Source organism: Chlorocebus sabaeus, chromosome 10, assembly GCF_047675955.1.
Source record: "Chlorocebus sabaeus isolate Y175 chromosome 10, mChlSab1.0.hap1, whole genome shotgun sequence".
Classification (NCBI taxonomy): Eukaryota; Metazoa; Chordata; class Mammalia; order Primates; family Cercopithecidae; genus Chlorocebus; species Chlorocebus sabaeus.
The window spans coordinates 4,664,583-4,808,761 of NC_132913.1; the positions used below are offsets into that span (position 1 = coordinate 4,664,583).

The 144,179-nt window shown below is 45.1% G+C and overlaps 1 protein-coding gene and 1 non-coding gene across 2 annotated transcripts; one reads left to right on the forward strand and one right to left on the reverse strand.

Annotated features, from left to right (window-relative positions):
• The first annotated feature begins 34,331 nt into the window (after positions 1 to 34,331).
• On the forward strand, positions 34,332 to 34,438 carry LOC119620592 (U6 spliceosomal RNA). Its single transcript, XR_005237083.1, has one exon. It is a non-coding gene; the product is annotated as a U6 spliceosomal RNA (small nuclear RNA).
• Positions 34,439 to 40,600: 6,162 nt separating this feature from the next.
• Positions 40,601 to 85,724, reverse strand: GYPC (glycophorin C (Gerbich blood group)). Its single transcript, XM_073019593.1, has 5 exons — positions 85,565 to 85,724; positions 50,850 to 50,957; positions 47,016 to 47,123; positions 43,489 to 43,545; positions 40,601 to 41,328 (listed from the first exon to the last, which is right to left on the reverse strand). Exons 1-5 carry the CDS (start codon positions 85,611 to 85,613, stop codon positions 41,132 to 41,134), a joined length of 519 nt encoding a protein of 172 aa, XP_072875694.1. The 5' UTR covers positions 85,614 to 85,724; the 3' UTR covers positions 40,601 to 41,131.
• Positions 85,725 to 144,179: the final 58,455 nt, after the last annotated feature.

Consider the following 144,179-nt stretch of genomic DNA (forward strand, 5'->3'; position numbering starts at 1 on the left):
AACTGCCTCGAGGCTGCATCATCATGTTCCATGGAGTTAACCTGCCCAATCTCTCAGGGCCACTGAAAGGGGTTAAATGTGTATACTGTGGGCTGGCCGAGAGCCTAGCCTGTGGCAAGTGTGCAATAAACAGCTGTTGTTATTACGGTTGTAAATGCTTTCTCTAAGTGGCGACAGGATGTGAGAAGGGCTTCCAGTTGAAACCACAGGCTGGCAAGCAGTCAAACTGCTGGCATAAGGGCTATGCAGGAAAATTTAGGTACTTGAGGTTTGTTAAGGCTCCAGCATTCTCATTTCAGCTCAGTTATTCCTATTTTATCCCAAGTTAGATAAGAAGTTTCTATTTCTTTTGTCTCCAGGTCATAGCAGATTCATGGAAGGCGTATGCGGTCATGATGGTAGTGGTGGTTGTGGTCATTGTGACGAGGAGGCCTGCTCTCCACAGACGTGCAGACAACAGCAGGTATGTGTACCTAAGGGTTGGCAAAAAGGAAAAGAACAACAACAGAAAGAGACCCATGCCCCGTCTCTGGGTTTTCAATGCACTCAACTCACCCACAGTAGTCGGAGTGAGAAATGTTAAAAAGCTGCAGCAGCCCCCTGACCTCAGATTGTCCTTGAGCTTTCATTCCACCTGCCTTGGTGGTTCCCTGGTGCTTTTACCCATCAGGTTCATGTGGCATCCCCACCTGTATTGCTCTGCAGGTCTTGTGTGTGTGCCACGCTCTGAACTCACATTCCTTCTGTATGACACTTTGGGTTCAGACCCCACCTCCAGGCTGCCCTGATTCGCTAGGGGGGGCAAGGTCAAAAGAAAAGCTTCCGAGAGGCTGGGCGCGGTGGCTCATGCCTGTAATTCCAGCACTTTGGGAGGCGGAGGCGGGCAGATCACAAGGTCAGGAGTTTGAGACCAGCCTGGCCAAAATGGTGAAACCCCATCTCAACTAAAAATACAAAAATTAGTCAGGCGCGGTGGCATGCACCTGTAGTCCCAGCTGAGGCAGGAGAATCGTTTGAACCTGAGAGGTGGAGGTGGAGGTGGAGGTTGCAGTGAGCTGAGATCGTACCATTGCGCTCCAGCCTGGGTGACAGGGCAAGACTCTATTTCTAAAACAAAAAAAAAAAAAAGGAAGAAAGAAAGAAGGAAAGAAAGAGAGAAGGAAAGGCTACTGGGAAAGAAAGGAAACACTCAGTCTAAGTCCCTTTAGAGGAGCCAGAGTGCTTCCTCTGTCCCCAGAATGTCCAGGGGCAGCACAGCACAGTCATGGTAAACCAGAAAGACTATCCCCACCCATAGTTGTGTGTTCAGTTGAATTTAGGATCCTAGAAGACAGGGTGGTGTGGGAATATTTCCACCAGTAAAATTAAAAGAGAAAAGAAGTTTTGAATCAGAGATACACTTTGTATTATTTGGCTTCCACTTGGCCATATTTGACATTGAAAGAGAAAGTGTTTTGATCTACATTTGAACTATTAGGACCCGCAGGAGTCACATAACTGGTCCATATGGCTGGACCCCATAGCTGGCCCTCAGTCCAAAGACCACACTGCTGGCCAGAGAAGTCCTCGAAACTGGAACAGGTTATGGGTGTGATCGATCGATCTATCTATTTATCTATCTATCTATCTATCTATCTATCTATCTATCTATCTATCTATCTAATGTTTAGGGGTCCTGAAGCTGCAGGAGTCCCCAGACCCTGAAGGAGCAAGGGTCGAATATCTCAGGAGATGAAACAGAAGGTGATGCTTATGCCTACAAGGCTGGGGATAGGCTGCAGGGAGGCCTTTATGAGCAGCAACCCCAGGGCACAGGCTGAGAGGAGAAATCCTGTAAAATAAAGAAGCCCAGCAGTGGTGCCATTAGTTGTACTAAATATCTGGGACTCAGAGGTTAAGTGCATGATCGAAGTGCCAAGTTAATCTAGGCAATTGAGTTTTGTTCAGTGGCAGCACACGGGCTACGCAGCAGGAAACACAGCACTGTTTGAGGAGATGGGAGCAGAGCTGCAGAGGCAGGTGAGCCTTCCCGGGCAGCCAGCTTCCCTTCTTCCACAGTCCCAGGCCTCTGCTGCTTGCTCCCTCCTCAGGCACAAATGCTCTGCCTCTCTGCTGGGACTGGCGTGGACCTGTGTCCCTGCACCCTGCCATTTCTGCTGCTGAAATACAGCCTCAAGTCAGGTGCATTTGTCCAAGCAAGCATGCCACCTGGAAGTGTGATCCTAGACTTTACGTTTTTTGAGATGCCTGAGACATTTTTAAAAGTTGATATATTACAAGGATTTTCATCTGTTCATTTCCCAAATTAAGACATTAAAAAAGTCAACGATTGCTAATCAGAGGTTATCATTTCTCCAAGGAAAGTCCATTTGGACACTGAGAGAAGGAAAACAATTTCTCAGAAGAAAGGACAATCAATTATGTTGACTAAATAGATTATATTTCTGATTATTTTCTTTATTTCTTTCCTCTTTCTGCTTTCTTGAAGGATCAGTGTGAAGTTTACTGTGGACCAGGGCAGCTAAGGGGGTTTCAAACTGTCCTAGATTCAGATCTGCTAGCCTCGTACGACTGGCGTGTCTTTGGGCATAGAACTTAAGCACAGAAGCAACAGGGTGTGTTTGTATGTGTGTGTTTGTGTGTGGCGTGAAAGAGAGAGGGAGCGAGAGAGAGAGAGATTTTAAGGGATTGTCTCATGTGATTGCAGAGGCTTGGTAAATCTGAAATCTGTAGGTTAGGCCAGCAGGCCAGACACCCAAGGAAGAGTTGCAGTTTGAGTCCAAAAATATCTGCTGGCAGAATTCCTTCTTGCTTGGTCCATCTTTGTCAATTAAGTCCTTCAACTGATTAGATGTGGCCCACCTGCTTTGTGGATGGCAATCTGCTTTACTCAAAGCCCATGGATTTCCATGTTAATGTCTCCCAAAAATCACCTTTACAGCAACATCCAGAATCATATCTGGGCATCATGGCCACGCCAAGTTGACACATAAAATTAACCATCACAGTAAGCTTCAGTTTTCTTGATTTACAAATGAAATAATAATTCCTTCCTAACCATTGCCTGGTTTACATGACTTCACAAAATAGCACATAAAGGCTGCCCCAGAATGCCTGTCTGGCATCATTTTCTGTCCCTCTCTCAGGCTCCCCAGGCTCCCTGCAGACAGTTACCACTGGGCTCCAAGTCCCTGGGGGTGCAGCTGTATCCTCCTCCCAGAGGCCTGGCTGGGCAGGGTCTTAGCAAGCTCTTTGCCGTGACTCCCATCCACGAGGGTCCACCCATCTTCCCCACCAGACGGCCCGGAGGGGTGGACGGTTTCCTGCTCATCTCTTCAGCCAGTACCCGTCACCAGACTCTGGCACACAGTACGTGTGTGGGATGATTGAAGAGCTGGGTGAATCGCGGGGGTTTTAGGTGGGACTTAGGGACGCCATCAGCTGCTTTCCCGAGACTCAACTTTCCTTTTGTGGGACTCTGCCGCCTGCCCCCTCCTCCCTGCCCTCACAGGAGCAGGACTTTTGCCCCAGGTCCTGAGCAATTGCGCTCACCTCTCTGGCCTCCTTCCCCTGGGTGCCATGGCAGCTTTCTCTCTCTTACAAATGCCAGTGTCTGTACTGCTGGCCTCTGCAGCCGCCTCCCAAAGCAAGAGTCCCCTCCAGGCCCTGCAGAGCCATCTGTCTGCCCTGAGTGCTCCACCTCTGCAGGGCCTCTAGGAGGTGCTGGCTGCTTCATCTTCGAGAATCTTCCTCCTGCTTCCCAGACCTGCTGATGCCACCTCACACTCCCAGACCACCACTTCCTGTCAGCCAATCGCCTGGCTTCCTTCTTCACTGGGACCTCCCTTTTCTGACTGGCTTCTCCCTTAGGACCATAAACCTCACTATCCTTCCTAAGCGTTTCCAGCCACCCCCGCCCCACGTTTTCTCAGCAGTGGGCTCCCCCTGACCTCCCTGGGTAGAGGGTGAGCAGATTGCATCACTTCTCTCCATCGAACCCTAAACATCCCTGATGCTCCTCAGCCTCTCTTCCTCCACTGAGTTCTTGGAACAAGCAGCCCCTGTGTAGACGGCCCCACCCACCTGAACCCTGGCTGCCTTGCCGGAGTGTGCTGTGATGAAAAAGAGAATGTCTATAGATCACAATGAGTGAGATCGAGAGAGTTCTCTAGGACTTGGGGCAAATTACTACACCTCTTTGGACTTCAGAGTCCTTGTCTTTAATTTCTGTCATTCAGTGAAGTTGCTGTTGGACGTACTAGATCTACTGGACATTCACGGGTCTGGCACAGAGAGGGTGCACGAGGAGAGATGGATTTTACCACCTGTCATGCCACCCGAATCCTCAGTGACCCTCCTTGCCCTTGCACCCTATTCTGCTCCCACTGGTGTAGGAATGAACCATGGTGCCTGGTCTCCCACACATTTGCCTCCCCTCCCATCACCACACACACACACTGCTCTTCCTTCTTCTTTTCCTTTTTCTTGAGACGGTGTCTCGCTCTGTCACCCAAGCTGGAGTGCAGTGGCGTGATCTCGGCTCACTGCAACCACAGCCTCCCAGATTCAAGCAATTCTCCTGCCTCAGTCTCCCGAGTAGCTGGGATTATAGGCGCCCGCCACCACGCCTGGCTAATTTGTGTATTTTTTAGTAGAGATGGGGTTTTGCCATGTTGGCCAGGCTGGTATCGAACTCCAGACCTCAGGTGATACACTTGCCTCGGCCTCCCGAAGTGCTTGGATTACAGGTGTGAGCCACCATGCCCGGCCTGCCCTTCCTTCTTTTGCAGGCAGGGCTAGGGCTGAGCTGATCCAGAGGAGACAATGCTTGGTTTGGGGTGGCAGGGTGGGTGACAATGGTGGACATCCTTCCCTTGGGGCTGTGCAGGTGGAAAGCAGAGGACTCAGGGCTGGGGCTGTCAGGGTTTTCATGGCCTGAGAGCAGCCCAGCGTGGCTCTGGGGCCCAGGACATTGGACTGGGCCTGTGGGAACTGTCCCAGCTTCCTCTCGCCTCTGCCCCACTGCCTGCTGCTGCTGCATCCTTTTGGGTTCTTCTCCGAGAATGTTTTTGCCACCCCTGTTCTTGCTGGGTGCTGAGGTGGCCTTGCTCCCTTACCTGGGCAGAGGCCTTTCCTCTGGCGTGCTGTGGGGTCTTCTCCTGGTTCCCACCCTCAAGCAGCCCCTCACTGTGCTGGCCTGCCTTCACCCCGTGAACCTCCCATTCTGGCACCCGGACCTTTCCAAACCGGTTCTGTGAGCCCCTCCCTGCCGAGGCGGCCGCCTCTACCCGAGGATCCCTGTTGCATTGGTGACAGCTCCCCTGTGACCATCCCAGCTCAGACCAGCTCAGCGGCAGCTAGCCCATGACGGACAGGGGACTTCACCAAGGACCACCACATTCCACCCCCACTGAATCACTGAATGCCCCTTCTGCATGCTTTTATTGAACTCTTAAGACTATATTATGAAATAACAACTAATTAGCAGAGAGAAAGCTTTGGACAAAGTAAAAAGAGAGTGTTCTGTGAAATAAGAGATAAGCTGATCTTGGTTACGTATTCAGCATTGGAAAGAAGAAGGGGAGCAATTAAGACTTTACTGAGCACCAGTGGCTCACCATGAACACTTCCCTTCTCCTCCTCTTTTTCCTTTATTTGCTGAAAAAAACTGGGTTATTTGTTTTGTAGAATGTCCCACGGACTAGGTCTGGCCAATTGCATCTTTGTGGTATAATTTAACTTGTTATTCTATCCCCCACATTTCTTAAAAATTGGGAGTCAGATCCGGAGGCTGTTTGGACCAGTTTCAGGTTGGCAAGGACCCATCACAGGAGATGCTGTGATTGGTGCAAATCTGTTGTCTGGCTTCAGAAGCACGTGCTGAGGGGTCCTCCCTCTTTAGCGACCCCGAGGTGTGCCAGTCCAAACCCTCCATTCACAAGCCTCATCTGGGGAGATTTTCATGGGCAGCCAGGGTTGAGAACCCTGGTGAGGATCTACCCCATCATTTTTCAGGTGAGCTGGAAGGTGTGTGACTGTCCCCACCCACAGAGCAGCGCAGGAAGCCCCAGCCCCAGCGCCACAGTGCAGGATGATCGGGCTCTGCCCATCAGGCCTCTGTAGGCTGTTTTCCAGGGCTCTCTCTGGGTTTCTCACATTTCCTCCTTACCAGGGACAGCATCAGGGCATTTCCCTGTGACATTTACTGACCACTAGAGAGGAACCAGAGATCTCTCCTGACTGTCATCTAACTTCAGTGAATGTCTCATGTCCAAGGCATGACAAGGGCTTCTGAAAGTCAGCAGGCTTACGGGGGGACTGGAGAGGAGTGTGAACCCCTGTTGTAGGCACCTTGCATGGGAGGTTCAGTCTGTGGTGGGCCCTGGGTCCAGCTGACCCCATCAGAGGCTGCCTTAACCCTGGAGCCCAGAGGAGGCTGGTTCCTGGTGAATCATCCAAGTGTCTCTGTTGCTCAACGAGTTGCCCAGGGCACCTGCGCTGGAGCTGGATGGGACTATTCTTACCGATTGGCTTTGGAACTGCCTGGAATGCACCTCTGCCCACTGGCCCCCATGCAGGGTTCTGGCATACTCCATGACTGCTCCCCTGCACTACCTGTGCTGATCCCAGGTTGGGTCAGACTGTTCACTTTCCCACCGTCAGCACAGACCACGCTGTGCTACAATCAAGGGTGTACTGGTTACTACTGAGCAGAGCAATGGCATCTGCAGAAAAGCAGCCCTGATCTGCAGCGTGTGCTGATACTGGAGTGTGGACACGCTCACCATGGTGATTTCAGGAGCTGGCCCTCTGTTCTAGGGAGTCTGGCTCGAGTGAGCAGTGGACAGATTCTCTCCCGTGTTCCTGCCTTATCTTGAAGGCTTCTCTGCTGGGGTTGAGTGCAGCCTCTTCTGTGGCTGAGCCATGCAAAGGGATGACAGGAGGCCTAGGCTGCATCCCCCTCCCTGCTTCTATGGGCTTCTCGTATCCCCGGTTTTCATAGGACAGGTCCGGCACTTCTCCAGAGGGGAGTGGTGTCTCCAAACCTTCCCCAAGGATTCTGCCTGTTTTTCCTCCCTCACAGGGTCAATTTGGGCTCTGTCCCTTGAGACCCCCATCTCAGCCTTTGCAGGTGGCCCCTTCTGTACCTGGCGTGTTGGGAGCAGCATGTCACCGCAGGATGAAAGGAGAGCTCTTTGGGCCTCAGACCTCATCCTGTTCAGCTCTGGTTTGCTGGTCCAGCTGGCCAGGGACAGAGACGAGGACTTGTCTCAGAATCCTGGGTCTGTGTCTGTCTCTGACCTCTGGCTCAGCTGTGTCCTCTGCAGGGTTCCTAGGGCAACCTAGCTCTTGGGCCTTCACAATGGAGCCGCCTCTGCCCGCTGAGCTGTTTGGAGGCTCTGCTGCCTTCTTTCCCAGCCTGCTTTCAGAGATGCCTTAACTGAGCCTGGGGTACTGCCTGCTCTTTGCCCAGTTTCTTCAGCCCCTTCATGTGTGAGTTTTACAGGTGTTGGGGGGTATCACATACTCAATTTGTGAGAAGTTCACCATAGAAGCAGGAGGAGGGCAGCCTGCATATCATGAGTCCTTGCTTTGTGCCAGCCTTGCTCTAGCTACATCCTTCAGCTTCACAACCGCCTGATGAACCTGATGTCATCATCATGTGCATTTTATTTTCAGTATATTGAGGCATAGAGGTTACATGTATTACCTGAGGTCACACAGCTGCTGAGCAGTGGAGCTTGGAATTGAATCCTGGCAGACGAGTCCATAACATCAATGCTTGAAATCAGAATGTGTGATGCCTCCAGCTTTGGTCTTTTTTTTCTTAAAACTGATTTGGCTATTCATGGCTTTTCATTTCATACTAATTTTGGAATTGTTTTTTTTCTATTTCTGTAACCAATACCAATGGGATTTTGACAGGGATTGATTTAAATCTGTAGATCACTTTGGGTAGTTGGACATTTTAACAATATTAGGTCTTCTGATACATGAACATAAGCTATCTTTCCATTTTTTGTATCTTTTTTCATTTCTATTACCAATATTTTGTAGTTTTCAATATTCGAGTCTTTCTCTTCCTTAGGTTAATCCCTAGGTATCTTATTCATTTCGTGCTATTTTAAATAAACTTCTTGGACTCCTCTCTGTTGGAAGATTTTAGATTACTGGCTCAACCTTCATATCATTTATAGGTCTATTCAGATTTCCTGTTTTTTAATGATTTAGCTTTTGTAGATTGCAAGTTTCTAAAATTTTATCAACTTCTTCTAGGTTTTCCAATTTTTTGGCATATAATTGTTTATAGTAATATCTTTTGTGTTTCTGTGGTATCAGCTGCAATGTCTTCTCTTACATTTACCATTTTATTTGAGTCTCCTCTCTCTTTTCTCCTTTGTGTAGGTAATGGTTTGTTAACTTTGTTCTATTCTTTTCAAAAGAAAAACAACTCAATTTCACTGATTTTTTTCCAATTGTTTTTCTATTCTCTATTTTATTTATGAAGCTTGGTTATTTCCTCCCTTCTGCTAACTTTGTGGTTAGTTCTTTTCTAGTTCCTTGAGGTATAAAGTTAGGCTACTTATTTGGGATGTTTCTTCTTTTTCAATTTGGTATTTATCCCTATGAACTTTCCTCTTAGTACTGTTTTGCTGCATTCCGTAAATTTTGGTATGTTGTGTTTCCAGTTTTTGGTTTGTCTTACAGTATTTTCTAATTCCTTTTAAAAGTTTCTTTTTTAACCCAATGGTTATTCAAGAATACATCTTTAATTTCCACATACTTGTGAATTTTCCAGTTTTCTTTTTGCTATTAATTTATAGTTTTATTCTATTATGGTTAGGAAAAAAAAAACAACTTGCTATGATTTCAGTCTTCCTAAATTTGTTAGAACTTGTTTTGTGACCTAACGTGTTATCTATCCTGGAGAAAGATCCGTGTGCACTTGAGAAGAATGTTTGTTTTGTTGCTGTTGGATGGAATGTTCTGTATACATCTGTTAGGTTCATTCAGTTTGTAATGTTTCTCAAGTCCCCTGTTTCCTTATTTTCTGTATAAATGCTCTATTCATTATTGAAAGTGGGGTACTTAAGTCTCCTACTGTTGTTGCATTGCTGTCTGTTTCTCCCTTCAGTTCTATTAATGTTTGCTTTATATATTTAGGTGCTCTGATGTTAGGTGTATATGTATATTTATGATTATTATATATTCCAGGTAAAGTGACCATTTTATAATTATAAAATATTCTTGTTTCTTGTGAAAGTTTTGACTAAAGTCTATTTTGTCTGATATAAGTCTAACTACCCCCTCTCTTTTGGTTACCATGTACATGAAGTCTCTTTTTTTTATTTTTATTTTTTTAAGACAGAGTCTCACTCTGTTGCCCAGGCTGGAGTGCAGTGGCATGATCTTGGCTCACTGCAAGCTCCACCTCCTGGGTTCATGTCATTCTCATGCCTCAGCCTCCTGAGTAGCTGGGACTACAGGCACTCACCACCACACCCAGCTAATTTTTTGTATTTTTTTAGTAGAGACGGGGTTTCACCATGTTAGCCAGATTTGTCTCAATCTCCTGAACTCGTGATCTGCCCACCTCAGCCTCCCAAAGTGCTGGGATTACAGGTGTGAGCCACCATGCCTGGCATATCTTTTTCATCTATTTATATTGAATCTATGTGTGTCTTTAAATCTAAAGTGAGTTTTTGGTAGACAGCATATAATTAGGTCTTTTAAAAAAAAATGAGTGACTGTATGTCTTTGGATAATGATTTTCATCCATTTAAACTTAGATAATTATTGATAGAGAAAAAATTATTATTGACATTTTTTGGTTAGTTGTTTCTCTTAGTCTTGTAGTTCTTTTATCTGCCTTTTTCTTTCTCTTGCTGTCTTCTCTTGTGTTTTGATGATTTTTTTTTTTTGTATTGATATGCTTTAATTCCTTTCTTTTTTTCTTTTGGGTAATTTCCACAGCTATTTTTATTTGTATAATTACCTTGGGGCTTATATAAACTGTCTTCAACTATAACAGTCTATTTTAAGCTGATGACAAATTAAGTTCAATTACATATAGAAACTGTACACTTTAATTTCTTCTCTGATCACTTTGTTACCGCTGTCATGATTTAGATCTATTCATACTGTGAATCTTTAAACATGTTTTAGTTTACTTTATGTACTTTTGTCTTTCATACTAGAATTAAAAGTGAATTACCCACTTTTATACTACAGTAATACGGTATTTTACATTTCTGTGTATTTACCTGTACCAATGAGTTTTATACTTTCGAATGATATCATATTGCTCTTTAGTATCCTTTTATTTCAACTTGAAAAATTTCTTTAGCATTTTTTTGGATGGCAGGTCTACTGGTACAGAACTCCCTCAGCTTCTGTTTGTCTGTGAACATCTTTATCTCTCCTTCATTTCTGAAGGAGAATTTTGCTGGGTATAGCGTCCTTGGTTGGCAGTCTTTTTCTCTTAGCACTTTGAATAGATTGTCCTATTGTTTCCAGGCCTACAAAGTTCCTGCTGGATAATTCACTGATAGTCTCATCACAGTTTCTTTTTTATGTGACAAGTTGCTTTTCTCTCCCTGCTTTCAAAGCTTTCTGTTTTTGACTTTTGTCAATTTGAATACGTTAAGTCTTGCTGTAGATATATTTGGATTCACTTTTTGGTGTTCTTGGATCTGGATGTCCAACCCCTTCCTCAGATTTGGGATGTTTTTAGCCATTAGTTTTCTAAATGAACTTTCTGATCCTTTCTCTCTCTCTCTTTCTCTCTTTGCCTTCTGAAACTTCCATAATGCATGTATTGGTTCACCTGAAACTGTCTCACAATTCCCTTAAGCTTTCTTTACTCCCTTTCATTCTTTTTCTTCTACTCTGACTGAATTGTTCCTAGGAACTTGTCTTCAAGTGGCTGATTCTTTCTTCTGCTTGTTATAATCTGCTATTGAACTCTTCTAGTGGATTTTTCAATTCAGTTATTGTGTTCTTCCACTCCATAATTTCTATTTGGTACTTTAAAATATTTTCTGTCTCTTCGTTGAAATTCTCACTTTGTTTCTGCATTGTTCTCTTGACCTTGGTGAACATCTTTAAAAGAACCATTTTACATTCTCTGTGAGGTAAATCATATAATCCTGCTTTATTAGGGCCAGTTTTTTGAGATATTTCTTATTTCTTTGTTTGGAACACTTTGCCTCTTCTTCATTTTGTTGGACTCTGTATTCGTATTTGTGCCTGAGACAAAGCAGCGTCTCTCAGACTGGCCCTGTACAGAAGACTCCCAACCATCAGCTGCATCAGAGATTCTGAGGGCTTTTATCAACTCTTCCTCTCCCCCAAGGAGAAGCAGGCAGCTGTGTGTTTTTTTTTTTTGTTTTTTTTTTTGGTCCACTAGCTCTGTGTTTAACCAGAAGGAAGAGGGCTATGCTGTTTATCAGCCCAAGCTGCTATCTTCACTGTTTCTCAGGCTATGAGGCTGTGGTAGACCTATCCATGTCCCAAGACTGGCAGGGCAAACTTAATTCTCTGGCAGATCCTCCTGTGGAAGTTGGGACATTGAATAGTGGATTAAACTTTGCCCTTTACAGGAGAAGCTGGGAGCTCGTGGAGTCTTTTCTAATCATATGATCCTGTTCTGGGGGCAGAATCTGATGCAGGGTGTCCTGAACGTTTTTACAAACTTTTATAAGTCTGGTTTCACATTCTCTGGGGGTGCAGGAGCCTTTCAGTGAGTCTCAATAATCAATAATTTTAGTAATTCCTGATTTCAGAATGATTTCTGAATCGGTGTGTTTGTGGAGGAAAGGAGGATCTAGGGCTTCCTACTCTGCCACGTTGCTAATGTCACACTCTCTGATTGTTATATATTTTGGCAACTCAGACAACCTCCAATTTAAATCCTTCTGCACACACTGTTTCTGAATACTAGTCTATAACTAGCAACTGCAATGCTAGGGCTTAATAATATAATAAAAGCCCCAATTGCCCACGGTTGTCAGAAGCTGCAGCAGCTTAAGGTCAGATTGTTGATGGCATCATCTTCTCAGGATTTCATTTCAGGACATCTCATCCATGGGGTGAGAGAGAGGATGAAGCCATCAAAAGGGAAGTAGCAACAGAGGAAGAGGAAACAAACAGGAGAAATGAGAGGTTAAAGTGCTGGAGAGGAAGTGAGAAAGGTGGGAAAACAAAAGTTGGAGGAGGAGGAAGGGAGAAAAAGCGGAGAGGAGCAGGCAAGAGTGAGAGGTTTCTACCCTCCTCCTTCACTCCTGGCCATCTCCTGCTCCCCTCCTCTGCTTCTGTCCAGGCTGGTAGGCTTTGCCACAGGGAGCTCTTTCTCTTCCTTAGGGCCAGTGCTCCTCCCAGGTGACATAATTTTTTACACTTTTTTGCTCCGGTCCACTCACTGAGGCTACTGCCTCCATAGAACCTTGGTCCTCAAGTTAGAGAGAGATTCTAAATGTCTATGGACCAATCACAAGGACTACACAGCCCTTTGCTTCACCATTGCCCAGGCCCATCAGCCACACTCAGCTCTCCACAGAAGAGAACATGGAACCTCCTTCCTGGGACAGCCTATTCTCTCTGCACAGCTTTGGGTCCTGGCAGCCAGAGTCTTGGCAGGAAAAAGCTGGAACATCCACACTCAGAAGGCCTGGGGTGTGGATGGTTTCTGCTGAGGTCAGGCTACAAGCATTTGCATGACAAGCATGGGAAAGGAGCATGGACAGATTTTATTTTGCGACAGTCTTTCTCTTGGGATGCACATGACCGCTTGAGGATTGGGGGTGCTGGTTGGCTCCTACCTATTGCTCTGATTAACTCCTTTGAGCCCCGAGCTTCTGTGACCGACAGGAGGAGAACGAGCAGGGAGTGTGCTCGAGTCATCCTCTCAGGGAGGGAGCAGAGGAGAAACCCATTCCACTGGCTTCCTCAAGCAGGGAAATAGGGAACAACGACCAGGAAGACGGCTTTGGAAACCAACACTGAAGCAACAACAACAATTCAAGATGCTTTGGACTGAGAGCAAAGAAGACCTAAAGTAAAACAGCTGTAAGAACAAGGACATGTGTGATATGCCACAGCAAAAGCATAGGTGTGGGTGGTCTCAGAGTTGAAGTGGTGGCTCCAGAGGTCCTCAGGGACCCCACTGAGTTTTCATCGTTCCCCTCTGCCACTGCTGTCTGCTGCGATGCTGCTCTCAGTGGTTGCAGGAAGACTGCGGCCTTTCCATGCAACAGAAAAACAGAGTTCTCCTACTCAGCCATTCCTTATCAGTAGGGAAAAAAATCTTTTCCTTGGAGTCCATGGCAGAATTCCTATTAGTGCTATTGGCCAGGGCTGGCCCTGTGCCCGAACTCTGCAGGCAGTGCGGGCTGGCGAGGGCTGCTCTTCTGGGCCTCAGGGTAGAGGGTGGGCTGTGCTCCAGACACATGGGTGGGAGGGGCATCTGGATAGGCCCATGGCATCTGCTGCATCCCACACATCATAGAAATCCCTGAGGGGTCGTTTCTGTTGTCTCTCTGTTGGGATTCACAATGAAATGATGATGATGACTGTGGAGTGCTATTTTTATAGGAGCATGGACGCAGAGGCATCTGCATCCTGCTTCACAGCCAGGCTCGGGGAATCCCCAGGGAACCATTGGACCACTGAGTGTCTGGTCCACTGAGGAAGAGAAGGCGAGCTGATCCTACGGGAGGAAGAAAGGAGACCCTGGGGGAATCAGGGGCTCGATTAGCCACAGGGGGACATTCTGGAGTGAACAGTGCTTAGCCACAAGCAAGAACTAATGGATCGGGAAGAACTGTTTTGTTGCTCTGCCAGGCGGTGTGGCGAGTTCTTTGCACTCATTTTGCCTAGGCCTAATCTTGCCAGTGATTATTACCCCAAGGTTGCCAATGAGGGAAAAATGTTTCCTGTTTCCAGCTGTTGGCCAACAGCCCCCCATCTCCCGTGTGACTCTTCAAATGTGCACCAGATGCTTGAATTCCTGGAGGAATGTGCTCTCACTCCAGGTTTTGCCCGGTCCAGGAGCTTAGCATGGAACCACTTAGTCATATCACTTGTGTTTTTTTTTGTTCATTACTAGTACTTTCTAAAAGCACTGGGGGCAGTCTTCAGCAGGGGGTCCAACTCTCTTGGCAGCTAAACTGCTCCTTGTGGAAAGTTAGAGCTGCAGAACATACCAGACTCAGAGCCACTCTGCCCAGCACTGCTGAGGATCCTCAGAGACTCTGCCTGTGTTCTGCCAATCTGACCTGGGGCACCTCATCCCCTCTTGCTGAAGCTGCGTCTAGTTTGCTGATCAGGTTTTCTGTGCCCTGACCACTTTTGACAACTGTCCTGCTCTACCCCTACCTCTTCTCCCTGCGCATGGAAACGGGACCCTCCTTTGTTTGCCCAAAGCATAACGAACGCTAAGATCTGGCATTTAACAAGACTTCCTTAAGAAGCTTGGGCATGACCTGGGAGATTACAGTGGAGAAGAGGACAGCTCCACCCTGAGTCTCATGCACACACGTAGAATATCTAAGGAATGATGTACAGGTACCCTGTTACGTAGTGGGGATTAGGTTGCTGGAGAGAAAGATGAAAGGGAGATTTGCTTTCTGGTCTAAACGTGTTGAATGTTGCCCTTGAAATTTAAATCATGTTGCATATATTCCCCTTTCCAATTCAATCAATCAACAATAAACACACATGAGATTAGTCACTGCTGTTTCTATCATCTAGAAGTCCTTCACAGGGTCTTTCCTTTCTGTCCCATTTGCTGTTCCATTTTGCAGGGCTTAGCTTATCCTGCCCCCTCTCCACACACAGAGTCTCCCATGGTCCTGAACTCCCTCCCTGAGCTTGTATGACCCCAAAACACTGTTGGACCAAAGAGAAAGCCAAGGCAACCCATCCTAATGGCCAGGCCTGATCCTCCACTCCTGGGCAGATGGTCTCTCGTATCACTTTGGACTATACCTCTCCTTATCTCAACCTCTACCTTTTTAGAAGAGGATTTAGGGTTGACCTGCATAACCAAAGGTTGACTGAAGAGTTGGCCTCTGCTTGGAGAGGCTCAGTAGCCAAAGGCCAACTGAAGAAATTAGACTCCAGTTTTCCATAGTTCACAGGGAGTCTCGCAGCTGGGGGGATTTTGGAGATAGTATGCAACCAGCTCATTTACTCATAAAGACATTGAGGGTCAGAGGGGAGAAGGAACTGCAGCTTGAATTTCTCTATCCAGAGAGTGCTGCTGGCCCCAGCATGACTGGAACCGGCATGACTGGAGCCCTGATACTCTCTGACCTATGATTCAGCCTCCAGACTTCTCTGGGCTGTGTGACTAAGCCTGGAGGGGCTCCCCTCAGCTCAAGTCACTGCAGAATGTTCACAGGGCAGGTGGCAGATGACAAAACAAAAGGCCAATACTGATAGAGATACGACGGCTGGAAGGTGCTGCAGCCTATTGGACATTGCCCATGAGAGGGATGGCCGGAGTCTCTCCCTGCAGGGGGGTTGTGGATGGAGTCTGGAGGGGGCCAGCTTTGAGCATGCCGAAGGAAAAGCCTTGTAGGTGGGAGGCCGCCATCAGTTCTCAGATGGAGGCTGCAGCTCTGCAAGACACTAGGCCCAGCCAGGCAGTTCGGAATGCGTTCTGGCGCTGCTTGCCGATACTGAAGTACTGCGCAGTCTGTTATGGGTTGGGTGAGACTCTGAAAATGAAGGTGATGACACCAGGTCATCCCAGGACATTCTCTGTCTGTCGGCTTCCTTTTTGGCTTTTTCATGTTCCCTCAGAGTGCTGCTTCCTAATCACGTGTCTTCGGGTTCACCCTGGCACTTATTTCCCCTAAATGGACATGCTGAGGCTGACCTCTGTGGATCCTGATTCGGGGGTCTGAGGTGGGGACTGGCTGTGACGGTGTTGGAATTCTCTCCAGGTGAGTCAGATGCATCTGGTTGCTGATCAACTTTTCTGTGCTCTGACCGCTTTTGACAACTGTCCTGCCTCTTCTCCCTGCGCGTGGAAACAGGACCCTCCTTTGTTTGCCCAAAACACAACGATCCTCAAACCTTGTTTCCTCTGCACAAGATTCAGCAGCTGGGAGTCCAGGCTGATGAGTCTGAGTGTTGGGTCAGGGTTTGGATGAGGCATCTCCCTCCTTCATCCTCACACCTCTAGCCAGCTCTCCCCCTTGCCTCAAGGCCCACGGTAGCCTGTTCCATTCACCTTGAACACACTCTCTCCGTGTCTGCCACCTCCCCTTTGCTTAGGACATTTTTTCAGCTTGGAGTGCCTCGCGCTTTTCCGCCTGCAGGAGGCCTTCCCTGCTAATCTCATCCCAATCCCCTGACTTCCTACTTCACTCAAGGACTGTACTCCTGGAAGCATATTTGCTACATCCTGCTTCACAGCTTAAAGCCAGGTGCTCCTGCCTCTTATAGGTCCTGTGTCCTGAAACGCTCAGCCAAGTGTTCTATTGACTGAGCAAATGGCATAAAAAAAAAAAATGAATGCCCGTTTGAATGAGTGTCAGCTGAAGGAACAAATGTGTAAATGAATGAACAAATAAAGAATTGCAGACCTCATTGCATGCCTGCACCCCTCCAAAAATAGCACAATCCCGGTCACTGGCTCTCATCTTCCTTCCTGAAACCTCTTCCCTCTTTAGAAAGTGGCTAAGATTGGGGGTGAGCTTCATTTGATTGGACTTGATCTGCTCAGCTCTTATTGACTGAGTTTCATCCAGCCGCAAACTGGCCCATTTGGGTCCATGGCTCAGCAGAGGGACCCTGGACTTTTTCTGCCCTCAGAGCACTCAGGGTGACATGCACAGGCCCAAGATTCCACAGCTAGATTATCAACAGCCTCTGCCTGCTTTTTCCAGCTGGCTGTTGCCAGGGCCACTGAGCTATTAATACTCTGCCATCAGCTGCCTTGGAACAATGCGTGGTAAGCAGATTGATCCCTCAGCTAATTTTCTGTGAGCTGGCAGTGGGGGGATGCCTGGGAGGAGTGGGGGTGAAGCAGCCCTGTGGGACTGGCGCCTGGATCTATCTACAGGGGATTTGTCCAGCACCTCACTCTCAGAGTCACAGGTTTTCCACACCTAAGTCCTGTGTGTCCCTCGACCAACACATCTGCATCATTTCCAGTGTCCTAAGGGATGTGATGATTGCCAAGGGCCTTGGGATTGGGTTACCTCTGGGTTATCCCAGTTGGATAGTGAGTTAGGTGAAGAACCTGCGAGGAAGACCCTGAAGCTCTGTCAGCTCAGTGATCAGGGGCTGGATGCAAATGGTCCCATTGTGATGCCGACCATCTCGGTCACCCCATCTCTATCTGTCCTCACTGCCACCTCTGCTGCCTCCAAACAAACGGTGTAAGAAAAAAATGAATGTCCATACGAATGAGTGAGTGTCAGCTGAAAAGAAATGAGTAAATGAATGAACAAATAAACATAACCATCATCACCACTGTTGTTACCCCATCCCAACCTCAAAACTACAACCGTTATCATTAATACCCCATCCCAACTCCAAGATTGGCAGATCAGCCCATCACAACTCCAACCCCACCATCAACAGAAGCACCAGCCCAAATACCGAGACTCGCCACCGCATCACCCTCCACAGCACCCACCCCAACCCCACGTGTCCTGTAACACCCCTCACCATTCCCTTTTCCCTGGTCACCTCTGATGGCTGTAACACACTCTGTCACTCACTGTGTCTGAAGAGCCAGGCTGCCCATTTCCTGCACTGCACACGTCCGTGGGCTCCCTTTTTCTTTTTAAATTGCCCTTGGGGTGTATTTAAAGCCCCTCTCATTTGTGTGGTCAGGTTGGGGGTGGTTGAAGAGATGATAGGTTGATGACAACCCTGGAAGGGCTCGCTGGCCCCAGACAGTGGGGTACCTTGAGGGCTATAGGCACCAGTGTGAATTTGATCTTGAGGTTACCTTTTTGAGTTAGGAGAGGTTTCCGAGCAGAAAGTTACATGAAAAATCCAAAGAATCACAGGATCAGGGGTCATTCAGACAGAGAATGCTTATTAGATACCTGTGAAGGAGTAACATAGCGAAGCGAAGGAGCAGGCTGGGGAGAGGAGAGCAGGTGCAATGACCAGAGTAGACTTCTGAGGAGCTGGCATCTGGATAAGAAGGAGCCAGGAATTTGAAGATCAGGGAGAAGTGTTCTGGAGAGAGGAGTCGGCAAACACAAAGGCCCTGAAGTGGAAAGTGCTTGACTGATTTGAGGAACAGAGAACAAGTGTGCTGGAGCCCCTGACCCCTGGGAGCCAGGGTCTCCTTATTTACTACAAGATGAAATAACACACCCCATGCATGGTTATTATGAGGATTCAATGAGATAATGTGCACTAAGGCCAGGTCAGCATATGCAACACATATCTTGTACACACTAAGCGCTAAATGAAGAGCTATTATTACACTTCTTTGCCTTTAAAAGCCTCCTCCACCTACTCCTGACAGCCAGTGGAATGTATGTGGGCTGGACAGGTGGGACATGGTGACTTTTTTTTTTTTTTTTTTTGAGACAAAGTCTCATTCTGTCGCCAGGTTGGAGTGCAGTGGCGCAATCTCAGCTCACTGGAACCTCTGCCCCCGGGTTCAAGCAATTCTCCTGCCTCAGCCTCCTGAGTTGCTGGGACTACAGGTGCATGCCACCACTCCCAGCTAATTTTTGTATTTTTTTGTAGAGATGGAGTTTCACCGTGTTGGCCAGGCTGGTCTTGATCTCTTGATCTTGTGATCCACCTGCCTCGGCCTCCCAACGTGCTGGGATTGCAGGCATGAGCCACTGCGCCCAGCTGACATGGTGACTTTTATGAAATGGTTGACTGGGAGTGGAGAGGCACAGGATAGCAGATGAAAAGTGAGTTAGTAAATTGAATTTTTTATTAGAAATTGTGAGTGTTCCTGATGAGGCAGGCAGGCCAACACTGCTAGATAAATAAGATACATGAATTTTTATTTACATCCTACCAAGTCCTACTGATGAAAACATACCTTTTGAGCATTAACTCCTTCCTGGAAGATTATGTTTCTACTTCTTGGATATTTTTTTGTTTCCCTGTAAGCATGAGGAGTTTGATATTCTTGGCCACAGACCTTCAAGGGACACAAAGCAAGATCAATGCATTTCATAACCCAGTCTCATGAGTTAATTTTCCATATGTAGATGCTATAGTTTGAATATTTGTGTCTCCTCCAAAATTCATGCTGAAACTTAATCCCCAATGCAGCAGTATTAAGAAGTGAGGCAGGCCAGGCACAGTGGCTCACGCCTGTAATCCCAGCACTTTGGGAGGCCAAGGCAGGCAGATCACGAGGTCAAGAGATCGAGACCATCCTGACCAACATGGTGAAACCCCATCTCTACTAAAAATACAAAAGTTAGCTGGGTGTGGTGGCACCTGCCTGTAGTCCCACCTACTCAGGAGGCTGAGGCAGGAGAATTGCTTGAACTCGGGAGGCAGAGGTTGCAGTGCGCTGAGATCGTGCCACTGGACTCCAGCCTGGTGACAGAATGAGAATCCATCTCAAAAAACAAAAACAAAAGCAAAAACAAAACCAAACAAAAAAGAAAGAAGCGAGGCCTCCAGAAAGTGATTAGACCATGAGGCCCCTGCCTGATGGATGGAATTAATTACTGATCAAAGGGCTAGGGGAGCTAGGTAGGTCTCCTTTTGCCCTTCCACCTTTTCTGCCATGTGAGGACACAGTGTTCCTCTCCTCTGAAGGTCACAGCCACGCAGTGCCATCATGGAAGCGACGCTGGGCCCTCAGCAGACACCACACCTGCTGGGGTCTTGTTGTTGCACTTCCCAGCCTCCACCAATGTGAGAAAGAAACGTCCGTTCTTTATAAATTACCCATTCTCAGGTACTTGTTATAACAACAGAAACAAAACCAAGACAGTAGAATATAAATCCCAGAGTGCACCTTCTGTATGTGAATAGCACAAGCTGCCCTTTGGGTCCTAACCGCTGGCCTTGAGTTTGGATTACTGCTGCCCACACTGATTACTATTCTGGAGCAGCCCTTGCGGCTGAGTGCCACACACTCAGAAGGGCCACCCAGCCTCACCCTGAGTGGACCTGGCACGATGTACGAGCTGACAGTCATTTGTTTTAGAATGACGTCTTCAACTGTGTTATTTTGGCACAGATTTTGTTTTCTCATTAATCATGCAGGAACCCTCTTTTCTCCTACAAAGTAACACACTCTCTCCCAAACTTCTCAAAGTGCACGGCCTTCCTAGTCCAGCTCTTTATCTCCCATAAAAGAACAGTGCAGAGACAGTGAGGAACGGCAGCCAACGTGTGACTTCAGGTAGGCTAAGGGATGGGGTTTAGAGAAGACAGGAATCAACAGGAGAATGTGCCCAGCCTGAAGCAGGCACCGTCACGTGCTTCCAGCATATTGTTGCAGCAGAGGAAAATGCCTACTATTTCCGGCTTCTCTAATTTTTCAAGAGAATCCAGAAATGCAGATATTTATGGGATGTCTTCCAATTTTTAAGTGTGGGCAAGTAATCCAATGTTTTTGAAAACCCTGTGCAGGGAGCACTGTGAGATTGAAAGCCTACAGAACTGTGGGTGGGAGGTGGAGCTCTGTTTTAGAGGCTCAGTGCAGGAGGCTGCCAATTTCCTTCCCCTAGTTTCTTCAAGTGTTATTCATGAGGACAGAGCCTGTGATACCTGCATATGTGACCAAGTTATACTGGTCCTCTCTAGGATTTCATTTTAAAAACTGTATTTTTTTTCCACTGTGTCTATGGAGGGCAACACGCTTGCCCAGAGCTTTCAACGGAGTTGCCTGACACCACCTTGCGTCCCACCACAGCACAGGAGGACTGAGACATACGTTCTCTGGACTCAATTAAAAAATCCCACTGAAGGGCCCTGAGTCAGTCCGCCCAACTTGAGCCAAATGCCCTCTTTGGAAGGAATCAACTATAAATGGGGTGGGTGTGAAGTGCTGTGATTGTCTGAGCTTGGATCAGGTACTTCCCCTTGGGCCAATCAACTGTGGCCGGAGGGTGTGTCTGCATGAACCTGGAGGGTACTATGTAAATTGCAGAGCAGCAGAGGGAGGGGGGTGTGCCCTTGAAGAAGGGAAATGAAATATTCCCTACAGAGAGAAATGGAGCGACTCTCTATGTTATGGACTAGATGTGTCCCCACCCCCCACCCTGCCGACTCATGAATTCATGCCTTGAAGCCGTAACCCCCAATGCAATGGTATTAGGAGGAGCTGGGGGCCTTTGGGAGGTGATTAGGTTTAGATGAGGTCACGAGGGTGGGGCTCTCATGATAAAATTGATGCTCTTATAGGAAGACACCAGAGAGCTCTCTCTCTCTTAATCTCTCTCTTCCTCCACCGTGTGAGGGCACTGCAAGAAGGCAGCTGTTCTGCCAGCCAGGAAGAGAGCTTTCATCAGAGGCTAGGATCTGGGACATTCAGGCTCCGGAGCTGTGAGAATAAATGTCTGTTGTGGAAGCCATCCAGTTTGTGGTATTTTATTGTGGCAACCTGAGCTGACAAAGATACTGCCATAGGCACACTAGACACTTGTTAGGAAAATCTTCCCTGTCATTTCCCTGAACGTGAACTCATTGCCGAAGACATCCTTGCTAATACCGGCCCATGACATTGACCAGTTCTGTCACCGTGGGCTCGTTTTTCGTTTGTCTTGTTTACTCCCTAAGTCTCAGAGCTTTGATTTCTCTAGTGGGGGTAATTATAATGATCTCGTAGTGCTGTGTGAGGATTAAATGAGATAATACTTTCTGAGTGCCTAGTATGGTGCTTAGCACATTAAATAATAGCTGTTGTTCCTGTTACTCTTACTACTGTTAGGACTTTCATTGGACTTTTTTTTTCTTTTATCCCCCATGTCTCAGAGCTGATGCTGGAGAGTTGGCGTTTGGTTTTCACACATGGCAACAATGATCATAGGAATCTACTTCGTTTGTTGCTTTGCCTCATTTGCTAACTTAGTGCTGCTTTGGCATAAACGTGGTATGAGTCACTGTGCTGATGGTCCCGTGGCACTTTGGGAAGGTGGACAACAGGGGTCAGAGGCTTCAGATATCGAGGGCTTCATGGGACCATGATTGACAGTGAAGTGGTGTTTTGATCGATGAGTCTCAGAGGAAGTCTGGTCCACCTGCACTGCTAGAGCAAAGCTCAGGCGCTGACTCAATCCTGGTTGCTGGGGCCAGTGTGGATGGCAAGTGGGAGGAGATGATGTTTCTTGGGTAAGCATCAGGACCCTCCTCTGAATCCCGGACCCTAGGTCTTGTGCTCTAGCCTGTTGGTGTCCCAAGGCTCTCACAGACAAGGCAAAGCTGACAGAGGTGGTGAGTTCAGAAGCCATGTTTTCGGAGTGTCCAGGAAGGAATTGGGAGCAGGCTGAGGTCGCCCTGGGGAGGGGGTTGCCATTTGGCTTGAACCTGGAAGAATCAGTAAGGTAGAGGAAGCAGATGAGTGGTGAGCAGCCTGAGGCAGAGGCGTGAAGTGAGGAAAAGGCTGGAACAAAATGTGGGTCAGAAGTGCAGAGACAGGGAGTCTACAAGAGAGACCCAGGCACCAGGTCACCCTGGCTCTTGAATCCTGTGGTTGTGTCAGTTTCATATGAAGCTGTTGTCTCTCAGTCCCAGCTCCACCCTTTTACAACTCATTTTGCAATGCTGAACTTGAGACTGCAAACCAGGTTTCTGCCTCGCCAGCTTCTCTTTGTTAGGCTCCTCCAACTGGGGGCTGCAGGGCCCCCATGAGCCTCTGTGAGGCAAGCGTGGGGATCGCTCTTCCCTGTTTCCTGTGACCCTTCTGTCTCCTCCCTGTTTCTGGGAGAATCACCCAGCCCTGGTTCTTCCTCATAGTAGCAACAGTTCCTTTCCACTGCAGCCTCTGAACTGTTCCCCTGAGATGCACCAGCACCGCCCAAACGGTGCCCCTTCCTGAGGCCTGGGCCCCAGATCTTCCTGGGCCTAGAGACACCAGCACCAATAGCAGAGATGAGAAAGTTCAGAGAAGGACCAAGACCTTAGGAAACATATGTTCTTTATTTCCTCAAAAGTCAGGGTTTTCTCATAGAAGTACAATCTAGTTCCGTCACAAGTTAGGTTGAATGGATGTGCCGCTCTATGTTTTGGCTCCTGACCCATTTCCAATTGTCTTTTCTCCTCTTCTGCACCAATGCCTCATTGCCTAATTATTTGAGGTGTATGATAATTCCTAGTCTTTGACAGGGTAAGTCCTCCTGTCTAAGTCTGCATCTTCAGGACTGTCTTGGCTGTTCTTACTCTTTGTTCCTCTTTGTCAGTATCAGAAGCAGCAGATCAGACTACACAACCACAACTACAACACGACAAAAACAAAAAATCCAACACTTTTGTGTTCAAAACACAGAAGTGCTTTGCGTGCTTTGGAATGCATTGAAGACATAGACAACGGATATTCTTTAATGTTTTTAAATCAGGTTTATAATTGTGTCCATATAGGTCAGGGATATCCTTTGTTAAATTTATTCTTGTGGACTTTATAAGCTTCAAATAATTTTAAATGATACTTTTAAAAATAATATTTTAAAATGTTGTTAGTGTGTAGAAATGCAATTTTAAAAAGTGACCTCTACTAGTAATCTACAGAGTAATGCTAAATTCTCTTATTAATTCAATAATTCACCTGTAGATTCTCTGGGTTTTCTACACGGACAGTCATAGTATCTGCAAGTACTGACTGTTTTGGCTGTTCTGGCCTGATCTTCATAACATTATTTTCCTTGCCTTTCTTTGGGAGCTGAGACCCACAGTATGATGTTTAATGGAAACAGTGATAATGGGCCCTTTACCTCCTCCTAACCTTAAGGAAATGCTTTTAACATGCCACTCTTCTATGTGATGTTTGCATTATTGGGTTGAGAAACTTTCTATTTCTAGCTTGCTAGGAATTTTTATAATGAAAGTAAAGTTGTATCAAATGCTTTTTCTTTAACTAGGAGACACTGATCTTTCCCTTTGAACTGTGAATGTATGACTTTCATTCACTGATCTAAAAAATGTTAAATCCACCTTACACTGCCAGAATAAACCCAATGGTGATATATAAGCTTTCTTATACATTGCTGGATTTGGTTTGCTAATATATTTTAAGATTTTCTTACATCTAGGTTCATGAGAGACAGTTTGCCTGTAATTTTATTTTCTTATATGGTTGTGGTTGGATTTTGGTATCCATGGTATGCCAGCTTCATAAAATGATCCCATTGCCTATTTTCTGGAGGATTCTCAGTAAATTTGGAATTGCTCATCTCATGGGTATTTGATATAGCTCTCTGTGGAACTCAGACCTGGTGCTCTCTCTGTGGGGAGAGATCTCTCTAGCTACTGCTCCTCTAAGTGGTTGTAGAACCATTCACAATTTTTGTTTTTTAGTTTTCCTCAGCGTTGATAACTTATATTTTTAGTGATTTTGCATATATTATCTAAGTTTTCAAGTTTATTGGTATAATGTTACTGTCTTTGTATTGCCTTCTTAATAGCTGCAGAATTTGAAGTTATGTTTTCTCTTTTACTCCTAAATTATTTATTCATGCATTCTCTCATGTTTTTCTTGATGACTTTTGCCTGAAGTTTTAAAATTGACCATTTCAAAGAACCAATTTTTAGCCTTTTTTTGGCTATTGTGTATGCTTATTTTTCATTAATTTTTGCTTTCATCTTTAGTGTGCTGTCCTTTCCATTTTCTTTTGGTTTGTTCTATTGTTTTTCTTAAGATGTTTAGTTCATTAAATTGTAGCCTTTCTTGTTCCTACTGTTAACATTTAAGAATATACGTTTCCATCTATACAAGGGAACTTCAAAAAGTTCATGGAAAATTTAATTAAAAGATAAAAATTAAAAATACAAACTTTATTTCCCAACATAAGTGCAAGTTCAAGACACTTTTGTAAGCAATGAAGCTGGCCAGTTAGTCCATCCCTAAAGAACTGAGGGTCCTTGGAATTTAACCATGTCAATGCAGTCTTTTTTACATTATTAGCTGAAGAAGAATGGGTGCTCTTTACAGACTTTTTAAGATTAGAAAGCAAAAAGAAGTCAGAAGGAGCCAAATCAGGATGGACAGTAGATGCCTCATGATATCCCATAAAAACTCTCATGCAATTGCCCTTGTTTGATGAGAGGAACGAGCAGGGTCATTGTAATGGTGGAGAAGGACCCTCTGGGGAAGCTTCCCCGGACATTTTTTTGCTAGAGCAGAAACTGCTACCTTTCTCAACATACTCTCATAATAAGTAGATGTTATTGTTTTTTGGTTCTCCAGAAAGTCAACAAGCAAAATGCCTTGAGCATCTCGAAAAGCTATTCCCATGACCTCTGCTCTTGACCCTTCCGCTTTTGCTTTGACTGTACCGCTTCCACCTCTTGGTAGCCATTGCTTTCAGGTAAAGCCACATTTTATCTCCTGTTGTGGTTCTTTGAAGGAATGGTTCAGGATCTTGATCCCACTTGTTTAAAATTTCCATTGGGAGATCTGGTCCTGTCTGCAGCAGATCTGGGCACAATGGCTTGGCCATCCATCAAGTGGAAAGTTTGTTCAACTTTAATTTTTTAGTCAGAGTTTTGTAAGCTGAATGATTTAAGATGTCTATGGTGTTGTCTCTTGTTTCTGCTGTTAATTATCAGTCCTCTTCGATTAGGGCATGAGCAATATTTTTTTTTTTCTCATAAGTTGATGCAAATTGTTGGCCACTACAGGCTTCATCTTCAACATCTTCTTGTCCTTTCTTTAAAGAAGTTATCCATATGCAAACTGCTGATTTTGGGGGCATTGTTTCCGCAAACTTTCCATAAGACATCAATAATTTCATCCTTCTTTCACCTAAGCTTCACCACAAATTTGCGTTTGTTTTTGCTTCAATTTTAGCAGAATTCATGTTGCTTTGATAAGGGCCTTTTTCATAGTGATGTCTTATCCTTCTTAGTGTCTCAAACTAGATCCTAACAGACATGTTACAACAAGTTAGTATGAGTTTGTTTTGGTGCAAAAAATTTTAGAAATCCACGCTTAGTTTTTTTATAATACACATTTTCTGTGAACGTTTTGAAGACCCTTTGAAGTCAAATTAGCATTTCATTTCATTTTTATATGCAGTCTTTTAAATATTTTCTAATTTCCATTATTTGTTCTTTGACTCATGTTATTCTGAAGTATGTTGTTGAATTTGCGTGTGTATATATATATATATTTCTATACATGTAATGTGTGTGTGTGTGTATATATATATATAAAAATTATCTTTATGTTATTGATTTTTAACTTAATTTCGTCATGGCCAGAGAATAGGGTTTATGAGACACCAAGATACCAATCCTTTGACAGTAGTTGAGACTTTTTTTTTTTTGGTCTTAGTATGTTAACAATTTTTGTAAATATTTGTTTTTTGTTTGTTTGTTTGTTTGAGATGGAGTCTCACTCTGTCGCCCAGGCTGGAGTGCAGTGGTGCAATCTCGGGTCACTGCACCCTCTGCCTCCTGGGTTCAAGCGATTCTCGTGCCTCAGCCTCCTGAGTAGCTGGGACTACAGGCACGCACCACAATGCCTGGCTAATTTTCTTATTTTTTTAGTAGAGAAGGGGTTCCACTACATTGCCCAGACTGGCCTTGAACTCCTGACCTCGTGATCTGCCCGCTTTGGCCTCCCAAAATGCTAGGATTACAGGCGTGAGTCACTGTGCCCAGCTCAATTTTCGTAAATATTCTATGTAGACTTGAAGAGAATGTGTATTTCTTTACTGTTGTATGCTCTGGATATTAATTATTATCTATCTATCTGTCTATTTCTATCTTCTATCATCTCTACCTACCTTCCTATCCACCTACTTACCTACCTTCCTTCTTGATCTCCATTATATCAAGACTGGTGTATTTTTCAAATCTTGTGTGTCTCCTTCCTTCTCTCCCTCCCTTCCTTTTTCCCCTCCCTCTTTGCAAGACAGCTGTGTCAATATTTCTTGAAATAATGGTGGATTTGTCTATTTCTCTGTGAAGTTCCTGCCAACTTCTGCTTTATATATTTCAAAACTGTATTTCTAGGTGCATACAAGTTTATAACTATTATATTAGCTTTGGGGAGTTGGTATTTGCATTTTTTTTTTTACTTTTATCTTTTCTGCATTGATATTTTAGACCTATTTCTTGTAAATAGCATGTTTTACTTTTCTATTATGACAATCTTCTTTTTTAAGTGGAAAATGTAATAGATTTGCATTAATTGTATTTCTAATATAATGGTTTCTAATAACTCACTTTGTACTTTCTGTCCAATCTTTTCTATATTTGTTTCTCTTGCTTTCTTTTGAATTGATTAGATATTTTTTTCTTATTCCATTTTTTGGGGGCTCTGGTTTAGAATTTATACATTTTTTTCTGTCATTTATTTAACAGGTTTCTTTAACTTATCAAAGTCAAAATTTAATAAATTATAATTTCCCCAAACAATATAGGACCCAAAAGCATGTTAATTTTAACTCCTTTCTAAATACAGTATTGATGCACAGTCTTTAAGTTTTACCATATTTCTAACCTTATTGGACATAATAATTATTATTATTTTTGTAAAATCAGTATTTGTTTAGATTTACTTATATATTTTCATCATGTTCTTGACAAATATGAATTCTAGGTTGACAATTTTTTCTGCTTTCTCCTTGAACATATTATTTCAGTTTTCATGGTTTCCTTTGTTGCTGTTGAGAAGACATTTGCCAAAATACTGTTGATACATTAAAATTTAGCCTATATTTTCTCTCACATTACTGCTAATATATTCTTATTCTCATCAGTATTTATCACTTTCACTGTGATATGTCAGGTGTGGATTCTTTGTATTTATCCTATTTGGGTCTTTGGGATTTCTGTATTCTGAAGATTGGTGTCTTTAGTTAATCCTGGAAAATTCTCAGTCACCTATTCCCTCCCACCATTTCTTTCTTCCCCTTCTGGAAGTCTGGCTAGATGTAATCCAGCTTTCCTTACTCAGCCCTCCATGTATCTTTGACACACATCTGAAGTAAGGACTTAATTTTGCTTATCATACTTGGTGCTCAGGAAGCCCATTTGCTATCAGAGTCTGGTTTTCTAACTCTGGGTCTCCCTTGCCAGGCAAATACTTTTACTTCCTGAGTCAGCAAGCTGGTGCCTTTCTGCATCTTTGTTTCTTTTCTGAGTCCACAGAAACGTCCTCCTTGCATCTGAGGCTACTTTCCCTCTTTTGTGCTTTGTCTTTTATAACCATATATTTAGAACAGAAGTGATGCATCTAAAGGGGAAGTTTACACGCGCTATCTTGACAGAAAACATTACTTCTAAAAGTATGTAAAAGAGACCGAGACCATCCTGGCCAACATGGTGAAACCCCATCTCTACTAAAAATACAAAAATTATCTGGACATGGTGGCGGGCGCCTGTAGTCTCAGCTACTTGGGAGGCTGAGGCAGGAGAATTGCTTGAACCCAGGAGGCGGAGGTTGCAGTGAGCCGAGATTGTGCCATTGCACTCCAGCCTAGCGACAGAGTGAGATTCCATCTCAAAAGAAAAAAAAAAGTGATAATAATGATATTAAGCCTAAATTAAATGAGCTTTCCTTTGCTGCATGATCTTTGAGCCTAGTTTTGCTTTGTCACGTAATCTGAGAAAGGGGTATGGGTTCATGTGCTGTAAATGTTTACATGTTTGTAGGCTTTCACGTCTTAGTAGGTGAATGTTAAGGAATTGTAAGGTGAGATACCCAGGGAATGTATTTGCATGCTCTTCACTTCTTTTCTAGAGATAATGGGTTCGTCTAAATTAGGAACTTTGAAAAGCAGCAGGAATTTCCATCATTTTGGCCTGTGGTGAGGGAAGCGTCCCTCTAGTCCATCTGATGACACTAAAAGTGATGTTTCTGGATTCCAAATTTGATGATGCCACTCCCTGCTGAGAATCTCCTGGGGATCCCCCTGATTACAGAGCAAAGTAGAAACTTTGTAGCTGGACCTGGAGGGCTGTCAGTGAGCATCTTCCTGTTTCCTTCTCTGGGCTTGCCTCCTGCCACCTTCCCCGCTCCACCTATACGCTCCAGCGACTCACAGCGCTTTGGACATGTCACAGCCATTTCTGCCTAATCATTTACCTCTTCCTGAAATCCCCCATTTGCTAGCTCAGATAAGCGATAAATCTGATAACTCAATCATACGTCCTTACCCATGCAGTACTAACAGAGTTCTTCCTCTGAGGTTTTCTTGACCAACTCCTCTCTCTCCATCCTGCCATCTTCTGGGTCATACACTGAAGCATCTTGCAGTTTTCTCTCTCCCTGTAGTTAGCAAGCTTTATGGCCATTTTGGGGTTAGTTTCTATTATTGTTGCTGCCTCTGGGACCTCCCTGAGGACAGGTATTGTTCTCTGTAGACCTAGTGTGCATACAGGACCAGGCACATAGCAGGTCCTCCGTGCGTGCTTGGTGACTTGGAATGAAGGTGTGTTCTGCCACTATGGTGTGTGGGTGGTGGTGTGCCGGCTCAGGGCCCTGCAAGTGCTGCTCTGCCTTGTCCTAGGAGCAAAGCTTCCCGCTTGAATCCAGGGCAACACCATCCCCCAGGGCTTCCCTCTATCCTGAGAATTGAGTGTTTGTATCCAGATAAGACATTTCTGGAAGGATGTACCATTACCCCCTCCATTATCCATTATCCCATCCCAGGCAGACATCTCCGGTAAAGCAGGGAAATCCCAAAGGAACAGCTACCTTGTGGGGTATCTCTGAGAACATGTTTGCCCTGCTCCTGAGGGTTTGCTTGGGGAAGCACCTACTTCCATGGGAATAGATGCCACCTCTGCAAATGGGGATGCCGGCTTGGTGTCCCTACTCACCTTGAGGCAAGCAGGAGGGTGTCTGGGCCCTCTTAGAGCAATTCTCCTGCAGGTCCCTTGGTTAAACAAACCCCACATTCCCAGATCTCAGTGTGGATCTTCCGTCTCAGAGCTAGCATTTTCTAATACATCGTGTAGTTATTACATGTACTGGCTGAAGCCTGGGTTCAGCTCTGGGGTTTGCCACTTTGTTCTATGCAATTTGGATGAGCTTTCTAAGGTTTATTTTCTCTATTTCCTCATCTGTGACATGGGGAGAAAATAATAATACCTACCTCAAAGGATTGTTCTGAGCATTAAATGAGTTAACAGATTATACCTGGTACATAGTAAATGCTTAGTACACTTAGAAATGTTAGTCAGAACTGATGTCTAATGCACTGTGTAGCCTCAGAAAAGCCCTTGCCCCGTCTCTTAGCTGGGCCACGTAACCTCTTCTGTGCCTTCTATCAGCTGAGGGCCCTGGTTCTCTCCCATTTCACCAGTCAGTCCCACCCTAATTGGCTTCCAGACACCCACGGCATGTCAGCAGTGCAGCTGGGCACAGGTCTGGAATCCCTCTCTGAAGGAAGGGCCTTGACTGTAGTTTGGGTGATAATCATGATGATTCACTTTTTCTCTTTTGTTTCTAAAGACCACCCCCTTGGGCGTGGGCTGGAAAATACTCTGTAATTTACAAGAGTGCCAATTCTTGGTGAGGCTCATCGAATTTTTAAAATTCTTTTTATTATATATTTTTGGTAGGGGATGTGGAAAAGTACTTGGTAGGAGAAAAGCATCTGAAACAATGACCCATAAAGGCACCCACAAAGGTGTCTGATCCTGGAAGGCAAAGAGAAGAGGCACAGCCTGAAGCTGCCTCCTGTCTCGGCCTCTGAAGCGGGTGGGGTCTTGGAAAACTTCCTTGATTTTGATGGAACATCTTTTAGTGGTCTTAGCACCGTAAGTAATTACCCTTAATATGCAGGTGAAATTTTCCAATCTTTTCTGTGCTTTTTTGGCATGCTTGAGTTTATAGTGGGTATTATTGTGTATTTTACTGTTTTTTCACTTAACATTATATCACAAGCATTTCCTCAACGTATTAAAAATTCTTTGTAACATCATTTTCTTGCTGTAGAATATTTAATTGCAAGTCTGCATCATAATTCTCTTAACATTCCCCTAATGATGCAAATTTAAATAGTTCTGTATTTTTTCTATGCGAATAGAGCTATTATAAGCCTTTTTTAAACGGAAATTTTGATCTGTATTTCAGCATATTGTTTTCAGGATAGACTTTTAGAAGTAGAATTTTTGGATGAAAGAATACGAACATTTACGAGATTCTTGGCTCACTACCAAATGTATTGTCAGAGAGGTCATGCCCACGTTTCCATTCACCAGCCAGTGCGAGCCTAGTGACTTTGGGTAAGATTCTTCTAAATGATCTCTGCCCTAATTAATATGTTAAAATGCAATACACACATGTACACCCATATTTACTACACATATATATGCACGTACATGTGTACATATATATAAGTGTATACATATACATCTACCTATCTTTAGCTATATCTAAATCTATTCTATCTGTCTATAGCTACATCTCTGTAAAGTTGACCCTTGAACAATGTGAGGGTTGGGAGTGCCACCCCCATCCCTACACAGTCAGAAATACATGAATAAGTCTTTTGACTTCCCCAAAACTTAACTACTGATAGACTACTCTTGAGTAGAAGCCTTACCTATAACCTTAATCAATTGTTATATGTATCATAGTATATTCTCATAATAAAGTAAGCTAGAGAAAAGAAAACATTACTAAGAAAATCATAAGGACTGGATGAGGTCCTTACTGCTTGCGCTTGTAATCCCAGCTACTTGGGAGGCTGAGGTGGGAGGGTGGCTTGAGCCCAGGAGTCCAGGGCTGCAGTGAGGTATGATTCTACAGCCTGGGCAACAGAGAGAGACTATGTCTCAAGAAAATTATAAAGAAAAAAAGAAAATCATAAGGAAGAGAAAATATATTTGATATATTTATCATTCATTAAGTGCAAGTAAATCGTCAGAAAGATCTTCATCTTCACGTTGAGTAGGCTGAGGAGGAGGAGGGGTTGGTCTTGCTTTCTCAGGGGTCTCAGGGGTGGCAGAGTGCAAGAAAATCTGCATACAAGTGCACCTGTGCAGTTCAAATCTGTGTTGTTCAAGGGTCAGTGCTGTATATATACACGTATATACAAATATACATGTATATATTTGTATTTTTTGATCGGTAATGCAGCTGTACATTTTTTTCCTGTTAGAATCATTTTTCAATGGCAGGTGATTAATAGTGGGTGGAATAAACAAGCTACACAACTTCCTTCTACCTCCCTGGGGGGTAGCTGCAGTTAGCTGCCAAGAATTCCAATTCAGCTTTGCTATTTACAATCTCCAGCCTTGTTTTAAAAATCAAACATGTCTGTGAGGGGAAAATCTCTCTCCATATAAACAAACAAACAAAAAATTTCTGATAGTACATTTCAACAGGGTATTGAAAAGAATGAAAAATACTCATGGTAAAGAGCTTTCTTTACTTTTAGGCACCTCTGCATCTCACTACATTGGCTAATTGTAAGTTTAAGGAAGAAGAAAGGAACAAGGTTAATCCACCCCCCGGCCTTTTTTCTGCTTTGGTTTTTGTTTTTTTTTTTTGAGACAGAGTCTCACTGTGTCACTCAGGGTGGAGTGCAATGGCCCAATCTTGGCTCACTGTAACCTCTGCCTCCTGGGTTCAAGCAATTCTCCTGCCTCAGCCTCCTGAGTAGCTGGGATTACAGACACGTGCCACCACACCTGGCTAATTTTTGTATTTTTAGTAGAGACAGAGTTTCACTATGTTGGCCAGGTTAGCCTCCAACTCCTGGTCTCAAGTGATCCCCCCACCTCGGCCTCCCAAAGTGCTGGGATTACAGGTGTGAGCCACTGTGCCCGGCCTATCACCCCTTTTTTACTAGTGAGGAACAAAGCTCCAAGAGGAGAGCCACCTGACTCTGCTCCATGTCATCTCCCAGAAGCTTCCTTGTCTTATTCACCTAGTGAATATCAACTGCAAGACACCAACAGATTCATTCAATTGTCAGTGCACATGTGGTGTCCAGCAATTGCACAGGTACCCAGTATTGAATGGATGCCTAGTATTGCTCTAGTATCTAGTATTGCACAAATATCCCGTATTGCACAGGTGCCAGTATTGATCAGATGCTGGTATTGCACAACTTTACCCAGTATTACACAGGTACATGTTGCCCAGGTGCAAACATGCTAATGCTGGACAGCTGTCCGTATTGCACGGGTACCAGTATTGCTCAGGTGCCCAGTATAGAATAGGTGCTCAGTATTGCATAGGGGCCAGTATTGCACAGGTATTCTGCATGGCACACGTGTTGATATTGCTCAGATGTTAGTGGTACGCAGCTGTCCAGTACTGCTTAGACGCTAGTATTGCACAGGTGCCAGTATTGCCCAGGTGGCTAGTATTCCACAGCTAGTCGGCATTGCACAGGTGCCAAGTATGGAACGGATGTTAGCATCGCACAGGTATCCGGTACTTACAACTTACGTGACGCCTGCTCCCTCTGGCATCTCCATGACCTCATTTCTTAGGAAAATGAGAAAGTGGGACACAAGTCCCATAGTGGATTTTGTGACATTGTCTGAAACCCTCCTGGGTATTTTGCCTGACTTCTAGCACAGCCTTTTTTTTGGTCTCATGTTCTCGCATGGGCGCAGGATGGCATTCCGAACCGAGAAGGGTGTCAGAGCTGAGCTGGGGAAGAGTAGTGAGCTTGGAATCCTCTATGTTTTCTTCCCTCATGTGTCCCTCCCACCACACACTCCACACACATGCCTCGGCACCCCTTTCTGCTCTCCTGTCTCCAGATGAAGAGGGGAGGTGGTGGGCCTTCTCACTATTCTCCCTGCTTCCTCTCCGCCTGGAGGGACGTACTTGGCAGAGAGCTTTCTAATACTCATCCCGAAGAAGAAAACTTGCAGGGTAGAATTTCTGACTCAGGTCAAAAGCCTGGGTGGAATAGCCTCCCCCTGGCCTCCCAGAGGCATAGAGGCCAGGCCTCGTGGGGTAGCCCTTCTAAATCCTTTGCTTTCCTTTTCTCTCTGGGATCCTAGTTAGGTATCTTTTGCTATGGAGGAATTGCAGATGTGTCTCTGTGATACTTAAAAACTTGGTTTATTCCGTAGAGATTTTAGTTACAAAGGCAGATGGACGGTCTTCATCCACAAACCGAACAGGTCTAGTTCGATCTTTTACTCTAGGGGCTATTGTGTTCTGTACACAAGGTGTTTCATAACCAATTCAGGGTCATATCGATTCACAATTGCATTAAAAGAGGATTTTGGTGCTCACTTAGGCAGCACATATACTAACATTGGAATGCTACAGAGAAGATTAGCACGGCCCCTGTGCACAGATAACATGCACATTCATGAAGCGTTCCATATTTTTATAAAAAAGAAAAAAAAAGAGGATTTTGTCTCCATCCTGAGAGATCTCTCATAAGGTGCTTTTCCCTATTCAGGCCTCAGTAATTTCTAGGCTGTCTTTGTCCCCAGAGTACAACTTCTAATTCCTCTCAACATTGGATGCAACGTGATTTGCAAATCTGACTATATCTCCTCTCACTTTCCTCCTGTAAACGGCTCTTACCACCTTCAATTACGGCACAGTGGCCAGCCCTCTCATTACCTCGTTCTTTACGGTCTCTGGGTCTGGAGTCATCCTCGGTTACTTCCATACGTGCCTGAAGCTACAGGAAGAACTGCATACTTGCAGGTTCCAATATCTCCTCGATTTCTCTGCATTTGTCGTCTCCTCACCTAGATAGCTCCTTCAAAACCCATCTCAGAATTCTCCCTCCAACAATCCTCCCCTGACTTCTCCTCAGTCCATTTGGTCCTCCATGATGGACCCCTTGCAGCTTGAACTATTTTAACACATCTCTTATTGCAGCCAGTGTCCTCCAGGGAGCCAGCAAGGCCTTGCTCAGCTCCAAGTCTCTGGCATTGCACCTCCTGTAGTGTCAATGCAGAGAACATCCGTGTCCTGAATGAAAGAATTAGTGGGTGTTATCTCTGCCTGGGAGCTGAGGTCTGGATGTCTACCATCCTTTCACCGTAACACCTCCATTTGTTACCTTAAGAAGACAATGTCCATGTATGGCAGCTATGAACAAGATGGTCCTTCCCAGGCCAGGCGCGGTGGCTCACGCCTGTAATCCCAGCACTTTGGGAGGCCGAGATGGGCAAATCACCTGAGGTCAGGAGTTCGAGGCCAGCCTGGCCAACATGGTGAAACCCCTTCTCTACTAAAAATACAAAAAAAATTAGCTGGGCGTGGTGGTGGGTGCCTGTAATCCCAGCTACTTGGGAAGCTGAGGCAGGAGAATTGCTTGAATCTGGGAGGCGGAGGTTGCCGTGAACCGAGGTTGCATCATTGCACTCCAGCCTGGGCAATGAGAGCAAAACTTCATCTCAAAAAAAAAAAAAAAAAAAAAAAAAAAAAAAAAAAAAAAAAAATGGTCCTTCCCTAGAGAAAGGAGTGACCTGACTCTGACTTAGGGCGTCTCAGTAAGCCCACAGGATGCTTTATCTTGAGAGAGCTGTATATAGAACTTGTTTCTAAGTACTTTTTGAGAGCGAAAAAATGATAATAATTTCAGCTACTTAAAAAATAAAAGGTGGCTAATGTAATGTATTTGGTTCTAAAACGACTAGGAGATCTGCATAGCTTAACATCAGCTTTGGAGGTCTATAATGTTGGCAAGAGACCTCTTGATTACAGGATGATCTTAGAATAGAGGCTGGCGAACTCCACCCAACCTTCTTGCCAGGGCTCTGGATTTATGGATCCACCCATGAACCAAGACATTTTCACAGCTGTATGCCTCTATGTGTTCCTGTCATAGCAAACCAATAAAAAAGACAAGCCTGCAGTGGGATCTCTCATACACTGGCCAGAGGATGGAGAAGAAAAGTTTTCTAATTTTTTTTTTGAGACGGAGTCTCGCTCTGTCACCCAGGCTGGAGTGCAGTGGCACAATCTCGACTCACTATGAGCCCTGTTATTTAGTTCATTGCATTGTTCATTCAACACATATTTATTGAGTACTCACAGGTACCAGGCATGATGTTAGGCAGTGCCTACCTTGTTGGGAGACAATTCTCCAAGGGTCTCTTGCATTTTTTACATCTGTTGAGTGAGGCAGGAACTGCACTGCGTTCTTGACTACATTTTCCAGGCTGTTTGTGTATTAAACAGACTTGGAAGACCAAGTAGTAGCTCCATCCAGTGCAAAAGGCAGGCATTTTACTGCCCATTATGAGATTCTGATTTTCTTGGTTCAAGATTTCTCTTCTGGAACTCAACCCACCATATGGATAAACATCCTCTGAGATCACCCACATCTCCCACATGTAACTTGGAGATGAGGAGATGTCATTCAAATATGCTGATGTCATACTGCTTGCTGGGCTGTACGTGCCTTTGTCTCTGACCCAGGAATCTCATCTATGTCAGCATCTGTGAAACTGGTATAGGCCAAATTGCTCACTTAAAAGCAGGGCAAAACCTCAGACCCTTCACAGTTCTTGGCAAGCTTATATCCTCATTTAAATTACTATTCAAAACATGAAAACGCAAATATTTTGGCCATCATGTCACTGGTAAGAATCCTGGAGCACGGAAAATTAAGTAACTCTTCCTAGGTCATACAGAGCTAGTTAGTGTCTGAGATGAGATTTTTGTCCAAGTCTGTCCAATTCCAGAGCCACTCTCTTTTCATAACATCGTGCTGACATGCTAAATTGCAAACATTAAATGCCTATAGTTCCACTTGTGGCACGGGGCCAGTTAAAATCCTGTTGGCCCCTAAATCATTCCCGTTGCTACGATGATAAAAATATTTAGGTAAGGAATGGAAACAATTGAGCAGCCTCTCTCCAGGGAGGACAAAAAGATAAAATCATGAAGGGGAGTTCCTTCCATTAAAAAAGAAGAGAAAATTCTCTTTAATATTTACATAACAGTTGGCTCAAAGCCTTGACCTCCTGCTGCTGCTTCTGGGGAATGGATGAGATCCATCTCTCTCCAGGCAGGATGGGCCGAGTCATGTGAAACTCAGACTAAACAATGGGGCAGCTGGAGCAGCGGGTGAGCCCCAGGGTGGGGAGGCCTCCAGCTCCACGGGCAGGGTCTGAGCCTTGCTAGACCTTTCGAAGCCCCTTTGTGAATTTCCATGGTGCATTTTTATCTTTTGTCTTGTTTAATTTGATCATTATCTTATCCGTATGATAGAGACTGACCTGTTCCTTCAGTGACTCTTTATTACCTATGCAACAGAGTCCAAATTTCTTAGCTTGGGACCAAAGCCGCTCTATGGTCAAGCCCTTATATACTGTGTAACTGGCCCAAGCCTCCCTTCCTCTCTAAAGCCTTTCCTAAGTCCATCTCACTCGCAAGACAGAACTGATCTCTCTCTCCTTAGTGTTTTAAATTGATTTGTATCACTACTCTCTCAGCATCCATAATACTTTAGAGCTTATATACATTTACATGTTTATCTTCTCCCCTAAGCCATGGACCCCTGAAGGCAGAGGCTGCTATATTCAGCTATGTAATTCCAACACTTACATGGTACCTAATAAATGTTCGTGGATTACAGCTATATACTCAGACACACACACATATATATTACCTATCTGTCTCTGGATCCGAAATTTAATCACTAAATACTCTTAGTTTGGGAATGAGCACTTTGAAGAAGCACAAATCATCTAAGAAAGGTTGGTAGGGAAGCTTTGGCTTGATGTAATCTAGATGATCACTTTCCTTTTCATAAGAGTGGCCCGGGTGCAAGTGTCCTGGGTGCTGGAAGTGTGGATGAGGTGTGACCGGGCTGGCAGCACTTGCTATCTCTATAAGCTAATCGTCCCACCAAAAGCAGGCTCCACTGCATCATCTCTCCCCAGCACGAGGAGGGACCTCTCAACCAGGCCAGCTCTGACTGGGGATGGGGGATGCTGGCAGAAGTGCCTGGGCCATCACTGTTCAGGGCCACTGGGTGGCAGAGACCTGGCTGAGGATTCTCTGATCCCAGCACTGGTGAGTCATGCCAGCATCCATGAGTCTTGATGCCACCTGCTCTGCTCCCTGGGGAGCTCCTGCTGACTCATCTCAACCTGCTGAAGGGAGGCCAGACAGGCCTGAGTTAAATGGCTCCTCTGCCATTAGCAGCTGTGAGACCTCCAGCAAAGCTCGTTGACCTTTCTGAGCCTCAATTTCTACAGATCTAAAGGGAGGATAAGGATATCCACTTGCCAGGATTATTTCGAGGATTAAAGGAGGCTTACATGCAAAGAAGCTGGGATTTTCTACAGACAGAGCTCTGTGCCTTTCCCTCTTCTTCCAGCCCTTCTCTGCCCCATCCCCTCTCTTCCTTTCCTCTCCTCTTTCTTCCTTCTTAACAGTTTTTTCTGACTCTTCGGTGTGTGCAAATTTGTGCGTTATTTACCGCAACCAACATTGGTTGCAGGCATGCTGCAGAATGAGTTAGTGCATCGCTGGAGGAAGGATCAAAGATTTAAAAACCTGGTCCCTAATCTAAGAGAGCATTATTAATTGCCCACCAGTGTCTACCAGCGTGCACTCTCTCTGTGTGTGTGTGCATTATCTCTTGAAGTTGTCCTGCTCTCTGGTGTGGCCGTCTGGCGTCTGCAGTTAGCCTGTGACAGCTCCCTCCTTGTGGCATCCGAGCTAGGCCACCTGGGACAGCCCAGCTCTGCAACTTCCGTGTCATCACTACCGTTGCTGAGCCTCATCCTGGCTGGGTCTGCGGACCCAGTGGACTGGGAGCAGACTGTGTTTCAATTGTTTTCCAGGACACTGTGCAGGCAAAAGAGTGAGGATAAAAGGAGGTGAGGTAGGGGAGGTGAGTGGCCAGGGAGTCAAGCTTAGTGTAGACAGCTCCTGGGCCCAGTGAGGGAGAAAGGAATGAATTACCGTCATCCTTCCCCCACATAGGCACCCGCTGTCTAGGAGGCCTGGACAGCCCCGGGTTCATCCTCTTCTGGAAACTTTTCACCCCAACGCATGTCTATGTGTAGGTTCTGGTGCCTCCTCTGTGCTCACCGGACAGTGATCTGTGCTCCCAAACCTGGAAGATATGGGTGCTCAAACACCTGAAATGGCATTGCCACAGGAAGGGATGTTAGAAACCGTTTACCTGAGTGTTTCCAAAATGTGCTCCGAGGACCACTTGGTCCATGAGCTCCTAGCAGGTATCCTGTGGGCAAATGGAGTCTTTGGCTCAACACGCCTGGGAAAGGTTGTGTGCACTGCTCCCCTCCCACCAGAGCCAGCATCCACACTGGGCCAGTGAAGATGCTGAGGAACCTGCACTGCTTTCACTTTGCATGATACATCGTCTTCTAAAAACTGACTTACGCATACTTGTTGGGACTGTTTATTGCCATCTTTGCCACGCTGCTGTTCTGAAGATCAGTGTTGGCCATGCAGGTATAGTTAAGCCCTTTATTTCATAGATGAAGGCCTGCGAGCTTGGGTCACCAGGGAAAGTTCTCACTTTTGGACCAGGCTTCTGCCGTCACTGCTTCTGTGAGCTCCCAGCTCATCTCCCCGACCACGGCCCCAGGACTGCCAGCTCCTCTGGCAGGTGGACCTTCCACTGAGCTCGCATTCCCCATAATCCTCCCAGGGAGATCTCTGAGACCTTTCTGCCAACCCCCAGGTGGAGATGGTGCAGCCTCAAGAAGCCGCAGCCCCAGGGAGTACCTAGGTGACCCCAGCACCTGGCGTGCAGTCTTTAACCTCACAGCTGCTGGTCCTTGGAGTGACAGCTGAGCTGTTGGGAATCTTGGAAAAACTCGCCTGGAAGGGAATGGTTAACCAGTTCATCTCTTTCTGTTACTCTGTTATTTTGAATGATGGCTACTCCTCAGGAAGTGTGCAGAAGTAGTGCAATGTGGAATGTTTGTTTACTGCTGCACGCAGTTGTTGACACTGGAAGATAGGGAGGTCTGAGCACTTGACCCTCAACGCTTGGAGTCAAGCACAACAGAGGTGCCATTATCAGCAACATTTCCACATAAGGGAGGAGAACACGGAGGCCAGGGGGGTCAACCAAGTTGTTCAAGGTCCTGGGACCAGGAAAGGGGAGCTGGGACCCAAAGCCAGGGAGTAGAGCTCTGCACCACGGGGTATCATGGTCACTGTGACTGGAAGGATGAGATTCACTCATATTTTTGGATCAGGTCCATTTGTTCTCATACTGCACCTTGGAAAATCAACACTTCAGCCGGTGCCCTGGCTGCTGGGACAGGCTATTTCTAGAGGGACATTTCACCCTTCCTTTTGTTTCGTGCAGCTGGTGCTCCTGTAGGGAAAGGAAAGCTGCTCACTGTCCTTCCTCCCTTGGCAGGCTTGGGAGCCGCCTGTACTGGCTGTGCTCTCTGAGAACTGGCCCCGACCGGAGCCAGAAATGAACTGTCCAGGCCCCGTCAGAGAACATAACATCGCACAGGTGAAAAGCAAGCCCTGGGTGGCGTTTATCTTTCCCCAGACAACTACAGTAATACTGTTGGACTCCGAATGCTCGGTTACATTTCAAATTTATTTCCAATCGTTTTGAGCTGGATCAATGGGAGACAAAGGTACCTTTTAGCTCCGGCACCTGCTGTTTCCCCCAAATGTCAAGGACTGACATTTGATGCCATTATCCCCAGTCAGCACACAGATGACTTATTTCCTTGCTTCCCCAGCCCCCGGGTACCCCGGCACCCCCTCTCCCTCAACAAGGACTTTCCTGCCAGTGAGCTGATACTGTCCTGCACTACCCAGGGGGCCCCGTGTGCCCAGATTTTCTCCCACCTCCGCGAAGCAAAGGGTGACCTCTGGGATGGCCACCGCCTCCCTGGGTCCCTGGGAGAGGCCCCTTGCAGCGCGAGTCCTCCTCCGTTCCTCCCTGGACAGACACCTAGTGTTTTCAGGTGCCTATCTCGGGAAGGAGCAAGTGCTGTCTCTCTTTCTGCCTGGTGGTATCAGTAGGGGTGCTGCTGGGCGATGGGGTATGTTTTTCCCGATGGAGCTGGAGGAGGCATTCAGGGAAGTGAAGTCTGTTGTCCCTCAAATAAAGTACTCCTTTCTGCTATTGTCACCAGCATCTTGGAGGGCAGGGTCGCCCTGCAGGGCTGCATCTGCACTCTCAGCAAACTCCGTACCCTTGGCCTCATTGGTGTGGTACGTGCCCTTGTGCCGGTACATGTAGTGCAGCAAGACGAAGAGGAGGCAGACTAGGACGATGGCCACAATAGCAATCACGCCTGCAGGTGGGAAGAGGTGCAAGGGTCAGTCTGAGGCAGAGGCCCTGGGACCTGGGATGGGGGTCAAGACCCACAGGGTTTGTGTGAGGACAGATATGCTGCCACAACCAAAACAGGTGCTCCTTGATTTATGATGGGGGCCAGGTTCCTGTAAGCCCATAATAAGTTAAAAGTATTGTAAACGAAAATTGCATTTAATACTCCAAACCTACTGAGCATCAAAGCCTGGCCTAACCTACCTTAAGCAGGCTCAGAACACTTACATTAATCTAAAGTTGTGCAAAATCATCTGACCCATATTTTATAATGTAGTGCATCATACTATATATTGCCAGCCTGGGAAATGGTCAAAGTCCAAAATTCAAAGTATGGTTCCTACTGAATGTGTTTGCGTTCACGCTATTGCAAACTCAAGAACTCATAAGTTGAACGATTGTACATCAGAGACAACTGTACCAACGCCAGACAGGCCAGTTCATTCCTTCCCCATGCTTCACCAGCCTGTTGTGTGCTGGCCCTGTAACCTGTGCCTTCCTAAAATGATCCTCCTCTCCCCTTCTCTCCTCTCCTTCCTTCCCTCCCTCCCTCCTCTTTTTCTTCCCCACAGTTCTGCTACTAAGCATTCTGCAGACAGTCTAGAATCATATCCCAGGACTGAAGCTTGTTTGGATATTTTCCATTATAAAACCAGGAAAGTCCCAGAAAACAGGGCAGAGCTGGTTGCTCTGTGTACACTATACAGGGGGAAAAAAGATGAGGCTATTAACTGTGCTTGGGACAGGTTGTGTGGTTTGTGTTTTTCAATGGCCTGATGGCTGCTCCTCACCCTACCCTGCTCCCATTCCCTCCTGGGGAGTGAGGACTGCAGCGAATCTGCAGGAGGAGCAGGACTTGGCCACACAAAGGACTGAAGTGGGAGAGGGTAACGCAGAGGATGGCAAGGTGCTGGCTATATGGGGGTGGGGGAGCAGTCACCCCTCACTTCTGCTGGGACTCCAGAGGGATGGGGAAGTACAGTGTGAGGCGACTGAGGAGGGGTCAGATCACTCAGGGCCTTGAGAGTGATTGGCAGCAGTCTCATGGGGCAGGGCTGTTTTGAGTTTGGGCATTTACTTTTAAATTGCAGAACAGGTCTCTGACTTTTCTTAGAATGCAGGTTTATGTGGAGGCCTTGGGGAGGGACTGCTGAAGAACATGGAAAGTCTGCAACTGCTCTGAAGTCCCACCTTTATAGAACAATTTCCTAAACTTCCTACTGCCTTCTGGGGTACAATTCTGTCTGCATAATGTTAATAATACCATCTAATTAGCCAGGTGTGGTGGCGGGCACCTGTAGTCCCAGCTACTCAGGAGGCTGAGGCAGGAGAATGGCATGAATCCAGGAGGCGGAGCTTGCAGTGAGCCGAGATAGCGCCACTGCACTCCAGCCTGGGGGACAGAGCGAGACTTCATCTCAAGAAAAAAAAAAAAAAAAAAAAAAGCTCAGTGGTGCAATGAGTTGGAGAATGCCAGGGTACACAGAGTCCAACGGGTGTCTTTGACTGCTTGCTGCTGCTGCTGCTTTTTCTTTCTTTTTAAATTGTACATGTTTCCTGAGTTATTAATAAGCTGCTGAGAAGTGTGGATCTGAAAGAAGGTCACAGAGCACACAGCACCTCCCAAACTTGGTTGTTCTTGAAACATTGTTTGCAGTCACAGCCATGACCCGTGGGGATCCACTTGCTCATGGTTCAAAGCAAGGCAAAGGCAGGCTCAAGTTTCCTTGAGGATGGAGGGTTGGGGTACATGGACCCAGGGCAGAAAATAATGTGGGATGAGGGAGATGGTGGAGAAGTGTAAGTAGCCTGGTCCGTCTACCCTCATCCCACCTCCACCTTCAACCTCCCTCACCAAAGCTGCTGCCTCTCCAGCCCCTGAGTTCCTGTGAGTCAACAGCCCTGAGGAAGACTGATAAATATATATACAGATATGTACCATGTACGTACGTATGTATATTTACCCAGGACTAGACTCCTCCATTTCACATACAAAACCACCTCTGAAGGAGAGAAAAAATGGCCACAGCCACCCCTGCTCAAGTCCTTAGGTCAGTTCTCCCTGGATGTTTTCACCAAGGCCCCCCACCCTGGCTGCTTGAAGGGCTCTGTGACGGCAGCTCACCTGCAATGATGGCAATATCCGTTGTGGTGAGGGCGTGGGTCACCCCTGGATAAGGCCCTGTGAACAGAGGACAAGAATCTGAGGTCAGACAGGAAGATTCTCCATGACTAGCAGCATCTTGTCCCAAGCTGCATGTGCAGGTGTGAGCAGCTCTGTGAATGGGCCCAAGTGGACAGGAGCAGTGTGGTGCACCCACCGAATCCTAGCAGGGGTGCACAGCCCAGGAGCCAGGTTCTGGTTGGTCACTGACTGGGATGGACCTGTTTGAACCTGAACCACCAGGGCACTCCAGGCCCATTCGAGTTCTCTGCCGTATGCCTGCACTGAGGGTGGTGCCTGCACCTGGTAGATGCTCAACAGTTATCTGTGGTGTGTATGAAGGCAGGGACTCTTGTTGTGTTTACGACAGAATGTTTGTGGAGTATCTGATGCTTACACCAGGGGTCTCAGTCCACTTTGTGTTGCTATAGCTGAATACTTGGGTAATTTATAAAGAAGAGAGGTTTATTTGGCTCACAGTTCTAGTGGCTGGGAAGTCCAAATTGGGCAGCTGCATCTGGTAAGGGCCTCATACTGCTCCCCCTCGTGGCAAAAAGCAGAAGGGGAGCAGACATTTGCAAAGAGACCACAAGGTGATACAGAAAGCAAGAGAGTTTAGAAAGCTGAATTTGGTTTTATAACAACCTGCTCTCAGGTAACTAGTCCAATCTCATGACAGAAAGAACTCCCTCCCTTCCTCAATGGGGTATTAATCTATGCATGAGGGATCTGTCCCTATGACTCAAATATCTCCCACCAGGTCCCACCTCTCATCACTGCCACATTGGGAATCAAATTTCAACATGAGGCTTTTGCAGGGTCAAACAACATCCAAACCATAGCACCAGGTGTTGCTTTAGGTGTCTTCTATCTACTGTATCATGCAGTCTTCACAGCCATCCTATGAGGTGCCTGGTGTTGTTGGTCCATGTCACAGGAAGAACACCAAGGCTCAGAGATGTGATGTGCCCATGATCACACAGCTCATCCAGTGTCAGGTCAGGACTTAGCCAGTGCTCTTGCCTCTGGAGTACACGTTCTCTCTTGGGGAAGCCCTTCCCAGAGCTCCTGTCTGAGGAGTCGTTCCTGAAGCCCCCTCAAAGGTCTTTCTATTGACTCTCCTGTGGGAAGGACCACTGTATGACACTATCCAAGTTACTGTGTGCATTTTTTCACGGCTTAATGGCCTGGCCAAAGAGGGCTGAGATGTGTAGGACATTGGAGACCTGCATGTTTCCTAGAGCTGCTGCACAGAATGCCGTATGTCTTCCGGGAGATGACTGTGAAGAAGGATTTATTGGATCACAGAAATATCAGTGTTAATATAGGAAATCCCATGTTCCCATTACAATGGCTCTGCATAATAAAACAGAGAAGGATGCTTCATAATAGTCATTTCCACTCAGAAAATCACTTTAATTATAGTGCTGTGAGGTCATTCTCCCCAGTGCAGCTGCCAGATGCCTCTTTCTTATAAGAAACCAGCTGCTGGTGTCAGGAGTCATAGTGGGTGAGGGGAGAACAGACTCCTTGCTAGGGGTCCACAGTAGGAAGCAGGTAGGCCTAGGTAGGTGTGAAAGTGGGGAGGAAGGTAAAACAAGGCATCGAGTCAGCAAAGGGACCCAGTGAACACACCAGGAGTCAGGGCCTGGGGAACCAGGAACCAGGTAGGGTGGAGGGTCCAGCATTCACAGTGCTTCTCAGTAGCAAGACCTGAAGCAGGACCAAAGCAACTTCAAGTGGGTGCTGGACTCTATTATGCAGTGTAAACAAGTGCAGCCTCCAATTTAGTATCTAGCACCTAGTAGGTACTCAATAAATGTTCACTGAATGCATAAGTAAATGCATGCATATATAAATAAATGGATTTAGTGGTGTGCTTCTAGACATTTCTAATCACCAAATACCTCAAAGTTCAGAAAGAAAGAGTAACACCTTGCTTAAGTAGACATGGATGGTTACAGAAGCTCAAATACCCAGAACGGCCCTCAGAAATTTTCCAGCATGTCTTTTGACAGTTTGTCCAACAGAATCAGGGTTAGAAGAGACTGTTATTTTCTCTTCCTTTAAAACAATTAATAATTGCTTACTAGGTGCCAGATGCTGGTCTCAACATGTAATGCATTTTAACTCAGTCCTTGCAACAGTTGCCAGAACCTTGCTTGGAGCTCCTCCTTTCTAAAACCAGGAAAGCTCCAGAAAACAGGGCAGAGCTGGTTGCTCTATGTACACTATACAAGGGGAAAAGATGAGGCTATTAACTGTGCTTGGGACAGGTTGTGTGGTTTGTGTTTTTCAATGGCCTGATGGCTGCTCCTCACCCTACCCTGCTCCCATTCCCTCCTGGGGAGTGAGGACTGCAGCGAATCTGCAGGAGGAGCAGGACTTGGCCACACAAAGGACTGAAGTGGGAGAGGGTAACGCAGAAGATGACAAGGTGCTGGTTATGTGTGGGTGGGGGAGCAGTCACCCCTCACTTCTGCTGGGACTCCAGAGGGATGGGGAAGTACAGTGTGAGGCGACTGAGGAGGGGTCAGATCACTCAGGGCCTTGAGAGTGATGGGACAGCAGTCTCATGGGGCAGGGCTGTTTTGAGTTTGGGCATTTACTTTGAAGCTGCAGAACAAGCCTCTGTCTCTTCTTAGAATGCAGGTTTATGTGGAGGCCTTGGGGAGGGACTGCTGAAGAATATGGAAAGTCTGAAACTGCTCCCAAGTCCCACCTTTATAGAACAATTTCCTAAACTTCCTACTGCCTTCAGGGGAACACTTATGTCTGCATAATGTTAATAATACCACCTAAGAAGAAAAATGCTCAGCAGTGCAATTAGTTGGAGAATGCCAGGGTACACAGAGTCCAACAGGTGTCTTTGGTTACTTGCTGCCTCTGCTTTTTCTTTCTTTTTAAATTGTAGATGTTTCCTAGTTATTAATAAGCTGCTGAGAAGTGTGGATCTCAAAGAAGGTCACAGAGCACACAGCACCTCCCAAACTTGGTTGTTCTCGTGACACAGTTTGCAGTCACAGCCATGACCCGTGGGGATCCACTTGCTCATGGTTCAAAGAAAGGCAAAGGCAGGCTCAAGTTTTCTTGAGGATGGAGAGTTTGGGGGCATGGACCCAGGGCAGAAAATAACGTGGGATGAGGGAGATGGTGGAGAAGTGTAAGTAGCCTGGTCCGTCTACCCTCATCCCACCTCCACCCTCAACCTCCCTCACCAAAACTGCTGTCTCTTCAGCCCCTGAGTTCCTGTGAGTCAATAGCCCTGAGGAAGGCTGATAAATATATACACAGATATGTATGGTGTACATATGTATATATATTCACCCAGGGCTAGACTCCTCCATTACACATTCAAAACTACCTCCTAAGGAGAGGAAAAATGGCCACAGCCTCCCCTGCCCAAGTCCTTAGGTCAGTTCTCCCTGGATGTTTTCACCAAGATGCCCCACCCTGGCTGCTTGAAGGGCTCTGTGACGACAGCTCACCTGCAGTGATAGAAGTGTACATTGTGGTGGGGCTGTGCGATGAGAGCTCACCATCAATGGTGGTAATGTCCATTGTGGTGGAGGCGGAGGTCACCCCTGGATCAGGCCCTGTGAACAGAGGACAAGAATCTGAGGTCAGACAGGAGGACTCTCCATGCCTAGCAGCACCTTGGCCCAAGCTGCATCCTTTGTTCAGGTGTGAGCAGCTCTGTGAATGGGCCCAAGTGGACAGGAGCAGTGTGGTGCAACCAATGACTCTTAACAGGGGTGCACAGCCCAGGAGCCAGGTTCTGGTTGGTCACTGACTGGGATGGACCTGTTTGAACCTGAACCACCAGGTCACTCCAGGCCCATTCGAGTTCTCTGCCGTATGCCTGCACTGAGGGTGGTGCCTGCACCTGGTAGATGCTCAACAGTTATCTGTGGTGTGTATGAAGGCAGGGACTCTTGTTGTGTTTATGACAGAATGTTTGTGGAGTATCTGATGCTTACACCAGGGGTCTCAGTCCACTTTGTGTTGCTATAGCTGAATACTTGAGTAATTTATAAAGAAGAGAGGTTTATTTGGCTCACAGTTCTAGTGACTGGGAAGTCCAAATTGGGCAGCTGCATCTGGTAAGGGCCTCATACTGCTCCCCCTCGTGGCAAAAAGCAGAAGGGGAGCAGACATTTGTAAAGAGACCACAAGGTGATATAAAAAGCAAGAGAGTTTACAAAGGTAAATTTGGTTTTATAATAACCTGCTCTCAGGTAACCTATCCAGTCTCGTGACAGAAGGAACTCCCTCCCTCCCTCAAAGGGCTATTAGTCTATGCATGAGGGATTGGCCTCGATGACCCAAATATCTCCCACCAGGTCCCACCTCCCATCACTGCCACATTGGGAATCAAATTTCAACATGAGCTTTTGCAGGGTCAAACCACATCCAAACCATAGCATCAGGTGTTGCTTTAGCTGTCTTCTATCTACTGTATCATGCAGTCTTCACAGTCATCCTATGAGGTGCCTGGTGTTGTTGGCCCATGTCACAGGAAGAACACCAAGGCTCAGAGATGTGATGTGCCCATGATCACACAGCTCATTTAGTGTCAGGTCAGGACTTAGCCAGTGCTCTTGCCTCTGGAGTACACGTTCTCTCTTGGAGAAGCCCTTCCCGGGGCTCCTGTCTGAGGAGTCATTCCTGAAGCCCTCCCTTAGGTCTTTCCATTGACTGTCCTGTGGGAAGGACCACTGTATGACACTATCCCAGTTACTGTGTGCGTTTTTTCACGGCTTAATGGCCTGGCCAAAGAGGGCTGGGATGTGTAGGACATTGGAGACCTGCATGTTTCCTAGAGCTGCTGCACAGAATGCCGTATGTCTTCCGGGAGATGACTGTGAAGAAGGATTTATTGGATCACAGGAATATCAATGTTAACATAGGAAATCCCATGTTCCCATTACAATGGCTCTGCATAATAAAACAGAGAAGGATGTTTCATAATAGTCATTTCCACTCGGAAAATCACTTTAATTATAGTGTTTTGAGGTCATTCTCCCCAGTGCAGCTGCCTGATGCCTCTTCCTTTCCTTTCCTTTCCTTTCCTTTCCTTTCCTTTCCTTTCCTTTCCTTTCCTTTCCTTTCCTTTCCTTTCCTTCTCTCTCTCTCTCTTTCTTTCCCTCCCTCCCTCCCTCCCTTCCCTCCTTCCTTCCTTCCTTCCTTCCTTCCTTCCTTCCTTCCTTCCTTCCTTCCTTCCTTCCTTCCTGTCGTCTTTTCTTTCTTTCCTTCTTTTTTTTCACTCTCTTATAAGAAAGCAGCTGCTGGTGTCAGGAGTCATAGTGGGTGAGGAGAAAACAGACTTCCCAGCTAGGGGTCCACAGCAGGAAGCAGGTGAGCCACGCTAGGGGTGTCCGGGACCAACAAGGAGCTTAGAGGTGGGGAAGAAGATAATATAAGCCATCAAGTCAGCATAGGGACCCAGTGAACAAACCAGGAGTCAGGGCCTGGGGAGCCAGGAACCAGGTAGGGTGGAGGGTCCAGCATTCACAGTGCTTCTCAGTAGCAAGACCTAAAGCAGGACCATAGCAACTTCAAGTGGGTGCTGGACTATGTTATACAGTGTGAACAAGTGCAGCCTCCATTTGGTATCTAGCACCTAGTAGGTACTCAATAAATGTTCACTGAATGCATGAGTAAATGCATGCATATATAAATGAATGGATTTAGTGGTGGGGTTCTAGACTTTTCCAATCACCAAGCACCTCAAAGTTCAGAAAGAAAGAATAACAGTTTGTTTAAGTAGACATGGATGGTTACAGAAGCTCAAATACCCAGAACGGCCCTCAGAAATTTTCCGGGTGAAGACAGCATTTCTTATGTCAGTTTGTCCAACAGAATCAGGGTTAGAAGAGACTGTTATTTCCTCTTCCTTTAAAACAACTAATAATTGCTTACTAGGTGCCAGGTGCTGGTCTCAACATTTAATGCATTTTGACTCAGTCCTTGCAACAGTTCCCAGAACCTTGCTTGGAGCTCCTCCTTTCTAAAACCAGGAAAGCTCCAGAAAACAGGGCAGAGCTGGTTGCTCTATGTACACTATACAGGGGGAAAAAAGATGAGGCTATTAACTGTGCTTGGGACAGGTTGTGTGGTTTGTGTTTTTCAATGGCCTGATGGCTGCTCCTCACCCTACCCTGCTCCCATTCCCTCCTGGGGAGTGAGGACTGCAGCAAATCTGCAGGAGGAGCAGGACTTGGCCACACAAAGGACTGAAGTGGGAGAGGGTAACGCAGAAGATGACAAGGTGCTGGTTATGTGTGGGTGGGGGAGCAGTCACCCCTCACTTCTGCTGGGACTCCAGAGGGATGGGGAAGTACAGTGTGAGGCGACTGAGGAGGGGTCAGATCACTCAGGGCCTTGAGAGTGATGGGACAGCAGTCTCATGGGGCAGGGCTGTTTTGAGTTTGGGCATTTACTTTGAAGCTGCAGAACAAGCCTCTGTCTCTTCTTAGAATGCAGGTTTATGTGGAGGCCTTGGGGAGGGACTGCTGAAGAATATGGAAAGTCTGAAACTGCTCCCAAGTCCCACCTTTATAGAACAATTTCCTAAACTTCCTACTGCCTTCAGGGGAACACTTACGTCTGCATAATGTTAATAATACCATCTAAGAAGAAAAATGCTCAGCAGTGCAATTAGTTGGAGAATGCCAGGGTACACAGAGTCCAACAGGTGTCTTTGGTTACTTGCTGCCTCTGCTTTTTCTTTCTTTTTAAATTGTAGATGTTTCCTAGTTATTAATAAGCTGCTGAGAAGTGTGGATCTCAAAGAAGGTCACAGAGCACACAGCACCTCCCAAACTTGGTTGTTCTCGTGACACAGTTTGCAGTCACAGCCATGACCCGTGGGGATCCACTTGTTCAGGGTTCAAAGAAAGGCAAAGGCAGGCTCAAGTTTCCTTGAGGATGGAGAGTTTGGGGGCATGGACCCAGGGCAGAAAATAACGTGGGATGAGGGAGATGGTGGAGAAGTCTAAGTAGCCCTGTCAGTCTACCCTCATCCCACTTCCACCCTCAACCTCCCTCACCAAAGCTGCTGCCTCTCCAGCCCCTGAGTTCCTGTGAGTCAACAGCCCTGAGGAAGGCCAATAAATATATACACAGATATGTATGATGTACATATGTATATATATTTACCCAGGGCTAGACTCCTCCATTTCATGTTCAAAAGCACCTCTGAAGGAGAGAAAAAATGACCACAACCCCCTCTGCCCAAGTCCTTAGGTCAGTTCTCCCTGGATGTTTTCACCAAGGCCCCCCACCCTGGCTGCTTGAAGGGCTCTGTGACGACAGCTCACCTGCAGTGATAGAAGTGTACATTGTGGTGGGGCTGTGCGATGAGAGCTCACCGTCAGTGGTGGTAATGTCCATTGTGGTGGAGGTGGGGGACATCCCTGGATCAGGCCCTGTGAACAGAGGACAAGAATCTGAGGTCAGAGAGGAAGACTCTTCATGCCTAGCAGCACCTTGGCCCAAGCTGCATCCTTTGCTCAGGTGAGAGCAGCTCTGTCAATAGGCCCAAGTGGACAGAAGCAGTGTAGTGCACCCACCGAATCCTAGCAGGGGTGCACAGCCCAGGAGCCAGGTTCTGGTTGGTCACTGACTGGGATGGACCTGTTTGAACCTGAACCACCAGGGCACTCCAGGCCCATTCGAGTTCTCTGCCGTATGCCTGCACTGAGGGTGGTGCCTGCACCTGGTAGATGCTCAACAGTTATCTGTGGTGTGTATGAAGGCAGGGACTCTTGTTGTGTTTACGACAGAATGTTTGTGGAGTATCTGATGCTTACACCAGGGGTCTCAGTCCACTTTGTGTTGCTATAACTGAATACTTGGGTAATTTATAAAGAAGAGAGGTTTATTTGGCTCACAGTTCTAGTGGCTGGGAAGTCCAAATTGGGTAGCTGCCTCTGGTAAGGGCCTCATACTGCTCCCCCTCGTGGCAAAAAGCAGAAGGGGAGCAGACATTTGCAAAGAGATCACAGGTGATACAGAAAGCAAGAGAGTTTAGAAAGCTGAATTTGGTTTTATAACAACCTGCTCTCAGGTAACTAGTCCAATCTCATGACAGAAAGAACTCCCTCCCTTCCTCAATGGGGTATTAATCTATGCATGAGGGATCTGTCCCTATGACTCAAATATCTCCCACCAGGTCCCACCTCCCATCACTGCCACATTGGGAATCAAATTTCAACATGAGCTTTTGCAGGGTCAAACCACATCCAAACCATAGCACCAGGTGTTGCTTTAGCTGTCTTCTATCTACTGTATCATGCAGTCTTCACAGTCATCCTATGAGGTGCCTGGTGTTGTTGGTCCATGTCGCAGGAAGAACACCAAGGCTCAGAGATGTGATGTGCCCATGATCACACAGCTCATCCAATGTCAGGTCAGGACTTAGCCAGTGCTCTTGCCTCTGGAGTACACGTTCTCTCTTGGAGAAGCCCTTCCCGGGGCTCCTGTCTGAGGAGTCATTCCAGAAGCCCTCCCTTAGGTCTTTCCATTGACTGTCCTGTGGGAAGGACCAGTCTATGACACTATCCAAGTTACTGAATGCATTTTTTCACAGCTTAATGGCCTGGCCAAAGAGGGCTGGGATGTGTAGGACATTGGAGACCTGCATGTTTCCTAGAGCTGCTGCACAGAATGCCTTCTCTCCTCTGGGAGATGATTGTGAAGAAGGATTTATTGGATCACAGAAATATCAGTGTTAATATAGGAAATCCCATGTTCCCATTACAATGGCTCTGCATAATAAAACAGAGAAGGATGCTTCATAATAGTCATTTCCACTCAGAAAATCACTTTAATTATAGTGCTGTGAGGTCCTTCTCCCCAGTGCAGCTGCCAGATGCCTCTTTCTTATAAGAAACCAGCTGCTGGTGTCAGGAGTCATAGTGGGTGAGGGGAGAACAGACTCCTTGCTAGGGGTCCACAGTAGGAAGCAGGTGGGCCAAGCTGGGGTGTCCGGGGCCAGCAAGGAGCTTAGAGGTGGGGAAGAAGATAATACAAGGCATCAAGTCAGCAAAGGGACCCAGTGAACTCGCCAGGAGTCACGGCCTGGGGAGCCAGGAACCAGGTAGGGTGGAGGGTCCAGCATTCACAGTGCTTCTCTGTAGCAAGACCTGAAGCAGGACCACAGCAAGTTCAGGTGGGTGCTGGACTTTATTATACAGTGTGAACAAGTGCAGCCTCCAATTTAGTATGTAGTAGGTAGTAGGTATCAGTAAATATTTACTGAATGCATGAGTAAATGTACGCATATATAAATGAATGGATTCAGTGGTGGGGTTCTAGACTTTTCCAATCACCAAGCACCTCAAAGTTCAGAAAGAAAGAATAACACCTTGCTTAAGTAGACATGGATGGTTACAGAAGCTCAAATACCCAGAACTGCCCTCAGAAATTTTCTGGTGAAGACAACATTTCTTATGCCAGTTTGTCCAACAGAATCAGGGTTAGAAGAGACTGTTATTTCCTCTTCCTTTAAAACAAGTAATACTTTCATACTAAGTGCCAGGTTCTGCTCTCGACATTTAATGTATTTTAACTCAGTCCTTCCAACAGTTCCATTGCATAGGAGTTATTATTAGTCCCATTTTACAGATTTGGCAGCTGAGTCCCAGAAAAGTGTTATTCTCCCCGGCTTGTACAGCTTGTACAGCTACCTTGAGAGTCAGAAGTCAGTGATTTGAAGTCCTGGCAGCTTTGAGTCAGTGTGATTTGTATTGTAGCGCACTGCCAAGTGGAGAGCCTTGGTAAGCTGCTTTCCATTTGGCTTGAACGACTTGGGGTGCATTTCTTGGCTGCTTGTTAGGGACCTTGTACCCACATCTGTATACTGGGAGACTATACACACTTTCAGCAGGCCAGCCAGGCTGGGGGATGGGTGGGGTCTGAGACCTCTGGGACATTGCACTTGGGCCTCCCAATGTGGGCTCCCTCCATGCTCATGCCCACTGAGGAGCATGGTGGGCAGGAAAGTCCCTCAGCTGGAACTACTCCCTCCATGCCCCATGTCCTCCAAGTGTGTGCAGCTTGATTTACACATGTCTCCCAATGTGACAGACTCCAGGGAAGTGGCACTTTAGCCTGACCAGAGCTGCCCTATAGTAGTAGATCATTGTCAGCATAGAGAGGATGTCTGGGAAGGTGCAGATGCTGTGAGACAGTGGTTCTCAAAGCATAGTCTCTGAACACACAGCATCCTCTGGGAGCCTGTTAGAAATAGAAATTCTCAGGCCCCAGCCCAGACCTACTGAAGAAAAGCACTAGGACTGGATCCCAGTAATTACTATAGTAGATTCTGACGCATGCTCTAGGCTGGGAAGTGCTGGTGTAAGGAGGGCTTCCGGAAGCAGTGACATCAGGCTTGGTCCTTTAAGGACAAATAGGACTTTGCTGCACAAAGCATATAAGCATTCCAGGCAGAGAGCTCAGCATCTAAGGCAGCTCTCCCCACTTCTCAGCTTTCTCCCCAGTGTCTGCTTGCCATCCACGGCTCCAAGGCTCCGGAAGCTTCTGGAGATGGCGGGGTGAGAGTCCCCCTCGGCGCACTCCCTTGCCCTGTGCTCATTCAGCTAGCATCAGTGATATCAGGTCTTTGGAGAAGGCTGGCTGAGTGAGCTCAGGTCCTGCCCAGAAAGTAGGTGGTTGTCTGCATGCAGCTTAAGGGGCCTGGAATGAAAGCCTGCCCCTTGCTGGAGCTGAGGGATGTTTCTGAGGTTGGGATTAGGTTCATGCTGAGCTCAGCAACCAGGATGAGGGTGATCTGCGGGCAGCCTTGGGGGTGCGTTTATGGCAGAGTAAGGTGTTAATTACGGCCAAGCTTGGGTCTGGTATCAGAAATAGACAATTACCCAGCACAGCGATTGGACAGACATGAGAGGACCCATTTTTTGGAAAGACCCAAGCATCCTACTTTTTTTCTTCCGAGCCCTCCTCCAGGTTGCAAGGTCCCCTGCTGCCCCCTGCAACACCCCCGCCAGACAGGAAGCTCCACACGTTCGGGCTTGTGTTGCTCACAACTCTATACTCAGCTTTGTACTGGGTGCCTGGCACTGAATGACAACTGCTGAACGTTTGAAAGCCTCTGGGGAACCACAAACCAACTAAACTGCAGCCTTCACTATGCTCATCTTTGTGGAGCTGGGAATGGCTTTTCATCCAGAGAATTTGCCATTGGCTGCAGTCATCCCTACAACTCTCTGTGTCCTCAGGATGTCAGCTGTCTATTCTCTGGCGGAAGGTAGCCACCCCTGGAGGCAGCGGGGCACACATGCACAACCCTGAAGTGCGGGCAGTGCTCTGTGCTTCAGTTGGCAGCTTGAGTGCAGCTATTGGGGTGAAGGACCTCAGCTGCAATGGATTCTCAGGGGGCAGTGGTGTTTTTTTGATGTGGATGGAGAGCAGGGGTCAGGTGCTAGCCCTGAGGATGGAAGTCACGCTCCTCTGTTGCCACCAAGAGCCTCTCTTCTCTTGCATTTTCAGATGACACTGTGCTAAAAAGTTATTGTTTTTCCCGCATGGGCTGGTCTTTACATTTCCGTACCCAACTCCCATGGCTCCCCTCTGCCATAGGCGTTATTGAAGGAGTTCCCCACTTCCTGTCTTCCACTGTCCATCTGGTCCAGCAAAGAAAGAATAATTCAGGCACAGGGTGAGGGCTTGAAGGAGGGGAGTGAGAGTGAGGATGGCTTCAGACTAGAACCCCCAAGTGTTCTGGGAGGAGGAAGATGATCTCAGCCTCAACATCATGACAGGAAATGTAGGTTTTTCATGGGGGACTTGGAGACTTCCTGCAATGACAAACTTTGTTGGTGACAGTGATGCAGCAGCAATGGCAGCGTCGACTGCTTGACAGTTGGCCAGGTGCTGTGCCAGTTACCCAGAGTGTTCAATTGAGAGGAACTTACGGGCCTGGTTAGAAAAGTCAATTTACCAGGCCGGGTGCGGTGACTCACGCCTGTAATCCCAACTTTGGGAGGCTGAGGTGGGTGGAACACCTTAGGTCAGGAGTTCAAGGCCAGCCTGACCAACATGGTGAAATCCCGTCTCTACTAAAAATACAAAAATTAGTTGGGCATGGTGGCGGGTGCCTGCAATCCCAGCTACTCTGGAGTCTAAGGCAGGAGAATCACTTGAACCTGGGAGGTCGAGGTTGTAGGGAACTGAGATCGCAACATTGCACTCCAGCCTGGGCAACAGAGTGAGAATCCCTCTCAAAAAAAAAAAAAGAAAAGTCAATTTACCAAGCACTCTGAAGCAGCAAGGCTTTGTGCAAGTTTGATTTGGGGTTCAAGAGCCGGACAGCTATGGGGGAAGGAACAGTAACCTTTGGGGGCGTGGAAAGTGCTTCACAGCTAGCACTGTGGTTTTTCTTCCTGCTCTGGATTCCTCAGCGTCCTTACACAAGTGAAGTAGAAATCAGATGACAGTTGAAGTACATGAACTAACTTTTCTGTTTGGTAGGAAAGGTCAAATGCATTTACTTGCCCTTGATGGCTGGCTATTACTGCTTCCGGAAAAGATGCAGTGTACAGGCTCTAGGGTCTCAGAGTAAAGTGCCCCCAAGAAACAAATAAATAGCTTATTACCTACCCATCCATTTCTCCTAGAAGCCAGTCGGTGTTGGCTGAGCAGTTAGCATTTATTCAGCCCTAGCATTGCAGGGAAGAGGAGAACATGGTGTGTGTCTCCAGGAAGCATATGACTTGGCTGGGGAGGTGCAAAAGTCAGATTGCCCACAGTCTCTGTGTGATGAAGCATCAAAATGAGCATTGACGAGGTGGTCTGGAGACTTGTGGAGACACAACCGTGAGACTGAGCCCCAGGACTCTAGATTCTGTGGCAGTGGGGGTACTCATAATTGTGCTGGTTCATTCTTTCCTTCAGCAAACCTTTTGTAGCACCTACACTCCAGCCATATGCTCTATCGTTAAGGCCAAGCCCCTGCCGTCAGGAGCAAGCTGTGTAACCGACAAGGACAAATGCATGTGGGTAAGTTAGGAAAAGGTTGCTCTCTGTTGGAGCCCACAGATCTTCAGTGTCCTCAGGAAAGGCTTCCTGGAAGAGGTGGCCCCAAGTCTGTCCTGAGATAGCGGGTGGGCAATGCCAGTGTGGTAGTGGGCATGGTGGTGGGAGAGATACATGAAGGGAAGGCTGTGATGATAGAGTGGTCAGTAAGTTTCTGGGTTGGGTGGAGAGCCTTCCTGGATGCCTGATCACCATGGGCTCCAGGGACTTGCTGGATGTATGCTATGAGGTCTTCAATCTGCCTTCACTCTCAGGCATGGCCACCCTTCCCGTCTGTGCAGAAAGCACATGTGCATTCATCTGGTCTTGCAGATGGAATACACAGGTGAGGTTGATGTGAACTTGACCTGCCTGTTCAGAACGTGTCTGAAAGTCTCAAGGTCAATATGATTGCCCTGAAAGTCCATATGGGTGACCTTACAAACAGTCCCCCAACAATCCCCAGGGCTGCCAAGGTGCTGTGCAATTTAGCTGTACTGCTTTGACACCCTATATAAGACTATCCGCAGTGCTTTCCTCCTCCTAAACCTTGTCCAGTCTTATCTGTGGCTATGGTACCAAAACACCACATGGATGACAGGACTGGACCCATGCAGGCTGCACTGCACCATCTGGATGGAAGTGTGGAGGCCTGCAAGGGTGGGTGTGGAGGAGACGTGGCCTCTCTGCCCCGGAGAAGACAGTCATTCCCATGTCAGTAAACTGGGATGAAGCAGAGGCTCAACACTCAGAAAGCAGAGTCAGCAAAGGACATCTGCTCCTTACCTACATCTTGGAGTCTTGCTGCGGAACTTTTCATACCTAGTCATTTGCTTTTGGGATGTGCTCCCAGGAGGAGAACTGGAAAGAAAGTGAGGCTGCCGTGACTTAGAACTTGAACTCTCTGGTTCCAGGGTTTTCTCTGTATAGACTCCCTGTTATTCCCCCTGAGCCTTAAAAAAAATTTAAACACAACCTTACTTCAACACCATAACCAATCTGCCTCAGTTGAGCTACAATATCTAAGTAAAAGGAAAGAGTTTTTTTCTTCATTGTGAGGAGACAATATGAAAAAGCGGAACCATCGACTCCTAAGTCCAGGATGCTGACAACAGCAGAAATCAGCAAGGCACCCTGAAAGAGGAAGAATCTGGGGATAAAAGCCTGGCTGAGCAAGGTGGAGTTACCCTTGTCCACCACTGGGGAGAGGAACTTGTCACCTGTGGATGGTGCAGCATTTGTAATTCATCAGGAAAGCAGCAAATATCCTTTTTTTTGGAGACAGAATCTCGCTTTGTCACCGAGGCTGGAGTGCAATGGCGCAACCTCTGCCCACCAGGTTCAAGTGATTCTCCCTGCCTCAGCCTCCTGAGTAGCTGGGATTACAGGTACCTGCCACCACGTCTGTCTAATTTTTGTATTTTCAGTAGAGATGGGTTTTTCGCTATGTTGGCCAGACTGGTCTCCAACTCCTGACTTCACGTGAGCCACCCGCCTTGGCCTCCCAAAGTGCTGGGATTACAGGCATGAGCCACCTCACCTGGTCACAAATATCTTTCTTTACTCATGGCATAGATTGAAGGAAAGCAGAACCACAATTTCCCCAGCCTGACCCCCAGCAGACACACCCTGCTGGAAGATTTCTAGGGAAATCAAATTTGAAAGAGGCAGGAAGTGTGGGGAGGAGGCGATTCTAGTGGCTCTTATGTCTGGGAAGTTCCTGGGGCTCGGTCAGCATCTGGCTGCTGAAGATGGGTAGGAACTGGAGAGGGTGTCTGGGGTCAGCAGGCAACTGAAGAAGCTCAGGCTTAAGACAATGCCCAGATTGCTGAGAGGAGCCGAGATAACGTGTTCTTCCTGGAAGCAGAAAGCTGCCCTGAACAGTTGGCGGCTTCAGCACACTAGCAGGGCAGTCCCCGCCGTGTAACCTCTGACTTGCCCCTGCATCTGCATCACGCTGAGGGATCTTCACAGCGGAAAGAGAACAGAGTCCTTAAGAGGGAACTGAAGCTGAGGGGAGAAGCGGGACATGCCGTCTGAGAGTGAGTCAGCATTCAGGCTCGCAAGAACCCCACCCTGACAGAGATGGGGACTGGGCACAGTGGAGGACTCTGAGAATCTTTTCCTTCTGCCTGTCCCCTGCCTGCTCCTATGCCTGGTGCTGGGTTTGGGGATTTGGGGCCCTTGTGCCAGGGTCTGGTCCATGCACATGCCTTTCTGCTCTATAGCTCCTGAGATTGCAGTCTTTTTGGCCTTGTTGTTGGAAAATTAAGCACGTGTTCCCAGCTGATCCACTTACTAGACCACTGCTGATTGATTTAAGGATAGCTGAGCTCCAGTGAGGCAGCAGGGAAATGCGTCTCCAAAAGCAGGTGTTTGGGGCACCAAAATGGCAAAGGAAATGGCTGTGTGCAGATGTCCTGAGGAGCCAGGAAGGCCCGTGTATCCCAATCAGTATCTGCTTGACTTGCCAGCTCCAAGCTCCACCAGAGGTGGCTGGAGTGCAGAACACCCTGGAACACCTATTTCCAGCCTCAGCTCCATCCAGACACCTCCCCGAGGAGAGTGAGGGTGTGTAATCCTGCACACCGTGCTCCTGGGCCCACCCATCTGCCAGACTCAGGGCCAGGCATCTGGCCACCCCGCTGTGAAGTCAGCACACTTGCCAGGCATGGTGCAGACAGGTGAGGGATGAGGGAGTGGCACCTCAGTGGCGACACTCATGGCCAGACTATTTTGAGGAATGCTATGTAGCTTTTCTTTCTCTTTCTTTTCCTTTCCCTTTCCCTTTTCCTTTTCCTTTCCTTTTTTTTTTTTTTTTTTTTTTTGGCGAAGTTTTTGCTCTGTTGCCCAGGTTGGAGTGCAATGGCGCAATCTCATCTCACTGCAAACCACGGTTTCTTCACGTGTAAAACCCGGTGGCACAACCATGTAGCCTCATTATAAGCTAGTTTGTGGTACACAGTGCCTGACATAGGTCAAGCTATTTGAACGTTAATTATTCTGATCGTCCATATGTCAAAATGGGATTCCTAGAAACAAGTACCTTCAATACTCTGGTACACTATTTGGCATATGTATCACCCTGAGAATCAAGCAATCCACTTCTAGGAATTGATCCTAGAGAAACAATCTGGAAGAGGAACAAAAGTCTAGGCTCAGGAAAGTAGATTGCAATGCAGTCTAAAATGAAAAATTAGAACAATCTAAATGTTCCGTATTTGGGCATTGGTTATGTAAATTACGATACCCGCATATAACCCAGTATTATGCAATGAGGGAAGGGGTGCACGTGAACTTAGTGACCGGAGGAAATGCTTAGGGTATGATGTTAAGTGAAGAAAACAAGACCCTCTAAATAGAAACGATGAGAAATATTCCACAAAAGTCTTAAGACAAAGGAATGAAAGGAAATACACATCAAATGTTAAGTACTGGCTTTTAAGTAGTAGATGGGTTAGGAGTGGTTTTGTTTTCTTCTAATATATGGCTGTCTGTGTTTTCCAAGTCATCTACAAAAAACATGTGTTACTTTTACAGTGAAGAAATGGGGATGGATCTTCAGAACTGGCTATTGTCTTGCAGAATCTTCAAAGTCGCCGACTAGAAGGTCTGTCAAGGTCCTTTCCCGCTGCCCTGACCTGCCTGCCTTGCTTCAGGTTCCTGCTGGGTGCCTGCACCTGCTTTGCAGTGTCTCCCGCGAGCTGGCATCAGGCTGTGGTTGGATAGTAGGACCGTGGCCACCTTCTCTGAATGGCCCTCTGAGTCTTGTGTCCACACATCCTTTGCCTAACCTGGTCAGGAGATGCTCCAAGTAGCCGTTTTCATTTCCAAGAAAGACATGCATGTTGTGGAAAAGAGAGAGTGCATTCAGTGACCACAGCTCCTCACACCCTTTCCCTGGGCTGCAATTGCAGGTTGAGAAATGTGGGCTGTGGCTTCAGTCCATGGTTCACCCCCAGTCCCTTGCTTCTGCAGGTGGAAATGAAGGGAAGATCTGACCTCTCAGGGAGCAGGTCAGAGGCTGGGCATTTGGAGTCACAGCGCTGCTGGCCACAGACTTTGCTTCTTGAGCTGCCTGAGTTTGTTATTGGTGTGCTACTCAGCTGTCCTTTCAGGGATCACCAGTGCAAACAGTTTCCTAGAGGCACTGGAAATGTTCCTCTCACTTCCTACACTCATTGAGAGTCCCCTGCCAGGATTATCTGAGGGGAGGCTCTGGGTTTTCCCTTGGATTTTGGCCTCATGGAGGGAAACCCTACACTGAAGTGTGGAGACTCAGTTTCTCCTCTTGGCTTCATCTTTCTCCATCTCCTCTGACAATTCCTGTGGCCATCTTCAACCTCTTCATCCTTATCCACATCGTTGGCTTTCTTTTCCAAGATATAATGAATCTTTCTTTCATCAACAAATTGGCTCTACCGTTTTGTTTCCATATTTGTAAAGAAATATGAGGTTTGGCTCCTGCACGCAATGATCACTCTGGACCCCCCACTGGAGTTTTAGATGTACAGTGAGTGATTAATACTGTGGTTTTGGAACCTGAGTTGCATGGGGTGGAAGTGAGGGAACACCTTAAAGAGGTAAAAATCATTCTTAGCTTACCCGACTGTACAAAAATAGGCCACAGGTTGCATTTAGCCCACGGGCTGTAGTTTGCTGAACAACCTGTTCATGTCACCATTAAGATGCTTTCTCTGTCTCTGCACTAATTTTTTTTTCAGATGGATTTTCACTCTTGTTGCCCAGGCTGGAGTGCAGTGGCACGATCTTGGCTCACTGCAACCTCTGCCTCCCGGATTCAAGCAATTCTCCTGCCTCAGCCTCCCGAGTAGTTGAGATCACAGGCATGCGCCACCACACCTGGCTAATTTTGTATTTTTAGGGATGGAGTTTCTCCATGTTGGTCAGGCTGGTCTCAAACTCCCGACCTCAGGTGATCCACCCACCTCGGCCTCCCAAAGTGCTGGGATTACAGGTGTCAGCCACCAGGCCCGGCCGACTCTGCACTAAGTTTTGAGCTCCTGGAAGACACTGACTGTGTTTTTTTTGCTCTAGCATCTGAATGAATGAGTGATGTTGGTTAAAATATCCTCTGACATGTCCTGGCTGATCCTTCTCTCATTTTTTTTTTCTTTCTCTACACACCTGCTTCTCAGATGCTGGATAAAAAACCTCCCTAAGATTCTCTAAGTCACTCAATAGTCACTCCATAGATATACACTATGCTTCCAATGACATTAATGACTGTCATTTGTTAAGTTCCTGGTGTGCAGACCTTTGTACAGTCCTGGAGACATAGAGGTGAAGCTGGCATCCTCTGTGTGTGAGCCTGTGTGGGCCCGTGTGTGCTCACACATGTGATCTGGGTTCAGACCAGTTGGCCCCTGTGCAGCTTGGAGTCACATTTGGGTGGCCTTCGAGGTCCCTGCTCCCCAGACAGATGCTGCGTGCTAATCTTTACCACTTCTCTGGAGGACTTAATTCATTTAAAAAATCATATAATTGCATTTTCAGCATAATTAGGTACTTAATTACATGACTAAATGTCCTCAATCGGGCTGCATGTGTAAATAATGATGATTTAGTTAGGTACACTTTGTTATTGGGTTTCCAGAAGGCTCATCAGTTGGTGAACAGGATGTGGAAAGTGTTTTTCTCCTTCCTCCACCGGGTTTGACAGGCAGGAGCAGCAGAGCCCGTGTGGGGAGTGGGCAGGACCACAGGGGCGGCAGGAGGCAGGAGGGAACTTTCTGCTGCCTGGAAGCTCAGTTCAAACATTCAGGAGGATTGGCTCCAAGGAGGAGGTTCGTGGCTACATCCCAAGGCAGATGGCCGCGTTTGCCCAGGAGATGTGCTCAGGAAGGGGAGGCCAAAGTGGCCCAGAGACAACAGGACCCACGGTTTATGGGCCCAACGGGTGGAGATGCGGTGGCGAAGAATGCTGGAAGGAAGGAAAAGTGCAGGAGCAGGATGCAGGGGGCCGCTTCTCTTCATTCCCTGGAAGCCGCCTTCTCCTGCCTAGCCAGGGAGGGCTCCGTGAGAACTCAAGGCTTCAGGAAAGGCCACTGCTTTCTCCCTACTCTGGCCAGCCAGGGGCACACTGGCTCAGTGGGATGGGGAGGGAGCCTGCAGCAGAGGGTACTGACGTGACCAGGCCTGCAGGAGAGGATGCCTGTGAAAGTCGTGGGGAGTGTATACACTGTACATCTTAGCCATTGCCGTTGGTGATGCCGTGATTTGTGTTTTATGTCAGACTCGTATTTGAAAGCCTGTTGGAAAGACGGGGGGCATTTTCTTTCTTTCTTTCTTTCCTTCCTTCCTTCCTTCCTTCCTTCCTTCCTTCCTTCCTTCCTTCCTTCCTTCCTTCCTTCCTTCTTTCTTTCCTTCTTTCCTTCCTTCTTTCTTTGCTTCTTTCTTTCCTTCCTTCCTTCCTTCTTTCTTTGCTTCCTTCCTTCCTTCCTTCCTTCCTTCCTTCCTTCCTTCTTCCTTCCTTCCTTCCTTCTTTCCTTCCTTCCTTCCTTCCTCTTCTCTTTCTTTCTTTCTTTCTTTTTTTTTCTTTCTTTCTTTTCTTTCTTTCTTTCTCTTTCTCTTTCTCTCTCTCTCTCTTTCTTTCTTTCTTTCTTTCTCTCTCTTTCTCTCTTTCTTTCTTTCTTTCTTTCTTTCTTTCTTTCTTTCTTTCTTTCTTTCTTTCTTTCTTTCTCTCTCTCTCTCTCTCTCTCTCTCTCTCTCTCTCTCTCTCTCTCTTTCTCTCTCTCTCTCTCTGTCTCTTTCTCTCTTTCTCTCTTTCTCTCTTTCTTTCTTTCTTTGTCTCGATTGGTGGCCCAGGCTGGAGTGCAGTGGCACCATCTCAGCTCACTGCAAGCTCCGCCTCCTGGGTTCAAGCGATTCTCCTGCCTCAGCCTCCTGAGTAGCTGGGACTACAGGTGCCCGCCACCACGCCCGGCTAATTTTTTTGTGTTTTTAATAGAGACGGGGTTTCACTGCGTTAGCCAGGATGGTCTCCATCTCCTGACCTCGTGATCCACCCACCTTGACCTCCCAAAGTACTGGGATTACAGGCGTGAACCGCTGCACCCGGCCGACGGGGGGCATTTTCATCTGAATATTGGGCAGCTATGTTTGGGGCGGTGGTGAAGACAAACGCACACCAACAAATGACTCTTTCCAAAATGCATCTTAAAAGTGCTTTAAGGGTGCATCCTGATAGGTGGCATAGGGAACATGGGTTTTGGTGCCAGAGATTTGGCAGTTAAGTCCTGGTGCTCCGTGTCCCGACTCCAAGCCCCCTCCCAGACCCTCGCGTGCTCATCCCTAGTGAAAGATTACAGCAGGTAACACACACAAATCACTGAGTGTGGCTATCGAGGCGTTGCACGGCACATGGGAGTTACTCTGATTGTCCTCGTATATTTAAGGATGAATATACACAAGAACACACACATACACACTCACATACAGACTCACACAATCACAAAGACTCACACTCATATACATACACGTACACACTCAGACACACACACGCTCACACACACTCACACTCTCCCACACTCATACACATACACACTCCTCTCTCATTCTCTCACACACTCACAAATTCTAATACACTTTAACATACACACTCTTACTCTATCACACACATTCTCTCACACACACTCACACTCTGACACACTCACACACTCTCACATGCACTCACACACTCATACACATACACTCTTACACACACTCTCCCACATAGGCACACACAGGCACACACACGCACGCACACACACACACACACACACAGCCTCGGGGGACAGAAGCCTAGACTTGCTCTGTGGGAAGATACGGTGTGGGAGCCTGGCTTCAGGTGCCAGATCCTGTGACTGGGGCAGGCAGGGAGCACTTTCTCTCCTGGAGCAGCTGGGTACCCTGAGCGTTTCCAGCTGTGCTGTGAACCCTCCTTTGTCCTCCAATCCTGTCTTCTGGGTATCAGGGCAGGAAAGGAGCTTCAGGAAGTTACCAGTTCAATTTCATTTTGCTTCTGAAACAGAGCCAGGAAGCCACCTGCCCTGGCTCAAGCACCCATCCTGTCTTTTCTCTGTGCTTAGGGAGAAAAAGCCATCTCCCTTCACTGTCCCTGCCCCACCACCCCTCAGCCCCATCTTCCCACTGTGTTTCTAGCAGATGAAAATCCTCTAAAATACATCTCAATCCATCACCCTGGCAAGCTCTTGCTCCATCTTCCCAGCCACCTGTCCAGGTCTTGTGATTTATGTTTGTTCAACATTAATCTTTTAAAAGCAAAGAAGCCATAAACACATACATAACTCTGCCCCCTGTCAGAAGAAATCCCATGACACAAATCAACTGCCATCTAAATTAGATGTTTCTTTCATAGAAAGTGATAAACGCGCTGGAGACTAATCAAAGAAAAGTCAACTAACTTAGACTTTGTTTCACTTCAGGGTTTTGTAGGTGATGTGGTTGAAGTTGGGCAATCAGTTAATGTCTAGTGACCAACAGGAATGCGTGAATTGGCCCAGTTCTGATGTTTTGATGCTTCCAATGTAAACAGGAGACTTTGTTCATCATTTCTCATCAGGGTTCTTAGCACTTCAAAAGCAAGTTTGAAAGCTAACATTTAATCTTAGGAGAAGAAGGGTAAGTGCCAACACAATCTATTCTTCTGTCAGGCTGGTGTGCTAATTTCCTTGATAAAGGCAAGAAGCCTTTGCTTAAGCAAACCAAGTAACAGAGTGAAAGTAGTTACCCAAAAAGACATGAGGCAGGTACAGGGGTGGATCTGTTTCTTCAATCAGGATTAGAGGCTCCTAGAGAAGCCAGGTTGTCTAATCAGGATTAGAGGCTCCTAGAGAAGCCAGGTTGTATGGAGGGCTCATGGCACAACTGCAAGAAGCCAGGTTGTATAGATTTCAAAATTGTATCATTTTCAAGTATAGATGATTTCATAATGAAACAAATGCATTAATTTTTTTTAACACTTTCAATGTAACTATTTCAGAGTTGTTTTGGGAAGTATAAAAGCTGTGGTTTTAGGAGGAAATAAATGAAAGAATATAAATGGCTAAACCCAGTACATATCATTAGCTTATTTTTCTCTTTTTCTTTTCCTCGTCTTATTACTTCTTCCACCATCACTACTATGGTGAATATCACTAATACAACCTTATTACTCACCTGCTTGGGTGAGGAATGGGCAATGAAGGATCCTAAAGACCAGGCTAAGAAGTCTGGGTTTTCTCGGGTAGTGACGAACAGCCACGACAGGTGAAGAGGTCATAGAGGAGGGAATTCTCTAGAGTTTTGAAGCAGGGCAGGGATGGAAAGGAGAGCCCATTGTTTAGAATGGCACTTAGAAGCTACTGAGAAAGAATCAGGATGACACAATGAGAGGCTCACAGGAGTGGGTGATGGACAGAGGCAAGGGTCTAGATGTGAGGCAGGAGCTGTAGGAGAGGCTGGTGGTCTGAGAATTTGGGGTTTAGGCAGGAGTGTGAGTAGAAGCGAATGAAGGGAACATCAGTGTGATGGGAGATGTAGGAGAGTTATGAATAATCATTTATTATTCTATGTTTCTACATGCCTGGTTATTGAATCACTTCCACAATTACAGTAAAGAATTAAAAATTAAGATGGGTCTCAGATTCCACAGTTACATACAAAATAGATTTCTGTTCATTGTGGGAGGAATCCATGAGATGGATGCAAAGGATGGGAAGGGAACCAGGGAAAGCCCCTTGGAGGATGCTTCTGATGAGAAAGGGTCCGTCCACGCTGGGCTTTGTGGCGGGGCCTGGCAGGGCTGCAGCAGGTGGGCGCGCTCAGCAGGCACCACTTGCCCTGGGTGCTCAGCTCTGGCTGCACCTTGGAATCATCTGGGACCCTTTCAGAAACACCCATGTTCAGGTCCTTTTCTATTACAGCTGCCAGACATAATACAAGAAGCCAGTGAAATTTGACTTTCAGATAAACAATGAAAATTATCTGAATATAAGTATGTCCCAAGTGTTGCATGACAGCTCCACTGCGGGTCTGGCCTTTGTTTGAACTCACCAAATGTGTTGAGGGGTTAACAGTAACAGAAGCTGAGGAGAAAAGCTAACTTCTGAAGATAAAATGTGCTGTCTCGAACAGGGTGTGTGTGTGTGGCGGGGGTGGGATTTGGAGGGATGAACCCCTCTAGCCAGAGCTCCCAGGAAGGAGCAAGGTGCTTGGGCTTTAGGCACCAGCAGACCTGGCTTCCAACCCGACCACACCACATTATACCTTAAAGGAACAAAACACTTAAAAAAAGCTTCCATCTTCTCTGAGGCTCAGTGCTGTCACATGGGAGCCGTAGCGTCTGCCTCACAGGGAATTCTGAGCATACACAAAATCCTGTCACGCCTGTGGGAGGCACCAGCTCCCACCCACCACGTTCAGGGCCCAAGGGCCTCTCTAGTGCCCCTTTCTTCACCCGTGGCCTTGCCAAGCCTGTATCCCCTCTGGTTTCCAAACAGGTCCTGTTGCCTATGGCCACCAGAAGCCTGCCTTGCTTTGGTATCTCAGAAAGTAAAGAAGTTTTCTGGGTCTCGCTGCTCCTATTTCTGAGAGGTTGGGGCCTGGGGACGGGTCTGAGGGAGCAGCTGGTGAGCGGCTGGCTCAGGCCCACTTTATCAGCAGCAGGCCACCCAGCGCAGGCCCACCGGGTCCCCCTGCAGCTGTCTGATAAGAGGCTCAGTTCTGCTGCTTCTCCCGCTCGGAGGCTTATCAGAGGCAGGCTTGGGTGGAGGAGCCATTTCCATCAGCTTGAATAAGAGGAGGGAAAAATGGCCCTTGGAAGAAATGTTACAATACAGTGCCCAGGCACACTCAGATGCAGCCACCGAGCTGCCTGCCCGTGAGACCGGGCTCTGTGTCCTGATGTTGCAGACAGGAGGCAGGTGTCTCACTTTCTATTCAGAGACGGGCTTTCTTAGGACAAGGTGCCACAGGCATCCCTGCTCTGGAACCACTTGGGAGCCCTCAGGCCCCACAGCAGAGACTCGAGGTTAAATCCAAGAGGCCAACCCTCCTAGATTGAAGAGGTGTCATTTAAGTCTCCTAACAGTGTGCCTGTGCCCACGTGTGTGTGTGTGTGTGAGTGTGTGTGTATGTGTATGTGTACATGTGTGCATCTCGTGGAGAGGATCTGGAGGTGCTTAAGCATGAAACCATTTGTCCACTTAAAATTATGGTACCTAAAGCACCTGGTTGAACTGAGAGAAGGAGCTGGCACAGTCTGCCTGCCCATGAGTCTGTGGCGGGACAGAGGTTGTGGAAAACACCTGAATTCTAGTTGCGGCTCTGCCATTTGCTATTGCTGTGGCTTTAGGACTGTTATTTCACACCTTTCCGATCTCGTTTATTTAGGAACACTCACGATACCAAGTTGTTTTAGGACCCCAGACCTTGTCTTTTAAACAAGGGCGTAATGACACTCTCCTCCGGAAATCACACTGGCAGCTCACCTGGCACAGGAAGGGCTCAGCGAACGTGATCACCTTTTCCACCCCCACCCGCCACGGTCCCAGGCTGTGGTGAGGACACAGGGGTAAGAAATGTGGATGTGTTTTGGTGTGCATGAGCGATTCCAAGTAGAGACAGCAGATGCCCAGGGGCCAACTTCCAAGACGTTAGGTGAAGATGAGAAGCGCGGGAATCAGGAGTCAGTCACTTCCAGAGCAACTGGATTCTTGTCCTGGCATCGTATTACTTGAGGACAGGAGGCACACAGAAAGAGCGCTTGTGCTTGGGTTGGAGGGGCTTCGCTCACTAGACCTCCCTGGACCGTTCATTACATTAAGCAGATGAAAAGCACCTCCCAATACCCTTCTAGGTCTTAGGATCCTGACCTCGAGCGTGACTTGCCTTCTGGGTGAGTTACATTAGTCTGCACCTCTGACATGGGTGAGGCTAAGACTGAGGTGGTAGAATACTGGGTTCTAGCCTGAGCTGTGTGAGCCAAGCTGCTCTCTCTGCCTCTCTGTTTTCAGAGAGGAGAAGGAGTCCATGTATCTGGGCTGTGCTTTCATTGTGCCAGGGAAGAGTGGGTGGGTCTGAATGTGGCTCCTGGCCTTCCTCCCCCAGGTTAGGTGGCAGCTTGGACCTAGAAGCAGTGGGTCGAGACCTCCTGTATCCACATCCTTTCACAGTTCTGTTCTCTGTCCACTGCTGGGTCAGCCCTTCCACCCCAAGGGAAGAAGGTCACTGCTCTGTGCTCTCTCCCGGGCTGATGCCTCTAGGGCTTGCACTGACCCAGAGCTGTGGGTGAGGGGCCCATGCACATTCTGCCTGCTCCCTAAGGGTCCTGTGTGCTCTGTGGACTGCAGGTGCTGAGGGGACAGGGGACCCACACTCACACTCACTCCCTGCAGGGCCAGGCACCCAAAAGATGCAACTGACAATTTCAGACAGGCTCTGAAAACTGGCCTCTGTGTGTGTGTGTATGTGTGTAAGCGTGTGTATGTGTGTAAGTGCGTATGTGTGTTGCGTGTAAGCATGTATGTGTAAGCATGTATGTGCGTATGTGTGTGTAAGTATGTGTTTGTATGTGTAAGCATGTGTAAGTGTGTATGTGTGTAAGTGTGTGTATGTGTACGCATGTATGTGTGTAAGCATGTGTATGTGTGTAAGTACATATGTGTTGCACATGAGCATATGTAAGCATGTATGCACATGTGTGTGTGTATGTGTGCACATGTGTGTAAGCATGTGTTTGTGTGTGTAAGCATGCATGTGCGTGTGTGTATGTAAGTTGCGTGTATGCGTAAGCGTGTATGTGTGTAAGCATGTACTTGAGTGTGTGTATGTGTGTAAGTGTGCGTGTATGTGTGTATGTGTAAGCGTGTATGTGTGTGAGCGTGTGTGCATATGTGTGTACGTGGACGCATGTGCAAATTGGGCACTCTGTGAACCACCCATTTCAGGGACTGCAGGAGGGCTCACTATCCTCTTCCTCCTTCCCAGCTCCCACCTCATGCACAGGTTGCCCAGGCCTTCCTCTCAGGCCCCTGTTAGAGCTAAGGTGAGATGCAGAAGGGCACCTCTTCAGAGTCACGAGACTTCTGGAGGGGGCTCGAAGGCTCCAAGACTTAGCGGGGATGGCGGACTTCTGGATGCTGTAACAGGTGCCAGGAGGTGGTCCCCTCATCTCTCTGTCACCTCACCTGTCTACCTGCCTCTCTCAGTTACCTTTTCCCTCCTTCCTCCCCCAGCCACCTGGCCCTGGATGTGTCTCGGTCAGACCAGGCCTGCAGCTGCCTCAGGACCCTTGCACTTGTTGTGCTCTCTGCCTGTCATGCTTCCCTCAGATGACCCCATGTCTGGATCATACACTTTTTTCAGGACTTTCTCAAACATCGCCACCCTTAGTGAAGCCTTCCATGGCCACCCTATAAGATGGCACCCCTCACCCCTCACCTTCCATCTCCCTTCCCGGCTTCACTGTCCACTCAGCGATGTACTGAACATTCTACCCATGCATCCACCCCACCAGAGCGTGAGCTCCTCCTGGGATTCTGCCGGTTTGTTCACTGTCTTATTCCCAGAGCTTTGGCCGGGGCCCGACACACGGCTGGTGCTCAGTGACCATTGGTGGCATGTGAGCTCCCAGGCCACAGGTGTGCTGGGGCAGTTGGCAGAAGTGTGGACTCCAGGGGACCACAGCTGAGCTCAGGAGCCACCAGGTTATAACTGGACGAATGTGGACACACATCGACCTTGGAGGCTCCATCTCCAAATCTGAATGATGGACTCCTGGTAGGGAGAGGTTTCAATGAGGAAGCGTGCAAGTGCACAGCTGACACCTGGCCCACGCGTGGAGAGGCTGCTCCCCTGTGCCTGTGCTTGCGATAATGTGCTGTTGTCTGAACTTGGGTGTTAGCTGGTTGTCCCTAGCTGTGGGGCTCAGGGAAGCCTGCCTCGCACGCTTGCACCTGCTCTGGCTGTCCCTCCTGCACCTGCCCAGTGAGGTGGGGATTTTCTACAGGGCAGATGCAAAGCCCCAAGTGCTTGTATTTCCAGAGGAGGTAGGAGGAGGGCAGGAGAGAGGGGAAGACTACAAGAGCGCCTCCTGCCTGCTGGCGGCCTGGGCAGTGGCAGGTCAGGGAACGGGAACTGGTGCTCTTCTCGTGGGCCCAGGTGAGTGGGCCCCAGCCTGAGTGGGCCTCGCTGGCTGCTGCCTGCTCCCTGACCTCGGGGTGGATTTTTCTTCCATGGTTTCCCATCCATTCATGGGGTTGAGGTGCAACAGGGTCAGGTGGGCCCCGGCCTAGAAGTTGTGCCACCAGAGAGTCTCTTGGTTAAAGTCAGGAGTCTATAAAAGGCTGGACAGTAAATAGTTTAGGCTTGGGGACTACCGGTCTCTATGGCAAAGATTCAATGCTGCTGTTGTAGCAGGGAAGCAGTGCATGACACTCCGTAAATGGTAGGTGCTGTTGTACCCCAAGAAAGCTTCATGTGTGCAGACAGGGGGCAGCTGGATTTGGCGGTGGGTCTCCGTTTGCAGCCCTCCTGTGTAAGTTTCCCTGTCTCTGAGTCTCTCGGGTTCCTCGCTGGTTAACATCTACTGAGTGTGTGCCCTGTGCTAGGCCTGGGCCGTCATCCACAGCCTCTCATGCAAGGTGCCTGTGGGGACTAAGCCACCAAGAGGCTGAGCTGTGCCTGTGGTTCAGACTGGTCCTCTCGAGGCCTGTGACCCATGTGATATCTTGCTGCTTGTCAGAGCGCAGGCACATCCCTGCTGCCTCAGCCCCTTCTAGGGATTACAGAAGTGCCTGTGAGGACACAGGCATTGCTGGGGAAGCAGAGACCAAAGGGGACGAAACCAGTACCCCAAGGCCACCCTCACTGGCTCATGGCAGGGCCGAGACAGCAATGGGGAGGTGAGGTGGGTGGCTCTAATGGGCTCCTTGTGCCCCTCTGTGGGTGCACTGGTTGGCGAGGCGCTGCACAGTGAGACTTCTCCAGGCAATCCTGAGCCCCGGGGTGGAATGGGGGTGTCCCAGAAGGGCCCCATGCAAGTGAGTCCTGGCTAAACTGAGGGCTTGGTCCAGGGAGGCTGGAGCAGCTCTGGGCAGTGGCATGCTGCAGCACAAGACTCCCTGAGTGGGAACTGTGGTCTCAGAAGGAAGCATCAAGAACTGGACAGAGAGAACCTGTTTCTCCTTGGGGAGGGCCTCACATGAAGGGAATTCAAAGGAGAACCGTCTTTGAGAACGACTGGGGCTCCCGGGGCAGGAGGCAGGGCAGTGGGAGGCCAGTCTTTCATCCTTTCATCCACCAGACAGTTCAGCCTCTGTTCCCACAGCCCTGGGTCGAGGAAGACGAGATGTGGCCAGAAACTCAGATAATTGTGCCTCTGAGATGTTGCAACCTCAGAGAAGGCTTTTACCAAAGCACCACTCTGGAAACAGAGGGGAAAAGGACCATGAAGAGAGTTAGGCAGAGGACAAAAGCCTCCAGGAAATAATAATAATAAGGGCTCAGAAGTGCCCATGAGCAGGAAACACTAGCTCATCGGAACTTGGAAGGAATACCGTGGATTTCATCCGCCTGTGACCGCCACGTCCTGAAAGAGGCATTTTGACTTCCTCTAGCATTGTTGGTTTTCTCAGTGAGTGACAAGCTTCATTTCACTCAAATAAATTGTTTAAAAATAGCCTGTCCCAAAAGGGTTTTTCAACTGCTCCAGGATTCTGAAATAAGAAATGACCCAGGGCGAATTACCAAAGCCTGATATAAATAAATGTACTCGACAGCCTGCTTGAACCAACTTTCTCTCACTCCTCCTGGGAAGGGATACTCTGTTCTTCCTTGAAACTCCCCAGTTTCTGCACATATGAGGGGTGGTGCTGTGCAGGGGTTAAGAGATAGCCTAGGGGTTGGAACCTCTGGGCTGGAATCACAACCCTGACACTCACAGACATGTCCTGTACCCTGAGGATGGGGCACAGCCCGGAGCACCCACTCGCAGCACAGGACCATGACCAGGGACAAAGGTCTCCAGGCAACACTGCGCACATAGCGAGCTCTGGACGTTAGCACTGTTCTTCCTGCTGTGTAGCCCTGCAACTTGTCTTTACCAACTCATTCTCCAGAGTGAGAGCATCCTTGGCAGTCAGCATTGATCACTGACAACTTGTCTCTTCAAGCACAAGATTTTAATTCAACAAGCTGAGACTATGTCTAGCTAGGTCAAAATTTACTATCATCTCCTATTAGCTAGAAAAGCACCCATTTACGTGGGGGGAAGTATACTCCTTGAAGTTATTCTCTAAATAGCTAGGTAGTTATGTAGCCATTTCAGCAACTAATCACAGTAAGTCGTAGGCAATTGGATCTGAAACCTGAATTCGTGTGATAAGAAATTTCTTACCGGGAAGACTGGATACTTTTTATTCCTGTCGTGATGTGAACCTTGCTGCCCCAAGAAGCCCAGCAATGCTTCGAGGGCAGCCATCTCATCTCACACCTTTGTCCCCTCTCAATTCTGAGGACTGATGGCAGGGGAAACCCACCGTAACCCTAGGAGTTTCCCACGATGGTGGAACCAGGGATGTATAAAGGGATTAGTAATTACTTGTGGATGAATTGCTCTCGCAATCAAATTTTGTATCCGGTTCTTTTTTAACATTTCATATTTTCTTTCTGGAGTTTGAGCGTAGAGCTTCTGAAGTTTGATACGCATTTTTCTCATGGAATTAATTGGCAAAGTGATTAAACAGCTGTGTGTGCGTTGTAGTGGGCTGCAGGCAAATATTTAACCACAATGAGAGCATTTTACAACTGCATGGGGTAGGGATGTCTGCTATGGAGGGATCACCTGAGATCCAGGCCTCAAAGTGTCCTCCTTGAGAGCAAATAGTGGCTGAGCATCAGTGAACTGCTCTGGCTCTGGAAAGCACCAGGCAGGAGACTTCCAACTTGTCTCGGCAGTGAGCCATCACAAGGGGCCCTCGGGGTGTGGTCACCAGGCCTTACTCGTTACTCAGCTGGGTCAGATGGACTTTTATCTCTTATGTATTTCTAGACTTCATGTAAGAATTAATTTTATAAAATTACCACTGCTGCAAAAAAAAAAAAGTAAAAAACAAAAATATTGCAATAGAGATTTGTAGTTGTGGCACTCTTCTGTGTATGTGTGACTTTTAGGGTGGGGATCCCAGGCGAGGAGCCCCTTCTTTTGAAAGTTCTTTGAGGTGAATCTCACAGCAGCCTGGCACTGCTCTGCTACCTGTGCCTGAGCCAGGTGTAGCAAGCAGTCTGCTGGGCCTTGTGTCTCTAACCAGCATTTTGACTTGCTCTGTTTTCTGACGCTGCTGGATCTCCCCTTCCTAACTAGGCTGAAGCCCCTTTGAAGATATAGTCTTTGTCCCTTTATGTCTCCTGTGCAGCACCTTGCACACAGGAGGGACTCCCTGGATTAAAATCAAATGCCTCAGATTGAACTGGGATGACCTGAATGGTAGGGCTCATGACTGGATTCACTATAAGTGGATGAAGAGCTCAAGGCTCGGGGCTCAGGTCACCTGCTTCAACCTGCAGACTTGGAACTTAGAGGACTCCACAGGCCAGGTGCAGTGGCTCAAGCCTGTAATCCCAGCATCTTGGGAGGACAAGGTGGGCAGATCACCTGAGGTGGGGAGTTTGAGACCAGCCTGACTAACGTGGAGAAACCCCGTCTCTACTAAAAATATAAAATGAACTAGGCGTGGTAGCACCTGCCTGTAATCCCAGCTACTCAGGAGGCTGAGGCAGGAGAATCCCTTGAACCTAGGAGGCGGAGGTTGTGGTGAGCCAAGATCATGCCATTGCACTCCAGCCTGGGCAACAAGAGCGAGACTCTGTCTCAAAAAAAAAAAAAAAAAAAAAAAAAAAAAAAAGGAAAGGACTCCAGATCATGTGATAGGCAATGCATGTAGGAGTCATATCTGGAAACTAACCCAAATATTTAACTACTGGGGTATGATTGGGGAAGGCTGTTTCTGTTTTCTTTACTGATAGACTCAGGAGGGATTCATTGCAGGAGGGTATGGGAGACTTAGTGCTGAACCGAAACCAAAAATAAGCAAAACAGCCTTGCTGAATTCTCTAAATCCATGTATCTCTAAATCCTCTGTCTGCTAGGTGGGGTCCGATGGCTACAATGACCTTGAGTGACAAGCAGACAGAAGAGGCTATGAGGGGTTAGTCTACATGGCAGATGCTCTGCACTGAGCAAAGAAATGGGAACAGAGTCCTAAAAATAGTGGAGTAGAAAAAGTTTGCAAAGCATGGAGCACCTCACACCCAAGGCCAAAAGATGCTGTAGGCAGCAGTTCTTACATTTGTTTCTAGTTATCTTTGGGAGGTCAGCAGGATCCATGGACCAAATCCCTGTCGGCCCTGTCCCAAACCAGATCCCCAAGGGTCTGCCTCAGGTCTGGGGCTGATACCTGCCTGCTGCTAAGAAATGCGAGGAGGTGGTGTGTAGGAAGAAATGTGTGTGTGCTTGTGTGTGTGCGTGCGTGCGTGCGCGCGCGTGTGTGTGTGTAGGGAGGGAGGGGACGGGGGCAGGAGAATGGAAGGCCAACATCACAGTTTCTTACTTCCAATGATTCTTCAGCCTCAGACCCTCCCACTTAAGAATGATGAATGAGTTTCTGTGGCCTGAACAGTACACTCACAAAAGAGTCAGGGACCAGGGACTGGTCCAGTCTGGCTCCCTCTATTGCAGCCTGGTTGTGTAAATTCTGCCAAATCACTGAGCTTTCCTGGGATCTGCTTTATTTACCTGCGAAAGACGGAGACTAATATCTCTCCAATGAAGAGAGGAAACAGATTTGAACGTGCCTAGCAAAGTGTAACAGAAATTGCAGTCATGCAGTGACAATGGCTCTCCGGCTGGCTTGTTGTATTTTAACACAGAACAAAGTTGCCAGCCCAGGGGTGGTTCCGCGGTGGAGGCATTCCAGGAATTGGCCAAGAGTTGGTGGGGACATTATTCCCTCCCAGTGCCCCTGTAGTGACCTCGGGAGGCAGCTGCCCACGGCTTCCCCGGGGGAAGAGTGGGTTGGCCTGGGCTGGCAGGACACTCACAACCCAGCTCTTGTGTACCACTCTGAGCACTGCATTCACAGCTGCTGGGCCACAGGTGGATGCCTGCAGAGGACGGCAGAGGGAACACAAGTGGTTCTGGGTGTAGGGGGAGCAGAGAAAGGCCTTTTCTTCAGAGACCAGGAGAGTGACCTCAGGGCTGTAAGGAGCTGAGCAGAAGGGTAAGGGGTCATGGGCAGCCCCCTCCCAGCAGGGCAGGCTGCAGAGTCCTAGAGCTGGAGGAGGACACACCTGGCTTCCAGGAGAGAGCATGTCAATGATGCACAGGGAAGCACGGGGGAAATCACCTCTTTGAACCTCACTTTGTATCTTCCTGAACTGGAATTAATAATATCTGCATCTGAGCCATGCCTTCAGCATTAAAGGAGGCACTGTGTGTGTCACATGTCCTCAGTAGGTGTGGAGCAGGGGAGGGTGGGTGCTTGCCAGGGTGTACACAGCCCTAGGTGCGGGTGCTGAGTCTGCTGTAGTGCTTTGCCCTGCGTTGGCATCCCTTGGGCCCCCATCTGAGGTGATCAATGCACTCAGAGGCTCTCCAGGGCTCCCCTCTGGACCCCTCACAGGGTGGCCTCTTTACACTGATGTCCTCCAGTCTTATCTGTGTCCTAATCTCCCTCTGAGCTGCAACTGGGTGATCACCTATCTGTCCCATGAATCAGTGGTTCCCCCTTACCTATAGGGGATGCTTTCCAAGACCCCCCGTGGATGCCTGAAACCAGATATACCACCAATCCTTACACACATGATAGTTTTCCTATGTGCGAATAAGTACAATAAAGTTTATTTTATAAATTGGACACAGTAAGATATTAACAACAATAATGAATAACGAAGTAAAACAATTGTAACAATCTACTGTATAAAAGTTATAGGAACTAGTCTCTTTCTCTCTGTCTGTTTCGAAGTATCTTACTGTACTGTACCTCAGGTAACTGAAAGCTCAGATCAGGGCAAGAGACGGAATCTCAAAGTCACCCTCTTCCCCAGAGAGATTCTTCCTACATCCTTCCTCTTGATCTTGTTCCTACAATTCTACAGTGAACATGAATTGCTTCTGCAAAATGAAATAGGCCAAAGACAACTTATTTTTAAACTTGTAAGTGAGGAGTAGCCTAATCTTCTGACTTAAAAGGACACAAGAGTAACAGAAAGATAGAGAGAGAGAGAGAGAGAGAGAGAGAGAGAGAGAGAGAGAAAGACAGCAGGTAGTGCATGCCTGAGCCTCCCTAGCATCTGCTCCAGCTGTGTTCGTGAAGTCCCACAAGGAGAGGTAGAGGCTGACCCTGCAGCTGTCCAGCCCAGGGAGCCCTGCGGTGACAGACAGGACTGTTAGGGAACCAGGACTGCCAGCGCAGAGGATCAGAGCCCTGGGAGCCGGGGGCAGATTCAGGCAGGGCGAGCAGAGGCAGTGGGCTCCGGCCCCTCAGCCTCCAATGGGCTGAGCTCAGGTCACAGGTGACTTCCACGGGCCAAGGTGCTTTACTTTATGGGTCCCTTCTCCTCCCAAATATGAGAAATCATATTTCACGGCTGCATTGGTATAAAGGCAAACGTACTATTTGATCTTAAAGGTTCATTTCCTTCCTTCTGATTTGAAAGAAGCTCTAACACTGTTGTGGGTCTCTGGAAGCCTTGTGGGCTCTGAGCACTGCGTCCGGGGGTCAGGCCCTGGCTGAGCCTTCCAGAGACCCTGCGTGTAGAGGGGGAAGAGAAGGGGGTGCGAGGGGCTAGCACGTTCTCTGGAAGTCACATCTACTTGCGAGTTTCGGTATCATCACATGCAAAATGGAGATTAAAATACCTCCCCGGGGCTGCCAGAGGGCTAAGTGAGATGGCATCTGTGGAGTGGAGCCTCATGTCTACTCTGCGAGACAGGGCTACAGTCACCAGAGGAGGAAGATGGCTCAGGATCGTGTAGAGAATCAGTGAAAAAGAAAAAAAAAAAAAAGACTATGAAAATTTTTTAAAAAGGGAATACTCAGGATTTTCAGCCATAACTGAAATTAATTTCACTAAAATGAGAAGTTTTGCAGAAGTTGAAGGAAGGGGATACAGATGACAAGTCCATCCAGGGCATGATCAAGCAAGGCCTGGCTCCCCTCCCAGGAGTTTGGGACCTGGAAAGGCTGGAAAAGGCTGAGAAGGAGCTTTCTCCAGAGAGAGACGGAGAGAGAGAGAGAGAGAGAGAGAGAGAGAGAGACAGATAGAGAGAGAGAGACAGAGACAGATAGAGAGAAAGAGAGACAGAGAGAGAGAGAGAAATAGAGAGAGACAGACAGAGAAGCCAGAACCTTAGAGAGACCCAGCTCCAAGCCCATTCAAAGGGCAGCATGAAGGAAAAAGGAGAAATGACTGCCAAAAGAAGACATTGAAAGGTAGAGCGCATGAGGGCCAGGGGAGCTGCGGGAAGGAGGCCCCCTTCACCCTGGGCGGAGGGGGCACTGGCAGGCAGGGGAGAGGTTGGGGGCTGAGCTGAGAGGAGCTTAGAGTGCACCAGGGTCAGGGCCTCGCCCAGGGCAGGGAGAGGGTGCAGTAAATGCTGGGGTCCAGGGCCCTCTCTGCAGAACCTGCTTGACTACATGGATGGACCTTCACATCCCTCCATCCATCTGCTGACTCATTCACTCATTCCTTCACTCATAGGGTGCTTTCAAAGAGCCTGCTCTTCTCCATGGAGAACCAGACGGTCCAGGTATGAGTGGCTGAGGGACTGCTGCCCAGATGAGGTGGGGGTGAAGATGACCTCTCTCCAGGGTGATGTGAGGAAGTGGAGCTCCGGAAGGTAAGAGGCTTGCTCCCCGTCACACAGCTGGTGTGTGTGTGGCCAAGAGCAGGGCCTGCTTGTGTTTTCTGGGCTGTCTCCACTGCAGTGCTGACTTTTGGATAAAAACACGAAGGAGGACAGGTGCAGTGGTTCACGCCTGTAATCCCAGCACTTTGGGAGGCCAAGGCGGGCAGATCAGGAGGTCAGGAGATCGAGACAATCCTGGCCAACAAGGTGAAACCCCATCTCTACTAAAAATACAAAAATTAGATGGGCGTGGTGGCAGGCGCCTGCAATCCCCACTACTCGGGAGGCTGAGACAGGAGAATTGCTTGAACCAGGGAGTCAGAGGTTGCAATGAGCCAAGATCGCGCCACTGCACTGCAGCCTGGTGACAGGACAAGATTCCATTTCAAAAGAAAAACAAAAACAATAAAAACTACGAAGGAGCAGCATCAGGAGTGAGGGCCTTGCCCTGGTCTCTGTGGGACCACGCAGATGAAGATGGCCCCCTGTCATTGGGTATGATTTTCAGTGGCAAAAGGGCAAACAGAGAGGAGTCTGGGAAGCAAGGAGGGAGCAGGGCAGCGGGGAGGAAGCTGGCGTTTAAGCACACATGCAAGCACTCGGTGAGCGGAAGCAATGAAGCACAATTATAAGCACATACCAGGCACTACACTAGGATGTTTATCTATGAGAATACACTGAATCCTCCGAACAAAGCCCTGAGGTAGAGACTATTATTAGCGCCGTTGACAGGTTCAGGACTAGCTGTAGAATTTGCAGAGCCCAGTGCAAAATAAAAACATGAGGCCCCTTGTTTGAAAGAGAAGAATTTGAAGATGGCAGTGGCAGAGCGTTAAACCAAGGAAGTGCAGGACCCTGCTGGGCGGGTCCCATCCCCGTGAAGCCATCCCTGTCTCAGACGATGGACCAGCAACTTGTCCCAGGTCACAGCCAGCTCATAGTGGATCCAGACCCAAAACCTCGTCCTCAGATTTCAAGGCTAACCCTTTATCACTAGCAAATTGACACAAAGTCTATTTGAACTAAAGGTTTTAAAAAAAAATTACAGAAGGGGAACCTGAACTTGAAACTCTGAGCATTGCTGAGGCCTGTGTGTAGGTTTTAGCAAGAGCATTGGAGAGTTTCTCGAGTGAAAGTGGATTTCACATCCAGTGGGCCCCTGTTGCCCGGTGAATACAGGAGAAGGGCTCGGCTGGACCCCACACCAGAGGCATCATTGTTTTATCAGGTTTTGATCTGGCAACCCCATAATTTCCCCCCATTTAAGACTCTGCTGAGAATACATGTGCCCATCAGCTGCTGACAAAATGTGAAGATTCTCCATTCCAGAGTTCAAGGAGAAAGAGTGGCAGTGCTGGGCTGGGTCAGCCGGAGGCCCTGTGCTTGAGGCCCTCGTAAAAATGTCCGCTGCATGTGAGAGCAGCGGGTGTGAGGTGCCCTGGCAGTGGCTCTCCGCGAGGATGTGTCAGTCAAGACCATCATGTGCAAAGTGCAGATAAACGGCGCCATCAGGGTGCGCCAGGGATGCAGGGAGATAACCAAGGCCACCCTGTCCAGGGCTGGCTCTACTTGCCCCAAAACGGCGCTTCCTCCTCTGAGCCCTGGAAAGGGTCAGTGTTGTGCCTACCGGGCCCCAAGCAGTGTGTGACCACAGTGTTTTGGCAATAAGAGAAGGGGCATCTGGTAGGCTGGGCGCAGTGGCTCATGCCTATAATCCCAGCACTTTGGGAAGCCGAGGCAGGCGGATCACCTGAGGTCAGGAGTTCGAGACCAGCCTGGCCAACATGAAGAAACCCTGTCTATACTAAAAATACAAAATTAGCCAGGCATGGTGGCGCATGCCTGTAATCCCAGCTACTCGGGAGGCGGAGGCAGGAGAATCGCATGAAACCAGGAGATGGAGGTTGCAGTGAGATTGTGCCATTGCACTCCAGCCTGGGCAACAAGAGCGAAGCTCGATCTCAAAAAAAAAAAAAAAAAGAAAAGAAAAGAAAAGAGAAAGTACATCTGGTTTTCACATGCGTAAGTGGAAGCAAGAGAGACCAGAATGCAATTCCATAGAGAGTTCTGAAGGAGGGGTGGTGACACCAGCAGAACGGGAGAGGGAGCAGGGACTACACAGCCAGGCAGGTCAGCAGCAAACCTTGCTCTGCCCCCATCTGCAGCTGGGGGACGCCAGGCGAGGCAGGCACCCCTCACCAAGCCCAGTGCTCACTTGTGAAGGGGTGAGAACTGCACAGGCTCTCCAGGGGCTGGAGAAGTCATGCCAGGACCCGCCTGACCCTCGCCTTGCCCAAGAAGGAACCCAGTGTCGGTGGGCCAGGCTCTGCCTGCACGTGGGAAACCGGCTCATGCCAGTTTCTGCCATCGGTTGAGATTTTGTATAGGAACATTGTTCTGGAAGAATGTAGAAAAATGAAAATGTATAGTAACTAAGGACAGGAGCCGGCATTCTCTCAGAAGTTCAGATTATGTAAGGATTTGAAGAAAACCCCAGGCCAAGATGAGAGGGGAGGCGGGTAGGGGGAGGGAGTGGATATGAAAATGAACCCCAGCTGCGTGAGAAGGTGGGAAGGACTAGGTGGGATTCCTGGGGCCCAGCAACTGTGCCTTTAGAATTTATTTGGGGTTGACTCCTGTCCATTTCAACTTAGTATTTACTGGCCTCCAAGTCCATGCCACGTTCTACACCAGGAACTCCTGAGTGAAGGCTTTTAAAGGCTCTTTTGGTATTGGAATGGTGGCAGTCCTGGGAGCGGGGACCTTGGGTCATCCCTGCAATCATCCACCCGCCTCAAAGTGGCTCAGCAAACACCTCTCTGTGACAGGCCCTGAGTGGGGGACAGGCAGGGTCACAGAGCCCCTGGGGAGGTCAGAATTGTGAGAAGAGGGCAGACTGCAGACTCAGGAATCTGTCAGGGCGTCAAACTGTGCCCACGGCCATAATGGGTGGTTTTCTAGGCTTGGGAAACTGGGTCCTAGCAGACCAGCAGGTGAGTGTGCACCGGGCCTGCAGTGTGTTGAGGGGTCTAACCTGAGCAGTTGGAAGGGGTGCGACTGGAAAGGCAGCAGGCCTGGGACGGTGCGTGAGGGAGGGCTCGAGGGCCACCCTGAGCCAGCTGCTAAGGCAGGCAAGGACAGCAGCAGCCCAGCGCAGGCCAGGCCTGACCACAGAAAGCAGAGCATGGGCACAACGGTGGATTGGGGTGGGACACAGGCCCGGCTGAGGAGCTGGGGGTGGCAGGCAGGTCCTGAGTGTCTGTGCATGCAGTTCCTCGGTGTGCAGATCCACAGCAGCATGCCCTGCCTGGCGCATACAAGCTGCGGGCCCACCTACCCTGCAACTCTCCCCTTGGGTTGGCCTCAGTTGCCTGTGGGGTCTGGCGACTGTGTTTCACCCGAAAATCTCTACAAAAAATACAAAAATTAGCCGGGTGTGGTGGTGCATGCCTGTAGTCCCAGCTACTTGGGGGTTGAGGCTGATAATCTCTTCAACGCAGGTGGTGGAGGGTGCAATGATCCGAGATCGCACCACTGCAGTCCAGCCTGAATGACAGAGCACGAGCCTCTGTCTCAAAAAAAAAAAAAAAAAAAAAAAAAAAGGAAAGGAAAAGAAAGAAAAATGCCTATCATAGCAGGTATGCAGGGGAGACCCAAGCAAGGCCCTTACCAGGGCTTGGCATCTAAGTTTGTTGTTATTTTTATCAAAAGCTAAAAACAACAGCTGTCTGGAGGGTGACTCCTGAAATTACCAGCATCCTCAGGCCAGGTTTGCGCCAATAAATTCCGTTTTCCGCTAACAAAAGCCACCGCCCAAGCCTCTGCCACTGGGCGCAGGTCCAGGCCCTTCTGCTGTTGCTCATCAGGTGACTCTGGGGAAGTGGCTGTTATTCCCACTCGCAGATGGGAAAACTGAGGTGCTGAGGTATTTCCTGTCTCTCCCAAAGCTGGTGAACATTGGAGGGCAGTCAAACCCAGGGCTGACTCCACAACACGGATGTTGCTCGGGCCTCTGCTCTGCCTCTTACTCATCATGCGATGAGGACATGTCCTTTCACTTCTGGGGCACGTTTCCTCACGGGGGTGGGGTGCTGACAGGAAATGGACAAAGGCATCAACCGACACTTCCCAGAAAAGTAATGCAGCCTCTTATGGAAGTAAGAAAACATGCTCCGTCTCACTTAATTACAGAGGCTCATTCCAAAGTGACAGCATTTTTTTTTTTTTAACCCCTCAGTTTGGCTAAGATAAAAAAGTGCAGTGTGAGTGAGGATGCAGGGAAATAGTGAAATAGTGACTTTCACAGGCTATTTGTGACCATGAGAAACCAGTGTGAACTTTAGGAGGGTAGTTCTTAAGATCGACTAACATTTTAAATGGATACATACTTTGTCCCAGAAATCAAATGCTGAGGTGGGAGAATTTATCCCAACAGTTTACAGACACAAGCACGTAAAATCCTCCTTATGCATTGTCTCAGGAGTACTGTATGTGGTTTAAAAAATTAAATAAAGTCTGCATACAGCCTAAATGCCCATCAGCAGAGGAACTGATTAAAGAAAACAACAAGGTATAACCTTTCAGAGATATTCTGACGGAAAAAAGCAAGAGGACATAAAATATATAAAATGTTTTTATTATGTCAAATAAGAAATATTTGTATCAGCAAATTTACTTCTAGAAGGATTATCCTCAATAAATAAAGTAATTGCCATTGAGGTAGAGAGAAGGTGTCTTCCTCCTATTTTTAACCCTTCATTCACTGTTAACTTTACTGTTTGGTTTTGTATTTAGAGCGCGCTGTTGGCCCACTGTGTGTGCTCAGTTACTGGAAGATGTTTTGGCTGCGGCCTCAGGCACTTGAGGCATAGATGTATATACAGGTCTGCCACCCGAAGAGGCAAACTGACTTGGCTTGGCCCAGCCTCTCACCCCTGTGGAGGGGACCTCTTCCTACTCATTGCAGACGGGTTCACTTGTTCCCACCACAAGCGCAGAATGCCTTGTACTTCCCACCCCTTTGCTCCCCAGGGAGCTCTGCAAGTCCCCAGAAATACTTGCCCAACCACTGGCACCCTTGGAAAGGTCCAGCTGCTGACCACCAGCACCCTGCGACTCCCAGTGGCCGTGGTATCTGGAGGAACTGAGCAATGGCTGAGGTGGAATTTCATTTGGCACTTAATGCAGTCCTCTGCTTCTGCCAGAGGCGGTGTATTCTATATAAAGCTGCCAAACTTGGCCGTCTTCTCACTGAGCCTTGACCTCTTCCATCCAAGGGCAAGGCCACGGATCGCTGTGCATGACTCCCGCACTGTAAATGTGGCATTGGGACCTAGCCCAGCTGAGCTGAGCAAAGCAGGCCTGCTTGGCGGAAGTGGGTCCTCTCCACTCTAACCTCTGGCTCTGATGAGCAGCCGCTACATAAACTGAGACAGGATATAGACACATCCTGCCTGAGTTAGCAGCAAGAAATAGCCGCCCCCCTTCCCCCCCTCCCCCCCCACCCCCCTGCTGTTCTCGCATAGCAGGGATCCTGCCATAAATCAGTCGAAGTCTAAAGCGGAATGGCTTGCAAGCAAGGGCTGTGCCGCTGTTTGTCTCCCAAGGCAAGTGTTGAAGGTCTGAAACCTGAGTTCTGGAGAACTGCTTGGGCGGCTGGGCTGGGCTGGGCACGGGGGCGGGGGGTCAGGCAAGCCCATCTTCTTCAGACATCGGAATGCCTGTCAGCTTCACCTCCTCAGTGCCTGAATTGGAGTAATGACAGCGGCTTCTGTCCCTTTAACCCAGGACCCGCCATGTACACACACACAAACACGTGCTCAAGTTACACACACACGTAAACTCCGGGAACCACAGTCTCATGTACAATGATATAAACATGCCCAGCACGGATCCAGCACTTATGATGTGTCATTCTCTGTGCTGGGACATTGACACAGACTTCTTACTGCTGGATGAGGAATCTCCTGTTATTATTCCTACTTTGCAGATGAGGAAACTGGAGCTAAGAGAGGCTGCCTTGTTTAGAGGCAGTGCAGTGATCCCAGTGCAGACGGAGGGGCCTCACTCTCAAGTACCATTGATGCCCGCGCACTCCCAGGCCGACCCAAGCACAACCACGGGCACACGGAGTGCCGTGTACACACGTAGACCGAAGCTACACTCCTCCATGCCAAGCTCCAGGCTCGGGCAGGGTGAGGATTGAGGCCTCACAACCCCCTGGATTTCAAAGACTTATAAAAGAGTTGGTGTCTCCAATACCCATATCATCATCGTATCAATAAGGTAACATTATCACACGATAGGCTCAGGCTCTCTCCTCTCTGACAGACTCTAAGAATAAGACTGCGGCAGGGTGGGGGATAAGAGGGATATGCATTCGGTTTTTTTGGTAAAATAAAATGGGAGTTATTATTGCAAAAGTAACAGCAGAGGAAGAGGGCAGAGAGAGGCCCAGCAATGTTTCCAACCATCTACAAAGACTTTCATCGCATCTGATTTCCTGTCAGCAAGAAAACGTGATGGTTTAAAAGAGAAAGAAAACAAGCAGCGAGGAATTACAAATCCCCAAAGGATCCAGGCCGCAGGATTCCCCCGCATCTGTGTGCCTTTGCGGTGCCCAGCGGAGCGAGCAAGTCCCTGGGCAAGGCTGGAGTTGCCTGGAGTTCACCAGAGCCTGCCCGGTCGGCCCCTGGCTGGGGAGCAGCACAGACGCAACTTGTGATGTGGACTCTTCCCTAACTGTTCTTTAGGGGGACAGTGCTGGCCCCACACATTTCCCATGCCCCGCACAAAGAAACAGAAAGCGGGCGACACGCCCTGGGCGGGCGGGCTGGTGGCCTCTCCAGCTCGGGGCGCGTGGAGGCTGCGCGTCGCGGTCCGGGACGCGGGACGGGGACTCCGCGCAGCCCAGGCTCGGGGGAACCGCGGCTGGAGTCGGGGATCTGAGCCCAGCGGGCGCCTCCTCCGCCTGGAGGCCGGGCACGGACCGGGACACCCGGGAGTCCGTGACCGCGGCTCGGCCCCTGGCTGCTGCGGGCCGCGGCCTCCAGTGGGTCCCCAGGACCCCTCCCCACGGCGGGTACTCACCGAGGCCGAGTGGCCGCGCCGTGCCGTTGGGGCTGCTCGTCATGGGCATCAGCCCGGGCAGAGACCGCGGGGAAGGGCCGGACCGGGCCGGGCCGGGGGAGGGTCGCGCTCCCGGGCTCCTGACCCTCAGCGGCGAGAGGAAGCGGCACCTGGGTCACACTCCTCCCGCGCGGGCCGAGGGGAGGGGCTCTGGCCCGGAGATAGGCAGACTTCATTTTTTTCCTGCAGACTTGGCTGGTGGGGTTTCCACCCTTTTTTTTTTTTTTTTTTTGAACACACACCCGCCCACTTCTGAACTCTTCTTTGCTCCAACTTTCCTGCGCAAGAACCACGCGTTTCTAACCGTTTCTCTTTCCATCTGCCACTACCAGATACAGAGGTTGTGGTTGAGAATTCCCCCTGGAGTGCAGGGAAAACTCGCCAATGTGACTTGCTGGCCTGGCCCAGCACTGTCGGGAACGGTGACCAAATAGGGCAGACCTGTGTTGAAATCTTGGCTGGCTGCGCGGCCGCTGGATAGCTGGGCGGCCTCTCTGAGCCAGCCACGGGGCATTTGTCCCTGGAGAGAGTCCCTGTCTTGTTGGCCTTTGGGGGCCCTGTACCCATGGATGGGGTGTTGAGCAAAGATCGTTCCAAAACAGGAAGAATTGCTGGACAAGGGTTGTGATTTGTTCCCATTGCTTTTGTCTGAAGCTGCCAGACACAGTGCAGTTTGTGAATTCGCTCTACTTTTGCCATGAAAACCTCCACGTGGATTTCGTTACATACCTTGGTTGGTTAAATGCAGTCAACTGGCACCACCTACAAAAAAGTGTATCATAGCATTATCTGCCCCTTCTGCCCAGAGACAAGGGCAGGGAATTTGAGGCCCTTGTTTTAAATTCCCACCCAAGGGAACACCCTGTGCTTCTCCTGTGTGATATCTGAACCGTCCTGTGCTGCTTTTCTTTTTTTTTTTTTTTTTAAATTGCACTTTATGTTCTAGGGTACATGTGCACAACGTGCAGGTTTGTTACATATGTACACATGTGCCATGTTGGTGTGCTGCGCCTATTAACTCGTCATTTACATTAGGTATGTCTCCTAATGCTATTCCTCCCCCTCCCCCCACCCCACCACAGGCCCCGGTGTGTGATATTCCCCTTCCTGTGTTCAAGTGATCTCATTGTTCATTTCCCACCTGTGTGTGAGAACATGTGGTTTTCTGTTCTTGCGATAGTTTGCTGAGAATGATGGTTTCCAGCTGCGTCCATGTCCCTACAAAGGACATGAACTCATCCTTTTTTATGGCTGCATAGTATTCCATGGTGTGTATGTGCCACATTTTCTTAATCCAGTCTGTCACTGATGGATATTTGGGTTGGTTCCAAGTCTTTGCTATTGTGAATAGTGCCGCAATAAACATATGTACTTTATAGTTCCCCAAGCACTTTTGTGACGCCCTCGTCTCCCCTACCTTCTGCCATTAAGGCCTGTCCTGCACAATCCAGAGAGCCAGGCCAGTTGTCTGTACAATGTATGGGCGGTGCCTTTGGGGCTGTCATCTGCATTGAATACAATGAGAGGCTGCGGCCTGGAGCTGTGCAGCACGGAGTCTTTCTCACCTCTCCCTGGGCTGCACAGACTCCAGGCCGTCTTGACGCAGTGGGAAAGCACTTATGATTCACTTTAGTTACATCATGAAGAACCCCCGATGCTGACAGATCTTTAGTCCAACTGCCATGTGCAGCACAGCCATGTTGAACTGAAATAAACTCCTCACCGAATGCCCTGAGTCTTGATTCCCTCATCTATAAAATGGAGGCAAGAACACCTGCATTCCAGCGTTTTACAGAGGCAGTGATTGTAGAATCACAGTGGGAACAGAAAAGGCATTTAATAAACAGAAATGAGCAACGATCAATTCATTTATTTTTATTTTTTATTTTCTGAGACGGAGTTTTTGCTCTTGTTGCCCAGGCTGGAGTGCAATGGCACGATCTCGGCTCACCACAACCTCCGCCTCCTGGGCTCAAGCAATTCTCCTGCCTCAACCTCCCAAGTAGCTGGGATTACAAGCCTGTGCCTCCACGCCTGGCTAATTTTGTATTTTTAGTAGAGACGGGGTTTCTCCATGTTGGTCAGACTGGTCTCGAACTCCCGACCTCAGGTGATCTGCCCGCTTTGGCCTTCCAAAGTGCTGGGATTATAGGCGTGAGCCACCGCGCCCATGATTAACAGTTTAACTTTTTCTTTTTTTTTTGGTAATACATACATTTATGTCTCGCTGGAACAGTAGTCCACCTCCCCTGTCCTGAGAGAAAATAACTTTAATTATCTGAAATGCCGCTGGAAAGTTGGAAAGAAGCAGAAAGTGCTGCCAGGTAACAAAGAACAAGCCATTAGGTCATTGCAGCACACTTAGAGACTTTCACAGACTCATTTAGAACCTACTGGCTTAGACATAATCATAAGCGATTTCCTTAATTTCTGAGGGTAGGACGGGTTGAAGGTATCAAAATGTTCCAGAGAATTTCTTACAGAAAAAAAGCCAAAAAATTAATAAACTGACTAAACAGCGAAAATTGAAAGCCCCACAAACTGCAGAGGTCAGATACAGGAACGAAGTAGCATTTGTTACAGAACTAGAACAATCTCAGCTCCAGCCATCACTGGAGGATGTGACAGTTCCTTGTGCTATTAAAGAGCCAGGGCTTTGGAACTCAATCTGGGTTCGTTACTCTCCTGCCTACTAGCTGTGTAACCTTCAGCATTTTACTTTCTTTCTCTGAGCCTCGATTTTCTCATCCTGGAAATTGGAGCAATCTGCAAAGTTAGGCTGTTGTGAGTACTATATTCGATACTAATGGGGTAATTACAATGGAAGTACCCTGGAGTTACTTAAAGATACTGGCCCCCTTCCTCCTCTAACACATACTTTGTTTATAGTAAGGGCCCCAGGTCATTTGAAAAAGAAAGTAAATAGTGTTTCATAGTGTGTAGCAAATTATCTAGCAGGGAAACATTTTGATATATTTTGGAAAATGTAACTATGAAAGTGTCTAATGTTAAATAAATGACTGTTATTTTAAGAAGGGAAAATAATCATATAAAAATTTACATTATATGACAACAGTCTGACATTAAGTCAAGAAATGCATCATTAGTGTGTCTTCATGTGTTGGATATTTATTCATGAAGTTCAAAAAACTCAGCTGTATCTTGTAACAAAAAACCAGTTCTTATCTTGTCTAGTTCCCCTAAATACTCTTAAACAGAGTATTGCCAAGAGTCCATTGTAAAGATGAGAACCCAGAGGTTCAGAGCAGTGACAAGAACTTGCTCTGCAGTGCAGGCGGGATTGACGGTTCTAGCTGTGTCTTCATTGACTGTACTGTGGCTGATACAAGCTGCAGAGCCCTCCAAGGTGTGAGATGGTGTGATCCAGTCCTGGGAGGTGAATTTTCTCTTCGTCTTCAGGGAAGAAACTGCTCATGGGAAACTGCCCTCCAAATCCTCAGTGCTAGTTCCTTATTGGGAGTAGGGTTGGAGGTCCTCTGCTGCTGTTGCTGTCTCCTGGGTGAACCCTTACAGACGGTGGCGGGTAGATGTTACTTGAGCCCTTTAATGAAAGGTTTTGCCCCTCATCACAGTAACACATGCTTTTAGTGCAAAAAGAAAACAAAATAAATAGAGAAAAAGCCAAAAAGACACCTACACCCTAAGAATTGCTGGCAATCGCTAGCACATTAAAGCTATTTACCTTTAGTCTTTTTTATGCATTTATGAATATTTGCTTTATATTCTTGAGATTTTACTGAATATGTGATTTCAAGTGCTGAGCTTTTACTACCAAACATTATGTCACGAGCATTTTCTCATATAAAAGTAGAAAAGCTCTTTAACTCATTTTAATTACTAGGTTGTTTCCTTTTCTTTGCTAGTTGAATAGTGCTGTGATAAACCATATGAACTTAAATATCTGGATTTCATAAGTTTTTTAGTGTATATTCTGACAAGCAGAATTACTCAATCAAAGGTTAGAAGTGTATTTAAAGCTTTTGATACATTCATAAGTTGTGGCTGTAACCTTTACTTTCTTTCCAATCAAGAGTACCAGTGTTTATCTCAGAGTCTCTTGCCAGAGTTAAACAGCAACTTTAAAATCATAGTTAATTCTGTAGATAAGCAACGTATGTAGTTATTTGTGTTAGCATTTTCTTTGATTACCAGAGAGGCCGAATATGCAGTCACATCCTTATTTATAAATCGCAGGTTCTTCTAGGTGACTCTTTTATTCACACTGTTTCCTCATTTGGAGATGTGATGGTTAATACTGAAAGTCAACTTGATTGGATTGAAGGATACAAAATATTAATCCTGGGTATGTCTGTGAGGGTGTTGCCAAAAGAGATTAACATTTGGGTCAGTGGGCTGGGGAAGGTAATCCACCTTAATCTGGTGGGCGCCACCTAATCAGCCTCCATCTAATTAGCAGGCAGAAAAACGTGAAAACGAGGGATGGATCTGGCCTCCCAGCCTACATCTTTCTCCCAAACGTCAGACTTTCTGCCCTCGAACGTCAGACTCCAAGTTCTTCAGTTTGGGGACTTGGACTGGCTCTCCTTGCTCCTCAGCTTGCAGATAGCCTATTGTGGGACCTTGTGATCATGTAAGGTAATGCTTAATAAGCTCCACTGTATATATATATATACACACACACACACACACACACATATATATAAGTCATATATATACATATATACAAGTATATATATACACATACATACACACATATATATGTCATATATATATACATATATACAAGTATATATATACACATACATACACACACACACACACACACACACACATATATATATAGAGAGAGAGAGATCCTATTAGTTCTATCCCTCTAAGAGAACCTTGACTAATACAAATTTTGGTATCAGGAGTGGTTCTAGAGGAACAGAATATTAAGGATAGAGTTCTTTCATTGGTTTGGGGGTTTCTGGAGTTGGCTGCTTAAGATGATTAGACCCCAAAATGCTAAGGACTCTATTTTTAATAGCATGGAGAACACTGAGAGTCCTTGGCACGAACTGTTTAGAGAGTTATGCAAAATAAATGCATTTGACACTCCTGACTTACTGCTCGTAAGAGGCAAGGAGTTTAGTGACTCTATACATAATACCTTTCATCATATATGGAGAAACAAGGAACATAATGAAGCTGGTTGGTTGCTCCTAAGTTCAGGGACAAAGTGATGAAAGAAAATGATGAACTCAGGGATTCTGTCACCTGGTTTCAGAAGCAGATACTGAGCCTCAAAGCTGCTAATATTGCCCTGAGTGAGGGTCTTAACTTCTGTAGAGAAAGAACTGAAATTGTGGAAACACAGACACAAGCTCTTATCACACTAGTGGCTGACTTGCAACGAAAGATACATGCACAGCCTCACCAGGTGTCTACTGTTAGAGTGAGGGCATTGATTGGAAAAGAATGGTACCCTGCAGCTTGGAATGGGGACATGTGGGAGGACCCTGATGAAGCTGGGGGCACTGAATTAGTAATCTCTCATGAACCTTTTTTTGCCAGAAGGAACAGCTTCCCCATCCCCAGTAGTGGTAACATCCCCTCTCCCACCCATGCTGCTATCAGTATTTCCACCTTTGTCTGAAGAGAGAAATCCTGTGCCATCTGAGGCAACAGTGATTGTCTCCCCTGAGACAGTTGCCAGGCAAAATAATGTTGATTCTCCTCAGAAGCCACCCCCAACATCTCTGTTTGCTTCTAGGCCTGTAACTAGACTAAAGTCTTGGTGGGCCCCTGGAGGTGAAGTTCTGAGTGTGACCCATGCGGAGGTGCACTACATTCGAAAAGAACTGCTTGAGTTCTTTAATTTATGTAAACTGCAATCTGGAGAACAGGCATGAGAATGGAAATTAAGGGTATGGGATAATGGTGGAAGGAATATAAGAGTCGAATCAGGCTGAATTTATTGATTTGGGCCCACTAAGTAGGGACTTTGCATTTAATATTGAAGCTTGGGGAGTTAAAAAAAAAGTTCTAATAGTTTATTGACTTGGTTAGCTGAAATATGGATTAAAAGATGGCCCATTGTGAGTGAGCTGGAAATGCCTGAGTTCCCTTGGTTTAATGTAGAGGAAGGGATCCAAAGGCTTAGGGAGATTGCGGTGGCAAAGTGGATTAGTCACTTTAGACCTGCTCATCCCAGCTGGGAGGGTTTAGAAGATATACTCTTGACCAATTCCTTGAGAAATAGATTTTTGAGGGCAGCACCTGCATCTTTGAAGAGCCCTGTGTTGCTCTTCTCTGTATGTCAGATCTAACTGTGGGAACCACAGTCACTCAGCTACAAAACTTAAATACAATGGGAATAATTGGATCCCGAGGTGGCAGGGGCCAAGTGGCAACACTCCACTGTCAAAGGCAAGATGGCCATAGCTACCGTAATGGACAGCAGAGACAAAGCGACAATAAGAATAGTCTGAATTGTGTAGAGCTCTGGCATTGGCTAAATAATCATGGTGTTCCTAGAAGTGCAATTGATAGGAAGCCTACTGCATTCCTACTTAAATTATACAAACGGAAAATTTCTAGGTCAAATGGACAAAATACTAATTTGAATTATGAAACAAGAGAATCATGGTCCCTCAATCAGTTTCCAGACTTAAGCCAGTTTACAGACCCAGAACCCCTTGAATGAAGGGGAGGCCGGGTCCCCTTGATGAAGGACCCCACTACGTTACTGACAATTTATGCAATGAATCTTTCTCCCATCCTTTCCCAAGGAGACCTCTAGCCTTTTACCAGGGTGACTGTGCACTGGGGAAAGGGAAATGATCAGACATTTCAGGGACTACTAGACACTGGTTCTGAGCTGATGTTGATTCCAGGGGACCCAAACTGTCATTGTGGTTCTCCAGTTAAAGTAGGAGCTTATGGAGGTCAGGTAATTAATGGGGTTTTAGCTCAGATTTGACTTACAGTTGCATAATTGGTATAGACATATTTAACAGCTGGCAGAACCCCCACATTGGCTCCCTGACTGGTAGGGTGAGGGCTATTATTGTGGGAAAGGCCAAACGGAAGCCATTAGAGCTGCCACTACCTAGAAAAATAGCAAATCAAAAAAGAATACCACATGCCCGCAGGGATTGCGGAGATTAGTGCCACCATCAAGGACTTAAAAGACGCAGAGGTGGTGATTCCCACAGCATCCTCATTCAACTCTCCCATTTGGCCTGTGCAGGAGACAGATGGATCTTGGAGAATGACAGTGGATTATTGTAAGCTTAACCAAGTGATGACTCCAGTTGCAGCTGCTGTACCAGATGTGGTTTCATTGCTTGAGTAAGTTAACACGTCTCCTGGTACCTGGTATGCAGCCATTGACTTGGCAAATGCCTTTTTCTCCATTCCTGTCCATAAGGCCCACCTAAGGCAATTTGCCTTCAGCTGGTAAGGCCAGCAATATACCTTTACTATCCTACATCGGGGTATATCAACTCTCCGGCTTTGTGTCATAATATTATTCAGAGATACCTTGATCACTTTTTGCTTCTGCAAGATATGACACTGATCCATTACATTTATGACATTATGCTGATTGGATCCAGTGAGCAAGAAGTAGCGAACACACAGGACTTACTGGTAAGACATTTGTGTGCCCAAGGATGGGAAATAAATTTGACTAAAATTCAGGGAACTTCTACCTCGGTAAAATTTCTTGGAGTCCAGTGGTGTGGGGCCTGTCAAGATATTCCTTCTTAGATAAAGGATAAGTTGCTGCATTTGGCCCCTCCTACAACCAAGAAAGAGGTACAACATCTAGTGGGCCTCTTTGGATTTTGGAGGCAACACATTCCTCATTTGGGTGTGTTACTCTGGCCCATTTATTAAGTGACCTGAAAGGCTGCGAGTTTTGAGTGGTGTCCAGAACAGGAGAAGGCTCTGCAACAGGTCCAGGCTGCTGTGCAAGCTGCTCTGCCACTTGTGCTATATGACCCAGCAGATCCAATGGTGCTTGAGGTGTTAGCCTTTGGGAAGCTCCATAGGTAAATCACGGTGGAAGCCTCTAGGATTTTGGATCAAGGCCCTGCCATCTCCTGCAGATAGCTACTCTCCTTTTGAGAAACAGCACTTGGCCTGTTACTGGGCTTTGGAGGAAACTGAGCATTTGACCATGGGTTATTGAGTCACCATGTGACCTGAACTGCCTGCCATGAACTGAGTGATTTCTGACCCATCTAGCCATAAAGTGGGTCATGCACAGCAGCATTCCATCATCAAATGGAAGTGATAAATATGTGATCAGGTTCGAGCAGGTCCTGAAGGCACAAGTGAGTTACATGAGGAAGTGGCTCAAATGTCCATGGTCTCCTCTACTGCCACCCTGCCTTCTCTCCCCCAGCCTGCACTGATGGCCTCATAAGGAGTTCCCTAGGATCAGGTGACAGAGGAAGAGAAAACTAAGGCCTGGTTCACAGATGGTTCTGCACGATACGTAGGCACCACCCAAAAGTGGAGAGCTATAGCACTACAGCCCCTTTCTAGGACATCCCTGAAGGACAGCAATGAAGGGAAATCTTCCCAGTGGCAGAACTTCAAGCAGTACACCTGGTTGTGCACTTTGCATGAAATGAGAAATGGATGGGCTGTAGCCAACAGTTTGACTGGATGGTCAGGAATTTGGAAGAAACATGACTGGAAAATTGGTGACAAAGAACTTTGGAGAAGAGATAAGGGAATGGACCTCTCTGAGTGGTCAAAAGCTGTGAAGGTATTTGTATCCCATGTGAGTGCTCACCAATGGGTGACCTTAGCAGAGGAGAAGTTTAATAATCAAGTGGATAGGATGACTCGTTTTGTGGACTCCATTCAGCCTCTTTCCCCAGCCATTCCTGTCATTGCCCAATGGGCCCTTTAACAAACTGGCCATGGTGGCAGGGATGGAAGTTATGCATTGGTTCGCAACATGGACTTCCACTCACCAAGGCTGACATGACTACAGCCACTGCTGAGTGCCCAATTTGCCACTAGCAGAGATGAACATTGAGCCCTCCATATGGCACCATTCCTTGGGGTGACTAGCCAGTTACCTGATAGCAGGTTGATTATATTGCACCTCTTCCCATCATGGAAAGGATAGAGATTTGTCCTCACTGGAATAGATACTTACTGTGGATATGGGTTAGCCTATCCTGAATGCAATGCTTCTGCCAAGACTACCACCTGTGGACTCACAGAATGCCATATCCACCATCATGGTATTCCACACAGCATTGGCTCTGACCAAGGCACTCATTTTACAGCTAAAGAAGTGTAGCAGTGGGCTCATTCTCATGGAATTCACTGGTCTTACCATGTTCCCCACCATCCTGAAGCAGCTGGATTGATAGAATGGTAGAATGGCCTTCTGAAGTCACAATTACAATACCAACTAGGTGACAATACTTGACAGAGCTGGGGCAAAGTTCTCCAGAAGGCCATGTATGCTCTGCATTGGCGTCCAATATATGGTACTATTTCTCCCATAACCAAGATTCACAGGTCCAGGAATCAAGGGGTGGAAGTGGAAATGGCACCACTTACCATCACCCCTCAAAATTTTTGCTTCCTGTTCCCATGACATTACGTTCTGCTGCTAGAGGTCTTAGTTCCAGAGGGAGGAACAGTGCCACCAGGAGACACAAGAATGATTCCATTAAACTGGAAGTTAAGATCGCACCTGGACACTTTGGGATCCTCCTACCTTTAAGTCAACAGGCTAAGAAGGGAGTTACCGTGTTGGCTGGGGTGATTGACCTGGACTACCAAGATGAAATCAGTCTACTCCTCCACAACGGAGGTATGGGAGAGTGTGCATGGAATACAGGAGATCTATTAGGGTGTCTTAGTATTACCATGCCCTGTGATTAAGATCAATGGGAAACTACAACAGCTCAATTCAGGCAGGACTACGGATGTCCCAGACCCCTCAGGAAAGGTTTGGGTCACTCCACTAGCAAAAACACCATGACCTGCTGAGGTGCTTGCTGAAGGCAAAGGGAATACAGAATAGGTAGTAGAAGAAGGTAGTCATCAATACCAGCTACGACCACATGACCAGCTGCAGAAACAGGACCGTAATTGTCAGGAATATTGCCTCATTCTTTTGCTAAAAACATGTTTGTGTTTGTATACACTTGTACTAAGAAAATGCATTCATTTTATTTCCTTTTATCATGTGACATAAGATTTATTGATTCATATCAACATTTAAGTATTGTTAATTTTATGTAAGAGTATTTGGGTTGGGGATTGGTGCATTTTCGGTTGTATGAAGGATAGTTGTATTATGTTAGATGTAAATATGACCTTGTTATTGCCTTTATTTGGAGGTTATGTATGATAGATGTGTATGCATTCAAGTGGACTAGGGGTGAACTTATGATGGCTAATACTGAGTGTCAACTTGATTGGATTGATGCATAAAATGTATTAATCCTGGGTGTGTCTGTGTGGGTGTTCCAAAAGAGATTAACATTTGAGTCAGTGGGCTGGGGAAAGCAGATCCACCCTTAATCTGGTGGACACAATCTAATCATCTCCCAGTGAATGTAAAGCAGGCAGAAAAATGTAAAAAGGAGAGATGGGCCTAGCCTCCTAGCCTACATCTTTCACCCATGCTGGATGCCTCCTGCCCTCGAACATCAGACTCCAAGTTCTTCAGTTTTGGGACTGGCTCTCCTTGCTCCTCAGCTTGCAGACAGCCTAATGTGGGACCTTGCCATCATATAAGTTAATACTTAATAAACTTTGCGCGCTCTCTCTCTCTCTCTCTCTATATATATATATATATATATATATGTATATTCATTCTACTAGTTCTGTCCCTCCAACAGAACCCTGACTAATACAGAAGGAGTGGCAAATATTTTTCTTTTTGATTTATGTGATCTTTTTATAGGCAAAAGAAAACATCACCTTTTCATGTGTATTGCACATATCTTCTCTTTTGGCCTTCTTCTGGTTCTTTTCAATTAACACAGAAACATAGTTTGATTTACATGATTGGCAAGTTTGTAGCTTTTAAGAAAACCCAAGTCCAGCTATGCACATTTTATGATGGATGTGGACAAGAAGGAGAAATTTATTTTGTTCATGCTGCCCTAGGCTCCTTCTAAAGAGGTGGACAGTAGGAGGCGGGGACCGTCGAGGGTGGGGACAAAGAGACAGCCTTGTATCTGATCTAGACACAGAGAGGTTAGTGGCCACTGTCACGCGTGTCCGTGTGAAGAGATGACCAAACAGGCTTTATGTGAGCAACAAGGCTGTTTATTTCACCTGGGTGCAGGCGAGCTGAGTCTGAAAAGAGAGTCAGCAAAGCGCGGTGGGTTTGTTATTAGTTCTTATAGGTTTTGGGATAGGCGGTGGAGTTAGGAGCAATGTTTTGCGGGCAGGGGGTGGATCTCACAAAGTACATTCTCAAGGGTGGGGAGAATTACAAAGAACCTTCTTAAGGGTGGGGGCGATTACAAAGTACATTGATCAGTTAGGCTGGGGCAGAAACAAATCACAATGGTGGAATGTCATCCGTTAAGGCTATTTTCACTTCTTTTGTGGATCTTCAATTGCTTCAGGCCATCTGGATGTATACGTGCAGGTCACAGGGGATATGATGGCTTAGCTTGGGCTCAGAGGCCTGACAGTCACAAGCTCCCAGCCTTGACTGGTCATCTATCCTCCTCTTTCTCAGCAGAATGTTCTTTCTGAGAATTCATTAATGGAGCGGTTTGAAGACTCAGAGGAGTGTCTCCACACAAGGGAGGAGACCTTATCATGCCTGCTCAGACTGAGCTGATAGATCCTCTTTCTTTTAGAAGTTGCTAAAGGTTGGCTCTCACCATGCAAGGCAGATAGATGGGAAACCACTGTAGGGGCCAAGAGAAAACTCCCTTGCGCTCTGAAGGTTCACTGAAAAGTTAACTCGCAAAGGGCAGATTAGCTGGAGAAAAGGTCTACGAGTTTATTTTAACATGCATAGCATAGGAGCATTGTAGAATAATTACCCAATTCACCAATGAGGTACTTCTATATCCTTCTTCTTAGGAGAAGGAGAAATGGGGAAGTGTATTGGTCCATTCTCACATTGCTATAAAGAACTACCTGAGACTGGATCGTTTCTAAAGAAAAGAGCCTTCATTGACTCACAGTTCTGCAGCCTGTACAGGAAGCATGACTGGGGCTTACAGTCATGGCAGAAGGGGAAGCAGGAATGTCTTGCATGACTGGAGAAGGAGGAAGAGAGAGAAAGGGGAGGTGCTACACACTTTTAAACAACCAGAACTTGTGAGAACTCTATCACAAGAACAGAAAGGGGGAAGTCCACCTCCATGATTCAGTCACTTCCTACCAGGGCACTCATCCGACATTGGGGATTACAATTCGACATGTGATTTGGGTGGAGACACAAATCCAACCTCTGTGATTCAGTCACTTCCCACCAGGGCACTCATCCGACATTGAGGATTACAGTTCGACATGTGATTTGGGTGGAGACACAAATCCAAACCGTATTAGGAAGTTTGGGTAATTTTAGGAGAGTAGTAAGTGATTTTTAGGGAAATTCAGTGGGCTTGAAGAACATACAATGGCCTGTCACAAACTGTTGTGCCTGCAGAACAGATCATGGTTTGTGACAAAAGTCTGCCCAGGAGCAATGATAGACAAGTCTTTCTTCTTTTCTTGATAGACAGTCTTTCTTCCTGCCATGTGAGTTCAGTTAATGAAAGCTCAGGGAAGGGACCAGGGATCATTGCTTTCTTCTTAGGAAGCTCCAGACTTTAGACAGATTAAGGAACTTCAGAGAACAACTTCATCCTGGGCTTTGGGAGAGAGAGAGGATTAAGAGACAGGGGTGTTGGTGGGGAGGTGGGAAAGGGGAAGGCCAGACAGACCTTGAGGCTTCTTCAGTTCAGCATGTCAAAGGGTCATATTTTGAGGTATCGATTTCTGAGCCCCAACAGCACCCAAGCATTGTGTCCTCCAGGCTGTGGGAGCTGTAGTCTACTCCCCTGACTTACAGCAGCACCTCATTCAAGGGTAGATCTTTCAGCATCCAGAATGGCCCCCTTCTGGAAGCTTCCTAATGGGCATCTCTAAGAGAACAGGAACAGCATAAAAACCCAATGGGAACACTGGGTGGTCTGGGGTGGGCTGAGACGATGCATAGGCCAGCCTCAGCTGCTGGTGTGCGGCAGGTGAGAAAAGTTGGGAAGCTTCAGACTACGGGCAAAAAAAAAGAAAAGAAAGAAAGAAAGAAAGAGCCCAGAGAAATGTGAGGAAGAGCTTGAATTTCTAGCAAAAAAGGAGACAACATATAGCAACCTGGGTGGTTCAGATGCTCTAGGAAGTGCATATTTTTCCCTAAAAATGCATCGCAGCAGGCACAGGATTGTAGGACCCATTTCCTGAGCATGTGGGTAGTATTAACTGTCACAGCTAATTGTCACAATAGATGGCGCTTTGCTTTTGTTTGTTTTCCTGTTTGCTCTTCATTTTACAGAAGCTGGGGACCAGAGGGGTGACTCAGTGCCTGAGCTGGAATTCCACCCAGGGCTGTCGCCTTCTAAAGCCCTGCCATGGCAGTGCTGCCAGCTCACTCTCCTTGGGCACCTTCCCACCTCTCACACCCCTGTGTCCCTGTGGACTCCTGGTGCCACGGCACAGTTGGATGGGGGTGAGTCATGCTGGACACCTGAGACACAAGGAGAGGGGGCAGGGAGCTGCTGAAAGAGGTTCAGTTAAAAACTTCCAACAATGAGGGAGTGAGTTACCAACTTTCAGGAAGCCTTGTTTGGGTCCCAGCCCTTTTCCCTTTGGGTATAAGTTATTGGTATGACACTGAACTAACATATTGCATCTCCAGCTGCTCCCTGCTGAGCTCTGGAGCCCACTAAGGCATGAAAGGAGCTCCTCCTTAGGCCTTTGTTGTGGCTTTTTTCTCTTTTTGGCCAACAGGAGAGAGGAATTTGGCAGTTATGCAGATGGGGTCTCTCAGAATTCAGTCCTGTGAAGAACAGGTGAAAAGTCTATCTGAGCGTGGTGCCCTGAGTAGTCGTCTGGACATGGTATCCTGGGTGTGGAGACTTAGTTTCCTTCTCTGTGGAAGAATTCACCTTCTTTTGTTAATGTAGATACCAGGGAGGGGATTCATGACAATTGAATTTCTTTTGGAGAAACTTCCCAAGGAAAACTTCAGAGAAAGCCCCTCCATGTGCTTTGGGAGAGAAAGAGGATCCAGAGACAGGGGGCAGGGGGAGAGACAGAGAGACCTTGGTCTGAGACTGCTCCTTAGTACAAAGCACTCAGCATGCCCCAGTACCACACTTTGGGGTATTATTTTCTGAGCCCCAACAGCGACCAAGAAGGGGGAACAGAATGGTAATTATGTTTGCCGCAATTTTGCTATAAGGTTTGCACAGGTGACCTCACTCAGTTTCCAGAACGGTCTCACAAGCAAGGACAGAGCAGGATTTAGAATGTGGCAGATGTGGCCTCTCATTCCTGGTTCACCTCCTGCCGCTTTGCTGAGTGACTTTGCCCCCAAGTAGGTTAATGACATCTGTGTCTGATGTGCTCTGAAGGGTTGGCGCAGGCTCCCCTGGGAGGTTTGCAGCTTCATTAACGGTGATAAAGACAAAGGCTTCATAACGCTGTAGAAAAAACTAGAAAATACCATGTGAAATAAACGCACATGTGTGGATTAGCTGTGCCATGACCACATCCAGATATAACTACTTCCACCCACAGGTGGGAATGGTCATACCAAGGCCATGGGACATGGGCGACTATTTATTTTCTTAACTTTTTTTTTTTTTCTCTCATTTATAAATTCCTTCAAGTATTTGGCTCAAGTTTGTAGAGTTAGCATGTTTTGTACTCTCTCCCTCTTGAGAGCCCATTCCGATTATATAAGGAATACTGGAAGAAATAAGCTTGCGAGGTGCACAGGGGTTCCTCCATCCACCTACGAGATTTTTGGGAATTCCTGGCTGCTGGATGGGGTATGGAAGTGTGCTGAGAGGGAGGCGACAGAGAGCTGGGGACTGCAGCCCAGAGGAAGTCCAGAGGAGGGGTGTGTGTCCATGTGGGGTGTGGGGGTCTAAGACTGCCGGAGCCACAGGGGTCTGGGCTCAGAGATGGCTGGTTGGAGGGTGGGGGTCGGAACCGGGGGTGAAGACAAGGGTTGAAGATCTCTGCTTGCAGCGGGAGCATATGGATCCTCCCCATTTCCCCACCTCCCCACCTCTGGGTACACAATGTCAGGCAGGCCACAGAAGTTTATCCACAGGGACAAAAAAAGCTTGGATGTCTCTAAGAAATTGTAAGAAAGCCACTAATGTGGGAAGTGAATGCCTCCTGATGTAGTTTGGATGTGTGCCTTGCCCACATCTCATAAAGAAACATAATCCCCAATGTTGAAGGCGGGGCCTGGGGGGAGGTGACTGGATTATGGAGTGGGTTTCTCATGAATGGTTTAGCACCATTGCTCTTGGCACTGTCCTCATGATAGTGAGTGAGTCTCCTGAGATCCGATTCTTCAGAAGTGTGGGGCACCTTCCTATTCTCTTTCTCGCTCCTGCTTTATTTATTTTATTTACTTATTTTTTGAGACAGAGTCTCGCTCTGTCACCCAGGCTGGAGTGCAGTGGCACAATCTCAGCTCGCTGCAACCTCTGCCTTCCAGGTTCAAGCGATTCTTCTGCCTCAGCCTGCCAAGTAGCTGGGATTACAGATGTGTGCCACCACACCTGGCTAATTTTTGTGTTTTTAATAGAGATGGGATTTCCCCATTTTGGCCAGGCTGGTCTTGAACTCCTGACTTCAAGTGATCTGCCCACCTCGGCCTCAGAAAGTGCTGGAATTACAGGCTTGAGCCATCACGACTGACTTTGCTCCTGCTTTTGCCATGTGAAGTGCCTGCTTCCACTTCGCATTCTGCCATAATTGGAAGCTTCCTGAGGCCTCTCTAGAGGCTGAACAGATGTCGGCGCTATCCTTTCTGCATAGCCTGCAGAACTGTGAGCCAATTAAACCTCGTTTCTTTATAAATTACTTTATAAATTACAGTCTTGGGTGATTCTTTTTTTTTTTTTTTGTAAGTTGTAACTAATCTTTTATTTATTTATTTATTTATTTATTTTCATTATTATACTTTTAAGTTCTAGGGTTGATTCTTTATAGCAATGCACAGCCAAACACACCTCTTCTCCCTAGGATTTGAGACCATGGCCTGTCAGGCAGCCCCCCCGCTGCTCCCCTAAAGAGAGACCACACAGTCTGGAAACACAGATCTCTCAGCCCATACTCTCACTCAGCAGAGAGGCAGATCAGGAGACAGATGGATTCAGATAATTGAAGAGGAAACTTGTAATCACCCTTTAGAACAATCAGTCAGGGCTGGGCGTGGTGGCTCACACCTGTAATCCCAGCACTTTGGGAGGCTGAGGTGGATGGATCACAGGATCAGGAGATGGAGACCATCCTGGCTAATATGGTGAAATCCCGTCTCTACTAAAAATATAAAAAATTAGTCATCTGTGGTGGCACATGCCTGTAGTCCCAGCTACATGAGGCAGAATTGCTTAAACCCAGGAGGTGGAGGTTGCAGCCAGCTGAGATTGTGCCACTGCACTCCAGCCTGGGCAACAGAGCAAGACTCCGTAAAAAAAAAAAAAAAAAAAAAAAAAAAAAAAAGAATAATCAGTCTGGTGTTTCATGTTTAAATGTTGATAGACAATTGTATGTAACAACCAAGTCGTGTACACGAGTTAGCACATGGAAGAAAAAGGACAAGTTGAACAAAAGAAAAATCTCACCTCAGCTAAAAAAGACAGAAATAATTTTAGAAGAGAACTTAAAGCAAACAAATAATGCAGAACTTTAATACACTCAGAGGTCTGAGAAAATACTAAAACCATAAAATGAGAGTAGAATGCTATGAAAAAGGTAAAGCAAACAATAAGAGGAAATTCTTGAAAATGAACAATATAATGACCAAAATACACATTCAGTTAAAGAATTGATTAGCTAGGTGTGATGATGCATGCCTGTGGTCCCAGCTACTTGGGAGGCTGAGGTGGAGAATCACCAGAGCCCGGGAGGTCAAGGCCTCAGTGAGCCATGACTGTGCCACTGTGCTCCAGCCTGGGTAACAGGGCAAGACTCTTGTCTCAAAAATAAAAAAGTATAAAAAAATTGGAAATTAAAGCTAAAGAAAATCTTCTAGACTATGAGAAAAACAAGAGAAAATAATAGAGAAAAAATGATAGATAATATAACGACCTCCAAGTAATACGAATTTCCCAAATTCATATTATATATCTACAGTTATATATATATGTGTGTATATATACACACACACACGTATATATAACTGTAGATATATAACTATAACATTCTATATACATAAGTGTATATATCTATAGGTATAACTATATATGTGTATATATATGAAGAAGACGAAGATTGAAGAGAAGAAACAAGAAAATATCTCAGAGCTAATGAAAGACACAGTCTTCAGACAGAAATGGCTGAATTTAAAGACTACATCTATATATACACAATACACATACACATATATATATAATATAATTACAGAACAAATATTTTAAAGAGAAAGCTTTTAAAAGCTTCACAAATGACGTGGGTAGAGAGCGAGAGAGAGGGTTCTACAGAAAATAAAGTCACACTCTGGCCTTAGAACTCACATCAATAATGCAGAAGCTAGCAGACAACAGATCATTGCTTTCAAAGTTCAGGTGGAGATGACTTTGAACCTTAAATCTTATGCCGGGCTAAAAGATCAATTGACTATGACAGAAGAATAAAGACATCTTTGGAGATGTACAGACTGAAAAAGTTTTTTACACAGAAGAAAGCTGTTGGAAAAGAAAATCCATTACAGCAGGGAGAATGGCAAGGAGAAGAGCCCTGGGACTGGGCCATAGTGGTGTGCCAGAAGTGCAGTGGAGGGACTGCAAGGTTTCGTTTTAGTTATGGAGGATGGCAAACTTCTGGAGGGACAACGCTGTAGAGAAAAATGAAAAGGAGGCTCCACAGGAGAAACAGGATGATTGAGCAGCTGGAGACACCTGAAAATGAGGTGAGAATGCATACTTTGTTTTTCCACAAGGAAAAATATTGGCTAAAACCTCAGAAAACAAAAAGCTGAACAAATAAGCCATGGGCCAAATCTGAAGCTAGTTAAAGTACAGCATCACTTCGGGCCACTGATGGAGTGTGAGGAATGTTAACCCATTGCAGCCTCAGGCTGGGGGCACTTTCCCTGGGGAAGTACAGGGGCCAAGAAGTAGAACCCCAAGGACAGGAGACAAACCCCTCACCCCACTTGGCTCTGCAGTGGAAAAATCGGATACTATTACTTGTTGTCACTGTTAATTGGTATTCGGGTTTAGAATGAGCCTATAGGGGAACACACACACACTGAAGACAATCGGGGTCACTGAATTGAACGTGATTTTTGGTGAGATTGAAATCGTGCAAGTCCAGGCCTATCAGTGGCAAGTGTAAGGAGGAGGAGGTGAGAAGTGGAGAGAAGGGAGAGGATGCTGATAGTCTACTTTGCACAGGGAGGTTGAGAGACAGATGACATTGGATCACACAGGGACATGTGTTTTACCATATTGTTTAAAGTTGCAAAGACTATCAACCCAGGGAAGAACCAAATAGAACTTAAAAAGTGTCCAGTATTTGGAGAAAGCAATGATGTGGAGAGTGATGTCAAAGTGTTGAACTGCCATCCTTCTTATGTGAGGTGAGTCAGCAGCATCCTGAAGTGAGAAAGATGATGGACACACTCAAAGAGGTGAACGAGGCACAGAGCGTTTTGAGGGGGACTCATTTCAGAGCTATGGGCTGGGTTAAGGGCCTCACATCCAAGCACAAGCACCACCCTTAGGTCTTAAGGGACAGAAGAGGAATGTTGTTACTGGAGCTGGGTCAGGTGGGGGCCTTGGGTGAGGGGCCTCCCCTCCCCTGTTGCTTTAGCGGAGCATGGCACTGCAGAAGCACAGAGGGAGGTTGGGGCAGGTGGGGCCTTCTCTGGCCTAACCTACCTGCATGTTCTGCTGATGAAGCCCTTGTGGTCTGCCCCCATCTCCTGGGCCAAGAGTAGGGGAGAATGAATCAAGGTTGGGTAAATGAAGAATTACCAGCATGAAAGCCAATAGACGTTGTTTGAAGCTGGTGAGTCTAAAACTAGGATAATAAGCATATTATCTGGAAAAATGAACTAACCAATTGGAAACCTACAATCAAAGATGGTGAAGGGGGTTTTTGGAGAGCAGGGCTATGGGTGGGGTGTGTGTGGGAAAGGATTGCTTTTCAAACAAAAACTCTCTGTACTATTTGAACTATATTTTTTTTGATCTTGAAGAAAACTTGTAAACCACAGGGAAAACATACGATATCAAAAACATCTCAACTAGCTGAGAAAATGGACTTGATTTAGTAAGATGAAATTTAACAGCAATTCATTTAAATCAATGACCTTTTTCCAAAAAAAAGGCACGTGGACAGCACAAGGAAATGACTCAGCTAGGTCTCCTAGCTTCAACTCTGCCTACAGCATGGTCAAGGGATGCATTGGGGGTGCCCACAGCTTTGTGATCTCCTTAAAGAAATGACCCTGCTTTCCCATCCCACCCGACAACCAATTCCAGAGGCTCTAAGTTGAAATGGTAACCTACCTTCTCCCAATACACCATCCTGGTCAATACCATTGTCAATATCCCTGCTTACTGGAGTCACCACCCAAAGTTCAAGCCTCCCAGCCTCTTCTTAAAGCCCTTCATGAAAATCCTTTGCCCATTACTCCTACACCTCCAAACCCTTCCACCAGGTGCCCTGCAACTCACAGTCCTGTCAGCAACTTTCTCTGTGTTCTCTAACTTCTCATTAAATGTGACCTAATGTTCATGCTCTTTCAGGAGCCCTGGTTACCCTGAGGACATTGCTCTGTCTTCAGTCCACTCAAGTGGGGACTGTTTGTTGTTTGTTTGTTTTTCTCATCCTAAGTACCACTGGGACTGACCAAGGGGCAATACGCCCGGGTGAGGAGGGCGATTCTGTCTCCGTTTCCTTTTCTTGCAAACACTCAGTTGTTTGAAATGCCCTCTATCAGATTCCATTCCTGCTTCCCGCCCCCCAGTCATTCTTTCTTGTTTCTTGGGGATACCTTGCAGCTTAGTGCTTTTCTCTCCAGCACAATGTTGGCCTTTCAGGATCCACATAAACCCGAGTCTGATTTCACAGTTCCTTGGCCAGTTCGCCAGCTCTGACCATTTCCTCCTTGCTCATAGGCCCCCTGCGGTGGTGGCAGGCCAACCTTACTCCTCCACTGCCTCCGGAGGAGCAGCACCAGCTCCCTGACCATCTGCACCCCCACCTTCCCACCGCTCTCTCTGGAGCTGATTCTGACAATTCTCCAGGCTTGTTGGAATCCTCAATCCATTGACTCTGCCACTTTTCACTTTGACCCTATCCTGTCTCTTATGTTCACAGTTCTTTCCTTACTCAGATGAGACTCTGAAGTCCACATGGGACCCGCCCCCCAACCTCAACCTCCACTCCCCCTTGCCGTTTAGCGACCTTGCCCTTCTCTCCTTGTGAGGCAGTGTCTCCAGAAAGCCCAACCCCGACGGAACACCATTTACCTCCTACCCTGCACTTTCAGCTTGGTGTGTGCTGCTGATCTTGTGTTGAATTTGTAAGTGCTGGACTTATATAAACTCCCAGCTCTGCCCAGTGGCCTGTTATATTTTTTGGTCACTTGGCACTTGGATCCTCTCTCTGGGAATGCCATTGCACATCTCTTCTCTTTTTTCTCCAGACCCCTGAAGACCTTCTCTCATCTCATTACTTTCAAAATAGAATCCACTGAGATATGGCCACTTCCTCTTTCCACCACAGGCCTAGAAGCACAGTCCTGCTTCTGTCTCTGGCCACCTTTCCGCAGGGGCATTCCATGTCATCTCTTCTTTCTTATGGATCTCACTCCTCTGCCTCCTGGATCACTTGGATCAGTGCATATCTTGCACTTTAACCCCTTCCATTTTCCTCCCCAACTACCAATTCATTTGTTCTCTATTGCAGCAAAACTTCTTTAAAAAGTCGCCTAAAGTTACTGCCTCCAATTCATCTCCCATTCTGTCTTTCTCTTTGGACTATATTTTTAAAATTGTGAAGCGTTACATACATACAAAACATGCAGAAAACAAAAGTGTGCATACAGCTCAAGAAATTGTCGCAACATCAACCCCCATGGACGCACCGTCCAGGTCAGGACACGGGACACGTCCAGCCTCCCAGAAGCCTCTCATACCATCTCCAGATCTTACCTCCCTTTTCCCCACACAGTAGTAACAGCTATGTTAACTTTACTGTTATTTTTTATAACTTTATTTTTTTTTATAACTTTATATTATTTTTTTCTTTTCTTTTCTTTTGTCTTTTCTTTTCTTTTGTCTTTTCTTTTCTCTCCTCTTCTCTTTTCTCTCTTCTCTTCCTTTTTCTTTTCTTTTCTTTTCTTCTTTCTTTTTTTTTTTTTTTGACAGAGTCTTGCTCTATCTCCAGGCTGGAGTGCAGTGGCATGATCTTGGCTCACTGCAACCTCTGGGGTTCAAGCAGTTTTCTTGCCTCAGCCTCCTGAGTCGCTGAGACTACAGGTGCACACCACCACAGCCAGCTAATTTTTGTATTTTTTGTAGAGACAGGATTTCACCATGTTGGCCGGGATAGTCTCGATCTCCTGACCTCGTAATCTGCCCACCTCAGTCTCCCAAAGTGCTAGGATTACAGGTGTGAGCCTCCGCACCTGGCCTTCGTTTTTCTTTGTCAAGTTTCACCTAAGAAAGAATATGGTTTTCTTTGCTTTTTGAACATTACATAAATGGAATCATACAGTGTCTACTCATTGGAGTCTGGCTTTTTTCATTCAATTTATGTCTATAAAATTAATTCACTTTGTTGCTCTCTGTAGCTGTAGTTCATTCATTTTCATTGTATCCTAATATATAAACATATTATAATTAATTTGATCTATTCTGCCACCAATAGACATTTGGATTATATCTAGTTTGGGGCAATTATAAGTAATATTGCTATGAAAATTCTTGTGCATGTACATGTACCCTGGTGTTCCGGTACACACATTTCTGTTGGATATGTATTGACACAGATATACACACACACATGCACACACTATACATTATATATACATACTATATGTAATATATATGTGCATACTATACATATTTATGTATATACATTATATACATAATATATACAGGTTCTCCATGTGCTATATGTGTAGACACACAATGTATGTAATACACAGACACTTATACATTACACACACACACACGTCACACTATACACAAAAAAATGGACTTGCTGCTTCATAGAGTATGCATTCAACATTGTTAGATAATGTAAGCTTCTTCCCCCAAAGTGCCAATTTCCTTGGCCATGAGCAGTATATAAAGTTCTCAATATTCTACCTGCCAAACAGTTGGTATTTTGAGTGTTGTAAATTAAGTTATTCTGTCTGGTGTATAAGAGTATTTCATTGTGGTCTCTATTGACATAGATAAAGAAATCAGATAAGATGACCTTTGAGGCTGACTATCAAAAGAAACTGGAAGGAGCTCATGGTTGCTTACACAGGCCGGTAGAACTGGACTTGACGTCTGTCTTAGGTATCGACTCACTTAGTGACAATGGACTACTTAGTTTCTCTCCTTGATCTGTAGCTTTCTTTTATGTAATGCATGCATGACTTTCACCTTACAGATTTATGGTGAGGATTAAAAATAATAAAACTGGACACTGTGGCTCACTCCTGTAAATCCCAGCAATTTGGGAAGCTGAGGTGGGAGGATTGCTTGAGGTTCTGAGTTTGAGACCAGCCTGGACAACATAGTGAGAACCCAATTGCTACTATATATATATAGTGTATATATAGTATATATAGAGTATATATAGTATGTGTATATATATACTATATATACATAGTATATATATATTTAAAATTGTGAAGCATTACATACCTACAAAACATGCAGAAAACAAAAGTCTATATGTATACTTTTATATATATATAAAAAAGTCTATGTGTGTGTGTGTGTGTGTATATATATACATATATATATACACACACACACACACACACTTGTATATACACATATATATTGACTGGGGCATAGTAGGTACGCAATAAGTGGTGACTGTTTTTACCTCGTATCTTCACTTAATGGTGGTAAAGTCACCAATGGAAGCAAAGCAGGCAGAGTTGCAGCAGACTGTGAGGAAGCAGCAGGGTCTTGAGGACTCACTGCTGAATGGTCCCCTGGGATAGCTTGTATTGTTGTGCAACAAATATTTACTCTTCCCTTCCCCAGCATGAGCCCAGTGCACTGCCCTACCCTAGTCCTCTGGGATTTGCTTTGGCTGGGGGAATGTGAGTGGACATGACCTGAGTGCATCCCAGCGTAGTCTGGAATGTGCTAGATGGTTTGGTTCAGCCTCTTGCCCCCCAGCTCTCCCTCACAGGAAGAGCATGTGCAGGAAACCACTGTTTCTCCAGATTGAGCCATGCCCCTGGAAGCTTGGATGGCTCTTACTATGCCAGATTGATGCCTTGACTCAGCTGTGTCTGACTTTGTCAAGAATTGCTGGAAGTGATGACCGTCTGAAACATCAGAATTTTATTGTGCATGGCAACAATAAAAAATAATAAACATGAAGTAGATTTTCTTTTGGTATAAGAATAAATATGACAGTGGCCAGATATTTTGATATTCAGTCCTGAAGCTGTTAGTGTTTGTTTTCTCAGAAACATGAAACGATAGGTATGAAAGGCTTTTCTGCTTGGAAAGGAGAAAATGCGGTTAAAGAAAAACAGTACTATTTTAAATCACAGTTCTCTCTATAGTGATGCAGCTTGAAGGATGAAAATAAATGTCACAAACTGGAATCTTGAAGGATGTTAATAAGCTAGATCAGAATATAGAAATATTTGCAGAATAGTAGATATTTAGACATTATCGAGTGCAACCCTCTCACCTACATATAATAAGAAAAGGGTTAATACTAAATACGAAATATTGTTTATCTCCCTATACACCTACCTACTCATCTGTTCATCCATCTGTGGTTCCAATCATTTATGTATTCAACAACCATTCACCTACAGTCCATGAGGACACAGAGGTGAATTCGATGCAGAGTTGCCTTCAGGAAGAATAGAGTCAAGCAGTGGAGGTAATGACTTCACAGGAAATTCCACACAGCACTGTAGATATTGCCTAGATGCCTCAGCAGGGCTCCACTGGGAGACTGGAGAGGAGTCCACAGTGTTCCTATAAAGATGTCTAGATCCTTAGATAAAGAGACTCCGTTTTGTACTTCTTCCTTAGATCCCACAGCAGTCGGCGCTGTGGAGCCCAGGGAAGTGACAGGTGATTAAAAGCACTCGGTATGGAGGCAATTACATCTTCTCCCATGGTTATTTCATTTTAGGGACATGGCCAGCTCAGCCCTGTGGCTGTCTCCACCTGGTTCCATGTCACAGCCCCTTGATACATCTGGGCAACACTTTCTGATTTGTTTCTACCTGCCAAAACCAAGCCTGGTACATTCAGCCATTCTCTCTCAATCTCTCTTCTTTTCTTTTAATTTTGCCTCTACTAATGAGTGTTTGAGACAACAGTAAACTCTTCTATAGTTTATAGTAATGTACTCTATTTCCATTCCAGCTTCAGTTTCCTCCCTCAACTACCATTCAGACTGGGATCCATCTATCATCTCTGTGTCACTGTGAGAATTGTATGCGTTTGTTCATGTAAAGCACTAGGAACAATGCCTGATAAACAGTGGACTCTCAACAGTTTTTTTGTTAGCTAGTGTATCTTTGTGTACTTTTATGAAAATTTCTGAATAACAAATTCTGAAAAATCAAATTGCTGAGTCGGAGGGTAAATAAATTTGAAATACAGAAAGATATTTGCTAATTGGCAATTTTCACTCCCACTTCCATAGAATATGAAAGTCCTTGTTTCACTCTATTGACATCACATGTCAATAGAGTATTGTATTAATCTGTAAAATATTAAAAATCCAGTGTATGAAAAATAGCATCTTATGGCTAGCTTAATTTGTATTTTCTTAATGAAAAGCAAGCCTGCATACCTACTGGATCTATTCATATATAGCCTATTTGTGCTTTGTGAATGGCCTGTTTCAATTCTTTGCACACTTCTCTTTTTTGTTGATTCTCTATATTCTTATTGATTTATTGTAGTTATTTATATATTGTGTATAAATATTTAACTGTTACATATGCAAATGTTTTCTTCCTGTCATGGTCTTTTGACTATTCACCACTGATCTCACTCTTTATACTACTTCCAATTAATTTTAGGATTGGACAGGGCATCAACTATACAGCCAAGAACATTGATAAACCTTGACCACAATATTAATAAAATTAGTTTGAGGTTGTAGGAGAACTAATGTGGCAGGAAGACTTGAAGGGCTAAGAGTCTATAGAAAGGAGAAGCACAGAAAAGTAGTTCTGACATTTGGTGTCACTTTTTCTCCAGAGGCATTTTCTCATACACAAATGGTGGCTGAGAAAACTGAGAAGGGATGACGACAATCTTTTGAGGCTGTGGAGAAAAATGAAGTTCACAGCTCAGCAAAGAGGATGGGCTCTGGTAAGTGCCTCACCATTTAGGTGAGGTCTCCGACTTACTAACATTCATCTGATATATTTGTTACAATAAACCAATATAGATGCATTATTATGAACTATAAATCTATAGTAATACGAAGGGTCACCCCTTGCATTATATAGTCTATAGGTTTTGACAAGTGCATAATATCATGTATCTGCCACTGCAATGTATGAAGAATAGTCTCACTGCCCTGAAAATCCGCTATATTTCACCTATTCATCCTCCGCCTCCTCTTGAGTCCTGGAAAACCACAGATCTGTTTTTATTGTTTCTATAGTTTTGCTTTTTTCCTAGAATGTCATACAGTTGGAATCATACAGAATGCAGTCTTTTCAGATTGGCTTCTTATGCATAATAATATACATTGAAGGTTCTTTCATGTCCTCTTATGGCTCAGTAGCTCTTTTTAAAAAATTACTAAATAATATTTCATTATATGGACATATTACAGTTTATTCAATATCATGTATTGATGTACATTTTATTTGCTTTCGATTATTTGCAATTATGATTAAAGCTGCTATAAACATTCATGTGCAGGTTTTTTGTGGATACGACCTTCCAATTAAATTGGTAAATGCCATGAGTACAATTGCTAGATTGTGTGAGAAGACTGTTTAGCTTTGTAGGAAACTGCCAAACTGTTTTCTAATGTGGCTCTACTATTTTGTATTCCTGCTAGGATGCCTTACACCCTTGCAGCACTTGGAATTGTCAATTTTTTTTTTTTTTTTTTTAGAAATTCTAATAGGTGTGTAGTGGTATCACATAGTTACTGTAGTTTGCAATACCCTAACACATATGTTGTTGAACAACTGTTGATATACTTATTTGAGATCTGTGTATCTTCTTGGTTAAGGTACCTGTACAGATTATCTACTTATTTTTAATTGGGTTGTTTGTATTCTTATTATTGAGTTTTAAGAGCTCTTTGTATATTTTGGATACAAGTCCTTCATCTGATATGTGTTTTGCTAAGATTTTTTCCCCACTCTTGTCTTTTCAGTCTCTTAATAGTGTCTTTTTCAGAGTAGAATTTTTAAATTTTAATAAAGTACAACTTATGAATAATTCTCATTCATGGATAGTGGTGATGGTGTTGTGTCTAAAAACTCATTCCCAAACCCAAGGTCACTGAGAATTTATTCTGTGTTATCTTCTAGATATTTATAACTTTGCATTTTACATTAAGTATATGATTAACTTTGAGTAAATTTTTTGTGAAAGACATACAGTTTATATCTAGATTCATTCATTTTTCAAATATGAAGTCCCCTGTTTTAGTACAATTTTTTGAAAAGGTGATATTTTTCTCCATTGTATTGCCTTTCTTTCTTTGTCAAGATCAGTTGACTATATTTATGTCTATTTCTGGGCTCTTTATTCTGTTCTATTGGTCTGTTTTCTATTCTTTTCTATTTGTCTATTTTTTTTTTTTTTTTTTTGCCAGTATGACACTGTCCTGATTACTGTAGCTATTGAAGTAATATTGAAAGTAATTATTGAAGTCAAGGTAGCGTCAGTTGTCCAACTTTGTTATATTTAGTATTGTGTTTACTATTCTGTTTCTTTAGTGTGTTTTGATATAAATTTTAAAAAGAGTTTGTTGACATCCACAAAATAACATCCTGGGATTTTTGGGGGCGTTACATTGCATCTATAGATCAAGTTGGGAAGAATGGACATCTTAGCAATATTGAGTCTTCCTCTCCATAAACATGGAATATCTCTCCATTTATTTAGTTCTTATTGGATTTATTTAATCACTTTTGTGGGTTTCCTCATATTTATCTAGTGCATATTTTATTATATTTATATCTAAGTCTTCATCTTTTGTTGCTATTATAAACGGTATTGTGTTTCTAACTTGAAATTCCAGTTTTTTGTTGATATATAGGAAAGCAATTGATTGTTGAAGATTAACAATGAATCTTGCAAACATGCAATATTCACTTCCCAGTTCCAGAAATTTTTTTCTCCATTCTTTGAGATTTTCTACATAAACAATCATGTAATCTGCAAAGACAATTTTATTTGTTTACTTTTTAATCTGTATACCTTTCTTTCCCTTTTCATGTCTTATTGCATTAAAAGAACTTCAAATATGATGTTGAATAGGAGTAGAGAGAGGAGACATCTTTGCCTTGTTACTAATCTTAGGGGTAAATCATCTATTTTCCTACCACTAAATATGATGTTAGCTGTAGGGTTTTTTAAAAAAATAGGCATTTATCATCTGGTTCAGGAAGTTTCCCTCTGCTGTTAGTTTACTGAAAGTTTTTAACATGAATTAGTGTCAGATTTTGTCAAATCTTTTTCTGCATGTTTTGATATGATCATATGGTTTTTCTTCCTAGCCTGTTGATATGTTGAATTGTATTAATTGAGTTTTTAAATGGTTGAATCAGCCTTGTATACCTGTAATAAATTCCAATTGGTTATGGTGTATAATTTTGTTTACATATTGTAAATTTGATTTAGTAATGCTTTGTTGAGGATTTTTGCATCTATGTTCATAAAATATGTTGGCCTGTATTTTTCCTTTCTTGTATGTCTTTATCTGATTTTGATGGTAAAGAATACTAACCTTATAGAATAAGGTAGGAAGTGCTTCCTTTGCTACTAGTCTTTGGGATGAAACTGTAGAGAACTGATATTACATCTTCCTCAAATGTTTGGAGGAACTCAACAGTAAAACCATCTAGGTTCAGTGCTTTGTGTTTTGGAAGGTCATTAATTATTGATTTAATTTATTTGATATAGGCCAATTCAGATTTGTCATTTTTTTCTTGAAAGACAGCATCTCCATATTTTACTGTTCCATTGAATCTAAGTAATCAAATTTGACATCTTAGCAATAATGAGTCTTCCTACCCATGAACATGGAATATGTCTCCATTTATTTAGTCCTTATTAGATTTCTTAGAGTTTTGTGATTTTCCATTTCATCTAAGTTATCAAATTTATGAGCATAAAGTTGTTTATAATATTATCTTCTTATCCTTTTAATGTTCGTAAAATTAGTAGTGATAATCCTTTTATTTCTGATATTATTAATTTGCAACTTCTCTCTCTTTTGGTTAACCTGATTAAAGGCTTATTAAATTGATCAATTTATTAATCAATTTTATTAATATTTTTAAAGAACCAGGTTTTAAGGCCGGGCGCGGTGGCTCAAGCCTGTAATCCCAGCACTTTGGGAGGCTGAGACGGGCGGATCACGAGGTCAGGAGATCAAGACCATCCTGGCTAATCCGGTGAAACTCCGTCTCTACTAAAAAAAAAAAATACAAAAAACTAGCCGGCCGAAGTGGCGGCGCCTGTATTCCCAGCTACTCGGGAGGCGGAGGCAGGAGAATGGCGGGAACCCGGGAGGCGGAGCTTGTAGTGAGCCGAGATCCAGCCACTGCACTCCAGCCTGGGCGACAGAGCGAGACTCCGTCTCAAAAAAAAAAACAAAAAACAAAAAAAAAAGAACCAGGTTTTGAGTTCATTGATTTTCACTACTTACATCCTTTTATCAGTTTCACTGATTTCTGCCTTATTTTAAATTTTTTCTTCTGGTTTTAGGTTTACAGTGCTTTTTTTTTCTTCTAGTTTTCTTTTTTTCTTTTTTATTTATTATTATTATTATACTTTAAGTTCTAGGGTACATGTGCATAACGTGCAGGTTTGTTACATATGTACACTTGTGCCATGTTGCTGTGCTGCACCCATCAACTCGTCAGCACCCATCAACTTGTCATTTACATCAGGTATAACTCTCGATGCAATCCCTCCCCCCTCCCTCCTCCCCATGATAGGCCCCGGTGATGTTCCCCTTCCCGAGTCCAAGTGATCTCATTGTTCAGTTCCCACCTATGAGTGAGAACATGCGGTGTTTGGTTTTCTGTTCTTGTGATAGTTTGCTAAGAATGATGGTTTCCAGCTGCATCCATGTCCCTACAAAGGACACAAACTCATCCTTTTTTATGGCTGCATAGTATTCCATGGTGTATATGTGCCACATTTTCTTAATCCAATCTGTCACTGATGGACATTTGGGTTGATTCCAAGTCTTTGCTATTGTGAATAGTGCCGCAATAAACATACGTGTGCATGTGTCTTTATAGCAGCATGATTTATAATCCTTTGGGTATATACCCAGTAATGGGATGGCTGGGTCATATGGTACATCTAGTTCTAGATCCTTGAGGAATCGCCATACTGTTTTCCATAATGGTTGAACTAGTTTACAATCCACCAACAGTGTAAAAGTGTTCCTATTTCTCCACATCCTCTCCACCACCTGTTGTTTCCTGACTTTTTAATGATCGCCATTCTAACTGGTGTGAGATGTTCTTCTAGTTTTCTATGATGTGAGCTTATATTATTAATTTTGTATCAATCTTATTTTCTAATGTATGATTTTAAGGCTATAAATTTCCTTCTAAGCACTACTTTTGCTCCATAAATTTTGATAATTAGTATTTTCATTTTGATTTTGTTCAAAGTATATTAAATTTATCTTGAAACCTCTTCTTTGACCTATGTGTTATTCAGGCATATGCTTCATCTTCAATTATTTTGGGATTTCCCATATATATTTCTGTTATTGATTTCTAGTTTAATTCCACTGAGGTCTGAGAGCAGACATTGTATGATTTCTATTTTCTAAAGTTTGTTAGAGTGTATTTATGGCCTCAAAAGTGATCTTCAATATTAAGTGCTCAATTTGAACTTCAAAAGAATTTATATCCTTCTGTGGTTGAATGAAATACTTTATATATAGCAAGTATTAAGTTTGTGCAAAAGTAATTGTGGCTTTGTCATTACTTTTAAATGGAAAAAAAAAAATAACATTGCAATTTTTGCACCAACCTAATAGAACCAGGAGATCTATAGCATGGTTCAGTTAAACTATATCCTTACCAATTTTCTGCCTGCTGGATCTGTCAGTGATGAAGGAATGTTGAAGTCTCCAAATATAACAGTGGACTTATTCATTTCTCTTTGCAATTCTATCAAACTTTGCCATATATATATGTGTGTGTGTGTGTGTGTGTGTGTGTGTGTGTATATATTAGATGGAGTCTCATACTGTCACCCGGGCTGGAGTGCAATGGCACAATCTCGGCTCACTGCAACCTCCACCTCCCAGGTTCAAGCAAGTCTCCTGCCTCAGCCTCCTGAGTAGCTGGGATTACAGGCGCATACCATCATGCCTGGCTAATTTTTGTATTTTTAGTAGAGACGTGGTTTCACTATGTTGGCCAGGCTGGTCTTAAATTCCTGACCTCATGATGCACCCACCTTGGCCTCCCAAAGTGCTGGGATTACAGGCATGAGCCACTATGCCTGGCCTGCCTCACGTATTTTAATGTTTTGTTGTTAGACACATATGTGTAAAAAATTGTTATATATTCTTAAAGAAGTGACCCCTTAAACACTATGTAATGCCCTTCTTTATTTCTGGTAATTTCCCTGAAGTTTGCCTTGTCTAAAATTAATGTGGCTACTCCAGCTTTCCTTTGATTAGTATTATCTTGGTATATCTTCTTCTATTTCATTGCTTTTAAGGTATATGTGTTTTTATATTTAAAATAGGTTTTTTGTAGATAACATGCAATTGGGTCTTTTAAACATTCTCTGTGACAGTTTCTTTTTTTGTGTATTTGAGATATTCATGTTTAAAGTGATAATTTATATAGTTAGATTAATATCTACCACGTTTGTAACTGTTTTCATTGCCCTTGTTCTTTTTGTTTTTCACTCTTTTTCTCTCTTCTCTGGTTTTAATTGAGGATTTCATATAATTCTATTTATCTCTTCTCTTAGCATATTAATTATACATCTTTAATGTTGTTTTAAGTTGTTGAGTTAATGTTTGCAATTGACAACCAATTTAAGCTTACTTTCAGATAACCATGTACTTCTTCCTGAGTAGTGCAGTTACCTTATGATGAAAGTGTTCTCAATTTCTCCCTTTTTTTTCTTATAACATTTTTGTTGTTCCTTTCACTCATTCTTAAGCTATAATTACCCAATACCCTGTTGCTATTACTACTTTTGAAACTGTGCCCCAGAGAGTTAAAAGAAATCAGTGACTAACAGAAATTCTTGAGTTTACAGGATGGTAGATAAGAAAAGAAACAACTTGCTAAAACCTGGAAACTTCCTCAACCTGTCAGATATCAAAACTGGCTGAAATTGTTTGGAACCAATGTGGCTAACTGGAGTCTGCCAGAATGAGCTTGCTGATGTCACAGCCCACATTTCCACAGAATGTTTGATACTAACTCCCCTTGAATTTGCACATGTGATTCATAAGGTAGCACAAAGAGATAACTGCACGTACTCAAGCACTTTTCAGACTTCTTTCCTTCCACCAGTTCCCTACTAATCCCGGAATCCACACCCTAAACATTTTCTAGTAATAATATTGGCTTAACACACAGGGAGACAGATTTGAGTTGGACTCTTATCTCCTTGTTGGTTGACTTTATAAAAAGCTTTGTATTCTCAAAAACACAATGTCATAGTATTGGCTTCTAGTGCATAGGGCAGCAAGTCCTTTGGCTCAGTGACAATTTGAACTATTAATCAAAAATAAGAAGAAAAAGACTTTGTTCTACCTTTGTAATATTGTGATATAATTAAAAAATAGATTTTGGTATTCATTCCCATTTTCTGGCACACAACTCTTAAGCTCTTGGAAACCCTGAAGTAATAAGTATCTTTTGTATGCTAATTAAATGACTGGTAACTAGACAGGGTAGTTATCTCAGATAACTTTGGGATGGTTGCCAACTATATATCACCGTGTTGCAACTTTCAGTTCCATCTTTCAGGAAGAGGAGAGGGGCTGAAGGTTGGGTTGATTGCCAGTGGTCAATGATCTAGACCAGGGGTCCTTAACCCATGAGCCATGGACCAATACCAGTCTGTGGCCTGTTAGGAACTGGGCTGCACAGCAGGAGGTGAGCAGGAGGTGAGCAAGCTTCGTCTGTGTTTATAGCTGCTCCCCATTGCTTGCATTATCGCCTGAGCTCTGCCTCCTGTCAGATCAGTGTCAGCATTAGGTTCTCATAGGAGTGTGAACCCTATTGTGAACTGTGCATGTGAGGGATCTAGGTTGCATGCTTCTTATGAAAATCTAATGCCTGATTATCTGTCACTGTCTCCCATCACCCCCAGATGGGATCATCTAGTTGCTGAGCTCCCACTGATTCTACCTTATGGTGGGTTGTATCATTATTTCATTGTATATTACAATGTAATAATAATAGAAATAAAGTGGACAATAAATGTAATGTGCTTAAGTCTTCCCCAAACCATCCTCGTCTCATCTGCCACCCAGTCTGTGGAAAAATTGTCTCCCATGAAACCAGTCCCTTGTGCCAAAAAGGGACTGTCTTGTAGACTTGTTGTCTACAAGAAGCCTATTTTAAATATAAAGACCTATTTTAAATATAAAGACAAAAATATTGGGGACTGCTGTTCTAGTCAAACATGCCTATGTAAAAACTCAAAAGAATGGGGTTTGAAGGTCTCTGGTTTGCTGGATGTTGGAGGTACTAGGAGGGTGGCATACTTGCATAACTCATAGACGCTCCATGCCCCTTCCACTGTATTTTGCCCTATGCATTTCTTCCATCTGGCTGATAAACATTAGTGAAGTGTTTCCCAGAGTTCTGGGAGCCATTCTAGCCAATGGTTGAACCTAAGAAAAGGGTCGTGAGAACCTCTGATTTGTAGCCAAGTTGGACATAAGTCGTGGGTGACCAGAGGACCTACTACTTGTGGGACATCCCAGTAGTGTCTGCAGAGAATTGGAGAATTGCCTGGTGTGTGATAAACTCTCACATACTTGGTCACAGAAATGTCCAATGCATAGTGAGTGAATATAGAGATTCACTCAACATACATTGTTGGTTGCAGTTATAGATGTCAGAGGGTTTCAGTTTTCCTGTTAATTCTTTCTCTTCTCTTGTCTTTGTGTTTCCCTAAGAACTCTTTAAAGAGAGTTTGTGTCTTGTAGGTTTTTTTTGGTTGTAATTCATTGTAATTACACTGGAGCCTTGTTGGTGAGGTCGTAAGCTATTGGGGAGGGAAAGCATATGTCATTAAATCTCAATCTCTTTATCATTAAATCTTAGTAATTTTTAGTGGGCCTGAATCCTTGGACTGTGACCTTCAGAAACGTGTCTTACCTTTTTTTATTCTCTCTTTATGTGAGAAAGGATGGTTGGTGGAGGCTTGGAGTTGTCTGATTGCCCTTTCCATATGTCAGATAAGACTCTGGTAAAGTGGTTTCCTCTGTGCAAGCACCTTTGTTAAGAGAGAAGAGAATGCTCCAGGCATATTTCAAAATGATGGGATTTCAAAATTTGATGGGAATTAAACTACATATTTTGAATCCTTCAACCCATGAACATAGCACATCTCTCCATTTATTTAATCTTTAATATCTCTCAGGACCGTTTTGTAGTTTTCAGTAAAAAGGACTTAAGCATCTTTCGTTAACTATTCCTAGGTATCTAAATATTCTTTAATGCTATTTTTAGTATAGTTGTTTTAAAATTTCTTTTCTAATTGTTGTTAACTACAGAAAATCAAATTATTTTTGTGTGAGACCATTTATCTTGTAGCCTTACTAAATTAGTTTATTAGATATGTAAATTCATTATAGTTTTTATTTTGTGGTTTCACCACAAAATTTTCTACATAAACAATCATGTAGAAACATGATTTTCTACATAAACAATCATGTTTGCAAATACTGTCTGCAAACCTACTTACATCAAACATGTTCCAAATCATTTTATTATAAAATAAGTGATGATGTTAGCCCACTAATTGCAAGACCTCAAGAGCCCTCAATGCCAAAGCCCAAACTCTTTGGCCTGGTAATAGTGGTCTCCATATCAGAAGGAGAAGAATCCACAAAGCAAAATAGCCTGTGACATTGTGTTATCCCAGAGAGGGTGCGGAGACCTCCCAAGGCAGCAGTGACCTCACTATAGATCAAGGTGTAGGTGTAAATTTTGCAATGAATTGGGAGTCTTCATGGGTTCTGCCTTCCTCAGTCCATCAAGTTGGTCCTCAGGCTGGTTCCACTTGATACCAAGGTCAGTGCAGCAGTTCTAGGATGAGCAGGTGGATACCTGCCACCCAACAATATCTCTTGCCATTTATCATGGTGCCTTAAATGCACATGGTCCCCGCCTAACATGCAAATCAAAATTGAGATCGGACTAATAAGTCCTCACATCAATGAATTAGCTAAAAAGATTTCAGATAAGTATGATAATATTAGGTCATTCTCAATAAATATAACCTCAGTATGAATTATTTAAATGAGAAAACAGGTTTAGAGACGTTCAGTGATTTGACTAACGCCACAGGGCAATTTAATAACTGTGAAATGCTTCTTAACTTTCCTGTGAAAGGAAAAGAGCTGTGAAATCAGTGATTCTTAATTTTAAATATTATATATGTATGTGGATATTGTTCATCTCTGATTTCATTTGGGTATGTGATTGACTACCTAGCTTCAGATTGTGCTAAAAACAGGCCACACAACCATCTTTATGTTGGATATAGGGAATTTTCTATGACTAGAATGACGACTTTTAAAAGTTGACTATGGAGCTGTGAGGTCAGCTAGACTTCAACTTGAACCCTGCTTCCTTCACGTACCGACCTTTCGGAAGTGATTTCATCTCTCTGAGTCTCAGTTTCCTCATCTGGAAAATAAGGATGGTGGTAACTATGTAAACCAAAAATAAAATTCTCAATGCCCTGCCTTCATAATGGGCTTTCTCCTTGGCCAGGGCCCTCTTAAAATGTAACCTGGGAGACTGGTTCAGACCATGATGGGAAGTGGGGGTCAGACATGCTTCATTATACCCCTCTGGCACTAACATCAACACAGACCTAAAGTCTGTTAAGAAGCATTTACAATCTATCCTCTCCGAAGCCTGCTACCAAAAGGCTTCATCTGGATAATAAGAACTTTGGTCCCCACAATTCCTTATCTTAACCTAGACATTTCGTTTCTGTGGCATCCAGGTCTTTAGATAAGCTCAACCAATTGTCAACCAAAATTTTTAAATCTCTCCCTATAAACTGGAAGCCACTCACCTCCTTACCCCTTCTGCCACCACTTTGAATTTTCCCACCTTTCTGGACTGAACCAATGTATTTCCGAAATGTACTTAATTGAAGTTGCATATCTCCCTAAAATGTGTAAAACCAAACTGCACCCTGACCACCTTGGGCATGTTCTCAGGACCTCCTGAGGGCTGTGTCACAGGCCATGATCACTCTCATTAGGCTCAGAATAAATCTCTTCAAGTATTTTATGGAGTTTGACTCTTTTCATCAACAACTATATTGAAAGCCAGGGTTGCTCAACCTTGACGCCGTTGACATTTTGGACTGGATAATTCTTTCTTGTGAGGGGCTAGGCTATTTAGCAGCAGCCCTGTTCTCTACCCACAAGATGCCAGTGGCACCTCTCCTTCCCTTATTGTGACAACCAAAAATGTATGCAGGCATTGCTGTTGCCCCAGGAGGCATAATCACGGAAGTTGAGAGCTATTGCTGTGAGTACCACCTAATGTGTATTCAAGGTCTTCACGCAGTGTCTGGCACAGTGTGCCCCGTGGACAGTGTTAGTATTGCTGCTTCTTCCCTGACCCCCATACCCTTCATGTCCAGGGATCAATTCCTTCTACCGTCATTTCTCCATGTTGAGGAAAACCTCCACCATCGTGACTGTGGGAAGAGGAATTTTCTGGGTTTGGAAAAACCAGTAGACCACCTCCTCAATTATGCTGCTTAGTCACCCAAATGGGTTTAAATTGGAGAGCAACCCTGGCAGTATCATTTTCCAAGCTGCTTCAAATACTGCCTTTTTCTTCATATTTTCAGTGGGCTTATTTACAAATTGCAGGCTCAGCTAAAAAATAACACGTATTATATGTGATCGCTGTGATTTTGTTTGTAAAGGAAGACCAGGAAGAAAATGCATGTTTCAAATGTGGGTTTTGAGTACAACCAGCAGATCTGGGATTCATTGTGGAGAAAACAGCCCATACAGGGCCGCTGATTGGTGACTGTAGGACACAGGGCCCAGTGTGGAAGGATTGCAGAGCTCCTGATTAAAATGCAGTCCCCAAGAAGTGAGGAAAGTAAGTGATAATGTCCATTTACAGACACTGGCCCCGGCTTTCAATAGTGTCGGTGGAAAAAAGACTCGTACTCAGGAAACAATTGGGAGTGATCGAATTAGGGCGGCCTGAGAAGTGAGTGGCATGTGCTGGTACAGTTGCTGTGGTTCAGAGGAAGGCTCTCAGGCTGTGAGAAAGCCAGACCAGCCTGCCTGGAAATGAGTTCTGGGCCTGGGCTAGGCACCTGACTCTGGTTGTCAAGGCAGAGGTACGGCTTGGGGATCTTTTGTCACCTTGCCGCCAGTCATGAACAGATCCAGGGAGAGATTTAGAAATCATGGCTGGTAGGAGTTACTTGGGAGGAAAAGCTCCATGCAGTGGAGCCTGGTTCTAATCCTGATCTCTGTGTTTTAGTGAGCACTCTGGGTGACTCTCAAGTAAGCTCCACATGCATCTCAGCAGCATCATTTACTTGGGAGGTCTGTGTGTTAAGCAGCTACTTAGCTCTGTATTCATTCAGCAACCTTTGATGTCAATCACATTATAATGCTTCAAATACACAATTCCAGCCTTAAAATGCCTAGTAGCTAGATATTTTTGTACTCATATTACAGAGAAAAAGAAACATCTTAAAGGGGCTAATGGTGATGGTTTGTCAATAGTGGATTCACACTCAATTCTGTGTGACTCCAAAACCTATGTTTTTGGTTTTTTTTTTAGCATCCACTGATGCAAAGACTGTGATAGCATCTGGTTAGGTGAGGAAGCTCAGGCATGACTAGATTTCACATAAGGTGCAGCCTGTTCCACAGGGGTGACCATACACCTAGTGCCTCTCACTGCCCAGAGTCTACTTAGGGGGTCCTTGTGATAGCAACAGGAGGCAGCCAAATGTCTACTCTGTAGGAGTGGGTCCGTGGTGAAATCCCACATTCAAGTCAAAAACAGTTTGAAGGCTGAAAAACTGAACTACTGCTCCCTAATGAAACCTGCAACCCAGAGTGAGAACTTCTATTGCTGTTTGCCCACCCTTTCCCAATTGACTCTCTCTGAATAATGCCTTTTAACAAATAAAATGCTACCTTTTCCAATACTGCCTATGGCCCGCACCTCCTCCGTTCGGAGCCCATAAAAAGCCCTGGGCTCAGCCATGTTATGGAGACTTTACCCTTTTGGGTAGGAGACCACTCCCACGTCCCCTCTCTACTGGAAGCTATTTCATCACTCAGTGAAACTGCTCACTTTGCTCACTCTGTGACTGTCAGTGTATCCTCATTCCTCTTGGGAGTGGGACAAGAACTCATGAACCCATTGCATAAGCCAGACTTGGCTCAGGTGGGCTGAGTGGGTGGGCAGTCTCCTGCAGCAGGTAATGTGGTCAGGCAAGGACCAGGCAGGGTGTCGCTGGCCGGAGGTCCCTGGCTTGCAAAATGACTGAGAAGAAAATCCTTTGTCACTCAGAGGCTTCCAGGAGCCTCTGCTCACACTTTAAGCATCCTCCACACTGAAGTCCTGTAATTCCCAGATCTCAGCACTGGCTGGCTGCACACAAATTATGTGGGGCATCTGTTAAAATGGCGATCCTAGGACCTTACCCTGGAGCTTCTGACCCAGTGGGTATGGTTACAGGACCCTCTAGACAACTGTGCGTATGAGAATCTCTTGGGTGGTTCTGACATGCTGCCAGCTACCACTCCCATCCTTGCCCCTCTGCTTGGGATACCCTCCCCCAGCCCTTTCCCCAGCTGACTCCTGATCCTCAGGCCTATTCGCTCCCCATGACCCATGAGATTGACCTCAGTGCCCTTCCCCTGTGGCCCTATCCCAAATTCCAGTTTCCATCTCAGCAAAGCAATTAATTTGTATGTGGAAATTGCTGTTGCCTGACCTGTGTCTGCTACCCTCTGAGACAGTAGTTCTCCACTGGGGCGATTCGACCCCCCCAGGGGACACCTGATGATATCTGGAGACATTTTTGGTTGTCAGAGCTGGGAAAGGGGTGTTACTGATGTCCAGTGGGTGGAGGCCATGGATACTGCCAAATAGCCTACAATGCATAGGACAGCCGCATAACAAAGGACAATCTGGCCCCAAATGTCAGCATTGCCACAGTGGAGAAGCCCTGCTTCAAGGTCAAGTTCCTCTTCTCTACTTGCTAGCTGGGTGCTCCCCAGCAAGTTGCCTATCTCTAAGGCTCCATCCTCATCGATACCTGGGTTGCCACCTCCTCTCTGCTGTTGTGAGGCTTACAGAAGTGAATGTGTGCAGTGTGCTCAGACTGCTTGATGGACCCACAGCTCCATTCCTGGTGGAGTTTTGGGCCTTTGGAGAGCCAGCCAGGGTCCCTCCAGCCACACTGCATGTAATAGCCGCTCTGCACTGGACTCTAGTCATATCAGTCTGGCCAGGGCTCAGCTACACTTGTGAGGAAGGAGGAAGGCAGTTCCTCTTTCCTCTCTCCTCCATTTCACAGCCCTCTGGTGACATGGAGTTAGCCTTCTGTGTGTTTGACTTTGACTCTGGTAACTCAGCTCCAGGCCGGCACATTGTCTCATCAGGGCTGGTTAGGAGGAGATAAGAGAAAAAGGGCCTTTTCCCTCTAGGCCTCTTCTTTGCACCCTCAGGCCTGTTTGGAAGCAGTTTTTCTGTGATCCCCCAGATTTCATGGGTGGTTCCATGTCCCCTTCAAGTTTGCCCTGGGTTGTACCTGGTCAGATGCTTTGCTAAACTCTGGAGAAATAAGGCAAAATAAGACACATTTGATTGCCTAAGAAGGTCACAGACAAGGAGAACACACTGAATAAGGAAGTGTCAGGGTTTATATCAGGAGGCCCTCTCAGCTGAACACTGTTCTAGAATCTGGTTCTGAAATTCTGGGGCTAAAGGGCTGCCAAGAACAGAGGATAAAGTCTCATCTCCATGGCCATTGTGATGGGGTCACTGCTGACGTCCTCATGAATACCACACTCACAATCCTGAACATAGTTATTACTGTACCCACTTCACCTCTGGGGACACTAAGTCTCAGGCAGGTTAAGTGACTTGCCCAAGGGAGTCGAACACAGCAGTGCCAGCCTCTTTTACAAATGACAATAACAAGTGATTCTGCCCACAGCTCCAGGCTGTCCTGCTCTTGTACTTGGCCATTGCAGGACCCTTCCAGGGAGATATTGGTTCATGGCTCCTTCTTTCTACTCATGAGCAGATTGCACTGGTTCATCTCTGTGCCTCGATGATAACCTACCAGCCATCCATATGCCTTTGGTGGGCACATCATCAGGCCCTTCCCCACCAGCCAGCATCCTGCACTATCCTGATTGTTTTGCTTGCAAGGAGGTCTGGCTTTCATCTTCAGAGGTAAATCGACGCCTCCACCCACACTGTCGATCGGCCTGGTTTATATGCTGCTCCCAACCTCGCAAATCACTGCCGGGCAGCATCCTTGGTGCTGTTGAACCTGCTTATCTGACTAGGAAGGCTGGAGGAGCCAGGTCATAAAATTAAATGAAATTACTGCAGGAATTAGGGTGGTAGTGACAATGAGGTGGAATTGTAACTTGGAGAATGGCAAGGGAGGTTTATGATGCCCCAGTGCCTATCTGCAAAGTCATTATTCAAATAGCTCCTGTTTTCCCTGACTTCTGGGATTAGTATCACCCTTTGCTGGCTTGAGGAGTGCTAATCGGCTTCTCCATATCTGTCCTCTCTGATTAACAGAATGTGGGCTTTGGAAAGGGTCTTGGGGTTTGGCTAATTCAACCCTCTCATTTTACGGATGAGCAAGCTGAGGCTCAGAGAGGTGCTGGGGCCTCCTCACTGTCAGAAGTTGTTGGTGATGGAACTGACATGCAAACTCAGAATACTTGGCTTAGTCTAGTGCCCCCTTTTCTACTCTATCACTTTAGAACTCTTTGTAAGGTTAACAAAAAATGGATTCACACACCACGGTGAATTGTCATTTAAACAGGCAAAGCTAGGTGACAGGAGAGATTAGCAGAGAATAGGACTTCCTTTGGATGGTATTTTCATCATTGTCACTGTTCTCTGTGGCAGAAATTGCTCTGCATGGAATACCCAGCCTATGTCAGGCCCAGAAGACCTGCTCTTGTATTCACATTCTACAATAATAAACACTTTTTTTTTTTTTTTTCCTGGCACCAACTTTTTGCTAAGAAAGCCTAAGTCACAATGCCTGCCACAGTGAACCCAGAGTCTACTAGGGAAATAGGCAAGTAAGCAAACTGCTTCCAAAACAGATGATGTGTGCAAAGACAGAAATGTGCCTAGAATCCAGAGGGTGGGCAGAGATGCTCAGAGGAGACAGTGGTTGATATTATCTGGGTCTCTGGGAGGACTTTCTGGAGGAGGCATTGCCTTGCCAAGAGAGCCTCTAGTCTGTGTGACAAGGACAACTCATCACCTCTCACTGCGGCTTTTCTTTCATGGTGTATTGCTTTTGTCCTTGGTCTGATTGCCAGCTCTATGAGGAGTGGAATAAGACCTTTCTGTCTACATTTGGGGCCTTCATCGGTGTACGACTCAGGTTCACACACCCAGTAGATGAACACAGTGGAATGAATTGACTGTGCATGGCCCTGTGGAACATGGGCTTGGAGCTTCGATCTCATCATAGGTTCAATGGAGGTGATTATGTTTACCATGAAGGGTCATGCAGGTATTAAAATTATATGAAGCCCCTAAAAGAGTTCCTGGCATATGGAAGCTTTTTTTTTTTTTTTTTTTTTTGAGATGAAGTCTCAGTCTGTCACCCAGACTCAAGTGCAATGGCGCAGTCTCGGCTCACTGCAACCTCTGCCTCCAGAGTTCAAGCAACTCTCCTGTTTCAACCTCTTGTGTAAGTAGACTGCAGCCGCCCACCACCACCCGGTTAATTTTTGTATTTTTAGCAGAGATGAGGTTTCACCATATTGTTCAGGCTGGTCTTAAACTCCTGACCTCAGGTGATCCACCCGCCTTGGCCTCCCAAAGTGCTGGGATTACAGGCGTGAGCCACCGTGCCCAGCTGAAGCTATTTTGAGTGCTGATTTGTATGAGGCACTGTTGCCTGGTGCATTCAGTGGTTGGAGGCATTTTGTTAGTTGCTGCAGAAACAATGTTTTCACTTTTCTTTCAAGAAGTAGCCTGTGTCCCCACCATCCTCACAAAGCTGTCCTGGACTAGTGGGAGCAGCGTGGTAAGGAGCTGTCCGTCCAGGACATCCCTGCTGGCTCTCAGGGCAGAGGAGGTGGAAGAGCAGCCTTTGTCCTCATGCAAGATGATGGAGTCCTGTTTGTGGGACTTGCTGAGATGAGTCCTCATCTGCCTTTCTGTCCTTGGGGGATCTGAATTTAGACTTCAGTGAATTCTCAAACTTAGCTGACATTTGCAGAAAATACCAGGAATGAGATTTAATTCATGCTGGCCCCAAACAGCTCTGACCACACTGATGTCTATGGATGGAGAATTTGCCAGAAAAGCATGCGTTTTCGAATTACATGGGGCTGGGTTCAAATCCTAATCCTGCCATTGAGGAATAGGGAGATCTTGGGTAGCTTCCTACCCTCTGAGTCTCAGGCCCTTTATCTACAAGAACTGGGATATAAACACTGACTCTGTAAAATCACTGAGAGGATTATGAGATTATGTATGTACTAAGCTTGTAAATAGCAATGGCTCCACTTTCTGAGTCCTCACATGAAATCCTCTGGGGGAAAACTAGTGCCGACATAGCTCACCTTTGACAAGGCTTGTCATTGCCTTGCAGCGGTGATGGTCACCCAACAATCAGACCTTTGACAGGGTGGCTGATCGAGGGGGAGGGCACTGGGTGGGGAGCCTGGCCGCCTGGCTCTGGAGGGCCCTGTCACCTCCTGGTTGATGTGAGAGACTGATTCTACACTGGCTCCTAGTTGCCCAGGCAAATGCAGGCACAAACCAACCCCTCCTTGCCTTTCTAATCTCTTTTTATGGAAAAGGAACTGGTCAACAAGGGGGACATTTTTAGGCAATGTCACAGTTCATTTTGAAAATGGTTCAGCCTCTCAAGAAATAAAAAAACACAAACCCCAAATGGACCCCCTGCACTGCCAACTCAATCACCTTACCAGTCCTGAAGGCATTTTTGCCTTTGGAACTCAGGATGGATGGCTCTCATGGCCTTGTCCATCTCTCCTCCACGTTCGAGAAAACCTGTAATAATGATCCTCCCCCTAACCCTCTCCAGGGACTCTTCTAATCACTCTCTTCAAGGGAGACAGACAAGCATGACGCTGGTGGTGGCAGATGAAGGCCGGGTCAGCACAACCTCTGAATTCCCTCCTATGATCATGCTTGAAAAGAGACAGGCTCAGCTCCATTGAGACAACTAGAGGGTGATTAAATTATTCATCTAAGATCCTTGGAGAGGCCTTTATGTGACATTTCAACCCAGTTTTTCAGGAAAAAATAGTACCACAGACAGGTGGTGACCATGTGAAGATGGATCAACCGCACGCCCCAAATATAGCAGCTCCTCCTCAAAACCCCGCAGAACGCAGGTGCCCTCGCCTCACAGACCTTGTCTTTACAAGTGGCATTTTTAGATTTCAGAAAGCTGCTAAAATCATCAGGTTTTCATTGCTGCAGTTACGACTTTGAATAACTTAAAAAAACTTTTAGGAGAGAGAAAGAGCAAAACATAGCTAACAGAAGATTTCATAAGGGTGGCTGTAGGTTGAAGCAGGAATAATTCTCATTTGAGAATGACGTTATGTGGATTGCAGCTCCCATTCTCCATCCTACTAGCTGGTAAAAACTAGACCTCTCTAAAATTTTCTGGGCTTCAGACTCTAACTATATGAATATTTTTCATTGAATCATATAGACATTTTCATATATCAATACATCGTCAACCTTATTCATTTTAATGATATATTCATTTTATGATATATTCCCAAGTATTGATGTATCATAATTTATTTAACAAATCTCATATTGAAAGTATCATCTCATTTTTTTTCCCTACACAAAACAATGTAGTAATGAACTAGCTTGCCGTAGATCTACGCAAAGTTTGGAGAAGATTTTTATGGAACAGATGAGAAGTAACTGAATTGCTGATTCAATGGGAAGAACATTTAATATTTTAATAGTTTCCACAAATTGTCCACCAAAAATGTTGTATCTGATTTATCCTTCCTCTGCCTACGTAGTTCAATTCCCCACAACACTGTGTGTTGTATATTACCATCTCCATTGTAAAGACGAAGAACCAGAGACAGGTTAAGTTTTCTTTATGTCACACAGGTATCGTATCATATAATGAAGATCTGCCCAAGGTGAGCTTGTTCTGGTTTCACTCTCTGTGCCATGATGGCTTCTCTCAGTGTCTACTGGTTTTCATGGTCCATGGGAATAAGAGTTCATTCATGGTGGGATGATAGAAAGCTAGGATCCTGCAGGAAGACATTGGGACTGGAACGGTAATACCATGAGTCACATTGTACAGGCAAGGCCACAACTAGACAAGTCATTAATTTAATTGGTTTTATTGAATGTTGGTTAGATACAAAATAATATATAGTATGTATATTAAATATACAATAATAATACACATTACAATAAATGGCAGTATATCCCCATATAGTTTAAGAAACACACATTACCAAAATCTTTGAAGCCCAGAGAGTACCTGTACCTTCCCTAGAGGTAACCACTATACCATATTTTTTTTTTGTCAATAATTGTATTTGACTTCTCTCTAGTTTTAACAATTGTGGCTAAATCCATGTCAGGGTTACTGTGGAATTCCTCAGAGAATGTGCACTATCAAATTCCAAGGGTTGTCTGCTGATGTGGTTAGTACAGGGCCAGCACAGCTCTGCCTTGCAGCCCCCCAAAAGGAATACAATATGTAGTTTTGCAAATATAAAAATTTATTTAAATGGAGTCATAACATATGCATTCATCTGCAACTTGCTTTGCACTCCTCAACACACTCCTCTGAGAGTGAGTCACCATATGCTTACTGCCATAGTTCATTTATTTTCACTGCTATACAGTATTACGTGGGATGAATGTACCCACATCTTTAGGTATTCTCGTCACTGGGCATTTGGTTTGTTTCTGAGGTTTTGCTGTTATAAACAGCGCTGTTATGAACACTTTGTAGATATTCCCTGGAGCACATCATGTGCGGAAGCATTCCACGAATTCCTAGGAAACAAATTCTTGCATTTTTGAAATGCACATCTTCAATTTCACTGGATAAATGCCAGATTGTTACCCCACAGCAGTAGGTGGATTTTTCCTAACATCCTTGCCAAAACTTGATATTGTGAGACTTTGAAATTTTTGCCAATTTGGTGGAAGTAAAAACAGCATTTAATTGTGGTTTTAACTTTCATTTTCCTAATGATGAGTTGAGCATCTTTTCATGTATTTTTAACCATTGGCATTTCTTTGTGAAGTGTTCCTTCAAGTCTTTTGCATATTTGCCTTTTGTGAATTACCTTTTGCCTATCAGTTTGCAGTAATTCTTTAAATACTCTGTGTTCTATTTCTTTGTCAGTGATATATGTTGCAAAGTTTTTTTTTTTTTTTTTTTCAGTTTGTGGCTTATGTTTAAAACATACCATGGCTCCTTATAATAGTCAGAAGTTCTTAGTTTCAATATGTTTACTTTTTTATGATATGCCCTTTTTGAATCTTAAGAAACCCATTTCTATCCTGAAGTCAAAGATATTCTTTCATATAGCATTCTAAAATGTTTATAGTTTTGTGTTACAGATTTAAATATTTAAAGCACCTGGAATTAATGTTTATGTATGATGTGAGGTAATACCCCAGTTTGTTCTTTCGTTTTTTTCTCCTCATGTGGATAAGCGATCGTCTCAGATCATTGCAAAGCTCATGCTTTCTCCACTGTTGCTATGCCGCACATCTCTCTCATGTGCACAGGTATGTGTATGGCCTTTCCATTCTGCTTCGTCGGTCTACTAAGGCTGCACAAATGCTGTATTTTCTTAATATCCCTTTTTCATAAGTTTGGTGGGGTAGAAATTCCCATGCGATTTCTTCTTCACTGGTATCTTGGTGATTCCTACTCTTAACGTTTTCCATGTCTGTTTCCAGATACGGATCTGTCAATTTTCATTGAACCGCTCTCTGCTCTGTGTTTCCTTCCTTTCACTCACACTGTGGCCACTCAAACTGGATTCTTTGCTCAGGATATTTCATCCTTTTTGTAGAAACTACTTGTCCAATGTCACCAAATAGCTTTGAGCATTTGGGATGGATTTACACTGAACTCATCAAGGGAGATAATTGACATCTTTAAGCTGCTGAGTGAATTCTGGTTCATAAAAATTGTATGTTCTTTCATTTATTTGAATTTGCCTTAATATCTTTTAATATAGCTTCATAATTTTCTTCATAAAAAGCTTAAAAACTTGTGCTAGATTTATTCCTAGGTACTTTATAATTTCAGGGTACTTAAGTAGTATTTTGCATTTAATTATAGTTTAAAAATGTTTGCTGCCTTTGTATATAAATGATTGTTAAATCAGACAACTTTGCTAAATATACTTATTAATGTAATAATTTATCTGTTTCCTTTAACAATCATATTATCTATAAAATTTCCTTTCTTCCTTCCTGTTTTCTTTCCCTCTCTCTCTTTCTTGTTCTTAAATGTTTCATTTATTTGTCTATTCCTATTGCATGGTAAATCACTAGTAAATGTTGACCAGAAATGGTGATAACAGGCACCCTGGAATTTTCCTGTTCATAAAGAAAATGCTTTCATTTTTCCATTTATTTAGTGTGATTCATGTTTTAAATTGCTTGTAGATAACAGATGGATTCACAGCTGAATTCTACCAGAGGTACAAAGAGGAGCTGGTACCATCCCTTCTGAAACTATTTCGAACAATAGAAAAAGAGGGAATCCTCCCTAACTCATTTTATGAGGCCAGCAGCATCCTGATACCAAAACCTGGCAGAGACCCAACAAAAAAAGAGAATTTCAGACCAATATCCCTGATGAATGTCAATGCAAAAATCTTCATTAAAATATTGGCAAAATGAATTCAGTAGCACATCAAAAAGTTTATCCACCATGATCAAGTCAGCTTCATCCCTGGGATGCAAGGCTGGTTCAACATATGCAAATCAATAAATGTAATCCATCACATAAACAGAACCAATGACAAAAACCACATGATTATCTCAATAGATGCAGAAAAGGCCTTCAACAAACTTCAACACCCCTTTATGCTAAAAACTCTAAATAAACTAGGTATTGGTGGAATATATCTCTAAATAATAAGAGTTATTTATGGCAAACCCACAGTCAATATCATACTGAGTGGGCAAAAACTGAAAGCATTCCCTCTGAAAACCGGCACGAGAAGGGATGTCCTCTCTCACCACTCCTTCCATAGTATTGGAAGTCCTGGCCAGGGCAATCAGGCAAGGGAAAGAAAGAAAGCATATTCAAATAGGAAGAGAGGAGGTCAAATTATCTCTGTTTGCAGATGACATGATTGTATATTTAGAAAACCATCACCTCAGCCCCCAAACTCCTTAAGCTGATAAGCAACTTCAGCAAAGTCTCATGATAAAAAGTTAGTGTGCAAAAATCACAAGCATTCCTTTACACCAACAATAGATAAACAGTGCCAAATCATGAGTGAACTCCCATTCATAATTGCTACAAAGAGAATAAAATACCTAGGAATACAACTTACAAGTTATGTGAAGGAACTCTTCAAGGAAAGCTACAAACCACTGCTCAAGGAAATAAGAGAGGAAACAAACAAATGGAAAAACATTCCATGCTCATGGATAAGAAGAATCAATATTGTGAAAATGGCCATACTGCCCAAAGTAATTTATAGGTTCAGTGCGATCCCCATCAAGCTACCACTGACTTTCTTCACAGAATTAGAAAAAAACTACTTTTAATTTCGTATTGAACCAAAAAGAGCCTGAGTAGCCAAGACAATCCTAAGCAAAAAGCACAAAGCTGGAGGTATCACGCTATCTGACTTCAAACTTTAGCACAAGGCTACAGCAACCAAAACAGCATGGTACTGGTACCAAAACAGATACATAGACCAATGGAATAGAACAGAGGCCTCAGAAGCAACACCACACATCTACAGCCATCTGATCTTTGACAAACCTGACAAAAACAAGAAATGGGGAAAGGATTTAATAAATGGTGTTGGGAAAACTGGCAGGCCATATGCAGAAAACTGAAACTGGACCCATTCTTACACCTTATACAAAAAGTAACTCAAAATGGATTAAAGACTTAAACATAAGACCTAAAACCATGAAAACCCTAGAGGGAAACCTAGGCAATACCATTCAGGACATAGGCATGGGCAAAGACTTCATGACTAATACACCAAAAGCAATGGCAACAAAAGCCAAAATTGACAAATGGGATCTAATTAAACTAAAGAGCTTCTGCACAGCAAAAGAAAGAATCTATCATCAGAGTGAACAGGCAGCCTACAGAATGGGAGAAAATTTTTGCAATCTATCCATCTGACAAAGGGCTAATATCCAGAATCTACAAAGAATTTAAACAAATTTACAAGAAAAAATCAAACAACCCCATCAAAAAGTGGGCAAAGGATATGAACAGACACTTCTCAAAAGAAGACATTTATGCAGCCAACAAACATATGAAAAAAAGCTCATCATCACTGGTCATTAGAGAAATGGAAATCAAAACCACAATGAGATACCATCTCACACCAGTTAGTGTGCACACCAGTTTGGTGCACACATTCAGTTAGAATGGCGATCAGTAAAAAGTCAGGAAATAACAGATGCTGGAGAGGATGTGGAAAAACAGGAAAACTTTTACACTGTTGGTGAGAGTGTAAATCAGTTTGAGCATTGTGGAAGACAGTGTGGCGATTCCTCGAGGATCTAGAACTAGAAATACCATTTGATCCATACCAATCCCATAACTGGGTATATACCCAAAGGATTATAAGTCATTCTACTATAAAGACACATGCACACATACGTTTATTGCAGCACTGTTCACAATAGCAAAGACTTAGAAGCAACCCAAATATCCATCAATGATAGACAGGATAGAGAAAATGTGGCACCTATACGTCATGGAATACTATACAACCGTAAAAAAGGATGAGTTCATGTCCTTTGCAGGGACATGGATGAAACTGGAATCCATCATTCTCGGCAAACTAACACAAGAACAGAAAACCAAACACCACATGTTCACTCTAAGTGGGAATTGAACAGTGAGAACACATGAACACAGGGAGGGGAATATCACACACCGGTTCCTGTCAGGGGATGGGGGCCTACGGGAGGGAGAGCATTAGGAGAAATACCTAATGTGGATGATGGGTTGATGGGTGCAGCAAACCATCATGGCACGTGTATACCTATGTAACAAACCTGCATGTTCTACACATGTATTCCAGAACTTAAAGTATAAGAAAATAATTTAAAAACCTCATCTCTATTTTTAGTTTGATAAGACTTTATTTTTAAAATACGAAATACATTTTGTTTTTCTCAAATACAAAATTCTATAATTATTCTGCTTTAAACTTAATATAGAACTTATATGAAATTATTTCTAGTGTTAGATTCACCTTACATCTCCAATGGTATAGTGCATTACCTTTTCCATACATTTTTATTTGGTTTGCTAACATTTATTCAAATACTTATAGATAATGTATTTAAATTTAACTTCCATTTTGTAAAATATCTCTTTAACTTTGGAAACTTTACAGCTAAAACCATCCATTGGGTTATTTATTTATATTGTTTGTTTATTTTATTTCATTCTACTTCACATATATGCATAACAATTATATAAACATTTACACTTATTTAATTAGCAGGCTAGTTTTTTATAAGTGCACAAAATATAATCTATGATGTCACATTTTAACTTTTATTTATTTGATTTTATTTTTTAACTTTTATTTTACTTTTGGGGTACATGTGCAGGTCTGTTATATAGGTAACAGTTAAGGGAGTTTGTTGTACAGATTATTTCATCACCCAAGCACTAAGCCTAGTACACAATAGTTCTTTTTTCCAATCCTTTCCCTTCTCCCACCCTCCACTCTCAAGTAGGCCCCATTGTCTATTGTTCCCTTCATTGTGTCCTTGAGTTCTTACCCTTCAGCTTTCACTTCTAAATGAGAATATGGGGTATTTTGTTTTTTGTTCCTGTGTTAGTTTGCTAAAGATAATGGCCTCCAGCTCCATCCATGTTTTCACAAAAGATACAATCTCATTCTTCTTCATAGCTGCATAGTATTCCATGATGTATATGTACCACATTTTCTTTATCCAATCTGTCACTGATGGGCATTTAGTTGATTTCATGTTTCTGTTATTACAAATAGTACTTCAGTGAACATTTGCATGCATATGTCTTAATGGTAGAATAATTTATATTCCTCTGGGTATGTACCCAGTAATAAGATTGCTAGTTCAAATGGTGGTTCTGGTTTTGGCTCTCTGAGGAATCACCAAACTGCTTTCCACAATGGTTGAACTAATTTACAATCCCACCAACAGTGTACAAGTATTTCTTTTTCTCCACAGCCTTATCAGCATATTATTTTTTGACTTTGTAATAATGGTGGTTCTAACTGGCATGAGATGGTATCTCATTGTGATTTTGACTCACATTTCTCTAATGATCAGTGATACTGAGCTTTTGTTCATATGCTTGTTAACTGCATCTGTGTCTTCTTTAGTGGGACTGTAAACTAGTTCAACCATTGTGGAAGCCAGTGTGGCTATTCCTCAAGGATCTAGAACTAGAAATACCATTTGACCCAGCCATTCCATTACTGGGTATATACCCAAAGGATTATAAATCATGCTGCTATAAAGACACATGTATACGTATGTTTATTGCGGCACTATTCACAATAGCAAAGACTTGGAACCAACCCAAATGTCCATCAATGACAGACTGTATTAAGAAAATGTGGCATGTATACACCATGGAATACTATGCAGCCATAAAAAAGGATGAGTTCATGTCCTTTGTAGGGACATGGATGCAGCTGGAAACCATCATTCTCAGCAAACTATCGCAAGAACAGAAAATCAAACACCGCATGTTCTCACTCATAGGTGGGAATTGAACAATGAGATCACTTGGACACAGGAAGGGGAACATCACACACTGGGGCCTGTTGTGGGGTTGGGGGAAGGGGAAGGGATAGCATTAGGAGATATACCTAATGTAAATGATGAGTTAATGGGTGCAGCACACCAACATGGCACATGTATACATATGTAACAAACCTGTATGTTGTGCACATGCACTCTAGAACATAAACTATAATAAAAAAATAAAAAAAATTAAATTTGAAAGTAAAAAACAAAAAAAAGAAAAGTGTTCATATCCTTTGCCCGCTTTTTAATGGGGATGGGTATTTTTTGTAAATTTGTTTATGTTCCTTACAGATGCTGAATATTAGACTTTTGTCAGATGCATAGTTTGCAAATATTTTCTCCCCTTCTTTAGGTTGTCTGTTTACTCTGTTGATAGTTTCTTTTGTTAATGTAGAATCTCTTTAAGTTTAACTGGATCTCATTCATCAACCTTTGCTTTTGTTGCAATTGCTTTTGGCATCTTTATTATGAAATCTTTGCCCATTTCTATGTCCAGAATGGTATTACCTAGATTGTTTTCCAGGGTTTTTATAGTTTTGGGTTTTACAAATAAGTCTTTAATCCATTTTTAGTTGATTTTTGTATATGGTATAAGGAAGGGGTCCAGTTTCTATCTTCTGGATATGGCTAGCCAGTTATCCCACCACCATCTATTGAATAGGGAGTCTTTTCCCCATTGCCTGTTCTTTTTCAACTTTGTCAAAGAACAGATGGTTGCAGGTGTGTGGCCTTATTTCTGGCTCTCTATTCTGTTCCATTGGTCAACGTGTCTGTTTTTGTACCAGTACCATGCTGTTTTGGTTACTGTAGCCCTGTAGGATAGTTTGCAGTTGGGTAGCATATTGCCTCCAGCTTTGTTCTTTCTGCTTAGTATTGCCTTAGCTGTTAGAGCTCCTTTTTGGTTCCATATGAATTTCAAAATAGTGTTTTCTTTGTAGTTCTGTGAAGAATGTCATTGGTAAATTGATAGGAATAGCATTGAATCTGTAAATTGCTTTTGGCAGTATGGCCATTTTAATGCTATTTATTTTTCCTATCCATGAGGATGAAATGTTTTTCCATTTGCTTGTGTCTTCTCTGATTTCTTTGAGCAGTGTTTTGTAATTCTCATTGTAGAAATCTTTCATCTTCCTGGTTAGCTGTATTCCTATGTATTTTATTCTTTTTGTAGAAATTGTGAGTGGGATTGCATTCTCAATTTGGCTCTTGGCTTGGTTGTTGTTGGTGTATAGGAATGCTAGTGATTTGTGTACATTGATTTAGTATCCTAAAAGTTTGCTGAAGTTGTTTATCAGCTGAAGGAGACTTTGGGCTGAGACTTGCATTATTTCTTGTCTTCTGCTAGCTTTGGGGTTGGTTTGCTCTTGCTTCTCTGGTTCTTCCAGTGGTGATGTTAAATTGTTAAAATTGAGATCTTTCTAACTTTTTGACGTGGGTATTCAGTGCTGTAAATTTCCCTCTTAACACTGCCTTAGCTGTTATGATGTACCTTTGTTCTCATTGGTTTCAAAGAACTTCTTGGTATCTGCCTTAATTTTATTTTTTACCCAAAAGTCATTCAGAAGCATGTTGTTTAATTTCCATATAATTGCATGGTTTTGAGCAATTTGTTTAGTCTTAATTTCTATTTTTATTGTGCTATTGTCAAAGAGTGTGTTCAGTATGATTTCAGTTCTTTTGCATTTGCTGAGGATTGTTTTATGTCTGATTGTGTGATTAACTTTAGAGTATGTGCCATGTGGTGATGAGAAGAATGTATATTCTATTGTTTTTGAGTAAAGAGTTCCGCAGAGGTCTACTAGATCCATTTGGTTCAATGTTGATTTCGTGACCTAAATATCTTTGTTAATTTTCTGCCTTGATGATCTGTATAATACTGTTAGTGAAGTGAAATCTCCTACTATTATTGTATGTGAGTCTAAGTCTCTTTGTAAGTTTCCAAGAACTTGCTTTATAAATCTGGATGCTCCTGTGTTGGGTCTATATATATTTAGGATAGTTAGGTCTACGTGTTGAATTGAATCCTTTACCATATGTAATGCCCTTTTTTGTCTTTTTTTGTCTTTGTTGATTTAAAGTCTGTTTTGTCTAAAATTAAGGTTGGAACCCCTGATTTTTTTCTGTTTTTCATTTGCTTGGTAGATTTTCCCTCATCCTTTTGTCTTGAGCCTATGGGTGTCATTGAATGTGGGATGGGTCTCTTGAAGACAGCACACCATTGGGTATTGCTTTTTTATCCAGGTTGCCATTCTGTGTCTTTTAAAAGAAGAATGTAACTCATTTACATTTAAGGTTAGAACTGATATGTGTGGATTTGATCCTCTCATTGTGTTGTTAGCTGGTTATTATGCCAACTTGTTTGTATTGTTGCTCTATGTTTATTTATTTTAAGAAATGGGGTCTTGTTCTATCATTCAGGCTGGTGTACACTGGCAATTATAGCTCACTCTGGCTTTAAACTCCTGGACTCAAGTGATACTTACATATCAGTCTCCCAAACAGCTAAGATTACAGGCATGAGCCACCATTCCTGGCTCCAGATTCTTCATTTTAATTGTTATACATTAAACATAGTTTTGGAAGCTTTTCTTTCTTTTTTTTAATCAAATGGTTTTGGTATTTTACTAGTCTTACTTTTTTTTTTGCTCATTTTATCAGTATTATGTTTATTTCTTTAAAACAGTTACATAAAAATATTTTATATTCTTGCTAGTAATTGTTAAGATGAACTTTTTAGAATGTGTTATCTCCTGTTATTATTGCTAATTCTCACTCAACCTGCCTACATTCCTTGTGTATTTTTTGACTGTGACATCTGAATCCTTGGAAGTTCATCTGTGGGATTCTTTAAAGCCTGTGTTGAACATTTACTTTTACTGGTTAGCTGAGATTGACATTTTAAACTGAGTTTTCACTTTGAGTCTTTTTAGACCTTTTGGATATTGTGAATTCATGCTGCAATTTGAGTGAGGATAAGTTTTTTTTTTCCTAGCAATTCTCAGGATACATTTATTTTCTTCTTCATTCGGTGCCACAGTTCACACAGGTACATTTCATTGTCCACCTCTACTCAGTGGATGTGGATGTGTGTAAGGGGAATGAGTGTGGAATGTAGGTTTATTTCTAGTATCACTTTCTGTTCTGGCTTTAAAGAATTAGGCTTCTCACCTTCAAAGGACCCTAGCTGTGCATCTTGATCCCTAAGTCCTGCACCATCATAAATGAATGCTCAGTGTCGCGAAAAGGAAACTCACCTTCTGTGTTTGGCTTAATGCTCTAGGTTCCAGATTTCACTTGGTTTTGGCATTTGAAATATTCCTACTTTTTTGTCAGATAATCAACATACTAAAAAATAAACTTTCAATATTTTGCTGGGCATTTTTAGTGTTTCTTCCATCTCATTTGGAGGGGTAGTCAGTGTCTAAAATACAAGTCTTAAAGTAGGTCTTACTTTATTTTCCCAGTACCTATGTATGAAGTACTGAGAAAATCATAATAAGTGAATCTGAGAAACATCTGATCTTAGAAAGTTTAGTGTAGCTGATAAGCAATAGGGAACACACTGGAAATAGAATGGTAAAAGAGGCTGAAATTAATTTCTGAGGTTTGTACAGGTGAAGACCTTGGGAGTTTGGAGGAGAGGCAGGAGTCTTCTCCAGAGACTACCCTGGAGGAAGTGTGAAGCATGGGGAGGATGTGCACAAGCAGAATTGCAAGATGAGAGAGCATATTGCTTGCCTGGGCAATGACAACATGAAAGGCATTCAGAGGGAAAATTGATGAGAGCCTGGCAGTAGTAATTCTTCTGCAGTAGTAATTGCTGAAGATAGCAGCTGGAAGTAAGACTGAGTAGGAGGCCAGAGTGGGGTTGTGAATATAGCAAACGAGACTGAGTCTTGGGTCTGTCTTACGGCCGGTTGGGTGGAGTTTTGGAGTGGAAAAGCCATGTGAAGGCTGGACAGAGCTGAGAGCACACTGGTCAAATCAAGCCAGCAGTTGTCCTGCAGGCGTTGGGACACAGGCTGCTTAAAACACTGAATTACTTGTACATTTAACAACCAGTGGGTTTCATTTTACAAATCCAGATGCCATCTTCTCTTTTTTATTTTTTATTTTTATTATACTTTAAGTTCTAGGGTACATGTGCACAACATGCAGGTTTGTTACATATGTATACATGTGCCATGTTGGTGTGCCGCACCCATTAACTCATCATTTACATTAGGTATATCTCCTAATGCTATCCCTGCCCCCTCCCCCCTCCCCACAATAGGACCCGGTGTGTGATGTTCCCTTTCCTGTGTCCAAATGATCTTATTGTTCACTTCCCACCTATGAGTGCGAACATGCGGTATTTGGTTTTCTGTTCTTGTGATAGTTTGCTGAGAATGGTGGTTTCCAGCTGCATCCATGTCCCTACAAAGGACACAAACTTATCCTTTTTTATGGCTGCATAATATTCCATGGTGTGTATGTGCCACATTTTCTTAATCCAGTCTGTCACTGATGGACATTTGGGTTGGTTCCAAGTCTTTGCTATTGTGAATAGCACCGCAATAAACATACATGTACATGTGTCTTTACAGCAGCCTGACTTATAATCCTTTGGGTCTATCCCCAGTAATGGGATGGCTGGGTCAAATGGTATTTCTAGTTCCAGATCCTTGAGGAATCACCACACTGGCTTCCACAATGGTTGAACTAGTTTACAGTCCCACCAACAGTGTAAAAGTGTTCCTATTTCTACACATCCTCTCCAGCACCTATTGTTGCCTGATTTTTTAATGATTGCCATTCTAACTGGTGTGAGATGGTATCTCATTGTGGTTTTGATTTGCATTTCTCTGATGGCCAGTGATGATGAGCAGTTTTTCATGTGTCTGTTGGCTGTATGAATGTCTTCTTTTGAGAAGTGTCTGTTCATATCCTTTGCCCACTTTTTGATGGAGTTGTTTGTTTTTTCTTGTAAATTTGATTGTGTTCTTTATAGGTTCTGGATATTAGCCCTTTGTCAGATGAGTAGATTGCAAAAATTTTCCCCCATTCTGTAGGTTGCCTGTTCACTCTGATGGTAGTTTCTTTGCTGTGCAGAAGCTCTTTAGTTTAATTAGATCCCATTTGTCAATTTTCACTTTTGTTGCCATTGCTTTTGGTGTTTTAGACATGATGTCCTTGCCCATGCCTGTGTCCTGAATGGTATTACCTAGGTTTTCTTCTAGGGTTTTTATGGTTTTAGGTCTAACATTTAAGTCTCTAATCCATCTTGAATTAATTTTCGTATAAGGAGTAAGGAAAGGATCCAGTTTCAGCTTTCTACTTATGGTTAACCAATTTTCCCAGCACCATTTATTACATAGGGAATCCTTTCCCCATTTCTTGTTTTTGTCAGGTTTGTCAAGTCAGATGGTTGTTGATGTGTGGTATTATTTCTGAGGGCTTTTTTCTGTTCCATTGGTCTATATCTTTGTTTTGGTACCAGTACCATGCTGTTTTGGTTACTGTAGCCTTGTGGTATAGTTTGAAGTCAGGGAGCGTGATGCCTCCAGCTTCGTCCTTTTGGCTTAGGATTATCTTGGCAATGGGGGTCTTTTTTGGTTCCATATGAACTTTAAAGCAGTTTTTTCCAATTCTGTGAAGAAAGTCATTGGTAGCTTAATGAGGATGGCTTTGAATCTATAAATTACCTTGGGTGGTATGGCCATTTTCACAGTATTGATTCTTCCTATCCATGAGCATGGTATGTTCTTCCATTTGTTTGTGTCCTCTTTTATTTCACTGAACAGTGGTTTGTAGTTCTCCTTGAAGAGGTCGTTTGCATCCCCTGTAAGTTGGATTCCTAGGTATTTTATTCTCTTTGAAGCTATTGTTAATGGGAGTTCATTCATGATTTGGCTCTGTGTTTGTCTGTTACTGGTGTATAAGAATGCTTGTGATTTTTGCACATTGATTTTTGTATCCTGAGACTTTGCTGAAGTTGCTTATCAGCTTAAGGAGATTTTGGGCTGAGATAATGGAATTTTCTAAATATACAATCATGTCATCTGCAAACAGGGACAATTTGACTTCTTCTTTTCCTAACTGAACACACTTTATTTCTTTCTCTTGCCTGATTGCCCTAGCCAGAACTTCCAACACTATGTTGAACAGGAGTGGTGAGAGAGGGCATCCCTGTGTTGTGCCAGTTTTCAAAGGGAATGCTTCCCGTTTTTGCCATTCTGTATGATATTGGCTATGGGTTTGTCACAAATAGCTCTTATTATTTTGAGATACGTTCCATCAATACCGAACTTATTGAGAGTTTTTAGCATGAAGGACTGTTGAATTTTGTCAAAGGCCTTTTCTGCATCTATTGAGATAATCATGTGGTTTTTGTCTTTGGTTCTGTTTATATGCTGGATTACGTTTATTGATTTGCATATGTTGAACCAGCCTTGCATCCCAGGGATGAAGCCCACTTGATCATGGTGGATAAGCTTTTGGATGTGCTGCTGGATTCGGTTTGCCAGTATTTTATTGAGGATTTTTGCATTGATGTTCATCAGAGATATTGGTCTAAAATTCTCTTTTTTGTTGTTGTATCTCCGTCAGGTTTTGGTATCAGGATGATGTTGGCCTCATAAAATGAGTTAGGGAGGATTCCCTCTTTTTTCTATTGATTGGAATAGTTTCAGAAGGAATGGTACCAACTCCTCCTTGTACCTCTGATAGAATTCAGCTGTGAATCTGTCTGGTCCTGGACTTTTTTGGTTGGTAGGCTATTAATTATTGCCTCAATTTCAGAGCCTGCTATTGGTCTATTCAGGGATTCAACTTCTTCCTGGTTTAGTCTTGGGAGATTGTAAGTGTCCAGGAAATTATCCATTTCTTCTAGGTTTTCTAGTTTATTTGCATAGAAGTGTTTATAGTATTCTCTGATGGTAGTTTGTATTTCTGTGGGGTCGGTGGTGATATCCCTGTTATCATTTTTTATTGCGTCTATTTGATTATTCTCTCTTTTCTTCTTTATTAGTCTTGCTAGCGGTCTGTCAATTTTGTTGATCTTTTCAAAAAACCAACTCCTGGATTCATTGATTTTTTTGGTGGGTTTTTGTGTCTCTGTCTCCTTCAATTCTGCTCTGGTCTTAGTTATTTCTTGCCTTCTGCTAGCTTTTGAATGTGTTTGCTCTTGTTTCTCTAGTTCCTTTAATTGTGATGTTAGGGTGTCAATTTTAGATCTTTCCAGCTTTCTCCTGTGGGCATTTAGTACTATAGATTTCCCTCTACACACTGCTTTAAATGTGTCAGAGATTCTGATATGTTGTATCTTTGTTCTCATTGGTTTCAAAGAACATCTTTATTTCTGCCTTCATTTTTTTATGTACCCAGTAGTCAATCAGGAGCAGGTTGTTCAGTTTCCATGTAGTTGAGCGGTTTTGATTGAGTTTCTTAGTCCCGAGTTCTAGTTTGATTACACTGTGGTCTGAGAGACAG

Coding starts and splice junctions, on each gene's coding strand:
- GYPC (XM_073019593.1), bottom strand. CDS start 85,613: ATGCCCATGACGAGCAGCCCCAACGGCACGGCGCGGCCACTCGGCCTC. Junction 47,124..50,849: donor GTACACTTCTATCACTGCAG/GTGAGCTGTCGT, acceptor CTCTGTTCACAG/GGCCTGATCCAGGGGTGACC. Junction 43,546..47,015: donor GTACACTTCTATCACTGCAG/GTGAGCTGTCGT, acceptor CTCTGTTCACAG/GGCCTTATCCAGGGGTGACC.